At 42.1% G+C, this 144,179-nt stretch overlaps 1 protein-coding gene and 1 pseudogene across 3 annotated transcripts; both read left to right on the top strand.

The window, feature by feature from the left end:
• The first annotated feature begins 7,485 nt into the window (after window positions 1-7,485).
• Window positions 7,486-83,572, top strand: ASNS (asparagine synthetase (glutamine-hydrolyzing)). Of its 3 annotated transcripts, none has more exons than XM_055393189.2 (14): window positions 7,486-7,849; window positions 63,287-63,385; window positions 65,921-65,956; window positions 66,555-66,826; window positions 71,259-71,496; window positions 76,372-76,557; window positions 76,815-76,916; window positions 77,364-77,491; window positions 78,945-79,071; window positions 80,302-80,408; window positions 81,081-81,181; window positions 82,384-82,465; window positions 82,555-82,710; window positions 83,231-83,572. In XM_055393189.2, the coding sequence occupies exons 4-14, from the start codon at window positions 66,578-66,580 to the stop codon at window positions 83,438-83,440; spliced, it is 1,686 nt and encodes a 561-aa protein (XP_055249164.1). In that variant the 5' UTR covers window positions 7,486-7,849; window positions 63,287-63,385; window positions 65,921-65,956; window positions 66,555-66,577; the 3' UTR covers window positions 83,441-83,572. The 3 variants fall into 3 exon arrangements, with proteins under 3 accessions (XP_055249164.1, XP_004045852.1, XP_055249167.1); XM_004045804.4 differs by lacking the exon at window positions 7,486-7,849 and adding an exon at window positions 22,864-22,879; XM_055393192.1 differs by lacking the exon at window positions 7,486-7,849 and having other exon boundaries at window positions 63,384-63,695.
• On the top strand, window positions 36,318-38,318 carry LOC129534778 (small ribosomal subunit protein eS1-like; annotated as a pseudogene).
• Window positions 83,573-144,179: the final 60,607 nt, after the last annotated feature.

Consider the following 144,179-nt stretch of genomic DNA (forward strand, 5'->3'; position numbering starts at 1 on the left):
CCTCCCTGCAAGCTGAGGGAGCCAGCTCCGACCTTGGCCAGCCCAGAAAGGGGCTCCCACCGTGCAGCCGCGGGCTGAAGGGCTCCTCAAGTGCCGACAAAGTGGGAGCCCAGGCAGAGGAGGCACTGAGAGCGAGCAAGGGCTGTGAGGGCTGCCAGCATGCTGTCACCTCTCATAAGGAGTGATTAATCTGAGCTTCTCCAGAAAGTCCATTCCTGGTAGGCACTGGGAATAAGAAATCTCAGAGTATAAAAAAACATCAAGTGGTAGCACTTTTGTGAATGGCTCCCAAATTAGATCCTTTACTTTTTTTTCTTTTTCATGAAGCACAGTTGCCCAAAACACGCTCAGCCTGAGATGAAGCACATATTAGAGAAAGGGTCTCTCTATAGCATTATGTATTACTCGAATGAGCATTAAAAAGAGGAGACGGGACATGCTCTCTCTAGCTATTATTACCTGCACTATAGAGTTGACATACACAAGCTCATTATTGCATTATGTTTTATTCAACAAAATAACTTTAATGTTGAAGCTTAAATTGAATTCGCTATAACATCTTTGTCTCCAGCATAGTGTGCCTCAAGTGTCTCCTTGGTGCCTGAATTTTCTCCAGAATTATAGTGCTGAAGCTATGGAAATGGTGAAATTATATGCAATCTGCAAAACAATGTGGCTATAACGTGGTAATTGGCCTTCCACATAATTAAAGGAACATTTCCTCATCAGAGCTGTTGCATCAGAGACCCAAAGTCTATCATTGTACAAATCACCCACTTAGGAAAACCTTTATTCCCAGTAGCCTATAAAAATCTGGTTATGCAAACAGATTTGCTTATTCAGTAACATCAATGGCTTCTCATAGTTAAAAAGTCATCACTGTGTTTGACCTATAATCTGTTTCCTCTGTGACCAAGTGTCATTTTTATTTTGACAGTTAGGAGCCTTTTGACTCTTTCATAGCTGGCATGAAGGTACAGGGAGGGAAATCTCAAAAACCAACAACCTGTGTATTCCCAGCCTATTAATCAATAGAAAATCACTTCAACTGGATTACGGTCTTGTACCTGGCAGAAAGGCTGTTATGGACATTGAAACTGGATTTTTACACTTGATATGACACCTCCTTGAGTCAGATCAGATTCGTGTTTGATAGACTCTTGCCAAAAAATTGCTCCAGGGTCTGTGCAGTAGCTAAAGCCTTTTTGTTGTTGTTGTTGTTGTTTTAAAAGCAGCATTAAATGTTTTCATGAAGACCTTCCCAGCAGTGATTTTATTGGGAATATGGTCTTTAGCTCTGGTCCTGAATAACTCACACTGAGGAAACCTCTAACAAGTGTTGTATTGGAAGATGTCTGATGGATGGTTGGTTTTAATAACAAATCTCTTCCCTTTTTCTGTCCCCTGTGTTCTATTCTCTTTTCTCTACACATTATTCTGGGAGGATTCACCTATTCCCGAAGTCCTTTCCTCTTTATTTCCATTCCAGAGCTCTCTGTATAACTCCAGGCTGATGAATCCAACGGCCCAGTTGTTATCTCCACTTGGCTGTCTTTCTTGCATTGACCTCATCTTACCTTGCCTCTCCTGATTTCCTCTTCTGCCTGGGCTCACCACGTCAGATTCACACCACCATCCACCCAGCTTCCAAAACACCTGGGCCTCCTCCTTCATTCCTCCCTCTGTCTCAGTCAAGTTAGTCTACTGTCTCCTCTCCATCCTCACTGCCACAGCCTTGGTCCAGCCAACCATCTTGTCTCACTTGGCGTATTGCAGCCTCCTACCTGGTCTACTCACCTCCCACTCTCCTCCAGTCAGACTGCTCTTTTTGTAGCACAAAGTGGATCATTACTCCCCTGCATAAAAACATCTACTGTCTCCCTTTGTCTACAGGATAAACACGACAAAGAACCTTTAAGATTTGGCTCCAACTTACCTCTATATTAGTCAATTTTTATAATTATATGAACATCTCTCAGCTCCTCACCCTCTCATGTCTCGATTTTTGCACATGCTCTTCCCTCTGCTGGGAATGATCTTCCACACCTCTCCTATCGACCTGGCTAATTCCTACCATTTTCTAGTCTTCAACTGAGGAGTCCTGCGGTGGAGAAAGATTTCTCACCACCTGATAGAGATTGCATGCCCACCCACCTCCGGGCTTTTATTTATTTATTTATTTTTTTGACGGAGTCTCGCTCTGACCATGCAGGCTGGAGTGCAGTGGCGCGATCTTGGCTCGCTGCAATCTCTGCCTCCCGGGTTCAAGCAATTCTCCCACCTCAGCCTTCTGACTATCTGGAAATACAGGTGCCCGCCACCACATCTGGCTAATGTTTTTGTATTTTTAGTAAAGACAGGATTTCACCACGTTGGCCAGGCTGTTTTCAAACTCCTGGTCTCGAGTGATCCACCCACCTTGGCCTCCCAAAGTGCTGGGATTACAGCATGAACAACTGCACCTAGCCAATCAGGTACCCCTTCTATGTGCTCCCATTGCCCCAGGCATACTATCACCATAACTTTTACCATTCTGAGTTGAAAATGATTTTTTTTTTTTGCTTTTTATTTCTCTCATTAAATGCAAAGCTCATTGAAAAGAGGATGGTGGTTGTTCACTGTTGTACTCCTAACCTTTGACTCAGTGTCCTGAGGTTGGCTCTAGAGCTGTGCACACATGTTCAGACATTGGAGCACATCTTGTCTAGCACCTCTTTTGAGGTGACTTAGAGAAAAGTCAGTAGGTACTTCCCCAAGGATGAAACAGAAGCTTCACCTAAACCAGTTCTTCAAATTCAGCCTGCATTAGTATGAACTGAGAGCTTGTTAAAAATAGTCTCCTAGAGCCCACTCTTCAAGAGTCGGTGAGTTGCTTCATCATCAAAATATATACAGAATTCAGGCAGTCTTCAGCGCCAGCCTGGTCTGAGCCACTGTGGACTCCCACCTGCAGAATCTCCCTGCTGGTCTCCTTGCTTCTGCTCTTACCTTCTTGTTACCCATTCAAGTAGCCAGGGTGATCCTTTTTAAAAATTTTTTAAAATTTTTTTGGGATGAAGTCTCACTATGTTGCCCAGGCTGGAGTGTAGTGGTGCTATCTCAGCTCGCTGCAGCTCTACCTCCTGGGCTCAAGCCATTCTCCCACCTCAGCCACCTGGGTAACTGGGACCACAGACATACACCACCACACCCGGCTAATTTTTGTATTTTTTGTAAAGACATGGTCTTGCTATGTTGCCCAGGCTAGTCTTGAACTTCTGTGTGCACCCACCTCAGCCTCCTGCATTTTTAGGAGGCCCCTCTTGTAGGGATTTTGATGCAGAGGCCTGGGTGCCTCATGTCTCCTCCCATCTCTCTCTGTCTTTCTGTCTCTGTCTCTCTCTCTCTTTCTCTTTGCCTTATAGCTGCCCTGGGGACTAGACTCTGCCTTAGGCATCCCTCTGACTCTTGTTTGCTTTTACACTGAGGCTGCTTTAAGTTGCACATTGATCTGAAGCCTTGGGCTTCTGTTCCTATTCCTTGCTTTTGTTGGAAGGGCCGTGCAGCTCCTTGACAAATTGCAAAGGTGCCCACGAGTTTCCAAGTCCCCAAGAACCAAACCAGATGACAAACAAAGATGCAGCCCACAGCAGGAGAGACAGATTTCATGTCCACACAGAGACTCCAAGATGCTGAACTGAAATCCATCCCAAAACCTGCTTTCTCTCTCATTTAAGTTCAATGTGAACCGGGGGCTTGCAGGGCAGGGCTGGTGACCATTCACAGGGCAAAGATGCTTTGAAATGGCAACTGAGAATGGTGTGGTTGTTGACAGATGGCACGTCAGAGCATAGATTAACATGGAAAGAGAAACTCACCCCTTGGGGGGAGTGTGTGAGGCTGGCAGCCACACAGAGGGCTTTTCCTGCGAGCTCTTGCATAGATGCAAACAGCCAGGAGGTTTTGCTTTCTGAGCCTGAGTGGAACCATGTTCCTCCCTGCACATTGCCGCTCTGCAGCAAATGTTTATTCCTGTTGCATTGATTAAAAGTGCTTACCAGGCCGGGCGCGGTGGCTCAAGCCTGTAATCCCAGCACTTTGGGAGGCCGAGGCAGGCAGATCACAAGGTCAGGAGATTGAGACCATCCTGGCTAACACGGTGAAACCCCGTCTGTACTAAAAATACAAAAAATTACCCGGGCATGGTGGCGGGCGCCTGTAGTCCCAGCTACTTGGGAGGCCGAGGAAGGAGAATGGCATGAACCCAGGAGGCGGGGCTTGTAGTGAGCCGAGATTGTGCCACTGCACTCCAGCCTGCATGACAGAGCAAGACTCCGTCTCAAAAAAACAAAGTGCTTACCGAAGGGGTTTGAGGGCAGTGGTGACAGTGAGTTATGGCTCTGCCGGCTGCCAGTGGAGCCAGCCGCTCTGCACAGCCGTGCAAGCGTGTTTTGAAAAGTGGCTCAGCCGGCCAGGAGTGACTGGCTGTAAATATTGCTGCCACAAATCTTGTAGCCTGATTGGGGCCGTGTTTGCAGAACCCCTAAACCACTACACTTGTTCAGGCTTAAAAATAAGCTTACTTTTGTTTGTTTGTTTTGTTTTGTTTTATGAGATGGAGTCTTGTTCTGTCACCGGGTTGGAATGTAGTGGCATCATCTCGGCCCACTGCAACCTCTGCCTCCTGCGTTCAAGTGATTCTCCTGACTCAGGCTCCCGAGAAGCTGGGACTACAGGCGTGTGCCATCATGGCCAGTTAATTTTTGAATTTTTAGTACAGACGGGGCTTCACCATGTTGGCCAGGATGGTGCGATCTCTTGACCTCGTGATCTGCCCACCTTGGCTTCTCAAAGTGCTAGGATTACAGGCGTGAGCCACCGTGCCTGGTCAAACATAAACTTACTTTCTTACCTCTTCTGCTGAACTCTATTTGCTTCTTTTCTCAACTTCTGCTGAACTCTATTTTGCTTCTTTTTCCTGGATAAAGCTCTTCTTTATCCAGAAGAGCTTTTAGCAACAAAGTTACCCAATGCCCTTCCCTAGTCTCTCCTTGCAACTGGCTCTCAAAGGGGGTGGGGGGTGGGGGTGGGTGGGTAGGAGGAAATCCTTGACAGAACCAATTTACATGACTGTTTGGAGGACTCTTGCTAGCCCCAGGAGGTGTTTGCATTTTTAAACTGGTTAGTAGTGTCAGAATGTTTCATGAGTAAGAGCACAGCCTCTAAGTTGGATACCATGAATTTAAATCTCAACATGGCCATTTTCTATATAACCAGAGGATGGATTTGGGGACCCAATGGATCTACCATGACATGAACTAGCACCAACATTCACCTGACCTCCAAAATGCCTATTCTGTCTGGTAGACCCTAGTCTCACCCTAGTGCCAGTTCAGAGCCTGTGTCCAGTGATCCTGCACAGGTCCCATTAGTTCCTTTTCTCCTGTTCAGTCATCCTGGTAAAAGGCTGTGTATTCCCTTGGGGGCAGGCTGGGAGAAAGATTGACAGTATAAATTTTTGGCAGTGAAGCAGAGTCCTTTCTGGAGGGGACCTGGCTTCCCATTCAGACAAGGGACTCCGGGTCTGTGAACTGGCTTATGTCTGGGAATTGACTGGGGACTGTGACTCTGTTTTTATGATTCAGATTAGACTTCTGCTCACCTGACCTAGAACTATTCTGCAAACACAGATCCAGTAAAAATGTGGCAGGCTTCTTATCTATTTCACTTCTAGGAATGCCACGATCAGCTGGCACCATAGGTCTCTGCGAGTCAGGCTATTCTGGTTGCAGCTTTGACTCTGCTGTCTTTTATGGTAACTGCATCCACCTTGCCTTTGGGGATTGAGTGCTCTGATCACTTGGCCCCAGCCCCTGTGGTGTGCCTATGTCACTTACCCTCTTTATACCTCAGTTTCCTCCTCTATAAAATGGGCATCCTCATTGCACCCACCCCAGGGCTGCTGTGGGGTATAGATGGATTAGCATACGGAAAGTAATAGAAGAGGGTCTCATAGCCCATGTGTCATTATCAGAATTATTTCGTGACAGGGGAGAGCTGGAGGAGAGAGGAAGGTGCTGAGCAGACCCATGTGTTCTCCCACCAGTGTTTCCTGAGCACCTACTATGTGCTGCCCACTGTGAGAGCTGTTAGGGTTGAAATAGGGAGCACAGCAGGGTAGGGGCTGCCATCAGGAGCTTAGTGGGGAGACCATTGTGCAACATGTTTCCAGCGCTTGGGGTGGAGAAGTTCAGGGAGTACAGGGACCTAGGATCCTGGGCAGAATCATGGAAAGGACACAGTCTCCCCAGCCTCTCCTGCCTCCTCTGCCTCCCTGGCCTCCTCTGCTTCCCTGGCCTCTCCTGCCTTCCTGGCTTCCCCTTCCGCCCCGGCCTCCCCAATCTCCCCTGTCTCTCCTGCTTTTGAGGTGGGCCAGGAGCTGCTGGTGCTCACTTAGCCTGTCCTGGACTCTGGGTGTAGCACTTCGATGTCCAGAAAATACCCCCGGGTTCAGCTCATCACACAGCCAAGGCAGGAGCTCCACACTGACACTAAGGGTGCATCCTGGGCTCATTCATCAGGGCATGCCTCCAAAATATTTCTCCACATCTCCTCCCTTTGCCCACCAGCATTGTCTCTGTGCCTCAGCCCCGGCTGGGGGCCTGCAAGGATCCCCTATATCCTCTGCCCCTGCACGGCTGGGTCCCAGGCCATCTGTCCGCCCACCACACCTCTCTCCCCTTGCCCACCACGCTCCAGCCCCACAGTCCTCTTTCTGCTTCTTTCCCAGCCTCTGAGCTTTTGCACACGCTGTTCCCTCTGCCTGAACACCCTCCACTGGGCTGAGAACAACTCTCTGAGACCTCTCTCAGCTGTTGCTTCCTTTGGAACAGCCGCTGCTGCTGTCACTCTTCCAGCTCCAAGACCTGCTGAGCCTCCTGTCATTTTTAGTTCCCATGTCCCCAGCACTTCTCCTTGGCCTCCTTTGGCCCAATTGACAATGTCCGTTCTCAATGTCTTCTCACCCAGCGCTGAGCCCCACTGGGTGAAGGCAATGCCTGTCATGTTCACCACAGTATCCCCTCCCCCATCACCACGACTGGTCCACAGTGATGCTCAAAAAAGATCTGTTGGTAGGCAATGCGAAGGTGCATTCATGTCATCCTGCAGGCGGAATTCTCCACGAGTTTTGAGCAGCCTCGGTTTTCCCACCACCTCCAAATCATGCAAGACACAGGGTAAGAGCAAAGACAAGGTGGCTGTGGCTGATGTTCACCCTCTCGGGGCGTCCCTTCTCTTCTGTCCTCCTTGAGCAGGGAGACCATCGGGGTGCAACCTGGTTGGGGCGGGGAGGAGGTGCAGCGCCTGGCCAGAGCGGGCCTGGCCACGGGCAAGGGACAGCGACCTCCTGGGCCAGGACAGATGAGAGCGGCGCAGGCCCAGGCCCGGCGTGGCGGAGGTGCGCGTGAGCGGCCAGCAGAGGGCGCCAGAGAGCCAGGAGCGGCCCGCAAAGGAGCCCGCGCCGGCCCCGGTGCCCAGCTCCGCGCCGCGCGGACCCACCGAGCCCGCGCTCAGACGCCCCAGCTCCGCCGAGAGGCCGCTTGCGCCGGGTCCTTCTTCTTCCTCAAGTGCAGGCAGAGCCCCCGGAGCCATGGCCAGCCCTTCCGGCAGCTCCAAAGCCACTGGCAAGCCCCAAGGCAGGGATGGCCGGCCCAGGAGGGAGGAGGACGAAGTCCCTCCCGAAGAGAAGAGGCTGCGGCTCTTGCTGGAGGGGGGAAGCGCACTGCCCCAGGACCGCGAGGACGGGGAGGACGCGCCGCGGCCGGGCAGGGAGGAGACCGGCACTCAGACAGGTGGCGACGGCAGAGGAGTAAGTGACGCGGGCGCGGGGGTCCGGGGATGCCGGGAGCGCGGGGGTGCTGGGGACGCGGGGTAGGGGCGGCGGGAGGCTCCGTGGCCTGCCCCGGGTTGAAGTTGGGAGGGCGGCCTTCATTCTGAGCACATTTAGGCAGCACGGGCAGCCCTCCTCGCCGTGGGCTGCATCAGAGCCCCCCTGCCCAGTCTTGGGGTTGCTCCCGGTTGCTGTCTGGGAGGCTTGCTCATGGTGACATCCTCATCTCCCTGTGCACGTTACTGCATTCAGAGCTTGGGTCACCTGGACACTGAACTCAGGTGAATTTTCTCTGAGATCCCGGGAGAAGGAGGACAGTTCTCTGGAAGGTTTTCCAGGGCCGATCACGGAAAGGATGAGAAGGGAGAGGTCCTGGTCGGGGACACAATTACGGTGGCAGTGTAACACCAGGAAACTTGATTGCGTGAAGTCCCTCTCACTCCCTCTACCTCCTTCTTTTACGTGGACTCTGCCAAAGACCGGGATACCAGAATGCACTGCAGTGACCAAACGTAGTGGGACCTCGGGAACGCGAGTCTGGAGCCAGGCGGCTGGGGTTTACATCCTGGTTCTGCCCCTCCTTAGCTGGCTGACATGGCATAAGCCACTTACCCTCTCTGAGCCTTACTGTCTTCAGTGGCAAATGGATCTGTCAACAGGCCCCATTGCCTGGGGTTGTTACTGCTGAGATTAAGGGATAGTCGTCCATAGAAAGACTTAGCGTTGTGCCTGGCACATAGTGTATGGTAGATAAATGGGACTTAGGACTAAAACTCATGCCTTCGTGTGTTTTTGCAGTGATGTTTTGTTCTGGGGTGCATCACAAGAGACAAGGTTCTTGGCCGGGCATGGTGGCTCAAGCCAATAATCCCAGCACTTTGAGAGGCCGAAGGGGGAGGATCGCTTGAGCCCAGGAGTTTAAGACCAGCCTGGGCAACATGGTGAAGCCTCATATCTACCAAAAAAAAAAAAAAAAAAAAAAAAAAAAGCCAGGTGTGGTGGTATGTGCCTGTAGTCCCAAGTACTTGGGAGGCTGAGGTGGGAGGATTGCTAGAGCCTGGAAGGTCGGGCTGCAGTGAGCTGTGATCATGCCACTGCACTCCAGCCTGGGTGACAAAGTGAGACCGTTTCAAGGAAAAGAGAGAGAGAGAGACAGACAGACCCACAAGAGTCTTAAGCCAGAATCTCCATGTTAAAATGCTTTCTGGAGGCTAAAATGATGATATGTTGATAATGAAATATTTAAAAGGCAGAAACCCCACTGAATTTTTTGGTCCACAAAGGGAAATGGGAATCGCATGACCTGAAGGATGATGGAGGAACTGAACAGAAACCATCCTTGTTTCCTGAATCTGAATATGGCACGCTCTTTTCACGGTGCCTGTATCTGCTCAGTCTGGCGGCCCCTTGAAAAGAGGGAATCTTGATTTTCAAACTTAAAATTTGGCCCAAAGCCCACTGCTGCCCACAATGCCCGCCAGACCCATTCCTCTTCCCTTTTAGTTTCTATGGGAATACTCTCTTTGAAGAACCCATGAAGCAGTGTCAGGCTGGTGTGAGGATCAGCAGTGATTTCTTTGAGGAGGAGAGCCTGTTTCTTCACTCACAGGCCATGTCTGAGTGGATCAAGAAGAACAGAGTGCCCTTTTATGAGATTTTGTCTGCACAGACCATTAGCTTGGTAAAAATGTCAAAACCATCCTCATTCTTTAATAGCAGATTATTTTGGACTTTTCTCTGCAAGAAGCAGCATGGGCATTCAGATGCTTTTAAGGATAAAATGTTCTTTCTCATCACCAGGCCTGGTGCTCTGGATGGCTGAGGTTTTAATGTGACTGGATGTCCCTTGGAGTGGCTCCCAGGCTGTGATCTCGCGGTTGGGTGGCAAGGGGTTGCTTTATTCGGTGTTGGCTAAAGGATGTTTTAGCAGGTAAATCGGGACCCCAGGAGACCCTGAGTGCCAAGTCCTGCTGCAGGGCATGTGTTTATGGTGGGGAGGCGGGGGGTGGAGGGTGGGGGGCATTGATTTCCTGCCAATATCAGAAGTTTCACAGGCTTCTTGTGTATCCATAAACACCCATCCCATTGAGACGCCTAGAAAACCTGGCCCTCCCCAAGCCTTTATTGACCGCTTGTGAATGATCCCAGGGTGTGTCTGACCAACAGCTCTTCCTGGAGGGAGAGAAGTCTCTCCTAGGTATTTGGTTATCAACCTCAACCATTTGCTGAGCCTTCCCCAAGACCAGGCACCTCGGCAGAGATTTCTGGGTTGTCAGGCAGAACCGAGCATTCAAGGGTGATAACTCACTGTAGTCCCTGAAATCCCTGATGAACGCACCAGGTAAAAGCATCCAGGGTTGAAACCAGATCAGGAAGGTTATTGTCAGCCTGGGGCTCCTGTAGAGGTGCATCCACGTTGCAGGTATTTTCCCTTCTGGCTGAGGAGAAACCTGGGTTTCTCAGCTTTGGCACAGTCACAACACTTGGGGTGAGACCATTCATGGTGGTGGTGGTGGGGGGGGGGCCGTCCTGTGTATTGTAGGATGGTTAGCAGCATCTCTGGTCTCCATCCTCTAGGTACGATTCTACCCTCCCAGCTATGGCTACCCCAGATGTCTCCAGACGGTTTCAAATGTCATGGAGCAAGGGAGTGGTACGTGAGCAAAACCACCCCAGTTGAGAGCCATTGGTTTACACTTGTGGAAATGTTTGAGGGTGAGAGTGTCGAGCTTGCGTCCCTGCTGTACCCTTTATAAGCAATGTGGTCTTGGAAAATTAATACTACTCCAGGGACCTCAGTTTTCTCATCTATAAAATGGAGATAAATGAGATACACTTTCATAGGAAGGTTACATGGGATTTACTGAGATAATAAGACAGTACATGGAAAATGCTGGGCATAGCATTTATTTATTTTTATGTTTTTTAAAGATGGAGTCTTACTCTGTTGCCCAGGCTGGAGTGCAGTGACATGATCTCTGCTCATTGCAACCTCCACCTCCTGGGCTCAAGTGATTCTCCTGCCTCAGCCTCCCGAGTAGGTGGGATTACAGGTGCCCACCACCACACCTGGCTGATTTTTGTATTTTTAGTAGAGATGGGGTTTCACCATGTTGGCCAGGCTGGTCTCAAACTCCTGACCTAAGGTGATCCACCTGCCTCGGCCTCCCAAGGTGCTGAGATCACAGGTGTGAGCCACCACGCTGGGCTGGGCATAGCATTGTAACACAGACAAAGCACAAAATACTTGGGCAATATCTTTTTACATTTGGCTGGTCTAGACTCCATCCTCCATCCCCTCATGCACTGGTGTGGTGCAGACCAGAATATCACCCACCTAGACTGCAGAGTGGATTTGGGTGGCATCTTGGCTTTCTGCACAAGACTTGCCTGTTCCCCACCACATCCCCCTGGTTCTCAGGGTCCAGGATTCCAGGAAGCAGGGATGTGGGCAGGCAGGGTAGGTGGCCCACCAAGTTCACTCCCACGCTGGGGACCTGCAGAGCTGGCTGTCCGAGACAGGGTGTTTGGACCAACATCTGGGTTTCTGGATTTCTATTTGAGCACAGCTGGACTACACAGGCTGAAGCTTTCTCTGCCGAGATATAGATATTTCCCTGGTGATGATCTTTCAAGCTGACATGAAGACATGGCCACCCACTGGAACGTGGTGTGTCTGCCGTGGCCCTCTTGTAATTTGTGAGGCAGGCTCCTGAGGAATGCAGTGCATCAGTGGGAAATGGTGGGAAGTTCTCGCAACCCCCCCTGGCCGAAAGTGCTGCCTGCGCAGGTTGGTGGACGGTCCTTTGAGCAGGAAGAAGACATGAAGCACATTCCTGTTAGCTACGACAGAGAGGGGCAGGGTACACACTGGACATTTCAAGCCCCTCCAGAGAAGCAAGTCTTACTGTGCTGGGAGTACTTGTGGAGTGCGGGCTGTGTTGCCCTGGGCTTTAATTATTTCAGGAACATTTAACCGCAGCGTTGGCAGGCCGGATCTTGATATGTGTTTCTCAGTTGGAAAGACTTTGGACCGTAGGGAAATGTCTTCTCAATTCTTTTAATTTCATTAAGATTGTCATTTTTCTTCTTGTGGCCTCTGGAATGTGACACAGAACTCAAGGGACAGGAAGGAGATGAGTTGGAGGCTGGGACAGGGGTCCCTGCCAGGGATGCTGGTGACTCACATGACGGTGTTGATGTGTGGAGTCCGGTGCCTGGTTTGGGGAATGTTTGTGGGATATGTTCCAAAGGACTGACGGACCTTTCAGGTACTGGAGGTGAATGGTCAAGTCTGATCTCAGGGCTGACAGTGTCAGGCAAGGACAGGAAGTTGATGTTGAACTCATTGGCTGAGGTTGCTTGGGACCCAGGGGGCAACGTGTGCCAGGACAGATGGGTCTGGGGCTAGGAAGGCAGGTTTGGGCTGGAGACTTGGGCTTGGGAGGCATCCCAGGTAGACAGTGGTTGAGGCTGTGGAAATGACCGTGATTGCCTGGGATGAGAGTGGAGACAGACAAGATGGGGGTTTTGCTCTAAGCCTGGGGAACCCACCTCCCAGGTTCAAAGGATTCTCCTCCCTCAGCCTCCCAAGTAGCTGGGAATGCAGGTGCACGCCACCATGCCTGACTAACTTTTGTATTTTTAGTGGAGATGAGGTTTGGCCAGGTTGCTTTCAAACTCCTGACCTCAAGTGATCGGCCCACCTTGGCTTCCCAAAGTGCTGGGATTACAGGCATGAGCCACCATGCCTGACCATTTTTAAATATTAATTTTTATGAAATATTTTCAAACACATTTTACTGTACATTGGAAAAGTCAATCATGATTTGAAAACTTTATCAAAATCCAATCAAATGTCAATTAACCATTTAATTGTGGATGAGTAAGGAGACTATTTTGACCAAAACATGTTAGAACAATTACCACTTATAGAAATAATCTATGTTTTAATGTTTTAGTTGAATTAAACAATCTTTTATATTCTGTCCAGGCGCAGTGGCTCACACCTGTAATCCCAGCACTTTGGCAGGTCGAGGCTGGCGGATCACCTAAGGTCAGGAGTTCAAGACCAGCCTAGCCAACATGGCGGAACTGTCTCTACTAAAAATACAGAAATTAGCCAGGTGTGATGGCACACACCTGTAATCCCAGCTGCTTGGGAGGCCGAGGCAGGAGAATCATTTGAACCTGGGAGACAGAGGTTGCAGTCAGCCGAGATCGCACCACTGCACTTCAGCCAGCCTGGGTGACAGAGCGAGACTGTTTCAAAAATAAATAAGTAAATAAAGTAGAATTCTGAATGTTATTTTTAATAATTATTTTGTAAAAAGAATGTCTTGTTTTTTGGAGTTGTTGAATTTATTGAATTGACAAAAATTATGTACAAGAGGGTACAACATGATGTGACTGGAGTATGTATACATTACAAAATGGCTAAATCAAGCTAAATAACATCACCTCCCAGACTGATTTTTTTATGGTGAGAACACTTAAAAAACCTACTCTCTTAGTGATTTCCAAGTGTATGATATGTTGTTATTAACTGTAGGTACCATGTTGTCCCATGGATATCCTGAACTTATTCTTCCTCTCTAAAAATGACATTCTGTGTCCTTTGGCATCTGCCCACTTCCCCACCCTGGCAACCATCATTCTACTCTGCTTCTGTGAATTCAACTTTTTTCTTTTCTTTTTCATCCTTTTTTTTTGAGACAATCTCATTCTATTGCCCAGGCTGTAGTGCAGGGGTGTGATCTTGGCTCACTGCAGCCTTGACTTCCCAAGCTCAATCAATCCTCCCACCTCGGCCTCCTGAGTATCTGGGAGTACAGGCATGCACCACCACGCTCCACTAATTTTTGTAGTTTTTTGTGGAAATGGGGTCTTGCTATGTTATGCAGGCTGGTCTCGAACTCCTGGGCTCAAGCAATCTGCCGGCCTCAGCCTCCCAAAGTGCTGGGATTACAGGCATGAGCCACCATGCCTGGCCGAGTTCAACTTTTTTAGATTTTACATATGAGTGAGATCATGTGGTATTTGTCGTTTTGTGCCTGGCTTATTTCACTTAACATAATATCCTCCAGGCTCATCCATGTTGTCTCAAATGGCAGGATTTCCTTCTTTTTGAAGGCTGAATAGTATTCCATTGTGTACGTACACTACATTGTTGCTGGAAGTGTAATGGAGGCCAGTTGGGGGAGGAGGGGGAAAAGATTCACTCTAAGTCTAGATGCTCCAGCACCCACCCAGGATGTGTGCAAGGAAGTGCAGGATGCTCCTGGTCTTGCAAACTGGTTTGTGGGACTCCAAATCCCCTATCCTTCCACAGTGCTTTCTGTCTTGTTATCACATTTCCTTGGAGGAGAGCCCAGCCTTGGTGGAGAGCCCTGCTCTGGCTTTGTCCCTCGGCATGAGATGGCAAAGGATGGTGCTGCTGGGAGACCCTCACGTCTGCACACTGGGGGCTGCTTGCCTTCTCCATTCCTCCTTCAAGTATCTGAGCAGCTCCTGTGTGCCAGCTGGTGGTCTACAAGATGGATTGGTCCTTGGAGATCACGCTGTAGCAGAGGAGGCAGGCTGTAGCCCACATGCCACAACCAGCCCCCTGCCTGTTCACACAAATAAAGTTTTATTGGAATACAGCCACACCCATTTCAGTGCATATTGTCTGTGGCTGTTTTCCTGCTACAATGGAGAGTTGAATAGTTGGGACAGAGACCTATGGCCTGCAAAGCTGAACTATTTACCGTCTGGCTCTCAAGAAAAGGGAAAAAAAATGCTTATCTTTGTACCCTGACAGTCTTAGATTAAGAGTACTTTGTACCACCCTGACGTCCCAGGCGGCCATGAGTCCAGCCACCCCTGAAATGTACACAAGTCTGGGCTAGGGTTGCAGCAGGTGAGTCCCAATTTTGCAGGTCTTTGGCATCAGGGGCACAACCCAGGATTTTGAGTGGGGTTTCCTCACCACTGTGGCTGGGCACTGGGTTAGTGTGCTTTCTGATTTTTGTATGGGGAAGAGAAAGGAGGGAGGAAATGGCAACTTGTTGCCCTGTTCTAACATTTTCCTAAGATGGATCTCCAGGCAAGGGCTTGGGATCTCACCTTGCACAGCTTACAAAACCCAGTGAGGCCGGCTGTCTTGGCGCTGCCACTCTGAGGGATGGAGCCCCCAAATTACTAGGAAGGGAGATAAAAGAATGGTTTCTGCAAGCACAAGAAGTGGCGTTATTGAAATTAATATTTCCCCCAAGTTTTATAATGTCTAGGCATGCATATTTAAGTGTCTGTCTCAAAAGCTCTTGCTAATAACAAGATGTTGCATTTAATTTCCTTTTTTTGTTCTCTGAGCAACATGCAGCTTCCTGCACAGCCCTCCTTGCAGGCAACTGCACTGAGGTGACAGTACTCCTGACTGCCAGCACAGATCCCCAGGGCCTCTGAGAGCCCTGTATTCTGGGGGCAGCCTTTCCCCCTTCTATTTGGCCCCAGCTGGAAGGGGGCAGGTTACCCACAGCCCAGCACAGGGCTCCTGCCTTAGCTTCTCTAGGGACTCTGGCTCCCTCTGACCCTCTAGACCTCACCAGCTGAGGATCAGAGCCCCGGGGCAGGAGCCAGGGCCAGGGGGCATTGGGGGGTGGTTTGAGAGTGCAGCTCTGGAGGGGGGCAGGGCGGGCCCAGGAAAAGCTGCTCAGGGGAGACTGCAAAGAAATGGCAGAGTTAGGACAAGAGGGCCAGGCATGGTGGCTCACACCTGTAATCCCAGCACTTTGAGAGGCTGAGGTGGGTGGATCGCCTGAGGCCAGGAGTTTGAGACTAGCCTGGCCAACATGGTGAAAACCTGTCTCTACTAAAAATACAATAATTAGCCGGCCATGGTGACACCTATAATACCAGCTACTCGGGAAGCTGAGCCACGAGAATTGCTTGAACCCAGAAGGTGGAGTTTGCAGTGAGCTGAGATTGTGCCACTGTACTCCAGCCTGGGCAACAGAGCAAGATTCCATCTCAAAAAAAAAAAAAAAAAGTCAGGACAAGAAGAGAAGGGAAGAGAAGGGAGCTGTGGGGCAGCAGCCAGGACCTTAAAGGCAGAGAAGAGGAAGCTTGGATTTCCAATTTCAAAGGACATGAAGTCACACACCTTTATTTAACCTGCTCCAGGTGAGGCTGGGCTTTGTGTATTTTCCTTGCTTTCCTTTTCCTTGTGTTCAGGCTGTTGTAGAAACAGGTACACAGGGGCTCTGTGTGGCGCCCTGTTCTAGTTGCCTTCAGGAAGCATGGGGTGCCCTGGTTTCCTTGGCTTCGTGTCCCCCTTTCCTCCTGCCACCCCTGACTGTGCACCCCACCTTATCCCTCAGACCATCCTCCTGGAGGGGACTGGCCAGGGCTTGTGTCCTTGCTAGTCTCTAGGAAGGAAGACTCTGTGGCTTGAAAGCTTGTCGGCTTAAGTTGCAAGGTGTAGGTGCCTGGGAGGGCATGTGCACAGCCCTCTTGACTGATCCATTCATGTTTTTCTTTTTTGACTCTGTCCTATGTTGTCCTGATGGAGGGGTAAGCCCCTGCCTTCTGCCTTTCCTGCCTTGGACTCTTGCAATTGGACCAGATGAGAGGGTCTGAGAATTCAAGCAATGCAGGCCAGGCATGGTGGCTCACACGTGTAATCCCAGCACTTTTGGAGGCCAAGGCGGGTGGGCCAGGAGTTCGAGACCAGCTTGGCCAAAATAGTGAAACCCTGTCTCTACAAAAAGTACAAAAGTTAGCCGGGCTTGGTGGTGCGCACCTGTAATCCTAGTTATTTGGGAGGCTGAGGCAAGAGAATCACTGGAACTCAGAAGCAGCAGGTTGCAGTGAGGAGCAGGTTGCAGTGAGGAGGAGGTTGCAGTGAGCCGAGACTGTGTCCCTGGACTCCAGACTGGGCAATAGAGCGGGACTATGTTTCCACAAAAAAAAAAAAAAATTTATGTAGAAAACAAAAAACAAAACATCCTCTTGATTTGCTTTTCTTGATCTTGCTTCTCAGAGGTAACACTGGGAAGGGTTGGGGTATACCTCTCCACACCTTTTTCTTTGATTTCTTTTTATTTTTTATTCTACGTTCTGAGATACATGTGCAGAATGTGCAGGTTTGTTCCATAGGTATACATGTGCCATGGTGGTTTGCTGCACCTATCAACCCGTCATCTAGGTTTTAAGCCCCGCATGCATTCGGTATTTGTCCTAACGCTCTCCCACCCCTTGTCCCCCACTCCCGACGGGGCCCGGTGTGTGATGTTCCCCTCCCTGTGTCCATGTGTTCTCATTTTTCAACTCCTACTTATGAGTGAGAACCCGCAGAGTTTGGTTTTCTGTTCCTGTCCACACCTTTTTCCTCTGTGCACGCAAGCACATGTATTTGCATATAAGTGTTTATTGTAACCTTTTTTAAAAAGTAAAAATGGAATAATGCTATATTTATTCTTTGGAAAGCCTGCTTTTCAGGCAGCATGCCTTTGACATTGTCTCACGTTGGAACCTGGGTACCACCTTCTTCTCCCAGCAGTTATTCTGACGTGTGGATGCACCACGCTTTGTTTAACCAGCCCTGCACCGATACGTCTTTGGATGGTTTCCGCCTTTTCCCAATCACAGACAGTGTTCTGGTGGATTTTCTTACACACATCACTTGGTGCTCTGTGCCTGCATTTCTGTGAGATGTTCCTGGAGGTGGGCTGTCTAGGTCAGAGGGGGATCTGTGCTTAATTTGCATCCTCTGCAAAATTCCATCCAGTCATCCGGCTCCCCAAGGGCTCACATGGTACTGTCCTCTGTAGACATCATCGTCTGCAGATGATGGCACAACTGCCTCTCTTCCTTTTACTCACACCAGTCTGCACCCTGGTGTCCTGGGGGGTCCAGCCCCTACCTGCTTGTCTGCCCCCACCCCACAGTCCCCCCAGCCCCTGCTAACAGGGACTCTGGCTTCTGAGCTCTGGCAGACTGCCTCACTCTGGAGAAGTTTGCTTTCTCAAACATTCCTGGCAATGTTACTGCAAATCTCGAGGCCTGCATTTGCCTTCTTCAGGCCTCAGTTTCCTCAAAAGTAAAATGGGGTTAATGTGATGCTACTGTCTGCATCCTAGAGCTGCCATGAGGGTTGAGTGAGATCACTGTTGAGAGCACGTTCACAGCGCCGGCCTTGTGTGCAGTCAGCACGTGTAGGGCAGGGCTGTTGCTGATACGTGGTTGACTGTCATTGCTAGACTGTGGCTTTACCAGGGGCATTGTCTTTAGTGCTGAGCCCAGAGCCACCCCTAGTACCTGCTGTGTTTATAGAGTGATTGAGTGTCAGGGTCAGAGACTGGGGCAATGGCAGCAGAAACAGAGGAAAGAAGTGGGGCTTCTAATAGGTCCTGAGCCAGTGGCCCTTGAGATGAAGACTTCTTACCAAGGTCTGGGGCTGTGCTGTGTGTTCTAGGCCCGAGACTGGAAGCTAGGCCTGGCTGCAGCCCTGGCTGAGCTGGGGAAGTGCAGGTCAGCATCCTGCTTCATTAGGACACCTCCAAGCCCAGCTTAGACCTGGATGCCAGGTGACCCTCTGTTTACTCTGAGCCCAGACAGAAGACAGGGAAGTGTGCAAGTGTGGGAACCCTCATCACAGCCCTTGACTCTGTAAGGCATATGGGTTTATGTACGTGTGTGAGCATGGCCGTGGCTTCTCTGTGAGTTTCAAGCTCGAGGTTGTGTTTATGCAGGGTTAGGCTTGCCAGGTAAAATACAGGAAGTCCAATTAAACCTGAATTTCTCATTAACCATTTTTTTTTTGGTGCAAATATATCCCACGCAATATTTGGGACCTGCTTACCCTAAAAAATGATTTGTTGTTTATCTGAAATTCAAGTTTAACTGGCATCCTGTCTTTTCACTTGCTACGTATGAGAGTTCCGTGTGGGGGTTATCAGTGTGCATTTGTGAGTTCCCATGTGAAGGACTCTCTCCAAGTGTCTGTAGGTGCCAGGATGGAGATGGACAGAGAAGATCCTCTCGGGCCGCTTTAGTGGCACCTAGAGACTGTGGGGTAGGACACTTCAGCCCCAGGGGCCTAGGCAGCACTGTCCAGCACCTGTGTACTCCTGTCTTCTTCATGGGGTCTGACTTCCCTGCCATCTCTCTCCAAATACGGTGGCAAGAGCTATCCCATCTGCCCCCATCTGGAGCTCGGCTGCCCAGCCAGACAAGATGGCAAACAGTGTGCAGATGGCTGCAAAGCTTTCCCCAGCAACTTCTGCAAGGGGACTGCAGATGAAATGGAAGCCCTCATCCTCACCGCCTTCCCCTTCCAGAAAACCCAGGCAACAGCCACCTCTGAATGCTGCTTAAGAAGCTTCTCCCTCCTGGTGATTAAACCACCCCAAATAAATAAAGCACTGCATTTCCACCATAGGCTTGTTCACATGCACGCAGCCTATTGTCTTGGATCCGCCTATGTGCCTGATCCATCATGAGGGGTTCTCCTCTGAGGTGCTTGCAAAGAGCTGCTTGCAAAGAGTTGCTTAATTTTCATCTGAAAGACTGTCTGTAGAAACCAGGCCCAGCTTTGGAAGAAAGCCTTTTCTCCCCCTTTAGCAAATTCTGTGTCATTCTTTTTTTTTTTCTTTCTTTTTTGAGACGGAGTTTCACTTTTGCTGCCCAGGCTGGAGTGCAGTGGTGCAATCTCGGTTCACTGCAGTCTCTGCCTCCCAGGTTCAAGCGATTCTCCTGCCTCAGCCTCCTGAGTAGCTGGGACTACAGGCACCCACAACCATACCCGGCTAATTTTTTTTGTATTTTTAGTAGAGAGGGAGTTTCACCGTGTTGGCCAGGCTGGTCTGGAACTCCTGACCTCAGGTGATCCAACTCAGCCTCCCAAAGTGCTGGGATTACAGGCGTGAGCCACCATGCCTGGCTGGAATTCTGTGTCATTCTGGATACTTATCATGACTTCAAGCATCTAGGACTCTGTCCTGGGTACCCTGAGCCTGAGGGTGTATGTGTGTCCAGCTGGCTTGGAGGTTGTCTACAGGCAGGTTGAACTTGGCCTCTGAGTCCATGGCAGCCTCACATGGGAAATACCACCAAGGAGCCTCATCATGTGCTTTTAGGAGATAGTTTCTATTTAGTCATTGCTGAATCTGTTACAGACAGGGTCTCGATTTCTTGCAAGTCCTGTATGAGGTCGGTGCTGTGATTATCCACATGTTCACTTGTTCTCTCTGGCCTCTTTCAGGCTCTTGAACTTCCTTTGCTCTTTTCCTGCCACAGGGCCTTTGCATATCCTGCTCTTTCTTCCTGGAAAGATTTTCCCTCTCCCTGCCTCTTCACCTGGTCATGGTATCATCTGACAGTGGAGTCACTACATCCTCAGGGATGCCTGGCCACACTGACTCAGTCACAGCAACCCCCTGTTGTCTGCTTTCCTGACACCAGGTGCCTCTCTGTGGTAGACACTAGCTCAGCTACGGCTTCCTGTTTCTGTGCATGTCATCCTTCCCCTTCAAGACTGTGGTGACTGTGAGGGCCAGGGCCATGCCTGTTCCTGATTCTCATTTGTGTCTCTGGTGTGTAGTATATGCTTACCTAGTATTTGATTAATGAATGACAGCATACCCATTTTACAGATGAGAAAGTTGAGGCTCAGGAACATTGTGTAACTTGCTCGGTATTAGATAGTGATGGTTTGAAGCGATCTGGCTGGTCGCTGGGTGCACACTCTTAACCACTTCACTATGGTTCTTCTCTCATGGTAGCTCTCCAACAGCAGGAGTGAGAGACAATTTTAGGACAGGTGTAACCAGAATCCCAGGGGTTATCCTAGAAGGTGGTGTCAGGAACATGCTTGCCTATGGGCCTTCTTACTGTATTGCATAAAATACTCAGTTTTTCTGACTCGCCTTTAGTAAAGACCTTAGCAATATTTGAAGCACAGTTGTCTGTAGGAAAGGGTGGGTGTTTATACTTTTTTAAAAAGGAGTCTATATCATATTTATCTTGTGGTCTGCCATGCCCCCCGCTCTTCTTCAGCTTCAGTTATGTAAAATTCACACTTCTTCTCTTGAGTGCCTCTCTCTTATCTGTTCAGTTTCTTTTCTGTGTTCGAGATTGCTTAGAATTTTTCCCCATTACTACAGCCTGCTTCCCACCTGTATCCCCAGCCAGCTTGTTCTGGATTTTGTCAACAACAGTTCCAGCGTTTAGTGAGGGCTGGACTGAAGGAAAGCCTTGGAAAAGGCTGTGTGATGAAAGGTGAAGAAACCTAATGTGCAGGCAGACATCAGGGTTAATTCAAAGGCTGGAAGAAGGGCTGACCTGGAGGACTGGAAATGTCTTTGAGCTGAAGGTCATGTGCAGGTGGAACGAAGAGGGTGAGCCTTTTGGCGTGAACTGCAAGTATTTGATAAGATCCCTGTCCCCATGGTTGGGGAAGTCTTGATAAGCATCCTCAATGTGATGGAGGGATCAAAGAACCCATGGCTCTACCTGTCCAGCATGGCAGCAACATGACACAGCCAAGTTATTGATTATTGGTTGCCCAGCTGTCATCACTCAACATCTTCTGTTAGTTATAGCTGTAATTTGCACTAGTTGTCAATGCCAGTTTTGACTTTCCTAGTCAATAAAGTGTTCCGAGAGTGGCGACTAATGCTAAGCACTACCCATAATCATGAGTATTACAGAGGCAAGCCCCCTTGCCCACCCACGTGCAGGTGATGACACACCCTAGGACATCACTCAGTTCTTTGGAGGACCCTGAATAAATGCTCAAGTCCATCTGTTCATCTGTCCGTCCATCTATCCACCATTCCATCCATCCATCCATCCATCCATCCATCCATCCATCCATCCATCCATCCATCCATGTATACATCCATCCACCCACCTACCCATCTATCCACCCACCCACCCACCCATCTATCCATCCAACCCACTCTCTTATGCACCCAGCTATCATCCACCTACCCACCCACCAACCCATCTATCCATCCACTCACCCATGCATCTATCCACCCATTCACTCATCTACCCATCTATCCACCCACCCGTGCATCCATTTATCCCTCCACCCCCTCACCCACTCATCCATTTCTCCACCCACTCAGCCATCCCTTCACTGACTCAACCATCCATTCATTCATCCACCTGCCCACCCACCCATCTTTCCATCCACCCATCTATCCACCCACCCACCCATGTATCCATCCACTGCTTGTCCTTCTGTTCATTTATTCTACAAAGACTCATTAACCACCTACTAGATTCTGGGGAGGTATCTGCTCTAGTAATTGAGAACATGGTTTCTGGAATCTGATTCCCTGGGATCAAATTGAGCTGCCTCCTAGCTAGCTGCTTGGGTAAGTTATAGAAACTGTGCTTTGATTTTCTTATCTGAAAATTGGCTATTAATAGCTTCTACTCTTGCAGATATAGTGAGGATTAAATAAGATGTCACATTAAAAGTGCATCATCAACACTCAATAGAGATTAGGTTTTACCATTCATTATTATTCTTGGCAGATGCTGTAGATAACGTGGAGAGCATACGAAAGGCACATGTTTTAACCAATAGTGACATACAAGTGCTAAGTTCTGCAGTAGGGGAAGGGCAGAAAGCCATAGAGAGGGCCTGGCCCAATCCTGGAGCCTCAGAAAAAAGTTCCCCGTTGAATTGCTGTTTTAGCTGAGACTTCTGGGATGGGTAGTAGTTGGAGATCCCAGACAGGAGGTGACCGAGTTAGCATGGGAAAAATTGGGTCCTGGCACCCATGGCAGAATTGAGTGATCCAGTCTTTCTGTCTCCACTGGCTGGAAGTCCACCAGATCTGGGAATGTCCAGCTGGGGGAGGGGGCTGACAATGATCATGACCTTCACCTGTCCTCACATGTCCTCTGTGTATCTGCAAAGCCTCTGCCTCAGTCTCCTCTTCTGGAAAGTGGGATTGGAAACCACATCTGCTTCTCTCCCAGGACTGCTAGGAAGACAAGATTAGATGGCAGGTGAGAGCTCTTTGAAAATGAAAACATTCTGCTATTTGAATGCAAAGTGTTCTTCTTTGCCTGTGATGTTTCCTAATCTGTGAAATCATACTGGACCTCGAAGCTGTCTATTAAAAAAAAAAATAGCAAATTAGCTGGGCAGGGTGGCTCATGCCTGTAGTCCTAGCACTTTGAGAGGCTTAGGGGGTTGGATCACTTGAGGCCAGGAGTTCGATACCAGCCTGGCCAATATGTGAAACCCCATCTCTACTAAAAATACAAAAATTAGCCAGGTGTGGTGGCGTCTGCCTGTAGTCCCAGCTACTCAGGAGGCTGAGGCACAAGAATCATTTGAGCTCAGGAGGCAGAGGTTGCAGTGAGCTGAGATGGCACCACTGCACTCCAGCCTGGGCGACAGAGCGAGGCTCTGTCTGAAAACAGAAAAAAAAAAAAAAAAAAAAAAAGCAAAGTTAACACTTCCTCCATCTCTCCCCTAGGGGAGGCAATTTGTCAAAGATTGTTGTTGGATTTTACACACAGGGAAATCTAAGGAATGTGTGGAAACCAGACCAGGACTCTCGTCTCCCTGTTTACAGGGTCTTAAATGGGGGAGCCACTTTGGGTTCTTTCCACAAGATTGCTTTGTAAAAAAAACAAGAAGCAAACAAACAAAAAACTCAAAAAAACAGCCCTGACCTAAATATTCACAAGGGACCTTAGGCAATATCTGCAAACAAAAGTGAGTGATGAGTGGAATCTGTCATCTTTACAACTAAGACAGCTCCAGAGTTGAAGCAAGTGGAAATATCTCTAGAGACAGAGACTTGGGCGGGTTTTGCCAGTTACAAGCTAGGAGAACCTGGGCAGGTTTACCTCTCTGAGCTTCTGTGACCTTGTAAAATAGGCTGCATTGCGCTAAACTTGCAGGAGGAATCCCAGCATCCTCCTGTGCACAAGGCTGGTTTCTTCCCATCCTTTTCCTTGTTCTGCCTCTTTCCTCCTCTCCAAGAGATGAATGTATTTGGACCCAGTAGGGGCCTATGTTTGCAAAAGCTCTCAGGTGATTCTCATGCAGCCAGCCTGGCTCTGGCAGTGAGTTCTTGGACACTTCTGGAGGTACATTTACTAGTGAGGAAGGTCACTGTGTGCTGAAGGCATGACTCATCTTCCATTCCTTTCTTCCATGAAGCAAGGCGCATGGGTCGACTGAGCTGGGAGAGTCCACGGTGTCAGCCTCCCCCACGCTTCCCTCCCTCCTTATTCCTTGTGTGCTGTACTTTGTCTTGATTTCCTGTACTCTGCACCAAGCCAGGAGATAGTAAGATCTCAAAAAAAATCATTTTTTTGGGAAATGGGATCAAGAGGGTTTTTGTTTGCTTGTTTGTTTGTTTGAGACAGGGTCTGTTGCCCAGGCTGGAGTGCAGTGGCGTGACCTTGGCTCACTGCAGCCTTGACCTTCTGGGCTCAGGTGATCCTCCCACCTCAGCCTCCTGAGTAGCTGGGACTGCAGGTGCACACCACCATGCCTGACTAATTTGTCTATTTTTTGTAGAGATGAGGTTTCACCATGTTGCCTAGGCTGGTCTCAAACTCCTGGGCTCAAGCAGTCCTCCATCCACCTCAGCCTCCCAAAGTGCTGAGATTACAGGCATGAGCTGCTGTGCCTGGCCAAGGTTTTTTTTTTTTTTTTTTTTTTTTTATTACGAAAACTTTTCAATAAACATAAAAGTAGAGAGACTAGTTTAATGAGCTATCATATACCCATCACATAGATTTAAAAACTATTAACATTTGCAATATTTACTCCATTTGTTTTTCTGAAGTATTTACAAAATAGTTTACAGTAGTTACGTAATTGCATCCTGATATTCACCCCTACGTAATTTACTTTCCCTCTAAAAACATGAGGGCATTTTTTATATGATCACTGTCATACCTAATCAAATTACCAGTAATTCCTTAATATCCTCTAAGATCAAGTTTACATTCAGATGTCTTGTCCTCAGAATGTCAATTGTGATTATTTTTTTCTTTGAACAAAGATAATAAGATCTCAAGATTTAATGACAGAGATTCCATGTTAGCCCTGATGTCTAAGCTCTGTGGTCCATTGTGGCTTTACTTGAAAGTCTAAGGCTAGGCGTGGTGGCTCATATCTGTAATCCCAGCACTTTGGGAGGCCAAGGTAGGCGGATCATGAGTTCAAGAGATCAAGACCATCCTGACCAACATGGTGAAACCCTGTCTCTATTAAAAATACAAAAATTAGCCAGGCGTGGTGGCGGGCGCCTATAGTCCCAGCTACTCGGGAGGCTGAGGCAGGAGAATCACTTGAACCCGGGAGGCGGAAGTTGCAGTGAGCTGGATTGCACCACTGGACGCCAGCCTGGGTGGCAAGAACGAGACTCTGGAAAAAAAAAATCTCTCACTGTGGTCTCATAATAAAAGGACACTCCATTTCCCATCTGGCCTCTGCTCCTTAATGTTAGCCCCCTCCTGTGGGGAGGAGGGGGTGCCTTTCAGCGCAGGTTCAAACATTCCCAGGGCTGGCTCTGATCCCAATAAAGCCCATCGTCATGAATGAATGCTTCCCTTGCAGGTTATTCTAGGTATTGTAAATAGTGCAGGTGGAGTGTCCTCATGATGCCTGGGATGGTAGTGAATATTTATAGGTTTATTTTAGTGCCTTTTTTTTTTAGTGTTTTCTATAGTTCCATGTTTCTACAACCCTTAGGAACATCAGAATCGTGTGTGTGGGTGTTTATTAAATAAACCAGTTCCTGGAGCTCACTCCCAGTGACTGCCAGTCTGATGATTAGGGGCTCAGCTAGGACCTAGGTTTGCAAAAGCTCCCAGCTGATCTCATGCAGCCAGCCTGGCTCTGGCTCTGGCTCTGGGAGCTGGGTTGGGAACTAGTTTTTGGTGCTATTCTGCTGAAACTTCAAGTTGGGCTCTTTGACTCCGTCTTGTATTGTCATCACTTGTATTCAGGTCTGTTCTTCCCCTGGATTGTAAACTCCTTGATGTCTGGGTCATCTCAGCTCATGAGCTGAGCTTTCAGTGGGTGCTCAGTGGAACAGGTGCTGAACGGAGTCAGGCTCTAGGGAGGCCAGCGTGTGTTGGTAAGTGAGAGACAAAAATCATTTTAAAAAGAATCTTTTTGCCCTTCAGTTGTGTTTGCCATGAGTTAATGTGATTTACTCTAGTGGAAGCCAGTGCAGCTTAAGTGGAGGTCTTGCCCTGAAATGGAGCCAGGTTATGGATCAGCAGAGCTGCCAAAAGCGTTTTGGGGGAAATGTTTCTGTGTCACCCTCAGTTGATTGAACTCAAGTTTTCACTCCCGTTTAACACCACGTGGGGGCCATTCTGACTTTGGCAGAATGGGTATGATCAGATCTTCTGTAAAAGTGTAAGTGAGGGGGCTGGGCACGGTGGCTCACACCTGTAATCTTAGCACTTGGGAGGCTGAGGTGGGTGGATCACTTGAGGCCAAGAGTTTGAGACAAGCCTGGATGACATAATGAAACCTCATCTCTACTAAAAATACAAAAATTAGCCAGGCATGATGGTGCATGCCTGTAATGCCAGCTACTCAGGAGGCCAAGGCAGGAGAATCACTTGAACCTGGGAAGTGGAGGTTGCAGTGAGCTGAGGTTGCACCACTGCACAGCATTCCAGCCTGGGTGACAGAGCAACTGTCTCAAAAAAAAAAAAAAAGTGTATGTGAGGAAACTGGAATTGAGCTTGGGGATGTTGGGGGATGGAGGTACTTCATTTACTGAACAACAAAAACCATAGGATACCAATGCTGGAGGAAGAAGCATCATCCTCAGTTTCTACTAACTCAACCACGCATGAGATGGGGACTTGGTGTCCGAGAGAAAAGCTTCTTTTTAGGTCTTCAACCTTGATCAAACCATTTCTGAATTCCTCATACACATATAATCAGGTGCTATGAGTGGTACTGATTGGATAATCTTTCTGTCGTTTCCTGTGCTAGGAAGGAAAATACATGTACAGCCAACTTCCTTGAGGGTTCGTTCTTTTGCATCAGGGTGTCTCAAACTGCTGCCCTTAAAACACCTGTAAGAGAATCATCCAGGTGGCTTGCTCGCTCTGCATGCAGGCCCTTTAGAATCAGAGTTGGAATCCCTGGGGCTGGAGCCACAAAATGAAATGACATTTCAATGAGTTTGTCATCATGTGAGAGAGAATAGGTGAGTATTTGGATACCTATAATACAAAGTAGATTCAAAAAGAATGACTTGATTATTTTAAATGTTGTGTTTTAAAAAATTTAATACAGAAAAGGCTGGGCGCGGTGACTCATGCCTGTAATCTTAGCACTTTGGGAGGCCAAGGCGGGTGGATCATTTGAGGTCAGGAGTTCAAGACCAGCCTGGTCAACAAGGTGAAACCCCATCTCTACTAAAAATATAAAAATTAGCCAGGCAGTAGTGGTGCGTGCCTGTAATCCCAGCTACGGGGGAGGCTGAGGCAGAATTGCTTAAGCCTGGGAGGCAGAGATTTGGTGAGCTGAGATCGTACCACTGCACTCCAATGTGGGTGACGATTGTTTAACCACCACCAAAATGGGTTCTGAGTCCAACTATTAATATGAAGATGACATCCATTGTGGTCTTGTACATTTTGTTGCCTTTCTGGGGTGAAGGACATTGGTGACCATTTGTTTCCTCTGGAGAGGTCGATTGGTCATGAACTTCCTGGTCCAGGTAGTTACTGTGTCATTCATGATGGTGGTTGATCCTCAGGTAGTTAGGGAGGAAAATAAACAAGAAGTTATATATTTAAAATCACGTTTCAATTTTATACCTGATTAATTGACTTAATAAAGGGCATTAGCACTTCTACTTCCTACAGTCCATCCCTTTACCTCTGGAAACTAGTTATTTCTAGGTTGTTTTATGTTGTTAAGGTTGACCACCTTCTCTTTCTGTTCTGCAATCATAGTCCTATCACTAGCCTTTTGTCATGGTCATTCAATTCACAAGTTGCTTATTTTTTAATTTCTTGGCTGACTAAATTTTATTATGAAGACTTTTTTTTTAAAGAGCTCAGAAATACTGTATTCTTTAAGTTCTTCAGCATGTGATAGTGTCTTTTGCCTATTTTGATTTGGCAATAGTTTAGCTGGCTATAAAATTCTTGGATTATACTCTATTTCCCTTAGAAATTATAGGCACCCATCCACTGACATTTCATTGTGCTTTCTTTTTTTTTTTTTTGAGATGGAGTCTTGCTCTGTCACCCAGGCTTGAGTGCAGTGGTGCGATCTCGGCTCACTTCAAGCTCTGCCTCCCGGGTTCACACCATTCTCCTTCCTCAGCCTCCCGAGTAGCTGGGACTACAGGCGCCCGCCTCCATGCCTGGCTAACTTTTTTGTATTTTTAGTAGAGACAGGGTTTCACCGTGTTAGCCAGGATGGTCTCGATCTCCTGACCTCGTGATCCACCGGCCTTGGGCTCCCAAAGTGCTGGGATTACAGGTGTGAGCCACTGTATAAGCCCAGCCTCATTGTGCTTTGTACTAATGCCCTTTCCCTGGCCTCTTCCAGCTTGTCTTCTTCTCTCCCAGTAGTTTCTTCATGAAGAGGCCATGTGCTATATTCCATGAGATATTTCACACTCAAAGAAGACTTCTTTTATACTCTTTTGATAATTTGTCTGGGAATCAGTGTCTTGATTTATAAGGGAGTTTGTAATAAATACAGTAAAAGAGAAACACAACATATTTTGAGACATCAGAGAAGGGAGACACCAATTCTATTAATATTTGGGGTTAGCAGGGAAGGCTTAGTTAAGAGGTAACATTTGAACTAAGCCTTGAAATAAGGGAAGGATTTGGCCACACAGTAATGGTGAGAGAGTAGAAGCAAGACATGATGTTTAGTGTTATGTATCAATTAGACTGGGTTGTGGGGTGCCCAGATATTTGGTTACACATTATTCTGGGTGTGTCTCTGAGGTATTCTGGATGAGGATAACCCTTAATTGGTAGACTGAATAAAGCAGATTGTCCTCCCCAATGTGGGTGAGCCTCATCCAATCCACTGAAGGCCTGAACAAAATAAAAAGGTAGAGTCACAGAGAATTTGCGCTTTTTACCTGATTATATTTGAGCTGGGACATCAATCTTCTCCTGACTTTAGATGTGGACTCGAGTTGGAACTATATCATTGGCTGTTCTGGGTCTCCAGCTTGCTGGCTGCAGACTCCAGGACTCCTTAGCCTCCATAACCATGTGAGCCATCCCTTACAACAAATCAATCTGTCTATCTCTATGTGTATAGCTCTACCTCTATCTCTCTGCTCTTTCTCTGGAGAACCTGGAATAATACACAAGGTTATATTAGAGAAGAGGATGACCCAAGGAAAAGCATGGAGGCAGAAAACTGCAAAGAGGGTTTGGGAAGACTGGGGTCCTGATGGGGAGTTTGGATTTCACTGTGTGTAGCATGGAGAATCCTTGAAAATATTCAAGAGGTGAAAATTGTATTTGTGGAAGAACACCAGGAGTATGTGAAAAGAAAACCACTCACTCCATTTTAGCTCCACTGAAGGGGGCATCAACGGGATGCACTGGGGACATGGGTTGGAGGGTAGTTGAGGCCATATCTGGAGGATCTTTACTTCTAGGCTGAGTCTGAAGTTATCTTTCTGGGGAGTGGGAGATTACAAATCTTTGAGCTCCACTCAAGAGATGGTTTTGCTAACAATGGCAGGGCGACGGTGGTGGTGGTGGTGGTGGTGGTGGGAAACTGGTAGCATGAATTCTAACTGGGCTTCTGTTATTCTAGCCGAGAAAATTGGGGAATGGACTTTCAGTAGAATAATACAGATCTGGGAATCAACTGCATGGAGGAGGTAGTTATAGGTGATGAGATGTCTCAGGGACAAAGTTTGGTAGAAGGAGAAAAGATACTAGGCTAGTACAAAAATAATTGCTGTTTTTGCCATTACTTTTAATGGCAAAATCCGCAATTACTTTTGCACCAACCTAGGAGGATGCAAACTTCGGAGCCATCTGCGTCAGAGGGATTGATGAAGATCAACAAAGTTTAGGAACACAGGAAAGGAGCAGGGAGGGTAATGACTTGAGGGCATAGCAGGGATAATCAAGGTTTTTCTTGTTAGCATGTGGAGACTTAAGCATGATTATATGTTAAACACCTGGCACATACATGGTGCAAAATATTTATGAATGAAATGACAAGTGATGGTGGTGAGTCATGGGAGTTCCAAGGGAACGGATGATAAAGGCAGGTCTCAAATGAGGCACAAGTGGAGAAGGTAGCTTGGAAAAGCAGAAGGATGCTTCTTCTTATAACATGGGAAAGGCAGAGGAAGAGGGTCAAGATACAGTGATCTAGGGGTGAGATGGAAGTGAGTTGAGAGAACTCAACTCTGGGCTCTGAAACCCCTAGGGATGGGTTTTGGGGGCTTTGAGATATGGAAGAGGTTTAAAGTCAATTGTTATAGCAAATATGGTTTGGAATTTATTTGTGATACTTAAAAATATTGCTGAACAGAAGTGAAGTCTACCCTAGAGTTAGATGGTGAGATTATTTAGTGGAACTACCAGATCCATGTTGTGATTCTTTCCAGTATCATTCAGCAGCCCTTGGGCAGTTGCGAGGCGAGTCATAAATGGGGTATGGAGACTTTCCAGGTGGGTGTGGTTGAAGAAAAGGAAGAACGAGTTTAGGAGCACATTACAAGAAGAAGGTGACTGTAAGGTCCAGGCTGAGCAGGAAGGTAAAGCAAGAAGGAAACGAGGTTGTGAAGAGAAGTTTAGAGGGATGAGGAGGCAGGAGAGGTGAAGAGTTGCATGATGTAGCTAGAGTGGCGATGTTAGATCTTGGGGCCAGAGAGCTTTACAATGATTATGAAGATCAAAGGGCATTAGAATCAAGCTATAAAGAGCCACTGTTTGATGTTGGGATGTGAGGATGCTGCAGGTGGATGTCTGGACATTGATGGTGAGAACGTGGTCACCCTGGCCCTGCTGGGTCTTTGCTAAAGAGACTGTGCTCTGTTCTTGGGGCCGTTTTCATCACCTGATTAGAGCAGTGGTCCCCAAATGGTGTTCTTTGGACCATCTGTATAAAATGTTCATAGGTCAAGGATAAAATGGAAAAACAGAGAAAATGTCACAGAAATGTGCCTATTGTTGAAAGACCACCAGCTGTCCTTTTTGGAGGATTGTTCTTTATTCTAAAAATGTATATATTCTATTCTATTAAAACATTTTTGTATTTGCATTTTTTTCTCTTTTATGAAATGCCATGGGGTAGAAATTTGTAATGTATCCAATTCTCCTGTCTTCATGCATTGCCCTGTGGTGGGGGAGGGGATGTGGCTAGTACTGGCCAAGAGGCTGGGGGCAGAGGTGCAATGTTAGACTTCTAACCTGGAGCATTTAATTCTTAGTACAAGACTCTCTAGCATTCTTCTCCCTCTGTTCCCTGCTTGGTGATACTCGAGGTATTGCAACCCCCATTAACCTTAGTCTTAGGGCAAGTTTGATGGGAAACAGAGCACCCCACACCTCCCTGCAGATGTAGCATGAGTGAGAAAAACAACTTCTGATGTTTGAAGTTACCAAGATTTAGGAGTTGTTTGTTATTGCAGCAAAACCTCACCTATTCTGACCAATCATGGTGGAATTTCTCTGTGTGTGTGTGTGTGTGTGTGTGTGTGTGTGAAACTGGTAGTTTAAAAAAGTTCCTTCTTACCCAAAAGAAAAAAAGATAGCAACCTTATGTTTGTTCTCAAATTAAAAAAATATTTTTGCTCATTTATAAAATAGAAAAATCTGAGAATCTGTAGCTTAGAGAACTACAGTGTGGGATGTCTATAAAGACCAGGTTATTTTATCAGCTCCTAACACCCCTTAATAGAAGCTTAGCCAAGACTTGCACTATTTCAGTCTTTCCCATTCCACATTCCATGGACTCTTGAAGAGACATTGATTAAATGGTGCAGCCATGAACCACCCTAACTCAATCCTAGTGGCAGAACCCCCCTTTTACTGCAGAATGAGCTTCTTGCTACAGTGATACTGCAACCCCTTAGATATATCCTGTACTAATTATATTAAAACACGACCAATGCTTTTGCTTTGTTGTCCCCCAAATTAAACACATTAATCATGAGAACCCAGAGAATTGGATTTAGTGTAACTGATTCCAAACTGTCAGTAAGAACATAATTAAGTTATATTTTTCTCCAATTCAAATAAAAGAAAATTGACAATAAAATGCTGATCAATATGTGTAGCTCAGGAGGTAGGGCCTGCTTTGAGATGCAGAAGTGTTTGTTTTTTTTAGATCTATATTCTTGAGTAAAGAAAAAATACATCTCTCTTTCCTAGAGGGGAAGACTTTCAGAGCTGGGCTTGGCAACAGCCTGACTATCAGAGGCTGAATTAAACAAATATGTACCTCCCTGGAGTGAATGGTGCGTTTCTCCTGTTCGGGGAACCGTGCTTTTATGGTGGAGTTTGCGTTCTGTCTTGGTCTCCGGATGTGTGTATCTGTGGGTGGATGTCTGCATGTAAATGGCAGTGTATACCTGTGTAGGTGTGTACAAAATTCCCATGTGAATCTCAGCTTTGTGGGGATCTCCGGGTCTTGAGCCCAGTAGATGCCATTTGAAGAAAAAATCACTTGAAAATGAGACAGAAAGAATGGAAACTAAATCCTAGCTCTAAAGGCACCAGGCTGATTTAAAAAAAAAAAAAAAAACTCTGGATCTTCTTTGTTTTGGACTCTACCTACCTCTAAATGACATTTCTGTTTCCTATGAGATGATTAGAATGAAAAAGATCCTGAGCACGAAAGAGCAGATACTATGTGATAGTGTGTATGTCAGGGTGTCAGCTGTGACACTGCTGACATTTTGGCTCAGCAATTTCTCTGTTCTATGTGTGGGGGTTCCCTGTGCATTTTAGGATGTTGAGCGTCATCCCTGGATCCCTGGACTCACTGGATGCAGTAACACAACTCCCCCCAAGTAGACACAACCCCTAGTGTCTCCAGATATTGCCTAATGTCCCCAGGGGGCAAAATAGCCCCATCTGAGAACTGCTGCTTTCATAAAGTACAATGTCAGGTGAAATAGGTGGAGGCTGTTTGTAGTCAGGGGTTAGTAGAGATGGAAGAGACCCCAGGAATATCCTGGAAGGGTCTGTAATATTTTGTTTCTTGAATTGGGTGTCAGTAATATGAAGATGTTCAGTTTTTTGTTGTTGTTGTTTTGAGGCAGAATCTTTCTCTGTCACCCAGGCTGGAGCACAGTGGCACCGTCATGGCTCACTGCAGCCTCTGCCTCCTGGGCTCCAGCAATCCTCCCACCTCAGCCCTCCTGAGTAGCTGGGACTACAGGCATGTGCCACCACTGTTGCCTAATTTTTTATTTATTTATTTTTTGTAGAGAGGAGTGTCTCACTATGTTGCCCAGGCTGGTCTCAAACTCCTGGGCTCAAGCAATCTGCTCATCTCGGCCTCCCAAAGTGCTGGGATGACAGGCATGAGCCACTGCATCTGGCCAGTATGTTCAGTTTGTAAGAAAAGTACTGTGTTGACCTCTTCTATGTGCACATTTCTTTAAGTAATAATTCAATAAAGCATTTAGAAAAATTGGTCGTAATAGGAGTGATTTGTAGAGTGATTGGCATGAAAGCTGATCACCTAAATTTGAACTACTCTGAAATGAGCACCAGGGGCCACCAAGAGGACCCTTTCAAGGTGTCATAGCCAAGGAGAGGAGTGTGTTGTGTACATCTCTGCATAAAGGATTTGCTGGTTACGTGGAAGGATGAAGCCTCCTTCTGAGGACAGAGGCAGCAAAGCAAGAGGAAGCCCAAAGCATTGAGCTTTCCAAATGGACTTTGCTAAAATCTTGTGGATGACTCATGCTCTTAACATACACCCATGTACATATTGTCCATATACACATTAATTCTGTAACAAGGCCCACACTTAAGGGTTGTTTTTTTTTTCTTTTGAGACAGTCTTGCTTTATTGCCCAGGCTAGAGTACAGTGGCATAATAGTGACTCACTGCAACCTCCGCCTACTGGATTCAAGCAATGCTTGTGCCTCAGCCACCTGAGTAGCTGGGACTACAGGTGCACAACACCATGTCTGGCTAAGTTTTGTATTTTTAGTAGAGACGGGGTTTCACCATGTTGGCCAGGCTGGTCTCAAACTCCTGGCCTCAAGTGATCTGCCCACCTCAGCCTCCTAAAGTGTTGGGAATACAGGTGTGAGCCACTGCGCCTGGGCCCACACATAAGGTTTGAGTTGAGATAGAGAAACTCTGGCAGGACTGAGGAATTGGGCCACAGTCTCTGGGAAATATGCACAATTTCTGGAATCTTCTATACTTCCAGAGTTCCCACTTTCTGTCTCCTGTTTATTCAACAAACTTGTATGGAACCACAGTGTGTCTAGAACTTGCCAGGTGTGGAGGATAAAAAGATGACTGAGATCGGGCATGGTGGCTCATGCCTGTAATGCCAGCACTTTGGGAGGCCAAGGCAGGCGGATCACTTGAGGGCAGGAGTTTGAGCACAGCCTGGCCAACATGATGAAACGTCTCTACTAAAAATACAAAAATTAGCCAGGCATGGTGGCATGCACATGTAGTCCCATCTACTTGGGAAGCTGAGGCAGGAGAATCACTTTAACCCAGGAGGCAGATGTTGCAGTGAGCTGAGATCACATCGCTGCATTCCAGCCTGGGAGACAGAGCGAGATTCCATGTCAAAAAAAAGATGACTGAGATACAGACTCCCTCAGAATTGACTCTAACACAAATTAGGCAAGAGCCCAAGGTCTGGCTGGGCCAGCACCTTGATCGGCCTCATCCTGCAGCATCTACTAGAATGAAGAACACTTTTTTCTTTACCCATGAAAATGTTTTGTGCTTCATACCCACAAGTGCAATTTGTGTTAATTCTGCAAAATTTGCCGTATAACTGTGCCTGTATTCTTAGCATTTTTCCTTTGAGAGATTTCTCAGCATATCATCTTTGGACTATGTGGAATTGGAAATTTACTTAGAGTCAACAACAAGTACAGGAAAGTCAGTTCTTAAGAGTTAGGTTTTCAAAGACAGTGGATAAAATAAAAAATCTAGTACAGTCAAGATTATACGTGCAAATCCCCTCATCATTCATAAAGTTTAGCAGTCAGTCTTACCATGGCTCACCAGGTCCAATCCATACTTCTTCCTCCACAATTGGAGCAGAGGGAGATTTTTTTTCTGAGCAACTGATGAAGTCATTTAGAGACCATTTGCAGTAGGAGCCATGTGTACTAGAGACCAATCAATGTGCCCTCATGGCAGCATTTCTGCCTCTCTCCCTCTTTGTTCTTGCCAAGTACCCACAGTTCATTTTCTATAGATTGAAAGAGCCCAAGTTGGGCCTATATCTAGGAGTACAATTGCTGGGTCATTTGGCAACTCTATGTAGAATTGTTTGGGAAGTTGTTAAACTGTCTCTCACAGTGGCTACACCATTTTAATTCCTACCAGCAGTGCTTGAAGGTTCTAATTTCTCTGCATCCTCACCAAAACTTGTTATTTTCTGTTTTCTTTTTTTGTTTGTTTTTTTTTGTTTTTTTTTTTGAGATAAAGTCTTGCTCTGTTGCCCAGGCTGGAGTGCAGTGGCACAATCTCAGCTCACTGCAACCTCTGCCTCCAGATTCAAGTTACTCTCCTGCCTCAGCCTCCCGAGTAGCTGGGATTATAGGCACCTGCCACCATGCCTGGCTAATTTTTGTATTTTTTTAGTACAGACAGGGTTTCACCATGTTGGCCAGGCTGGTCTCACACTCCTGGCCTCAGGTGATCCACCTGCCTCGGTCTCCCAAAGTGCTGGGATTACAGGCTTGAGCCACCGCACCAGGCCAATTTTCTCTATCTTCGATTCTAGCCGTGCTTATGGGTATGAAGTGGTATCTCATTATGGTTTTGATTTCTGTTTCCCTGATGATGAATTTCATTGAGCATCTTTTCATGTGCTTATTGGCCACTTGTATGTCTTCCTTGGAGATGCGCAATATTTTCATATTCAAAAATGAAAGCACAGGTCCACACAAAATTTTGTACATGAATAATTACAGTAGCATCACTCCTAATAACCCAAAGAGAGAATTAATCCAAATGCCCATCACCAGATGAAGAGATACACCTATTATTGTCTACCCACATGGTGGAATATTATTTGATCACAAAAAGGAGGAAAGTACATACACTACAGCGTGGATGAACCTTCAAAACAGATGAAAGATCACATTCTACATGATTTCATTCAGATGGAAATCTATAGAAATAGGAAGTCGATTAGTGGTTGCTTAGGGCTGGTAGGGGCATGGGAGGATAGGGGTGTTAGCTAAAGCGTATGAGGTTTCTTTTTGAGGTCATGAAATGTTCTAAAATTGACTGGTAATGTTTGTGTATATCTCTGAATATATTAAAAACCATTGAAATGTAAAAAATGCAAAGAAAAAACAGCCCAAGTTGCAATTTTATTCAACACTTGATTGGCTTTAAAAATAGATTCCAGGCTGGGCATGGTGGCTCACACCTGAAATCCCAGTGCTTTGGGAGGCTGTGGTGGGAGGATTGCTTGAGGCCAGGAGTTCCAGGCCAGCCTTGGCAATGTGGGTAAGACCCTGTCTGTACAAAAAAAGAAAAAATAAATAACAGCTGGGTGCAGTGGCTCACATCTGTAATCCCAGCACTTTGGGAAGCTGAGGCGGGCAGATCACCTGACATCAGGAGTTCAAGAGCAGCTTGACCAACATCCTGAAATCCCGTCTCTACCAAAAATATAAAATTTAGCCTTTTGGTACTCCCAGCAGCACCATGGCAGTTGTTAAGAACAAGTGCCTTATGAAAGGTGGCAAAAAGGGAGTTAAGAAGAAAGTAGTTGGTCCATTCTCTAAGAAAGATCAGTATGATGTGAAAGCACCTCCTATGTTCAATATAAGAAATATTGGAAAGACTTGGTCGCCAGGACCCAAGGAACCCAAATTGCATCTGATGGTCTCAAGGGTCTTGTGTTTGAAGTGAGTCTTGCTGATTTGCAGAATGATGAAGTTGCATTTAGAAAATTCAAGCTGATTACTGAAGATGTTCAGGACAAAAACTGCCTGACTAACTTCTATGGCATGGGTCTTACCTGTGACAAAATATGTTTCATGGTTGAAAAATGTTCAACAATGATTGAAGCTCATGTGGATGTCAAGACTACCGATGGTTACTTCTTTCATCTGTTTTGTGTTGGTTTTACTAAAAAACACAACAATCAGATACTGAAGACTTCTTATGCTCAGCACCATCAGTCTGCCAAATCCAGAAGAAGATGGTGGAAATCATGACCTGAGAGATGCAGACAAATGACTTGAAAGAAGTGGTCAATAAATTGATTCCAGACAACATTGGAAAAGATATAGAAAAGCCTTGCCAATTTATCCTCTCCATGATGTCTTCATTAGAAAAGTAAAAATGCTGGAGAACCCTGGATTTGAAAGGCATGGAGCTTCGTGGTGAAGGTAATAGTTCTGGAAAACCCACTAGGGACGAGACACATGCTAAAGTTGAATGAGCTGATGGATATGAACCACCAGTCCAAGAATCTGTTTAAAGTTCAGACTTAAAACCGTAGCAAATAAGAAGTCCTATTTGTGAAAAACAAACAAGAAACAACAATGAAAGAGCAAAATTAGCCTGGTGTGGTGGTGCATGCCTGTAATCCTTGCTACTCAGGAGGCTGAGGCATGAGAATCACTTGAACCCGGGAGACAGAGGTTGCAGTGAGCCAAGATTGCACCATTGCACTCCAGCCTGGGCAACAGAGTGAGACTCTCTCCAAAAAGAAGAAAAAAAAAAAGTATCCGCACTTGGTGGCATGCGCCTGTAGTCTCAGCTACTCTGAAGGCTGAGATGGGAGGATGGATTGAGGCCAGGAGTAATTTGAGGCTGCAGTGAACTATGATTGTGACACTGCACTCCAGCCTGGACTACAATGACAGCTGAAAATGACAGGATTTCATTCTTTTTTATGGCTGAATACTATTCTATTGTGCGTATATTCCCATTTTCTTTATCCGTTCATCCATTGATTGACACTTAGATTGATTCCATATCTTGGCTATTGTAAATAGTGCTGCAGTAAATTTGGGGGTACAGATATCCCGTTGATACACTGATATCTTTTTTTGGATATATACCCAGGAGTGGGATTGCTGGATCATATGGTAGATCTGTTCTTAGTTTTTTGAGAAATCTCTGTACTTTTTTTCATAATGGCTGTACTAATTTACATTCCCACCAACAATATACAATAATTTTCTTTTCTTCACATGCTTGCCAGCATTTGTTGTGCTTTGTCTTTTTAATACCCATTCTAGCAAGTGTGTGATGATATCTCATTGTGGTTTTGATTTGCATTTCCGTGATGATTAGTGATGTTGAATATTTTTTCATAAACTTGGTGATTTGTATATTTTCTTTTGAGAAATGTCTGTTTATTTTTGATAGTTTCTTTTGCTGTGCAGAAGCTCTTTCATTTAATTAGATCCCATTTGTCAATTTTTGCTCTTGTGGCAATTGCGTTTGGCATCTTCACCATGAACTCTTTGCCCATCACTATGTACCGGATGGTATTGCCTAGGTTGTCTTCAGCGTTTTCATAGTTATGGGTTTTTCATTTAAGTCTGTAGGCCATCTTGAGTTAGTTTTTGTGTATAGTGTAAGGGAGGGGTGTTGTCTTTTCACTCTGTTGATTGTTTTCTTTGATATGCAGAAGGTATTTAGTTTAATATAATCCCATTTGTCTGTTTTTGTTGCTTGTACTTTTTAAGTGTTAGTGATACAATCTTTGTTCTCAAGCGTTTCTCCTGTGTTTATTTCTAGTAGTTTTATAGTTGTGGCTGTTACATTTAAGTCTTTAATTGATTTTGAGTTTATTTTTGTAAGTGGTGAGAGATAAGGGTCTAGTTTTATTCTTCTCTGTTTGGATATCTAGTTTTCCTGGCACCATTTAATGAAGAGGGTGTCCTTTATTCAATGTATGTTCTTGACAGCTTTCTTGAAAATCAGTTAGCTGTAAATATGTGGATTCATTTCTGGATTCTTTAGTCTGTTTCCTTTGTTTTTGTGTCTGTTTTAATACCAATACACGCTGTTTTGGTTACTATAGCTTTGCAGTATATATATATATATATGTGTATATATATATACACATATATATACACACACACATATACATATATACGTATATATACGTATATACATGTATATATACGTATATATACTTTTTTTTTTTTCTTTTTGAGATGGAGTCTTGCTCTGTCGCCGAGGCTGGAGTGCAGTGGCGTGATCTCTGCTCACTGCAAGCTGTTCCTCCCGGGTTCATGCCATTCTCCTGCCTCAGCCTCCCGAGTAGCTGCTGGGACTACAGATGCCTGCCACCACGCCTGGCTAATTTTTTTTTTTTTTTTTTTAGTAGAGACGGGGTTTCACCATGTTAGCCAGGATGGTCTCGATCTCCTGACCTTGTGATCCACCCGCCTTGGCCTCCCAAAGTGCTGGGATATAGGCTTGAGCCACCTCGCCCGGCCTCTTTGCAGTATATTTTTAAATCAGGTAATGTGAGGCTTCTAGCTTTGTTCTTTTTGCTCAGTATTGCTCTGGCTATTTGGGGTCTTCTGTGGTTCCATATGAATTTCAGGGTTTTTTTTTCCTGTTTCTGTGAAGAATATAATTGATAGGGATTATACTGAATCTCTAGATTGCTTCGGGTAGTATGGTCATTTTAACAGTATTAGTTATTCCAACCCACGAGCATAAGATGCCTTTCCATTTGTTTGTGTCCTTCTCAATTTATTTTATCAGTGTTTTGTGGTTTTCATTGTAGAGGTTTTTTGTTTTTTTTTTTTTCCTCATCCTTGGTTAAGTTTATTCCTAGGTATTTTATTTTTGTAGCTATTGTAAATAGAATTTCTTCCTTGATTTCTATTTTAGCTAGTTTGTTACTGGTATATAGAAACATTACTGATTTTTGTATGTTGATTTTGTGTCCTGAAGCTTTACTGAATTATACATCCGTTTTTAAAAATGTTTTTTATTTTTTATTTTTTGAGAGAGTCTCACTCTGTTTTCCAGGCTGGAGTGCGGTAGTGCAATCTTGGCTCACTGCAACCTCCACCTCTCGGGTTCAAGCGATTCTCCTGCTTCAGCCTCCCAAGTAGCTGGGATTACAGGCACCTACCACCATGCCTGGCTAATTGTATTTTTGGTAGAGACAGGGTTTCACCATGTTGGCCATGCTGGTCTCAAACTTCCAACCTCAGGTGATCCGTCCACCTTGGCCTCCCAAAGTGCTGGGATTACAGGCATGAGCTACCATGCCCAGCCTAATTTATTTTAAGAGTTTTTTGGTAGAGTCTTTAGGTTTTTCTGTTTACAGGTATAAGATTATGTCATTTGCAAAGTGAGACAATTTGACTTCCTTTTGTCCATTTGGATGCCTTTTATTTCTTTATCTTGTCTGATCACTCTGGCTTGGATGTCCCATACTGTGTTGAATAAGAGTGGTGAAAGTGGACATCCTTGTCTTGTTCCAGTTCTTAGAGGAAAGGCTTTTCAATTTTTCCCAGTGAGTAGGATGTTAGCTGTAGATTTGTCACATATGCCTTTTCTTAGGTTGAAGTGTTCCTTGTATGCATAATTTGTTGAGAGTTTTCATCATGAAGGAATGGTAAGTTTTACTGAGTGATTTTTCTGCATCTGCTGAGATGATCAGATAGTTTTTGCCTTTCATCTTGTTGATGTGATGTATCACATGTATTGATTTGTGTATGTTGAGCCATCTTTGCATTCCTAGGATAAATCCCACTTGATCATGGTATATTATCTTTTTCATTCATCATTAGATTTGGCTTGGTAGTATTATGCTGAGAATTTTACCATCTATGTTCATTAGGAATATTGGCCTGTAGTTTTCTCCTTTTGTTGTGTCCTTGTCTTGATTGGATATCAGGGTAATGCTGGCCTTATACAATGAGTTAGGAAGAATTCCTTCCTCTTCAATTTTTGGGAATAGTTTGAGAAGAATTGGTGTTTGTTTTTCCTTATAAATTGGGTAGAAATCAGCATAAAAGCCTAGTCTAGGGCTTTTCTCTTTTGGGAGACTTTTTGTTACTGATTCAAACCTGCTATTCATTTTGGGTCAGTTCAGGTTTTCTGTTTCTTCCTAGTTCAATCTTGGTAGGCTGTGTATGTCTGGGAATTTATCCCTTTCCTCTAGGTTTTCCAGTTTGTTAGCATATGGTTGTTCATAATAGCCTCTAATGATCCTTCTTATTTCTTTGGTAACAGTTGTAATGTCTCCTTTTTCATTTCTGATTGTATTTATTTGGGTCTTTTTTTTTTTTTGGTTAGCCTCACTAGTGGTTTATCAATTTTGTTTAACTTTTCAAAAAACCAACTTTTATCTTGTTGATTCTTTGCATTTCTTTTTTGTCTCTGTTGCATTTGGTTCTGCTATGTTATTTATATTTTTTCTTTCTACTAATTGTGTGTTTGATTTGTTCTTGCTTTTTGAGTTCCTTGAGGTGCATCATTAGGTTGTTTATTTGAAATCTTTCTACTTCTTTGGTGTAGGCATTTATTGCTATAAACTTTCCTCCTAGTACTGCTTTTGCTGTATCCCATAGGTTTTGCATGATGTGTTTCCATTTTCTGTTTAAAAAAATTTTTGATGTCCATCTTAATTTCTTCATTGACCCAATGATTATTCAATAGCATGTTTAATGTCCATGTATTTGTACAGTTTCCAAATTTCTTCTTCTTATTGATTTCAAGTTTTATTCCATTGTGGTCTGAGAAGATACTTGATATGATTTTAATTTTTAAAATTTTATTGAGCCTTGTTCTGTGTCCTAACATATGGTCTATCCTGGAGAATGTTCCATGTGTTGATGAGATGATTGTATATTCTGCTGCTGCTGGATGAAATATTCTGAAAATATCTGTTAGGTCCATTTGGTCTAAAGTGCAGCTTAAATCTAATGTTTCTTTGTTGATTTTATGTCTAGATGAACTGTCCAATGCTGAGAGTAGGATATTGAAGTTCTCAACTATCATTGTATTGGACTCTATCTCTCCATGTAGATTTAATAATATTTGCTGTATGTCTCTGGATGCACTTGTGTTGGTTGCATGCATATTTGGAATTGTTATACTTTGTTGCTGAATTGATCCCTTTATTACCATATAATGACCTTCTTTGTCCTTTTTACAGTTTTTGACTTAAAGTCTGTTTTATCTGATGTAAGTTTAGCTACTCCTGATTATTTTTGATTTCTGTTTGTGTGGTATATCTTTTTCCATCCCTTCACTTTCAGTCTGTGTGTGTCTTTACAAGTGAAGTGAGTTTCTTGTAGACGTTGTTGGGTCATTTTTTATCCATTAAGCCTGTCTCTATCTTTTAGGTAGGTAATTTAACCCATATTCGAAGTTATTATTGATAGGTGAGGACTTATTCCTGTCATTTTGTTCATTGTTTTCTGGTTATTTTGTATATCCTTTTGATATGGTTTGGCTGTGTCCCCACTCAGATCTCATCTTGAATTCCCATGTGTTGTGGGAGGGACCCAGTGGGAAGTAGTTGAATCATGGAGGCAGGTATTTCCCATGCTATTCTTTTAATAGTGAATAAGTCTCATGAGATCTGATGGTTTTAAAAGGAGGAGTTTCCCTGCTCAAGCTCTCTCTTTGCCTGCTGCCATCCCTGTAAGATGTGACTTGCCTCTCCTTGACTTCCGCAATGATTTTGAAGCCTCCCCAGCAATGTAGAACTGTAAGTCCATTAAACCTCTTTCTTTTGTAAATTTCCCAGTCTTGAATGTGTCTTTATCAGCTGTGTGAAAATGGACTAATACAGTAAATTAGTACCAGAAGTGGGGTGTTGCTAAAAGATACCTGAATATGTGGAAGTGACTTTGGAACTGGGAAACAGGCAGAGGCTGGAGCAGTTTGGAGGGCTCAGAAGGAGACAGGAAAATGTGGGAAAATTTGGAAGAGATTTCCTGGAGACTTGCCCAAAATGCTGATGGTTATATGGACAATAAAGTCTAGGCTTAGGTTGTCTCAGATGGAAATGAGGAACTTGTTAGGAACTGGCACAATGGTGACTCCTGTTATGTTTTAGCAAAGAGACTGGTGGCTTTTTGCCCCTGCTGTAGAGATTTGTGGAATTTTGAACTTGAGAGATTTAGGGTATCTGATAGGGTATTTGAACTTGAGATTTAGGGTATCTGATAGAAGAAATTTCTAAGCAGCAAAGCATTCAAGAGATGACTTGGGTGCTGTTAAAGGCCTTCAGTTTTATAAGGGAAGCAGAGCATGAAAGTTTGGAAAATCTGCAGCCTGACAATGCAATAGAAAAGAAAATCCCATTTTCTCAAGAAAAATTCGATCTGGCTGCAGAAGTTTCTTTAAGTAACGAGGAGTCAAATGTGAATCCCCAAGACAATGGGGAAAATGTCTCCAGGGCATGTCACAGGTCTTCATGGCAGCCCCTCCCATCAAAGGTCCAGAGGCCTAGGAAGAAAAGATGGTTTTGTGGGCTGGACCCAGGGACCCCTGTTGTGAGCAGCCTAGGGTGCCTGAGTCCTAGCCACTCCAGCTGCAGCTAAAAGGAGCCAAGGTACAACGTGGGCTGTGGCTTCAGAGGGTGCAAGCCCCAAGCCTTAGCAGCTTCCACATAGTGTTGAGCCTGCGGGTGCACAGAAGTAAAAAATTGAGGTTTGGGAACTGCTGCCTAGATTTCAGAAGGTGTATGGAAATGCCTAGATATCCAGGCAGGAGTTTGCTGCAGGGGCAGGGCACTCATGGAGAACCTCTACTAGGGCAGTGCAGAAGGGAAATGTGGGGTCGGAGCCCCCACATAGAGTCCCTACTGCAGCGCCACCTAGTGGAGCTGTGAGAAGAGGGCCACCATCCTCCAGACCCCAGAATGGTGGATTCACTGACAGCTTGCACTGTGTGCCTGGAAAAGCTGCAGACACTCAATGCCAACCCATGAAAGGAGCCAGGAGGGGGTTTAAACCATACAAAGCCACAGGAGTGGAGCTGTGGCCTTTTTTCTCCCAAGGCCATGGGAGCCCACCTCTTACATCAGCATGACCTGCATGTGAGACATGGAGTCAAAGGAGATCATTTTGGAGCTTTGAGATTTGACTGCCCCACTGGATTTTGGGCTTGCATGGGTCCTGTAGCCCCTTTGTTTTGACAATTTTCTGCCATTTGGAATGACTGTGTTTACCCAATGCCTATACCCCCATTGTATCTAGGAAGTAACTAACTTGTTTTTGATTTTACATGCTCATAGGCAGAAGGGATTTGCCTTGTCTCACATGAGACTTTGGACTGTGGACTTTTGAGTTAATGCTGAACTTAGTTAAGACTTTGGGGGACTGTTGGGAAGGCATGATTGGTTTTGAAATGCGAGGATATGAGATTTGGGAAGGGCCAGGGGCAGAATGATATGGTTTGGTTGTGTCCCCACCCAAGTCTCATCTTGAATTCCCACATGTTGTGGGAGGGACCTGGTGGGAAGTAATTGAGTCCTGGGGGCAGGTCTTTCCCATGCTGTTCTCATGATAGTGAATACATCTCACAAGGTGTGATGGTTTTGAAAAGGGTAGTTTCTCTGCAGAAGCTCTATCTTTGATTGCTGCCATCCATGTGAGACATGACTTGCTTCTTCTTGCCTTCCAACGTGATTCTTAGGCTTCCTCAGCTATGTGGAAGTGTAAGTCCATTAAACCTCTTTCTTTTGTAAATTGCCCAGTCTCAGTCAGATATGTCTTTATCAGCAGTGTGAAAACAGACTAATACACCTTTGTTCCTTTTTTCTCTCATTATTTATGGTTGCAGTTTGGTGGTTTTCTTTAGTGGTGATGTTTGAATCCTTTCTTCTTTGTGTGTCTGAACTACCAGTGAGTTTTATACTTTCATGTATTTTCATGATGGTAGATATTGTTCTTTTGCCTCCCAATGTAGGACTCCCTTAAACATTTCTTGTAGGACCACAACAAACAAGACACAAACAAACAGTCTTTTGCTTATCTGGGAAATACTTTTTTCTCTTTTATTATTACTGTTTTTTTTTTAGCAATGGAGTCTCACTCTGCCACCCAGGCTGGAGTACAGTGGCATGATCATAGCTCACTGCAGCCTTGAACTCCTGGGATCAAATGGTCCTCCTGCCTCAGCCTTCTGAGTCTCTGGAATTGCAGATGTGAGCCACTGTGCCAGGCTCCTTCATTTGTGAAGGATAGCTTTGCTGGGTATAGTATTTTTGGCTTACATTTTGTTATTTTTATTTTACTTGTAGTATACATCCCCTTTTCTCCTAGCCTGTAAGGTTTCTGCTGAGAAATCCCCTGTTAGCCTGATGGAGATTCTCTTATAAGTGACTTGATGCCTTTCTCTTGCTGTTTTTAGCATTTTCTCTTTGTCTTTTGACAATTTTACAATAATGTGCCTTGGAGAAGACCTTTTTGGGTTGTATTTATTTGGTAATCTTTGAGCTTCCTGCATTTGGAAGCATTCAGGAAGTTTTCAGTTATTATTTCATTAAATAGGTTTTCTATGCCTTTACCCATCTCATCTCCATCCAGAACTCCCAGAATTTCAGTTTTTGGTCACATAGGTGTCCCATATGTCATGTAGTCTTGCTTCATTCTTTTTTCTTTCTTTTTGTCTGACTGGATTATTTTAAAAGATTAGTCTTCAGGTTCAGAAATTCTTTGTTTTGCTTGATCTAGTCTATTGTTAAAGCTGTCAATTATCTTTTGTATTTATTTCAATGATTTATTCTCTTCCAGGATTTGTGTTTGGTTCTTTGTTATGCTGTCTATCTCTGTTGAATTTGTCATTCAGATACTGAATTATTTTCCTGTTTGTTTTTTTTTTTTTGTATTCATTATCTGTGTTCTCTTGTATCTCCCTGAGTTTCTTTAATAACATTATTCTGAATTTTTTTCAGGCATTTCATAGATTTTCTTTTCATTGGATCTGTTGCTGGAGAATTATTGTGCTTCTTTGGAGATGTTATGTTTCCTTTTTCATATTTCTTGCATCCTTATGTGACTATCTGTGCCTCTGACATAACAGTCATTTCTTCCAATTTTATGGATTGGCTTTTATATGGGAAAGACCTTTTCTTATAGCTGTATCTACAGTGTTCATTGGATATCACACTTTGGCTTTGATTCTGGGTGGGTACAGTGGTATAGTCTGCATATGATTCCTTCAGCTGTAATTGGCATGAGTGGTGCCTGTGAGTCATTCAGTGGCTTAGACTGCAGTGTTTTTTTTTGTGGTTGTTGAGATGGAGTCTAGCTCTGTCACCAGGCTGGAGTGCAGTGGCACAATCTCAGCTCACTGCAACCTCTGCCTCCCAGGTTCAAGCAATTCTCCTGCCTCAGCCTCCTGAGTAGCTGGGACTATAGGCGTGTGCAACCATGCACAGCTAATTTTTGTATTTTTAGTAGAGACGGGGTTTCACTATGTTGGCCAGGCTGCTCTCGAACTCCTGACCTCATGATCTACCCGCCTCGGCCTCTCAAAGTGCTGGGATTACAGGCGTGAGCCACCACACTTGGCCAGACTGTAGTTGTTATTGGAGGCTGTGGTGAGGCTTTGCTGAGGATGGGGATGCCAGGAAGTCTTGTCCCTCAGCATCAGTGGTAGTGGTGTTGGACCAGGTGTGTCAATACTAGGGACCGTGGGCAGTGTTTGTGGGCACTGATGATAGCCTGTCTGCGTGGGCCAATCCCTGGGCCTCCAGGTGGCTCCTTTGGTTGCTGGCAGTGGCAGCACTGGGCCAGGTGGGCAGGTGCACCACTGGGCTCCTGGGTGGTGTGCGTGGCAGGCTGATCTCTAGTCCTCCAGGTGACGTATGCAGGTTCTGGTGGTGGGTAGGCAGGCGTTTCCTCAGGCCTCTCAGTAGTAAGTGTGAGCACTAGCTCTGGAGGCAAGTGAGTCAATCTCCAGGCCCCCAGATGGTACATTCAGGCACCAGCATATTCCTGTGCATTTCTAGATAAAAGTATTTTTCAGAAAACCTGAGCATATGTCATATTAATACAACTTACCCTCATCAGCTCTGCATGAGAAGAAGGGGGAATTCCCTCAGTAGAACAGTCAGAATGGAATCACAGACTTGTTTTTAGCCAGTCACTGGTAAGGGGGGGTAGGCTAAAATGATAAGCTCAGAATCTAAACCTTAGACTAGGGAATGGCAAACTTTTTCCATAAAGAGGCAAACGGTAATATTTTAGGCTTTTGGTCTAGATAACCTCTGTCGTAGTGACGCAGTGGTGCCATCGTAGCCTAAAAGCGTATGTAGACAATGGATAAATCAATGGACCTGGTTTTATTCCAGTAAAACTTAATTTATACAGTCAGAGGGCCAGATTTGGCCCTTGGTCTATAGTTGGCCAACCCTGTTTAGAGCAGTCAAAATTTATTCCCTGGGGCTGGGCCAACTTTTTCTTAAAAAAAAAAAAAAAAGAAAGCAACCCACTGTCAGAATAAAATAAGGTTTCTATTTAAAAAGAAGAAGAGGCTGGGTGTGGTGGCTCATGCCTATAATCCTAGCACTTTGGAAGGGTGAGGCAGGAGGACTGCTTGAAGCCAGGAGTTTGAAACCAACTTGGGCAATATAGTGAGACCCTCTCTCTGCAAAGAATAAAAAAATTAGCCAGGCATGGTGGCACATGTCTGTAGTCTTAGCTACATAGGAGGCTGAAGGGTAAGATCACTTGAGCCCAGGATTTTGAGGTTACAGTGAGCTCTGACTGTACCATTTGTGCTCTAGCCTAGGCAAAGAGGGAGAACCCAAAAACAAACAAACAAAAAAAAGGTTGGTTGGGGCGGGTTGGAGAAGAAAGTATTTCTGAATTTCTGGGTAGGTTACTGGTAGTGTCAGGCCAAACTAGCTCTACAGTCATATTCATTATAAATAAAGGCAACTAGAAGATCTCCATCTAGCTATTAAAAATTGGTTCAAATCTACAGAGATAAAGGACAGTGACCCTTGTATCAGTTAGTTGTTGTCACAAAATGCTGCATAACAAGTCACTCCAAATCTCAGTGGCTTAATACAACAATTGTTTATTTTCATGGATCTATGGGTCAGCTGAGGATTGGTCAATCTAGCATGAGCATGTCTGGGAAGCTCGACTTTGCTCTTGGTGTCTCTTATCTTCTGCTGGAAGCAGCAGTCTGGCCTGGGCTTGTTCTCATGGTGATAGCAGGAGTGAGCGAGCACAAATGAATGCACACTTTCCAAGTTTTTGGTCATACAGATTAATATTCCAGTGGCCAAAGCTAGATACAATTCAAAACCCAACATTAGGGACTGGAGAAATATACTCCGATTCTTCAGTGGGAGGAACTGCAGAGACAAATGACAGAGTCTTGGATACAGGGAGGACATGGATCCATTAATGTACCTTAATCAATCGCAACCCTCTAACCACCAATACAATTAAATAAGTATTTGTTGAATGCACTTGTGCCTGAATGCTTCTGGCTGCAGCCCAGGCAATGGGGGCCTGACTGGGGAGGGACCATAGCAGGGACTCGATGTCCTGCAGGTCTGCATGTAATTGTGCATGGCCGACTCCACATTGGTCATGGATGACTTGCTTTATCCTGCGTCCCCAAGGGGCAATGATTGGCTGATTATATTTCTGAACAATTTTGACAAAGTTGTTTTCAGGAGCCCAGGAAGCAAATCAGTTGTAGATTTGAATTTTGCAGGGGGTCAGAATTGTTGAATATATGTATAGTCTTTTACATGCTGATAATTATTTCCACATCACAAAGAAGGCCAGCTATCAGGAGGCTGCTGTTCAATTCCTTTGCCCCGTGAACTCATGAGCTGTGTCTATGTGGGGGGCACTCAGTTGTTAGAGCTGTTTTCCTTCATAATAACATCAGCCAACGTTCTAAATAAATTCAGGAAATTAAATAGTCTTCCCCAGACAGGTACTTTGCCCTTCTAAAGTGAATTACACATTCTAAAATAAAACACAGTCACATTAAAAAACCAAAAGGTCTTTGTGTCAGGTTGGTCTGGCTTCAGCAAAGATAATATTAGCCTCCAGAGTAGAAGATCCGTGGAATCCACGGTATTGCATTTGGCAGCCCCACATCTTGTTTTCTTTTCTTTTTTTTTTGTTTTTAACTAGAGGAGTTGGCAATTTTATTTTCACATTTCCCTATACAAATGAAAACTGCATCTTTTTTGGCCCCACTTCTCCCCTCCAAAACTATTCTCTTTGATAGGGCAAGGGGGCAAGTCTTCCTTATGCTGTTAAGAAAACCGGATATCACAGCAGCATGATCTCCTGGTGAAGGGAGCAGGTAAATATAAAATTCATATAGGCCAGGCGCAGTGGCTCACACCTGTAATCCCAGCACTTTGGGAGGCTGAGGCGAGCGGGTCACGAGGTCAGGAGATTGAGACCATCCCGGCCAACATGGTGAAACCCCGTTTCTACTAAAATAAAAAAAATTAGCTGGGCATGGTGCACACGCCTGTAGTCCCACACTCCTCAGGAGGCTGAGGCAGAGGAATCGCTTGAACCCAGGAGGTGGAGGTTTCAGTGAGCTGAGATCATGCCACTGCCCTCCAGCCTGGGCGACAGAAGAAGACTCTGTCTCAAAAACAAAACAAAACATTACAAACAAAAAAACACAACAATAACAACAACAAAACAACACTGATGCAATGAGGCCTCCCCTCTATCCTTATCTGTCTGGTCGAGTCATTCTGGGCTGACTGGGCACCATCATGAGACGGGCAGAAGGTCTCATCATTGGGCACCCAGGCATCATGGGCATGTGGCCTCCCATGGGCGGCCTCATTCCAGGAGCAGGTCCCACTGGCATCATCCCAGAAGGAGGAGAGCCCATCATTGCATCATGGGCGGGCGCCCCATATAGGCTGCTGCCATCATTCTGAAATGTGCGAGAAGTGTCAAATACACATTAGATTGTGAAGACTTAATATAAACAGAAAGCAAAGTATTTTGTTATTGTTAAAATATTTTATACATGTTGACCTGGTATTTTGGATAGATTTGTTTAAATCTGTGATATTATTCCAATTACCTTCACTTCTTTTGTTTTACTTTTTAAAATGTGGTTACTACAAAATGCAAAAGTAAATATGTGGCTTGCATCATATTTCATCACATTTAGTGTGGACCCTGAGGATCTAGGGGAGTTATGAGCCTTAAGTTGAGGGTGACCCAGGTCAACGTGAATTGCTCTGAAAGAGAAGCAAAGGGCTTAAAGAGAATGTATAAATGGAGAGAGGGAGCTCAGTCTCACAGGGTGAGGAAAGGCTTTCTTTCTTACACAGTCTGGCACTTCTTCCAAAGCTTAAACACAGAGTTCTATGACCCACCACTTCCACTCCAGTTTATGAAAGAAATGAAAATATATGTCCGTCCAGAAACTTGTACACAAATGCTCATAGCAGCATTATTCATAATAGCGCCAAAGTGAAAACAACACAAATGCTTGTCTACTGATGAGTGGAGAAATAGAACATGGTTTGACTATGCAATGGAATATTATTCAGTCATCAAAAGGAATGAAGTACTAACACGTGCTAGAACACGGATGAACAATGAGAATATTAAGCTAAGTGGAAGAAACCAGTCACAAAAGGTCACATATTCTAAGATGTCATTTATATGAAATGTCCAGAACACACAAATCTGTGAAGACAGAAACCCTGTCTCTACTAAAAATACAAAATTAGATGGGCGTGGTGACACATCCCTGTAATCCCAGCTACTCGGGAGGCAGGAGAATTGCTTGAACCCGGGAGGCGGAGGTTGCAGTGAGCCGAGATTGTGCCACTGCACTCCAGCCTGTGACAGAGACTCTATCTCAAAAAAAGTAGATTGTCAGGGCTTAGTGGGAGGAGGAAATGGCAGGAACCTGCTCATGGATACAGGGTTTCTTTTTGGGGTGATGAAAATGTTTTAAAATTGATCATGATGGTGGTTGCCGAGCTCTGTGAATGCACTGAAACCATTGATTTGTTCACTTTGAATGGGCAAATCATACGGTACCTGAATTATATTTTAATAGTTATATTAAAAAAGTAAAATCTTCCTTGAAGAGATGACACTTAAGGAGAGGCCTAGGGGGTGGGATGAGTTCACTATGTAGAGAAATGAGGAACAGCATTTCAGGGTGAGAAACAGCATAGTGAAGTCCCTGAGGTTGATAGGCATAGAGCAGATTTCAGGGACTTTTTTTTTGAGACGGACTTTCACTCTTGACGCCCAGGCTTGGGTGGAGTGGTGCGACCTTGGCTCACGGCAACCTCTGCCTCCCGAGTTCAAGCGATTTTCCTGCCTCAGTCTCCCGAGTAGCTGGGATTACAGGTGCCATCCACCATACCTGGCTAATTTTGGGATATTTAGTAGAGATGGGGTTCCACCATGTTGACCAGGCTGGTCTCGAACTCCTGATCTCAGGTGATCCAGCCGCCTCAGCTTCCCAAAGTGCTGAGATTACAGGCGTGAGCCACTGCGCTCAGCCAGATTTAAGGGACTTTCAAGAAGTTTGTGTGGCTGAAGACTTCAGGGCAAGCGAGAAAATCAGGAAATGAGGCTGGAGAAAGAGAGGGGCTAGGTCATGGAGGGTCTCACATTAGTGTGTGGAAACTTCACACGTGTGGTCCACCTTGGGCATTCCACCTAACTACTCTGTGTCCCAGCTTCCCCACTGGTGAAATAAAGGGCTGATGTAGGGATGGAATGAGATAGTGTGTGCTCAGTAAAGGTGACCTTTAATAATTTTTTTTTTTTTTTTTGAGATGGAGTCTCACTCTGTGGCCCAGGCTGGAGTGCAGTGGCACGATCTCGGCTCACTGCAAGCTCCACCTCCCGCGTTCACGCCATTCTCCTGCCTCAGTCTCCCAAGTAGCTGCGACTACAGGCGCCCGCCACCACGCCCGGCTAATTTTTTTGTATTTTTAGTAGAGACGGGGTTTCAACGTGTTAGGGAGAATGGTCTGGATCTCCTAACGTCATGATCCGACCGCCTCGGCCTCCCAAAGTGCTGGGATTACAGGCGTGAGCCACCGCGCCCGGCCGAGCTTTTATGGTTGTTAACCCACACAGCAGAGGGAGCCATTGAAAGCGAGTGATCGGTTTGGATGCACCTTCTGAAGTGATCACTTTGGTCCCTGTGAGGAGTGCAGATTGTCACAGGGCCAGGGGAAGAGAGAGGCCAGTGAGGAGGCATTTGCAGTCAAACAGCTGGAGGTGATGGTGGCTTGGTTTATGGTGGTGTCAGGAGAGTGGCTGAGCAGTGAACGGATCTGAAAAGATTTAGGAGGTAAAACCCACGTGACTTGGTCACTGAATGTGGGTTGGGTGGGCTGGAGGGAAGGTAAGAAAGAATGAGAAGAAAAACATACTCAAGTGGGCCCTCCAGCCTAAGGTTACTTGAGGTCCCTTTGTGAAGAGGAATGTTTGTGTTTATGATGAAGATGTCTAGACTTTCAAAAGCCATTTGCAGTATTTTTTTTTTTAACAGCCAACAACTCCTCCTTCCCTGTGCCCTAGACATATGAATTTTTTTTTGCCCTAATTTATCACAGAGGAATGGATGTTTATTTGCTTTAATGAGAAATGCAGAATGCCAATAAGAAAGCATATTAAATTAATCTGGATTGCTGTGAGGGAGTTAAATCTGTTTAGATGTGCACCAGTGTTACTATAATAGTTTGGCCTAAACCCATTTCTGGCCTGCGGCTGCAGGAGGTTGACTCCCAGCTTGCTTCCATTTGAAAGATCCCAGCAACAAGCACACTTGGCATTTCCAGCCAAACCCACTTTGTGCAGCGAAGGAAAAGTTGAGGAGTGCCTCTGTTGTTTTCCCCCAAATCATTTGGCAGAAATGTGGCTGGGAGCTTCATTGCTGATTTTTTTCAGTTTTAATATTGCTGTGGAAAGCCTGTACCAACACAGCCATGTTTTTCATCCACAGCTCCAGTCTGAGCTGTGATTTGTTTTTCCTTTGAGTGACACAACCTTCTTTTCCATTAAGACTCAATGCAAATAGACACTCATGCACCACCACCATCACTCCCCCTGCTTGGTGGAGGGAAGTCAATGGAGTGATTCTAGTTTGGTGTTCATATCGGTGGGATTTATTTATTTATTTATTTATTTATTTATTTATTTAATCTCTCTCTCTGTCGCCAGGCTGGAGTGCAGTGACGCGATCTCGGCTCACTGCAACCTCTGACTCCCTGGTTCAAGCGATTCTCCTGCCTCAGCCTCCCGAGTAGCTGGGCTTACAGTCATGTGCCACCATGCCCGGCTAATTTTTTGTATTTTTAGTAGACACGGGGTTTCACCATGTTGGCCAGCATGGTCTTGATCTCCTGACCTCGTGATCCGTCAGCCTCGGCTTCTGAAAGTGCTAGGATTACAGGCGTGAGCCACTGCACCTGGCCTGGAGTTGTTTTTAAAAGCACATTTCTCTCAAATTAACTCCAGGGTGTCCCACTGTGACTTGGGAAAAGGTTGGATTTTCTGGAGGGGGAAAGTCAAACTTCAACTAGAATTTGGAGGCTGCCACTGTGGCTCATGCCTGTAATCCCAGTACTTTGGGAGGCTGAGGTGGGTGGATCATTTAAGGCCAGAAGTTCGAGACCAACCTGGGCAACAGGACGAGACCTCGTTTCTACTAAAAATATAAAAATTAGCCAGGCGTGGCGGTACATGCCTGTAATCCCAGCTACTTAAGAGGCTGAGGCAGGTGTTATTGCTTGAACCTGGGAGGCAGAGGTGTCCCGTGTCCAAACCCCATGAGGTGAATCAGCTGGCTGAAGATAAAATCGGTCACGCTGTGTTGGGATTGGGGTTGCTGTTATCATACCTCATCCCCGCCCCTGCTAGGCATCCACAAATAGTCATCTTCAATGAGACGTCCCTCCTGCCCCTGGCTGCCTTATTTCATCTGCACCCAATCGTATCCATTGCTTGTCAGTGGGTCTCAACCTTGGCTGCACCTTGGAATCTCCTGGGGAGATGAGACAATACCAAGGCTCTCTCTCAGCGTGATGTTTCCAAGGTCCATCCACATGTAGTAGGCACCAATATTTCCATTGTATGGATACAGCACATTTTGTTTGTTCATTCATCAACCAAATGGCCATCTTGGTTGTTGCTACCTTTTGGTTATTATATATATTACATGATTCCATTTATGTGAAAGGCCCAGAATAGGCAAATCTATAGAGCAGAAAGCAGGTAAGTGGTTGCCAGGAGCTGGGGGAAAGGGGAGGGGATGGAGAGTGCTTGATGGATACAGGGTTATTTTTTGGGGGGGCGGGGGGTGTTAATGAAAATGTTTTGGAACTAGACAGAGATGATGATTGCTTAACATTGTGAATGTATTTAATGATACTGAAGTGTATGGTTTCATACAGGGACTTGTATGTTATGTGAATTTTGCCTCATTAAAAAAATACTGCTAGGAGCAATGGCTCATGCCTGTAATCCCAGCACTGTGTGAGGCCAAGGCGGGCAGATCACCTGAGGCTGGGAGTTCGAGACCTGCCTGGGCAGCATGGTGAAACCCTATCTCTATTAAAAATACAAAAATTAGCCAGGCGTGGCGGTGCACACCTGTAATCCCAGCTACTTGGGAGGCTGAGGTAGGAAAATGGGTTGAACCCGGGAGACAGAGGTAGCAGTGAGCTGAGATCGCACCACTGCACTTCAGCCTGGGTGACAGAACAAGATTCCATCTCAAAAAAAAAATAAACAAAAAAAACACACACAAAAAAACCAAAAATACTGATGCCCATGTTTCATCCCCAAGAGATTCTGCACTAATTGATCTGGGCTGCAGAGCCCGGGCACTGGGGTTTTAAAATCTCCCCAGGTGATTCTGATGTGCAGCTGTGTTTGAGAATCTCCTTCTGGAATGAACTTGTTCATGTTTTACTTCTGTTGTTTTCTAGCCTGCCAATGTCTTTCTGTTTCCCTTCACATCTTTGGGGGGTAATTTTTACAATGCAGTCTTAACAACCAACTGCCTCAAAATGCACTGGGATCCCTTGTAACCAGGTAGCTCCCCATCTCCAACTCTGACCTGCCAAGTCAGAATCTTGTGCATGGGGCCCAGGACTGTACATATTGAAACAGGCAGTGACCTGGGAATGATTTCTGAACACCCCTAGGTTTCCCCTGTGTTCGCCCTTTCCTTTCACATTTGGACCCCTTTGTGTGCTGACCACTGGGCTGTTTCACATGGATGTAACATAAAAAAGACAGGCCAGGTGCATTGGCTCATGCCTGTAATCCCAGCACTTTGGGAAGCCGAGGTAGGCGAATCACTTGAGGCCAGGAGTTCAAGATCTGCCTGGCCAACACAAGTAAACCCCGTCTCTACCAAAAATATGAAATTAGCTAGGTGTGGTGATGTACACCTTTGATCTCAGCTACTCAGGAGGCTGAGGCTGGAGAATCCCTTGAGCCCAGGAGGCAGAGACTGCAGTGAGCCGAGATCGCACCACTACACTCCAGCCTGGGTGAGAGTGAGACTCTTAAAAAAAAAAAAAAAAAAAAGACAGAGATGATCCTTCCTTTATGGAGCTCTCAGTAAAACAAGAAAGCTCACGATGTCCTGGCATTTGTCAGAAATACATTTGGTATATGTAGCTGGGGTCACATGCTTGACATGCCTATTGAAAGCTTCTGGGTAGGAAGAGAACAATCATCACAGCATCACAGCCTGGCATAACTGTCTCCCAGGACAGGTCTCCCTGGGGAGACTGAGACCACAACTCTGAAATCAGAGCTTAAATCCAGGTTCTACATTTTGCTCAGTAATGTACATAATGTAGGACAGTTTTTATATTAGTTATCTATTGCTGTGCAACAATATTACTGCAAACTTTGTGGCTTGAGACAGCACACAGTTATCACTACGTGGTTTCTGTGGGTCAGGAATCCAGCATGACTCAGCTGGGTTCAGTGCAAGGCTGCAACCATAATGTCAGCCAGGGCTCAGTTCTCATCTGGAGGCTTGACTGGTGATTGATCTGCTTCCCGTCTCATCTGGTTGTTGGCAGCATTCAGTTCCTTGCAGGCTGCTGGTCTCAGGGCCCCAGGTTCCTGCTGTCCTCAGCTTCCTGCCACATGGGCCTCTCCATCTGGCCACTCATGACATGGCAGCTCACATCTTCAAAGCCAGCAAGATAGCCTCCTAGCAAGACAACTTAACATCCTATCTAACATAATCACTACATCCCATCACCTCTGCCATATTCTCTTGGTTATAAGAAAGTCATAGGTCCCTTTGTCAGACGAGTAGATTGCAAAAATTTTCTCCCATTCTGTAGGTTACCTTTTCACTCTGATGGTAGTTTCTTTTGCTGTGCAGAAGCTCTTGAGTTTAATTAGATCCCATTTGTCAATTTTGGCTTTTGTTGCCATTGCTTTTGGTGTTTTAGACATGAAGTCCTTGCCCATGCCTATGTCCTGAATGGTATTGCCTAGGTTTTCTTCTAGGGTTTTTATGGTTTTAGGTCTAACATTTAAGTCTTTAATCCATCTTGAATTGATTTTTGTATAAGGTGTAAGGAAGGGATCCAGTTTCAGCTTTCTACATATGGCTAGCCAGTTTTCCCAGCACCATTTATTAAATAGGGAACCCTTTCCCCATTGCTTGTTTTTGTCAGGTTTGTCAAAGATCAGATAGTTGTAGATAATGCGGCATTATTTCTGAGGGCTCTGTTCTGTTCCATTGGTCTATATCTCTGTTTTGGTACCAGTACTATGCTGTTTTGGTTACTGTAGCTTTGTAGTATAGTTTGAAGTCAGGTAGCGTGATGCCTCCAGCTTTGTTGTTTTGGCTTAGGATTGACTTGGTAATGCCAGCTCTTTTTTGGTTCCATATGAACTTTAAAGTAGTTTTTTTTCCAATTCTGTGAAGAAAGTCATTGGTAACTTGATGGGGATGGCATTGAATCTATAAATTACCTTGGGCAGTATGGCCATTTTCATGATATTGATTCTTCCTACCCATGAGCATGGAATGTTCTTCCATTTGTTTGTATCCTCTTTTATTTCATTGAGCAGTGGTTTGTAGTTCTCCTTGAAGAGGTCCTTCACATCCCTTGTAAGTTGGATTCCTAGGTATTTTATTCTCTTTGAAGCAATTGTGAATGGGAGTTCACTCATGATTTGGCTCTCTGTTTGTTATTGGTGTATAAGAATGCTTGTGATGTTTGCATGTTGATTTTTATCCTGAGACTTTGCTGAATTTTGCTATTTTTAGTAGAGATGGGGTTTGCTGAATGCAGCCCCCAGTCACGTACTCCCTTCTTGGTCAATCGATCACGACTCTCTCATGATCACGACCCTCTCACACGGACCCCCTTAGAGTTGTGAGCCCTTAAAAGGGACAGGAATTGCTCACTTGGGGAGCTGGGTTGTTAGAGACGTGTGCCACCACTCCCAGCTAATTTTTGTATTTTTAGTAGAGACGGGGTTTCCCCATGTTGGTTGGCCAGGATAGTCTCGATCTCTTGACCTCGTGATCCACACACCTCGGCCTCCCAAAGTGTTGGGATTACAGGTGTGAGCCACTCCACCCAGCCCAGAGAAGGCTTTTCATACTTGCTTGGCAGCCTCCTGCATCCTATGCCAGCACCTGGCGCTCACAACCTGTGGGCTGCTCTCATCCGTGATCATCTCTCCCCAGGCCTGCTGTTCCTTGAGAAAGGAAGTTGTAATGGGCAGAATTCTAGGACAGCCCCCAAGAGAACCACTCCCTTATATCTGCTCCCTGTATCATCTCTTCTTGAGTGTGTGCAGAGCTTGTGATTTGGCCAAGGGGAAGGAATTTTGCAAATGTGATTATGGTCACACTTGCTTTGTTAAGCACATTTGCTCAGCTGACTTTGAGTTCATCCAAAGCAGGATGATCTTAGGTGGGCCAGACCTAATCAGGTGAGTCTTTTAAAGGTGAAGTTTCAGAGATTCAACCCTTAGCCTCCAAGGAGACACAAATGGCCATGCTGTGAACTGTCTTTGGAGGTGGCAGCTGTAGGAGCTGAGGGCCTTTGTTCAACAATTGCAAGAAATTGAATTCAGTCCACAAACTGAATAAGCTTGGAAGAGGACACTGAGCATCTGATGAGACCCCAGCTGACACTCTGGTTGCAGTATTGTGACCCTGAATAGAAGACCCAGTTAAACCCTGCCCAGACCCTTGGCTCATGGAAACAGATAATAACGGGATGGTGTTTTAAGCTGCTCAGTTTGCACTGGTAAATCCACCAACAGGAAACTAATATAGAAGTTAAATGGGCCAGGCATGGTGGCTCATGCCTGTAATCCCAACACTTTGGGAGGCTAAGGTGGGTGGATCACAATGTCAGGAGATCGAGACCATCCTGGCCAACATGGTAAAACCCCGTCTCTACTAAAAATACAAAAATTAGCCAGGCGTGGTGGCACGCACCTGTAGTCCCAGCTACTCAGGAGGCTGAGGCAGGAGAATCACTTGAACCCAGGAGGTGGAGGTTGCAGTGACCCGGGACCATGCCACTGCACTCCAACCTGGGCAACAGAGAGAGACTCCATCTCAAAAAAAAAAAAAAAAAAAAGAAGTTAAATGAATACTTTTGACCACTGATGGAAGTTGCTTTCATTCCCTCTTACTTAATCATCTTTATCTTAGTCCTGAAAGAGGGATGCTTTAACCCCATTTGTAACAAGTGAGTCTGAGGCCCAGGAAAGTGATAGAATTTAGCAAAGTCCACCTTGCTACCTGGTGGCCCCAGCTAGAACTCAGCCCCAGGTCCATATACCTAAAGTCATTACAGCGTCCACTAAAATTTTGCCCCTCTCTCGATGCCTTCCTCTTTAGAAGCCTGTTCCTTCAGGGATAGATCCCAACTCAGTGTTACAAGGTACTGAACTCTGATTTTCACAAAATATAGTAACTGCCCCCCAAAATTAATAATAGTATTTTTGAGCTGGGCACGGTGGTTCATGCCTGTAATCCCAGCACTTTGGGAGGCTGAGGTGGGTGGATCATGAGGTCAAGAGATCGAGAGCATCCTGGACAACATGGTGAAACCCCGTCTCTACTAAAAATACAAAAATTAACTGGGAGTGGTAGCAGGTGCCTGTAATCCCGGCTACTCAGGAGGCTGAGGCAGGAGAATCGATTGAACCCAGGAGGCGGAGGTTGCAGTGAGCCGAGATTGCACCACTGCACTCCAGCCTGGCAACAGAGCAAGACTCCGTCTCAAAAAAAAAAAAACAAAAACTATGTTTGAGTCCTTTTGTGTCAACCACTGGGCTATCCCAACACCAATAGCTATTATGATTATGATTATTTTTTCCATTTTATTGATGAGGAAACCAACACATAGAAAGGTAAAGGAACTTGCCAAAGGTGACGGTCACACAGCCAAAGAGCTGTAGAAGCAGCACAGGAATACCAGCAAACTCACAGCCAAGCTCTGCTTTTCACCTTCACATCATACAGTCCTCAGACTAAAACCTTAACTCTGACCTTCCAAATCAAAAATCATACTCAAGGCCGGGCGTGGCGGCTCATGCCTGTCATCTCAGCACTTTGGGAGGCCGAGGCAGGTGGATCACCTGAGGTCAGGAGTTCCAGACCAACCAGCCCAACATGGTGAAACCCCATCTCTACTAAAAATACAAAACTTAGCCAGGCGTGGTGGTGGGTGTCTGTAATCCCAGCATTTTGGGAGGCTGATGCATGAAAATCACTTGAACCCGGGAGGCAGAAGTTGCAGCGATCCATGATCATGCCACTGCACTCCAGCCTGGGCAAGAGAGTAAGACTCTGTCTCAAAAAAAAAAAAAAAAAATTGTGCCTAATAATAGCTTGGAAGTGCACATATCTTCTCTGAAGGTTGATGGACTACAATTAGCTTCAAAACACAAATAAGTAACTGTGTTTAAATGAGGCCTTCTGTGTAATATCTAGGGAAAATCAATGTGGCTATTCAAATTTGTTTCCCCTTCCAGGCACAGAGAAGTTGCCCATGACTCTGTGATCCGTTTTGTCCAATGAACCATGAGCAGCAGCAGCAACTTGAGTCACCTCCAGGTGGAAGTGTTAAGAGGCTCTATGATCCACCACATTCCCTTTCCCCTGAAGGGTGATCAAGGACACATGCAGAGATGGGGCTTTTGTCAGCCTGGATCCCTGAGTGAACACAATGAACAGACCACCACACAATGCCCTAACACAGCCCAGACATGCAACGTGACCAAGAATAAGCCTCACTGTGGCCAGGCATGGTGGCTCATGCCTGTCATCCCAGAACTTTGGGAGGCCAAGGCGGGTGGATCATTTGAGGTCAGGAGTTCAAGACCAGCCTGGCTAACATGGTGAAATCCTGTCTCTACTAAGTACAAAAATTAGCCAGACAGTGGTGGCATAGGCCTGTAATCCCAGCTACTCAGGAGGCAGGAGAATCACTTAAGTCTGGGAGGCAGAGGTTGCAGTGAGCTGAGATTGCACCACTGCACTCTAGTCTGGGTGACAGAGTGAGACCCTGTCTCAAAAACAAACAAATACCTCACTGCATGAAGCCACTGAGATTTGGGGATTGTTGTTACTGCACCAGAACCCAAATCATCCTGACTGCTAGGGTGTCCTAACTAGGGTTTCTTCCCAAAAGCAAAGGCATTTTTAAAGTTCGTGACATTTAAACAAAAGAGCAAATACCAATATCTACTACTTTGTCAGGCTAACAAACCCAAACAAAGCCAACAGCCAGAAGTTAAAATAAACAGATCATTAGGTTGAAAACAGAACTGTCAAAACAGGCACAATTGACTTCATTTAGTGATTGCAAAGAACATCAGGCAAGACACAGGTGTGGTCATCATAACATTTATCACATGCTTAATTGCACATGTTTGACTAAGAAAAACACAAAGTATTTAAGCTCATCTGTAGTTCAAAGTGCCTATCCGTGTATTTATCTATTCATCCTGATGTATTTATTGAGCAACTCTTTTGTGCCAGGCACTGTGCTGTGTTGCGGGAAGTCAGGGACCCCAAACGGAGGGACCAGCTGAAGCCATTACAGAAGAACGTGGATTATGAGGATTTTATGGACATTTATTAGTTCCCCAAATTAATACTTTTGTAATTTCTTATGCCTGCCTTTACTGCAATCTCTAAACATAAATTGTAAAGATTTCATGGACACTTATCACTTCCCCAATCAATACCCTTGTGATTTCCTATGCCTGTCATTACTTTAATCTCTTAATCCTGTCAGCCGAGAAGGATGTATATCGTCTCAGGACCTGTAATAATTGCGTTAAGTACACAAATTGTACAGCATGTGTGTTTGAGCAATATGAAATGTGGGCACCCTGAAAAAAGAACAGGATAAGAGCAATTGTTCAGGGAATAAGAGAGATAACCTTAAACTCTGACCGCCGGTGAGCCGGGCAGAACAGAACCATATTTCTCTTCTTTCAAAAGCAAATGGGAGAAATATCGCTGAATTCCTTTTCTCAGCATGGAACGTCCCTGAGAAAGAGAATGCGCACCTAGGGGTAGGTCTCTGAACTGGCCCCCCAGGGCGTACCTGTCTCTTATGGTCGAGATTGCAGAGGTGAAATAAACTCCAGTCTCCCATAGCACTCCCAGGCTTATTAGGAAGAGAAAATTCCCACCTAATAAACTTTGGTCAGACCGGTTGATCTCAAAACCCTGTCTCCTGATAAGATGTTATCAATGACAATGGTGCCAAAACTTCATTAGCAATTTTAATTTCACCTTTTGCATCTCCTTGAAATGTCTGCCTTTGCACACTGTCCCTGAAAGAGGAGGGCAAGGGAGCCAGGATAGAAAGTGAGGTGGAGAAGGGTAGAGCTCTGGACGGACAAGCAGGAGATACGCAGCACAACGAAGCACACTAGGTAACACACCAAGCAGGGGAACCTGTCTTTCACTACATAGGCAAGATGCTACGGGAAATGGGCTCTGGGTTTACACAGATTATGACTCAATTCTCTACTGTTGTGAAGCTGTGTTTGGATAAATCCCTCAACTTTTCTGAGTCTTATTTTTTCATTTGTAAAATGTAGATAGAAGACCTACTTTCCCACATTGCTCTCAGGTTTAAAGTACGTCAATTAGGATACAGCAAAGTCTGTTTGATACTGAAAACTTTCCAGCAAGAATGAACCTTAGAACAAGTCATCTCTCATCTTTGCTCTTGCCTGTAACTACTAAGCGACTACTCCATCTTCTGTTCTTGGGATTTTAAATTGTTGGCGTTTTTGATTTAGTCAGGAATGCGTTGTATGGGGATATCAAACCTGCATGCTCTCCAAGCATTGACTGTAGTCTGATCATAGTAGGTCGTGCACATATAATTTTACTATTTCTCAATTTATTTCGGTGCTGATGTAATTAGTAAAATACGATTTAAGAGTGTTATGATACTTTTTTTAAATCGTGATGTCTTTTCTTCATCAAAGAGATACTTAAAAGCACATAATCATCTTGTGGAGGCAAGTTGACAAAATCCTTTTTGAGATTCTAAAAGGAATCTTTGTACTTAAAATGTTTAAGGACCACTGATGTACTTTGGCTTCATGTATCAATTAGATTTAGATTTTATTGTTTTAGATATGGGGGTCTCCCTTTGTCGCCCAGGCTGGAGTTGAGCTCACCTCAGCCTCAAACTCCTGGGCTCAAACTATCCTTCTGCCTCAGCCTCCTGAGTTGCTGGGACTACCATGGTGTGCCACCAATTTTTATAGAGATGTGATCTCGCGTGTTTCCCAGGCTGGTCTTGAACTCCTGGTTTCAAGTGATCCTCTTGCCTTGGCTTCCCAAAGTGTTGGGATTAGAGGCGTGAGCCACCGCTCCTGGCCCCGATTTATGAATAGATCTTATAAGGACATTTTAGGCCTCACGCATCAGTTTCTTAGGACAAGCTTTTCTCTGCACTGCATAATAAATCAGACGGTAGTGCAACAAAAAAACGGTGATGATTTCCCGAAGAACAAACCAAGTTCAGAAGCCTCCCTAATTGTCAGAATAGCAGGTATCCTGGGCGGAGCTCTGAGGCTATCCTTAAACAGGCGCACTGAGACGCAAGGCGCTGGAAACAAAAGAGCTCCTCCTTGCGCCCTCCCGCCGCCCCACTTAGTCCTGCTCCGCCCCGGACACCCCGCGGCCCCGCCCCTGTGCGCGCTGGTTGGTCCTCGCAGGCATGATGAAACTTCCCGCACGCGTTACAGGAGCCGGGTCGGTATAAGCGCCAGCAGCCTCGCCACCCGTCAAGCTGTCCACATCCCTGGCCTCAGCCCGCCACATCACCCTGACCTGCTTACGCCCAGGTGAGCCGGGTCCTGCGCCCCGTGCCCTGCGCCCCGCGCCAGCATCCTCCTCGCGTGCCCTGGGGCTGCTCCGGGAGGAAGGGGTGGAGGATGCGGTCTTCAGCCTGGCACCCGGCAGACGCGGTTCGGGGGCGCCTGCTGATGCTGCGGCTCCTGCGGTAGGGAGGGCGGGGCGGACGCCTAGCGATTGTTACGCACCTGGCAGCTAGCGGAAGGACCTTTCTGTCCTGGTTCCCTGAAGCATCGAGAGGGAACCGCGGCCGGCAGGCCGGACTGCTCCGGAGAGGAGGCAGCGGCGGTCTGAGCCCCTGTAAATGTTATATGTGTACTTTTTTTTACTATGTGGCGTCGAAGCCTGTGGACATTTTCGCGGTCCGGGTCCTGGGGCGAACGGGTCGGATCGTGCTCGTGGCCAGGGCGCAGTCAGGTGTCGCGTGGTCCTGATCTAGGAAGAAGAGACTACGGCCTTATCACCGTCTCGGTGTCTGCCTTGACCTTCAACTGCCCCCCTCCTCACCTGGACCGCTAACCCTCCTCCTCCCCTCTCACCCCGCCATCCCCACCAGTCCCCACCCGTCTCTGTAGACTGCAAGACTCAGCAAGTGACTTGCTGAGCAAACCCTGCCGAGAAGAGGTCTGTTTAGGGACACAGGCGACCAAGTACAGAAAAAGGCAAAAGAACTAGCATGCCTTTTTCAATGCTGTCATTTTGCAGGGCTGGCTTCAGATGATTGTTATAGCTTTAAATAAAAAGGACAGTTTTCATCTCGGCCCGTGGCCTACATTATTTCTTTACTGTCCATTGCCCTGGGCGCTTGACTAATAATTTAACAGCGGTTTGTTTTTTTTTTAAATTTTAAATCATGATTCATAGCATTGCTGTAAGAGTAATTAGAGGTAAAGTAGGGCTTGAACCTGTCTGTAGTTGGTTACTTACTGAGATCTTAATATAAAAGTAAAGGGAGAGGGTGAAGTTGTAAGTAGCACTAAGTGGAATAGAAATTAAATGCACTGAAACTGCCATGTCCAGTTCGGTAGGCGCTAGCCACCTGTAACTGCTGAGCACTTGAAGTGCTGGCTAGTCCTAACTGAGATGTATTGTGTTAAATACACTGGATTTTGTCGTTGGAGTAGGAAGAACAGTGTAAAATAGCTGCTCGATAATTTTTTATATTGATTACATATATGTTAAAATGTTACTATTTGGGACATGCTGAGTTAAGTTTATTTAAAATTAATTTCACCTTTTTCTTTTAATGGGGCTACTAGTATATTTAAAATTACATATGTGGCTTACATACATATTTATTGGACAGCACTGCTCTAGAAGTTTAGGAAGAAATAAGAAAAATATTGAGAACAGGTAGTGGCAGTAGGAACTTTGCCCTCCTATAAGACTGATTCCAATAAAAATAATAGGTTATAATTTTAATTGGCTTTTTCCTACTAGAAAAAATAAGTGTACTTTACATGCCTCTTTGTTCTCCCTTTTTCCCCTCCAGTTTAGTGGTTAGAATGTATTTATTATAGCAGGATTAATACAGGGATTCACTAAGCAGCGTTAAGAAGACTTAGGTAACTGATTCCCTGATGACCATACTTGATTTTCAAAGCACTTTCCTAACCCTTTTTAAATTGATATAGAGTCAAAGGCAGATGGCTTATTAGTAGTCATCTCATTTAAATCTTATGGAATTTTTCCAGTAAATCTCAAATAATTTGTTATAGGCTATTTGGGCTATTTGGTCAAGTGCATGGAAGAGACAGCATAGGACATGTGGTACTTCATTTCCAAATTGCTTGAGATGATTTTCATTCTAACCATATATTATTTGGTTCTGGTTTTCTGGAAAAGCCAGCTAAACCTTTGCTTCTTTTAGATATAAATGAAATATCATCAAAGAATTGCTCAAAGTGACTTATGCAACTTGAATGTATATTTTTTCCTTAGGGTGTTTATCCCAAATTATTTGGGCATTTGCTGCAATTCGCAGTTTTTTTAAAAAAACACCAAAATAGTTATATTTCAAGTTAGAGATGTTTTAATTAAAACATCTTGTTTTTGGTGTATTCATTGACATTCTCAAAACGGAATGTATCTGGACCTCTGTGTACAATCTTCATAGCACTCAGACACTGAACAGAAAGGCAGTCATCACTGCCAAACAGGGCCCAAATGCCACACATGGTGCAATGTGTCATTTTGAGCTGGCAGCAGCCAAATAAAACAGCCCTTTATTTCACAGTTGAGAATTTGAAATTGGAAAGTAATTAACTTATGTAAGGGTGATTTATTTGCTTCCGGGCTTATAGGGATGAGCCAAGTTTTTTATTAGGGATGTTGTTGCTGTATATGTCCCACCTACTTTGCTTCCTTACTGAACAATGCAACTTTGAGACAGAAATATTTGAGACCATTTTTGTCAGGACATTTTGATAGTGAATATTTTGTATCTTCTATTAACTTGAAATGTTTTATTTGTTATGAAGCCAGGATATCTGATATCAAATTAAATTGTTTTTTTTTCCCTTTAGATTTTCTTCAATCACATCTGAATAAATCACTTGAAGGTAACCTAGATGTAATACAGTGAAATGCTTGAAAGAGCTGCGTATCTTTTACACTTACAGCAGTATGATTTTCTGTTTTACCCATTATATGGTACCTGCAGCTAGTTCAGATAAAGAGGGCATTTAACTGTCAAGGGAACCTGAGAGGAGACTCTAGTAATCTGGAAAGTCTGTTGGATCTTTGAGGGATTTTGGGATGGTGAGAGTGGGGCTAGGATCTCTGGCTAGGTTGGAGCCAGCCTGCATTTGTATCTGTATCTTGGAAGCAAACTTAGAATGCAGAGACAGATGTGGCATGGACGCTGTCAGCTCTAGCCAACCACTAAATCCTAAGGTGGGAGAGATGCAGGCTTTGGCTAGGTGCTAAGCTGCTGTAGCCGGTTGAATGTAGAGGTCACTATCTTTTCCGAATACCTGTAAGTAAATTAAATCATTCTCTACTCCCATGTGCCTGCCAACCTAATGGGAAATCGCTATAGAAAAGATGGTTTAAATTTTAGTCTTTGAAGTGGTTTATGCACGTTTCCGGAATCAAGATTTAATGCAGAGTTGGATTGGATATTGAATATTTTTGATTTGTCTGCTTTTCTCTCCATAGAAAGCTTATAGCTTCATTGCACCATGTGTGGCATTTGGGCCCTGTTTGGCAGTGATGACTGCCTTTCTGTTCAGTGTCTGAGTGCTATGAAGATTGCACACAGAGGTCCAGACGCATTCCGTTTTGAGAATGTCAATGGATACACCAACTGCTGCTTTGGATTTCACCGGTTGGCGGTAGTTGACCCGCTGTTTGGAATGCAGCCAATTCGAGTGAAGAAATATCCGTATTTGTGGCTCTGTTATAATGGTGAAATCTACAACCATAAGAAGGTGAGGAGAAAGAAACCAGATGTCTGGATGCGATTAAACTTCAGAGTTTGTTGGTTACGATGATGTTACATATTCTGTATCATGCTTTTTCCTTTGCAAAGCACTCTATGTTCGTTATCTCATTTGCTCTAAGCATGTAAATAGGGAACTGATGAATAAAAAGGTGAGTGAAATGACTTGGTCACAAAAAAAGTGATAAAAATGGGGATTACAGTTCAGTTTCATTGACTCTTAGAATTTTTTCTCCTTCTCCCCAGCTTTTCATTTTGAAAAAATTCCTAACATACAGTAAAGAACAGAACAACGAGCACCTAGATTAAATGGTCATTAATGTTTTGCCATAGTTGCTTGATTTTTCTTTCTACACACACACACACACACACACACACACACACATACATTTTTTTGCTGAATCATTTGAGAGTACAGTGCAGATATTATGACACTCCTAAATATATAAGCATTTGTCTCCTAAGAATAAGGACATTCTTCTACATAACATCAATGCCATTATTAAACCTAAGAGTCCATAATACCACCTAATATCCAGTTAATACTTAAATGAAATTTCCCTAAGTGTCCCAAGAATATTTTTATTTATTTTTATTTATTTATTTATTTTGAGACAGAGTCTCACTCTGTCACCCAGGCTGGAGTGCAGTGGTGCGATCGCGGCTTACTGCAACCTCTGCCTCCCAGGTTCAAGCAATTCTCCTGCCTCAGCCTCCCAAGTAGCTGGAACTACAGGCACCTGCCACCATGCCTGGCTAATTTTTTGTATTTTAGTAAAGACAGGGTTTCACCATGTTGCCCAGGGTGGTCTGGAACTCCTGAGCTCAGGTAATCTGCCCACCTTGACCTCTCAAAGTGCTACCAAGAATATCTTTATAGCTGGTTTTTGTTTGTTTTGAGCCAGATTTCATTCAAGGTTCATGCATTTGGTTGGTATGTTTCTTGGTATTTTTTGAGACTTCTTGATAGATACCTGTCATGCATTGATAGAGATTTATATCCTAATCACATTTTGGACATTTTTATCTGTGAACAATAGCTTTTGTCATTGTTTGTTGCCTGTTTATAGGAAGACTCTTAATAATAGTCTTCTCATTTAAAAAGTTTTAAAATAGTTATTCAGGAAATTCCTTTTACACATTTCTTTATTCCTTTATTACGGGTCTACTATGCACCAGACATCATTTTTCTAGGTGATTGGAGATGAAATGGTGAAAAGGAAAGGCAAGAATGGAATTTCTAGTGGGAGGTAGAAGAAGAGAGTATTAAAAATTTTTTCTAAGTCAAATAATGTCATATACATGAGAACGCTAGGTGGTATTATGGCATTATCAGCTTGGCTTTCCCCTTAAATGAAATAGGAAGTGCCCTGTTTCACTTGAACAGTGTTGTTTCTCTTATTAAAAAGTTACAAGAAGTTAAATATTTTGAAAATAATTAATTTCTATTCTAAATTAGCCAAATGTTATATTTGTAAAAGTAGAGAAGTTTGTTCCATTGCTTCTACCAAGCATCTAAGTTTATGTAGTTGGGGCAGCTAGCAGTCTGTCTAATGAGCAGAATGTATACTTTAGGCTTATATAAAGTATTCAGAAATCCCCCCCACATCTCCTTTTTGGTAAAAATAAAGTTTACCACTACAATAAAATACAGCCAGAGGTGTACTGGGAGTAGAAGGAGACTGAATGAAAGGAGGAATGGGGTAAAGGCTGGGGCAAAGAGCAGACCCTCTCCCTGCAGGGGAGTATCAGGGGCCTGCAGCCAAGTCAAATGACAGCATGACGTCAGGAGGCAAGATTTGAGGGCTTTTATATAAGGTGCAGCATTGGAGTTTGGTTTTAGGAGAGTAGGAAGTAATACATCCGTTACCCAAAGGACCCTTCTCCTTTTTAAATAAATTACCTGCAAAGTTTAGGCCAAAGAGGTGGGCAAAGTAGATTTGGGAAGCTGTTGCTTACTAATATCACCGAATGCTTTATGGTCACTAACCCTTCAGGCAGTTCAGCCCAGAAGAGTCAGCAGAAGACTGTTTACAGGCCCCCACCTGCTAGTTACAGATCATCCCTGATAGAGCAGAGAGGGGTGACCAGGTAGTGACTTTGTAGTCACTGGAGGCAAAGCCCATTTTTGGACAGTTCAGTGAGGACTTATAGACAAAAGATTCACAAATTATGGAGTGAGCTGGATGGAGTGTGAAGCATATTTATGGGTCATGCACATACATAATAGGTTTACTTTTTGAAATTTGGAAGCATGTTTTAAGCTTATCTAGGATTTCCACCTGATTTAAACCTCTTCTTTCTCTAATGTCAGCCAAAAACCCGAGTACAAAGAAGAAAGAGGAATACATCAAGGACTTTTCATCCTCATAGTTTGCCATTAATGGCTCATAGTTTGCCGTTGATGGTGGAGAGTGTCAGAATTGGGGAGTAGCCTAATCAAACCTTCTTACTCTGCATGCAGTGGCAGACAGTCCCTTTGCTGTTCTTTTGGGGAATGCAGACTAATAAAGCGCCACCGTCATTTTATCTATCAGTAAGGAGTAGCTTTAATGCTACTGCAGTGGTGGAAGCACTGGGCATTGTCATCCACCCCTGGGGACCAGCAGCTTTGTTTTGGATCATGTATCTGTTATTGTGATGGAGCCATTTATTTTTCAGGGAATGATGCCAAATGATGTTTGTCGCTTTGCTTTACATTTTTATAGCTAGGACTTTGAAGCTGAACTGGAGGAACTTCTTAGCCAATACTATCTTCTCAAACCAAAAGTTTATAGTTGCAGAAGACACGTTTTTTTAGTGTCATGGCAACCAGGCAACCTATTATCTTAACTTAAATTTAGAGGTTGAGCATCCCTAATCTGAAAATCTGAAATTTGAAATGCTCCAAAATCTGAAACTTTTTGAGCACTGACATGACATTACATGTGCATTTTGATGTCACAGTCAAAATGCAGGTGTAAAACACGCAATTTATTTGGCGTTCCCTAGGGAAAAAAGACCCTCTCAGCCCGCTTCAGCTGCAGTATAACTTTTCTACACATGCCCAGATGTCCCCATGCAAGCACGCCCACAAAGGGTAATAGAATGGCACATGTTCAAGCTGGGTACGCCGTTGGCAGGATCCCCACAGATGGGACTTATGTGCATTATCCATTGTGTATTTTTGCTTATTTTCTGCTCTGTGCTGTTAAGATACTGAAAATGTCAAAAAGACCTGTAGATATTTCTATGAGCAGCAGTGATAAGGAAAAGTAGAAACACTTATAACACAGAAAGTCAAGCTGTAGGAGAAACTGGACTGTAGTATAAAGGTATAGATGACACGGTGAAAATGTGTGATAGAGATATTGAAGGACTAGAGCTACCTGCATTCATAACAGAACAAGAGGTCATGTCAGTTTATAAAATCAAAGAGAGCCTTCCAAGACAAAAGCCATTGTTAATGAAGCAGATGACTCTGGAGAAACATTTAAAAGTCATCTGGCTGAATGCCTCTTCAGTCTCAGAGGACCCGCTTCCTAGTTGCTCAGCTGCTTCTGCTATTTCTTCTCACCTGAAAAAGGAAAAAAAAAAAATACAGTATATAGTAACCTTTTAATCAAAACACAGCATTGTAGGTGGAGTCTGAAAGCCTGCCATTGTTTGTACAGCTGTTTAACAGCTGATGCAGTTATTCTGGTGATTCTACTATGCTACTTATTACTTTCTTACTGAATTAATGGTATGTCATATTTTTTATAAGCATATGAAAATGATTGCTCATCAGCAGCATAATAAATTCAGAGTCAGGAATGATGGTCAGTGATGTCAAACAGCCACAGATTTTCCACATGGTAGCTGAGATAGTGACCCCTTTGCTTTCTGATGGTTCCATGTATGCAAACTTTGTTTTATGCACAAAATTATTTGAAATATTATATAAAATTACCTTTAGGTTTTGTGTATAAGATATATGAAACATAAATGAAGTTCATGTTTAGACTTGGGTCTCATGCCCAAGATATCTCACATATATGCAAATATTCCAGAGTCCAAAACACAAAACACTTCTGGTTCCAAACATTTCAGATAAGGGATACTCAATCTGTATATATAAAAATATATGTATGTATTACATATATGGTATGTATATAATATACATTTCCATCCCTCCACAGGTTACTGTTCTGGCACATTCCCATTATGTTCTGTTTATCAGACTGCAACTAAAATTTTCATGGGTTCGGCTTTATGTTGAACAGAATTTGCAGAATATGAGTTGAAGCGAACCCTAGTTTAATAATGCTGTGATTCTCCTAAATCACCAAAGTGCATGAAAGGATTATAGAGCTCAGAAATACTGAAGCATCTTTGCAATAAAAAATTATTAGTGAATGTACAAGGAGTCTAACATTTTGGTTTTGCTTTCGCTTCCTAAGATGCAACAGCATTTTGAATTTGAATACCAGACCAAAGTGGATGGTGAGATAATCCTTCATCTTTATGACAAAGGAGGAATTGAGCAAACAATTTGTATGCTGGATGGTGTGTTTGCATTTGTTTTACTGGATACTGCCAATAAGAAAGTGTTCCTGGGTAGAGATACATATGGAGTCAGACCTTTGTTTAAAGCAATGACAGAAGATGGATTTTTGGCTGTATGTTCAGAAGCTAAAGGTAATAATAAATTTTTCTATAGATTTTCATTATTGTCTTGGTTGTATGTTTTCTTTTAAATTATATTTGAAAATCTCTTAGAGAGCAATCCAGAATTTTACAAGTGACTAATTAAGTTATGAGTCTTTACCTTTTTAAAAAAAACAGAGGAGTTGTACTCTCCTTTTCAGCACTTAAATTCTGTAATCCTTGAAGGATGATTCTTTAGTGCAGTCATTTATTTTTTGCTGTGCTAATATGCTCTACATCTAGCTTGATCTTAAGTGCAGTTTTAAGTTTTCCTGTGTCATACTATAATCGTAGGGTTGACTCTGCAATTATTGCATTGTGGTACTTTGCTGCTGTTATAGCACAGCAAGTATTAGGATTTCTAAAACAGCTTTATTGATAATTCACATACCCTGTAATTCACCCACTTGAAGTATACAGTTCAGTGGTTTTTAGTATATTCACAGATGTTGGTAACCAACACTCCAATCAGTTTTAGGATTGTTTTTCCACCTCAAAAAAAAACCAAATCAAATCCTATGCCCTTTACCTTAGTTTTTGCTGGCAGGATCAACTAGGTTTTTGTTTGTTTGTTTGTTTGTTTAAGAGATGGGGTCTTGCTCAGTAGCCCAGCCCAGGCTGGAGTGCAGTGGTTTGATCATAGCTTAGTGCAGCCTTGAACTCCTGGGCTCAAGCGATTCTCCCACCTCAGCCTCCCTAGTAGCTAGGAGTATAGGCATGCACCACAACACCCTGCCTCCTGTGCCGTTTAGCTTTGAATTCCATCTCTCCATATCCATCAGCTGCACCCCTGCAGTTGTAGCCCCGGCAATCACCCAGTCTTTCTGCCTCTGGATTCCCTATTCTGTATGTTTCATATGAATGGGATTATATATCATATGGGCTTTTGTGACTGGATTCTTTCACTTGGTATAGTGCTTTCAAGATTTGTCTATGCCGTAGCATGTATCAGTACTTACTTCTTATGGCCCAATGATATTCCATTACATGGATACACTGCATTTTGTTTATTCGCTTGTCAGTTGATGGACATTTAGGACATTATTTACCCCTTTTGGCTATTATGAATAATGCTGCTATAAACATTGGTGTACAAGTTTTTGTGTAGACATTTCTCTTGGGTGTATATCTAGGAGTAGAATTGCTGGGACACATGATAACTATGTTCAGTTGAAGAACTGCCAGACTAATTTTTGAAATGGCTGCATCATTTTTTATTCACTCCAGCAGTGTATTAAAATTTCTGTTTCTCCACATCTTCACAAACACTTACTGTGTGACTTTAATTCTAGCCATTCTAGTGTATGTGAAGTGGTATCTCACTGTGATTTTGATTTGTATTTTCCTGTTGACAGTGATGTCCAGCATCTTATCTTATGCTTATTGGCCATTTGTATATCTTCTTTGGAGAAATATTTGTTCAGATCCTTTGCCATTTTTTTTTCCTGTTAGGGATCATTTTATTTTAAAAACGTAATAGACTTTATTTTTTTTTTGAGCAGTTTTAGAAAAAATTGAGAGGAAAGTGCAGAGAGTTCACATATGCTCCCCCTACAGTGCCCCCGCCCAGTTTTCCCCACTCTTAACATCTTGCATTACTGTGCTACATGTATTAGATTTGATGAACTGATACTTACATATTAACTGAAGTTCATAGTTTACATAAGGGTTCACTCTTTGTGTTTTATAGATTTTTGGATTTGACAAATGTTTAATGCCATGTACCCACCATTACAGTATTATGTAGAACAGTTTCATTGCCCTAAAATCCTCCTGTGCTCCACTTATTCATTCCTCCCGTCTTCTTCCTCCTAACCCCCCAGTCATTACTGATCTTTTTGCTTTCTCTCTCACTTTGCCTTTCCCAGAATGTCGTATAATAGTTGTAAACATATAGTATGTAGCTTTTTCAGACTGGCTTCTTTCACCTGGCAGTATACATTTATAGTTCTTCTGTGTTTTTTCATGGCTTGATAGCTCATTTATCATTATTATTATACTTTAAGTTCTAGGGTACATGTGCATAACGTGCAGGTTTGTTACATATGTATACATGTGCCATGTTGGTGTGCTTGCTGAATAATATTCCATTTGTTTGCATGCAATGCAGTTTGTTTATCCATTCTTGAATTACCCATTTCTAATTGAGTTATTTTGTCTTTTTATTACTGAATTGTAATAGTTCCTTATGTATTCTAGATACAAATCCCTTCTGTTCATCAGGGTTGCAGGATACAAGATGAATATACAAAAATCAATGGTATTTGACACACTTTAACTGAATACTACATACTTAAAATGAGCAATCAAAATGAAATTAAGAAAGCAACTTCATTTATAATAGCATCAAAAAGAATAAAATACTTAGAAATAAATTTAAGAAGTGTAAAACTTGTACTCTGAAAACTATAAAACGTTGTTGAAAGAAATGAGAGGAGATCTAAATAATGGAAAAGTATCCCATGATCATGATTTGAAGGCTTAACATTGTTAAGATGGCAGTCCTCCCTAAACTGATTTACAGATTTAACTTGATCCCTATCAGAATCCCAGATGAGTTCTTTGTGAAATCTACAAGCTGACTCTCAAATTCATATGGAATTGCAAGAGACTAAGAATAGCCAAAACAATCTTTTGAAAATGAGGAACAAAGTAGGAGACCTCATACTTAACTGATTTTAAAACTTACTGCAAGACAATGGTAATAAGGACAATATAATACTGACAGAAGGATAGATGTATAGACGAGTGGGATAGAATTGAGAGTCAGAAGTGAACCCATACATATATAATCAACTTATTTTTGACAAGGGTGCCAAGATTATTCAGTGGGGAAAGAAGTTTGAAAACTGGCACAGGGGCAACCAGATATGTAACCATATGCAAAACCTGGAGTTGAATCTTTACCCAACATCGTATACAAAAATTATGGACACAGAAAAATGGATCAGGCCAGGCGCGATGGCTCATGCCTGTAATCCCAGCACTTTGGGAGGCCGAGGCGGGTGGATCACGAGGTCAGGAGATCGAGACCATCCTGGCTAACACAGTGAAACCCTGTCTCTACTAAAAATTAGCCGGGCATGGTGGCGGGCGCCTGTAGTCCCAGCTACTCAGGAGGCTGAGGCAGGAGAATGGCATGAACCCGGGAGACGGAGCTTGCGGTAAGCCGAGATCCCGCAACTGCACTCCAGCCTGAGTGACAGAGTGAGACTCGTCTCAAAAAAAAAAAAAAAAAAAAGGATCAAATGAATCAGTTTTGAACTAATCCACTTAAATGTAAGGGCTAAAACTATAAAATCCTGAGAAGCAAACATAGAAGTAAATTGTCATGACCCTGGATTTGGCAAAACTTTCTTAAATATGAGACCAGCAACAATAATAAAAATCAATGAATTGGACTTCATCAAAATTAAACATTTTTGCACATCAAAGGACACCATCAAGAAAGTGAAAAGACAGCCCACAAGTTGGAAGAAAATACTTGCAAATCATGTATAGCACTTTTTGATGGTAAACTTGAAGAAGACATTTATTTTTTATCCCTTACCTATACAGCAGTAACATCCTAATATCTCTCTCCATGCCTCTTTTTGCCATTCTTTAAATTCTTTCTCACTTAATTTTCAGATTTAATATTGGCTGAAGCAGGGATAATGAGATCAATCAAAGGGGTCCTTAGGACGCTAGTCACAGTGTTTGTACTAATACTGGAACTGGCTTATTTTCAGGCATTTCTAGTGTGATCAGATGGCAAAGAACAAGCATATATATATGTCAGTTGCCAGGACTGCTGGGAAAGCCTGGTAAAGAGAACACTGGGGAAAAGCAGCCTCCTGCTCCCCTGGGCCGCCTTTGAGCCTGATGATCACTTGATATGGAACTTACCCTCTGAAATTCCTTGACTGTTCTTTTCTATATCCTTGACACTGTCCTTTTCCAGACCAAATTATCTCATCTGGAATACTGCAACAATTTTCTTTTCTCAGTGCTTTTAGAATAACCTGTCAAAAACTCATCTGATTATAGTATTGCCTGCTTAAAACCTTTTAATTACTCCCCATTCCCTATCCGGGTTGTGTAGCTCACTTGAGCTCTGCTGGCTGGTGAGGGAATCTGGGTCCTTTTTCTGGTATTTGAATTCAGTGCTACACAGGTTACTGGCTGGGTAGACAATCTCAAATTGTAAATCACGAGTATTCCATGTAGATAGTCCGTTACAATCTACAATAAAACATTGATGTTTGTATCAAAGATCATGGTGATGTGAGGTTGGGTACTGTACTGTCTGTGAGAATTTACTGAGGAAATTTAAGTTATGTGGTTTTATTCACATATAGTGTATAACAACTAGTTAAGGGATAGATGTCTTCTTATCTGACTTTAAAGTAGCTAAAAGTGGATCATTGTACTTGTTAAAGGTCTGGGAACCATGGCTGTTCTCTGAAAATACCTCAGTGTTGACAAATAAATGACTCCCAGCCTATCATAACATTAGGACTCCAGTTCATCCCTTTGCTTCATAAGTGTGTCTTTTCCTTTTGTGTATTTGCTTTAGTATAGAAAATAGGTTTTCTTGATTAGAAATCTAAGAAGAAGAAATTGAACGCTGGAGATTTTTCTATTTCTTTGAATTACTAAAAGTTAGTGTAATTTGGCAGTATATCCCTGTGCCATTATTATCTCTCAGGTAAGTAGATGATAGGGCTTAGGAAAATAGAAAAATTTTTTTCCTATTTTGCTTATTTAATGGGTATGTGTTTGTATTAAAAAGGGAAAATAGGAATGTAGATGATGTTAACTAATCGTGAAAGTTATTGGGAAGGGTTACCTAATTTGAATAAAGGTATCATTGTGAATTTCTAGGTCTTGTTACATTGAAGCACTCCGCGACTCCCTTTTTAAAAGTGGAGCCTTTTCTTCCTGGACACTACGAAGTTTTGGATTTAAAGCCAAATGGCAAAGTTGCATCCGTGGAAATGGTTAAATATCATCACTGTCGGGATGAACCCCTGCACACCCTCTATGACAATGTGGAGAAACTCTTTCCAGGTAGCAGACACCCACCCACCTATTCCCCATCCTTCTCCAAGGGAAAAAAATTTTAAGTTGTACTCTCCCATCATTTGAATGATTTTAGTTTCAAGACCTACTTCCTATTTTGTTTGGAGGGAACACATTAAGATTTGGCACACTCCACCATTGAGTAAATACCATCATGATAGATGTTGATGATTGTGTATTTCATTTCAATAACTAATCCAGCCCAAGATTTTCTGGAGCTGTTTGATTTACTGCTGTGTTTATAGGTTTTGAGATAGAAACTGTGAAGAACAACCTCAGGATCCTTTTTAATAATGCTGTAAAGAAACGTTTGATGACAGACAGAAGGATTGGCTGCCTTTTATCAGGTGAAGTCAATTAAAAAAACCTAATTATATTTCATGTGTGTTTAATTGAAATGATTTGTAGCCATCCCTTTGGTTTTTACTATAAAATATTTACTGTATGATTTACTCTTTCCTTCATTATAGGATGGAAATGATTTTTTATAAGCTGTATTTAATAGTCATAGTCATACTCCAACTAGAGTTACACTATAGCTATGTTATTGGTGTTAAGAGTGAGTCAGTGAATGTTCTTTAGAATTCTGTGTAGTGATTTTTAACCAATTCAACTACTACTATTATCACAGTTTATGTATTTTTCTCTTGTTGAAGTTGATTTCAGTTTATAAAACTTGCGGATTTTAAATGGTAAAACTATGATCTTGGTGTTTATCAGCAATATACATCTTCTGTCCCTGTCTTGTGCAAGGCACATAACTAGGACACTTCCACTTCCTCTTTTGCATATAGGGGGCTTGGACTCCAGCTTGGTTGCTGCCACTCTGTTGAAGCAGCTGAAAGAGGCCCAAGTACAGTATCCTCTCCAGACATTTGCAATTGGCATGGAAGACAGCCCCGATTTACTGGCTGCTAGAAAGGTAAGGTGCTGTCTCTGTCCCTTGTGTAGTGTAGTTAGAGTAGACTTGTTATTAGAATGAAAATGGAGTCAATAATGGGTGATTCTACTGCTGCTGTATTGACTGGGACAATTGTTTTAAATTGATTGTGTTAAAATAGAATGAAATGGCTGTTGGATATGCACTGTGTTGTACACTGTCCTCTGTGTACTTTTATCTGTTATGACCCATGCAATTCTCACAAAGACCCTATGATGATAATTATGCTCTTTTGAAAGTAAAGGTGTCTGGGCATGGTGGCCTACACCTGTAATCCCAGCACTTTACGAGGCTGAGGGAGGTAGATTACCTGAGGTCAGGAGTTTGAAACCAGCCTGAGCAACATAATGAAACTCCATCTCTACAAAAAAATACAAAAACTAGCCAGGCTTGGTGATGCATGCCTGTAGTCTTAGCCTTATGGGAGCCTGGGTGACAGAGCGAGACCTTGTCTCAAAAAAAAAAAAAGAAAGTAAAGGCATAAGTCAGGTGCAGTGGCACACACCTATAGTCCCAGATACTTGGGAGGCTATGGTGGGAGGTCTGAGCTCAGGAGTTCAAGTCCAGGCTGGGCAAAGTAGCAAGACCCCATCTTGAAAAATTTAAAAAACGGGTTTTTTGTTCGTTTTTTTTTTAAACGTAAAGGCATGGTATCATGGCTAAGACTGCAGGCTTTGGAACCTGACTTGTGGTTTGAAATTCTGGCTCTACTCATTTATGTAACAAAAATAATAGTGTCTGCTATGGGGAAATTTTAAGGTGAGATGATATAATTCATGTAAAGTAAGTAGGGTAGAACTTAGCATGTAGTAAGTACTTAATGAGTGTTAGCTGTTATTATTATTTTTGAAAGTACTGTGTTTAGAATACTGTGGGCAGAGGGCAGCTTGTCTGTATTCAGTGAGCGGGAGACCTAGTTCCCACTATGGAGGACTTTCATAGCATGGATGAGAAAAAGCTAGAGAGCAGTCTCAATGCAAGGTAGTCAATGCCGAGAGAATCCAAAATAGCCAAGGAAAGCAGAATGAGGGGAAGGGCCATTCTATATAAGAATAACATCCTGGATATAAAATTAGGCATTTCAGAAGGACCAAAAAAGACCAAGCTTAGCGTGGGACCATGTTGGACTAGAGAGAGATGAGGTGGGTTAGGTAAAATAGGTAGAGAGGGAGGTGCCAACTGGGAGAATGGTTGAAGCCTTGGCACCAGAGGAGCTGAGGGGAGACTTACTTCCTGGTGGTGGAGTTGAAGCAGGCGAGGGAACAGTGCTGGATGGGGCTTGTATGTGGTGGGCTGTAAAGTCATTTTTCTTTTTTTCCCTTGTTTAGTTTTCACTAGTGTTAATTCATAAAGCTTTGTGAACTCCCATCATGTTTGATTTTCAAGGGAAGTTATTTTCTTTAACAAGTAAATGGGTATTTCTTTATATAATAAGGTGGCAGATCATATTGGAAGTGAACATTATGAAGTCCTTTTTAACTCTGAGGAAGGCATTCAGGCTCTGGATGAAGTCATATTTTCCTTGGAAACTTATGACATTACAACAGTTCGTGCTTCAGTAGGTAAGGTATTATGATATTATTAAATAAAAAGCTTTTTTTAATACTGAAAAAAATGTAAGGTTTAAAAAAATTATTTCAAGCCATAGTTTAAAAATGTTATTTAAGGATGAATGCAAATTAAATCTCTGTGTTACTGATTATTTAAGACCACTTAAGAATTCTCTGAATCTCTTTTGGAGTGAAGGGAACAATAAATACATAGTTCAACCTCCACATTCTTGGTGTCACTGTTGGTGTTTCCCCAGGGAGCAGATACATATTTTCTGCCCTCTACCTCCCATTTCTCTTATAGTTTCTTGAGCTACAGTCTATATACAGTGAGGAAATAGGTCTATTTGGTAATGCATTTTTGATAAGAAATAGTCATTTTAGATATATTCCATCACGCAACTTACCAGTCACTAGCTATCATTGCTCTGCAAACAATACTAATTTTATCTTGTAGATAATGTATCTACTGAGATTGGAAGTATACCCCAAATCAGACTGATCCAGTGTTATTGAGCCTTTATATGCTACTGCCTCCCTTGAGAGACTTGCCTTGGAAGGCAAAAATATCTTAGGTATTACAATGGTTTATGGCCCTCCAAAACATCACAATAAATAAGCAGATAGACATGATAGCTCTGGTATTGGAATTTCATGGGGCTGGGGTGAGGTTAGGAAAATAAGTGTCTAAAAAGGCTCCCTAGCTGAGGTGATAATAAAAACAAGGTTGAGAAGAAACACTGGTTTAGAGAGATGTGGTGCAGGACCAAGGAGGCAAGTTTAATAACTTATATAGTCTCCCCAGCTTTATGTGAAATCTGGTAAATGGGGAGTGGCAGGGGGAAAATACCCATCAAAATTAACACTAAACCACCAAAACGGTTATTCTTATTTTTGTGTCATAATACCACTATGAAAGGCATGATTTTTAGGTATTTGAGTCATTGTTCAGCTTAGCAAAGTTTTGAGGTAGACATTCTTGGTCTAAAAACATTCGAATTTTAAAACCTGTTTAGAAAATGACAAAATGGTTCTGGGTTATTTTATTTTACAGTAGTACTTTTGAATTAAGTACATATAAATGGCTTGTAAATACAAGGTCATTATTGTGGAAACTACTTTATATTAATATGAAGTCCAGTATAGTAGTAAAGCTTTCAATTATTTCCAAAAATCAAATCAAAGGCATTTTTGGTGGAAGGTTATGTTGACATTAAAGTTAATTTCTCTCTCTCATTTAAGGTATGTATTTAATTTCCAAGTATATTCGGAAGAACACAGATAGCGTGGTGATCTTCTCTGGAGAAGGATCAGATGAACTTACGCAGGGTTACATATATTTTCACAAGGTAACCACTCTGAAGTGGAGGGATATTCATGCTATATTAAGAAAAGTATGAATTGTTTGACTATTTTCTATTATCTTTCAGTATGACGGTGATATTTTTGAGTATCTTGTGAGGTTACAAAAGGGAATCTGATAGTGTTTGCTTTCTATCTCTTGGGGAAGAAAGAAATTTTAATGTCAGATAATTTTTATTCTTTAAAACTAGTTACAGCTGGGTATGAGGGCTCATGCTTATACCCCCAGCTGCTGAGGAGGCTGAGGTGGGAGGATCACCTGAACCCAGGAGATTGAGGCTGCAGTGAGCTGTGATTGCACCACTGCACTCCTGCCTGGTTGACAGAGTAAGACCCTGTCTCTAAAAAAAAAAAAAAAAAAAAAGTTAAAAATAAATAAATAAGACTACTTCAGCTTGAGAATCCCCTTTCTGCCATTTCTTAGCATCCTATGGAATTATGACTGTTGCCCAGTGTGTTCATTTTATTCTAATATTAGCAGTTTGGTAGGAAGGAAGGTATGTTTTGTGAAGCATTGCTTACCTCTGTTCAGTTATTTACTCCCTTCCCTAAATTTGTTTAACTTTTTGTCTTATCCACCTTTAGGATTGGAGAGGGAGAAAGAAAAACTGCTTTGTGTGCCAAAAGCAAAACTCTTGGTGTTTTTGTTTGTGAAATAGGCTCCTTCTCCTGAAAAAGCCGAGGAGGAGAGTGAGAGGCTTCTGAGGGAACTCTATTTGTTTGATGTTCTCCGCGCAGATCGAACTACTGCTGCCCATGGGTAATATTTTTAGAGGCTATTGTAAAACAAAAACAAAAAAACACCAAAAACAAAACAAAACAAAACAAAAAGCTCAATAACCTGAGAAAATAAAAATCAATAGCTGATTGGCTATATGTTACGTATAGTTGGCTATATATTACAAAGTGTGACTTTTATAGAGAAAATGAAGCTGTTTCTTAACTTTGTCCCAAAAGGATTAGGCCACATTTCAAAGTGGTGTTGTGGTATATGGAGAGAAGTCTTCTTCCATAGGTTGTTTGAGGTGGAGTTTTCACCTTTAAAGGGTAACAACATTCTGCTCACATCTGAACAACCAAGATGGAAGAGGCAAGGCTGCTACAGCAGCTGCTGTTAAGTGTTTTAAAGAGAAGTAAAGATCGTAAACATCATGTGACAAGTAGTGAGTGCCCACCATGTCCATGTGGTGCTGTAGTGACCCTGAGGGAATAGAATAGTGAAGATACAAGGGGTTTGATTACATTATAAAGAACCAGGTTTCTTTGGTTATCATTTCTAGTTGTCTAAAGTTATGTTGAAGAACTGAAGACTTTTACTGTACAGGATAAACAACTGACATTAAATGTCTTAGTTGCCTCTGCTGAATCACACCTAGATCAGGATATAATTAAATATGGGTTTGAGGAATGAACTGAATCTGGTCATTATCCTCTCTGCTTGTCCTAACTAGAGTCACTAGGCTTCAGGAAACCGGTGATATGGAATTTGATGAAATATAGTGGGACACTGGTTTATATCGCATGTTGTATGTGAATTGTTAATCAGTGGCAAAAAAATACTGTGTTGTCATCACAATTGTTAGGAGAGATGGTCTCACCTAGAAAACACTGAGTTAGAAAGGTCTAGGCAAGGTATTTTCTTAATGATTGGGTCACTCATGTTTTGTAACTTTTTCTGCTTTTTGAAATATGCATTTAACTATTCCTAGAAGGGAAAGTAAAAGTAATAGTCTCAGTTAGTTTTACTCCCTAGATGACATGATATATGTATTATTTTAAATGAAGCTTTATTTTTTGTATCTATTCATTAGTGTAGGGCAGTCATTAGGAGGCTTGTATGTGACTCTATGACCTTAACATTTCTTAAGATCTGGTTGAATTGATGGGAAACTGAATCAGAACCTAACCTGGCAGGCACTAAATACCCATTTTAATTTAGATTTTCTTCTTTTCTCCTTTAAGTCTTGAACTGAGAGTCCCATTTCTAGATCATCGATTTTCTTCCTATTACTTGTCTCTGCCACCAGAAATGAGAATTCCAAAGGTAGGTAAATCAACTCAAGGTAAAACTGTCCATTGCCATCAGATTATATTTGTAATTTTTACCTGATGCTCCTTTTTTTGTCACGTCAGAATGGGATAGAAAAACATCTCCTGAGAGAGACGTTTGAGGATTCCAATCTGATACCCAAAGAGATTCTCTGGCGACCAAAAGAAGCCTTCAGTGATGGAATAACTTCAGTTAAGAATTCCTGGTTTAAGATTTTACAGGAATACGTTGAACATCAGGTATAATGTCTTTAAAAACATTTTCAGGAATAAGACAATTTGGATGCAGAGCTGTCATTGCTGTTCATTTCGTATTTAGTTTGAAAGATTTGTCCCTATCAGAGAGATTCAGAGTCTCTGTAAACAATTATCTCTTTTATAAGAATTACGTAATAATTAAGTAGCATGAAGGATTATAAAGTAGCATCTAGAATCGAAAGAGAGAGGAGACTTACTACTAATCATCACTGATCTTCATTTATCAGATTTTTGGGCACCTGCTGGGTGCCAGATCCTGTTAGGCACAAATGACTAAAACAGAGCCACCAAGTATTAAAAATATGCATATGAGTGTTCTTTAAAAGGCACTGCAGTTATCCATATTATGAATACTTTAGCATTTTCTAAGTGATGGGTGATTCAAAGGGTCTCATACAAGTTACAGTCATGTCTTAACATTTTCTGTTTCGTGAAATGAGACTAAACACAAGTATTTCCTGCCATTTTAAACCGTTTTGCTCTTATATGCTTATTCTTACAGGTTGATGATGCAATGATGGCAAATGCAGCCCAGAAATTTCCCTTCAATACTCCTAAAACCAAAGAAGGATATTACTACCGTCAAGTCTTTGAACGCCATTACCCAGGCCGGGCTGACTGGCTGAGCCATTACTGGATGCCCAAGTGGATCAATGCCACTGACCCTTCTGCCCGCACACTGACCCACTACAAGTCAGCTGTCAAAGCTTAGGTGGTCTTTATGCTGTAATGTGAAAGCAAATATTTCTTCCTGTTGTATGGGGACTATGGGTAGATAGGGGAACAATGAGAGTCAACTCAGGCTAACTTGGGTGTGAAAAAAATAAAAGTCCTAAATCTAAAACATTGCTGTAGTCATTTATGTTCATACAGTCTCTTCATAAGAGGTAACTAGAAATGTTTTGCTGTATCACAGTAAAGTGGAGGGTAAGCTAGGAAAAGGGAAAATGATCAGATGTCTGCAAGAACTCACAGCCCTCTCCTGGCAGAGCTGCTTTAGATGACATTTGCATCTTGTGCCCGTGTGGCTTCCTTCCAGTCCTTGCCTCATCTTAGGGACGTCATCAAAGGACTACACTATTTTTGTTCTGCCTACATTCCTAACAGCTGCCTAGGCAGACTCAGACTTGAATCTTCTATAGGAGTTCATCACAGCTCTATTTTGCAAGATAGTAGTTCATTTTTTTCTCTTTTATGTTGAGCCAAAGCCACTTCTGGAGACTTGTCCTAGAGCAGGGGTCAGGCTTTTTTAAAATTTTTTATTTGTTTTTAATAAAGAGCCAGAGAGTAAATATTTTAGGCTTCGTGGACCTCTTTTGGAACTGTTCAGCTCTGCCATTATAGTGCAAAAGCAGTTACATAGACAATATGTAAACAAACGAGCGTGGCCATGTTCTATTAAAAGTTACTTATGAAAGCAGATGGTGGGCCAGATACGGCCTGTGGGCCATAGTTAGTTGATTGCTGTTCTAGAGGAACAACTAAGCTAACTAAGCATTTCTGATGAAAGTCTAAACCTTTGTCAGATGAGTAGATTGCAAACATTCTCTCCCATTCTGTAGGTTGCCTGTTCACTCTGATGGTAGTTTCTTTTGCTGTGCAGAAGCTCTTTAGTTTAATTAGATCCCATTTGTCCATTTTGGCTTTTGTTGCCATTGCTTTTGGTGTTTTAGACATGAAGTCCTTGCCCATGCCTGTGTCCTGAATGGTAATGCCTAGGTTTTCTTCTAGGGTTTTTATGGTTTTAGGTCTAACATTTAAGTCTTTAATCCATCTTGAATTAATTTTTGTATAAGGTGTAAGGAAGGGATCCAGTTTCAGCTTTCTACATATGGCTAGCCAGTTTTCCCAGCACCATTTATTAAATAGGGAATCCTTCCCCCATTTTGGAATCTATTCATCTGTCAAAGGGCTAATATCCAGAATCTACAAAGAACTCAAACAAATTTACAAGAAAAAAAAACCCCACCAAAAAGTGGGCAAAGGATATGAACAGACGCTTCTCAAAGGAAGACATTTATGCAGCCAACAGACACATCAAAAAATACTCATCATCACTGGCCATCAGAGAAATGCAGATCAAAACCACAATGAGATACCATCTCACACCAGTTAGAATGGCAATCATTAAAAAGTCAGGAAACAACAGGTGCTGGAGAGGATGTGGAGAAATAGGAACGCTTTTACACTGTTGGTGGGACTGTAAACTAGTTCAACCATTGTGGAAGACAATGTGGCGATTCCTCAAAGATCTAGAACTAGAAATACCATTTGACCCAGCCATCCCATTACTGGGTATATACCCAAAGGATTATAAATCATGCTGCTATAAAGACACATGCACACGTATTTTTATTGTGGCACTATTCACAATAGCAAAGACTTGGAACCAACCCAAATGTCCAACAATGATAGACTGGATTAAGAAAATGTGGCACATATACACCACGGAATACTATGCAGCCATAAAAAAGGATGAGTTCATATCCTTTTTAGGGACATGGATGAAGCTGGAAACCATCATTCTCAGCAAACTATCACAAGGACAAAAACCCAAATGCTGCATGTTCTTAGTCATAGGTGGGAATTGAACAATGAGAACACATGGACACAGGAAGGGGAACATCACACACCAGGGCCTGTTGTGGGCTACAGGGAGGGGGGAGGGATAGCATTACAAGATATACCTAATGTAAATGTCAAGTTAATGGGTGCAGCACACCAACATGGCACATGTAGACATATGTAACAAACCTGTACATTGTGCACATGTACCCTAGAACTTAAAGTATAATTTTAAAAAAAAGTGAGTACCATAAAAAAAAGTCTAAACCTACTTGAAAGAGAAAGTACAATAATGCATTCAAAGAACAGGTAGAAGATTTTCATTTGAATGCTCATTGGTTGTTTAGGGACAACATTTTGAAATACATTATAAAGGTGAATTTAGTTCTTAGAAACTTTTGAAAAGGGAATTGCTGGTGTACAGATAAATACAAGGATGCTTAATAGAGGAGTGAGTAGGCAGAAAATTATCTGGTAAGTTGGAAAAAGGGTGTATTTTAGGCTACTCATAAGCCTGTATGATTTAAGAATATTGCTAAGAAAGTGAGGAAAGTCATTCATCTTAGATGACTTTTTTTTGTTTGTTTTTGTTTTGTTTTAGACAGTCTTGCTCTGTCACCCAGGCTGCAGTGCAGTGGCTTGATCTCAGCTCACTGTAACCTCCACCTCCTGGGACCAAGCAATTCTTGTGCCTCAGCCTCCCAAGTAGCTGGGATTACAGGCAGGTACCACTGTGCCAGCCAATTTTTGTGTATTTAGTAGAGATGGGGTTTCACCATGTTGGCCAGGCCAGTCTCAAACTCCTGGCCTCAAGTGATCTACCCACCTTGGCCTCCCAAATTGCTGGGACTACAGGTGTTAGCCACTGCACCCGGGCCTAGTAGATGACTTTTAATGATAATCTTGTGTTTGTAGGTGCTTAAGTTGCCTAAACCTAGAATGATTTGATTCTAGGCATATTTATTCCTGGTAAAGCCTCAGACAACCAAGCTAAATGACATCGAAAATACTTGGGAAACTTGGTTGAGAATGATTACACAGTGTACATGACAAGATTAATGTATGACATAAACCCCACATTGCCAGTTTTCCAGGGAGTGGGGTCTGGTTCTATATTTTTAACTTTAGTGACTGAGATCTGGCATATTTAATTATCACCCAGAAGTTTGATAGTAAAGATACTTTGTTAAGCCAATTTCATAGCAGCAAACTATAGGTCAATTATAATGGCAGCACCTTTCTGGATTTCAAACTACACACAAGGCTTATAGAAGGTTCTTGGCACAAAGAATAAAGCTAGCTTTTTCTCTTCTTTTGCAATTTAAATTACAGAAGATTTGAAGAAACGGCCCTTGAATTGTTGTACACATGACTTAATAGCTCACTTATTGGCTAAGCCTGTTTTCCTGGATATTGGTAATTTAGTGCCAAGGAGGCACTAATCTACACAGCATCTCTAACAACCAATAGTCCAGTTCTTTTGAGCATAAACTAAAAGATTATTAGCTGATGTCATTCTGCCATTTCAGTCTGATGTGAGCACTGTCATGAATGACCCGCCCTTTAGAGGTTTATTTCACTTTCTCTTAAAATCTGCTAAAAGGTACCGTATAGTTTGACAGAATGATACACTTCTATTTTTTTTAAAAAAAGTAAACTCCACCTAAAATCTACTTTTAAAGTTTTAACATTTTCTCGAAGATCTTTTGCTATAAAGGGACAATTGTATATGTGTGGTAGGTTATCTTGGTTGACATAAGGCCTGAAAGCTTCTTAAGTCCTTTATAAGGAAAAATATAAAAAGGAACTAACCTTAAGCCTATGATAGCCCAGTCTCCAGAGGATTATACTTTGTGGGAAATTTGCTTGTATTAGACTGTGGTATGAACATCTTGAGGCCACAGAGTCAGAGCATGCTCCTGAATGCCTCCTGTCTTGGAATTGCCTTAGTTTGGTCCAGAATCTTTGATAAAGGATCATTGTACTAGGTCCCTAAGAAGGGAAAGTCTGGCTATGAAGAAGCAAAGTGGAAGCTGGGCAGGGAGGCAGTTATGTGTGGTTCTAGACTGTGCAGTGGAAAAATCAATACCAAGCATGTACTTTGCAGCTTTTCTAAGTACTTTTATTGTGTTAGCTCATTCCAATCTTAGGAAGTGTGGCAGATTTTATTTTCTAAAAGTGGCCATAGCAGTGTTCCTGGTCCCATGTACTCTTCCAGAGCCTGGCTGCCCCCCTGAAGAAGCAGCCTATTTCTTCTCTCCTTGAGCCTGGGCAAGATTTTGCAATTGCCTAGTAGTAGAATACAGTGGAAGCGATGCTGCGTGACTTCTGAAACCAGGTCACAAAAAATGATGTAGCTTCTGCTTTCTCTCTTTTGATGTATAAGGAAGCCCAGGCCATGTGGAGAGGCTGTATGTGAGTTTGGGCTGACTGCCCTAGCAAAGGGCTTAGTCGACAGCCAACAGCAGCCACCAACTGCCAGCTGTGTCAGGGAGTGAGGCTCCAGATGGTTCCAGCTGCTAATCTTTGAGTCTTCTACCTGGAGTCCATGCAAGGGAAGGAGAGATGAGCCATCCCTGTTGTGTGCTCTGTCCAAGTTCTTCATTCACAAATCTGTGAGCGTAATAAAAAAGCTTGTTTGACACCATTAAGTTTTGTGGTTTCTTACACAGGCATAGTAACTGAAACAGATAAACACTGTTACCCCCATTTTACACATATTAAATACGTTGCTCAGTCATTTGGCTAATTACTAAGCGGTGGAACCTCAAATTAGCTAGGTAGGTTGACTGCAGAGCCTTTGAGTTGTTCTTTTCTAAATATTGTCTTGCAATGTCAGCCTGAAACTATATCCTGGGTCTCTGGTGTGAGTTGGGAGACTAAGGGAAAGGGCTTTTATTGGGAGCAAGAACAGGGATTGCAGGGAATCTCCCAGGGATTGCAGTGAGGCTAATTGTTTTCTGTAATGGCATGAGCTAGGTGATACTGAAAAAACAATTCCAAAATTTCAGTGCATTGTCACAAAAGGTTGTTTTTTTTTTTTCTCAAACTATGTGTCCACCTTAGCCTATGGGGGGCTCTGCACATTGTTGAGGGGGTTATAAGCACTCTGGAACCCAGGCTGATGGATGCACGACCTTGACGTAATTCCACCATCAACAAGGCAGGGGATGGAGAAAGTGGTGAATTATTTACTGAAACTTAAAGCTTCCACTCTGAAGTGACACATCACTTTTGTTCACATTACATGTAAGTCACGTGGCCACACCTAACTTCAAAGGAGCATGTACCAGAAAGGAAAATAAAATATCTGGAGAATAGCACTAGTGACTCCCCAGATCTGCTCTTCGGTAACAAAATACTGAATTCACTCTCCTATGCAAGAAACATATTCACCCCCTTTGGAGGGTTACAACTGAGGAATTCCATTGTGCAAGGATTCCAAGCCCAGAGTTTAGGATCTCTGGGTGATGTACTTATGTGGAAATCTATTTCAGGGCTGGAGACGGCACTTCATAAACTAAGAAAAAAGTGATCTGCTCCCCATCTGTCCACTACATAATTCAGCAGGAATAGAATAACTGCGGCAACAACAAGACATATTCAAAAAGAATAAAACAGAAGAAATATAGCAAGCCCTACTTAGGAGCAATTTTGACATCCTGTGGTCAGTCACTTGAGGGCCTCCAACTCCAGCAGAAAATTACCCTTCAGGGCTCATCAGCCGCCAAGTCATCAATGTGTTGGCAGAAGGAGGCAGATTGAAAGAACAGGGAGAATCAGTATCTGAGCACAGGTGAGAAAGGGAACAGTTTGAAGGGGAAGGGTTGATTTCGAGCAATAAACCAATTTGGCTCATACCATTATAATTGTGGTTATACAGAGTAAGTGTTAACATTAATTGGTTACCCTTCCTGAGTGCCAAGGACTGCTCTAAAAGGTATAATCAGTCTTTACAACAGTTTGTGAAGTTTGTTCCTTTGAGCTCATCCATGTTTTGTGGATAAGGAAAGCAACATACAGAGGTGTTACATTGCGTGCCTGAGGTCACATAGCTAACACCTAATAGAAGTGGGATATTGGATCCCAGGTTTCAGGGTTTTAGAGACCTTATGCTTAACCCCTACTCTGTGTTACTTTTCAAAGGGATAGACTATAGAATATAATTACATATATGGAAAAATTATAATTCCATATTTTTTCTCTACTTCTGTCTTGTTAATGGGAGTATGTTGCCTATTTTATGGGTAGCTCATAAGTTATTTAGGATATCTATAAATTTAAGCATAAGATACTATTTTAATTTTTAAAATTTGCCATGAGCATGTATATGTATGCATCAGTGGAGTAATTCAGATCTTCTGTGACTTAGATGTGATTTTGATCTTTGTGAGTTTTTACCTGATTTCAGGACCTACCTAGTCAATAAATTGATACTGATAAATTAATTCATAGTCCTCTTTGCAACTTGGTGAATTTTCAATAATACTAAGAAGAAAGCCATACCTAGAAATTGCCAGTATATTTTACAAATTGCTTGTGGCAGTATAAAATATTTATTTACTATCTGAGGGCTACAATATAAAACAAAACCACAGGGTGGCAGCAACAACACATATTTTTCTCTGGAGGCAATTTTATGCCTTTTCTGAAAGGTAGTGGTGTGGGGAAACTTTTATGCTAAATTGAAGAGATGACATCTTTATTTCATAAAATCACCCACACACAGAAGCTCTATAATTTGCTATAAGTAATTAGTGAGCAGTTTTAATAATTAGCTATAAGTAATTAGTGAGCAGTTTAACTATAATTTGCTATAAGTAATTAGTGAGCAGTTTTAACTTGTAGACATCATATGACTGTTGTACAGGCCACTATGAACTTGTATATGTATTGTTTTTGTGAACCTTTTATCTCCCTCTTCTTTGATCCACTAGCCTAAACATACCTGCACGATGTGTATTCTTACATAAGTGAGATCCTTTATACTCTGGAAGGTAAGAAAAGATGTGAGCAACCTCAAATCTGCTATTTGCTTTTTGAATGTAGCAAAAATCTACATAAACTCATTTTCATAATTACCCACTCTACTAAACCCTGGCTTGTCTCAGTTTATGCAAATGTAGCTAAAAGACAAAATGTGTATTGAGCACTTAGTTTACACATAATACCAGCTAATGTGTACTGATGACTTACTGTGCACCTAACACTGGTGTATGACCATACTCAGTCTCTATGACAATTCTGGGAGGCACCCACTGTTGGTACCATCCCCATTTTATGGCTGAAGAAACAATGTACAAGCAGCCCAAACACTGAACAAGAAGATGGTCAATTTGTGGCCAATAGACTCGTCTGTCAATTATAATGGATACCACAGAAAAGAGCTCCATATTACAAGGCAATTTTCATATGTAGACAGATGATTCATAGAACTTGGTGAGCCCCCATTACGATGACCTTCTTTCTATGCAAGAAGTGTCTTTAGTTCCTACCAGCAAAGCTGTATCCTCTATCTATTAACTTTATGCTTCACAGAATTGAACTCACAGGTAGTGGATTTAGTGGAAATGTTGGAAGTTATGGAGCAGCAGGTTTGAAAGTGGAGGGGCAGGTAAGAACCCAGCATGTGTGTTGGTCCATTTCAGGGAGTGAGAAGAAAACACAGTGAAAAAGAATGATTTAGGCCGGGCGCGGTGGCTCACGCCTGCAATCCCAGCACTTTGGGAGGCTGAGGCGGGCGGCTCAGCTGAGGCTGGGAGTTGACGATCAGCCTGACCAACATTGAGAAACCCCGTCTCTACTAAAAACACAAAATTAGCCGGGCCTGGTGGTGCATGCCTGTAATCCCAGCTACTCGGGAGGCTGAGGCAGGAGAATCACTTGAACCCAGGAGGCGGAGGTTGTGGTGAGCCAAGATTGCGCCACTGCACTCCAGCCTGGGCAACAAGAGCGAAACTCTATCTCAAAAAAAAAAAAAAAAAAAGAATGATTCATTATTGCATAAAGTGGCTGGGTTTCTGGGGCTCTGTAGCAACTGACCAGATCAAATTCAATGAACTGCTAGCTTGGGAGCTTTGCTAAACACACTGAAGGCAACCTTATAGCAATCCTATTACATTATTCTGTGACCAAGGACAATGTAAGACATTATCTGTTTTATTTGGCACAGGAGTTATATAGGTTGTATGCTCCCAAATGACCACACGGTGGGGTAGGATGCTCCTCAACTGACTGTTCCACAAACGGGAATTTTTCTATCGGTTTTAACATCTGAATCTTGTGCACCTGTTAATTTGTAGTTTAGCACTTTTTGTGGTCATAGATTAAAACCAAAACCCCAGCTAATGACCTTGTATACATCTTCGTCATATTGTGCCATGTGATACGTAATGTCACAGACCTTGGATTGCATTGCAAAGCCACCTTTCTTCCATCTTCCTGACATTGAAATACACTATTTCCCGTGCTCCACCCTGACTCTGATTCACTTTGGCTAGTGGTGGGGGAGGTCGTCTCCCTAGCAGAAATAGTGAATACAGGAGAAAGCAAGGGTTGGGGAGGGCCACTGGGAAAGGGGGGGAAATGTGAGTTCTTCTTTGGGCAGTAATATGGTTTAGATGTTTGTCCCCTCCAAAATTATGTTGAAATGTGACCTTCAATGTTAGAGGTGGGCCTAGTGGGATGTATTTGGGTCATGGGGTCAGATCTCTTACGAATGAATGGCTTAGTGCCATCCCCTTGTTGATGAGTGAGTTCTTGCTCAGTTAGTTCACATGAGATCTGGTTGTTTAAAAGAACCTAGACTCTCCCCCTACCCCTGCCCCCACTGTTTGCTCCCTCTCTGGCCATGTGACCTGCCTGCTTTTCCTTTGTCTTCTGCTGTGAGCAAAAGTTCCCTGAGGTCTCCCCAGAAGCCTAGCAGATGCTGGTGCCATGCTTGTACAGCCTGCAGAACTGTCAGCCAAATAAACCTCTTTTCTTTATCAGTTACCTAGTGTCAGGTATTCCTTTGTAGCAATGTGAAAGTGAGAGGTGACAATGTGCTAGCAGCCTTTGCTCGCTCTTGGCCTCCACATCCACTCTCGCTGCGCTTGAGGAGCCCTTCAGCCTGCTGCTGCACTGTGGGAGCCCCTCTCTGGACTGGCCAAAGCAGGTGCCGCTCCCTCTGCTTGCGGGTTGGTGTGGAGGGAGAGGCGCCAGCAGGAACCGGGGCTGCCGTGGTGCTCGCAGGCCAGCGCGAGTTCCAGGTGGGCACAGGCTTGGTGGCCCTGCACTCCGAGCAGCCGGCTGGCGCCACTGGCCCCGGGCAGTGAGGGGCTTAGCACCTGGGCCAGCAGCTGCGGAGGGTGCGCTGGGTCCCCCAGCACTGCCGGCCCGCCTGCGCTGCGCTCGAATTCTCGCTGGGCCTCAGCCACCTCCCTGAGGGGCAGCACTGGGGACCTGCAGCCTGCCATGCCCAAGGGCCCCACCCACCCACCACAGATGGCCGAGCCTCCCCTAGAGGGGCACCGCCCCCTGCTCCCCAGCGCCTGGTCCCATCGACTGCCCAAGGGCTGAGGAGTGTGGGCACATGGCACAGGACTGGTGGGCACCTCCACCCAAAGCCCCCTGCACGTGATCCACTAGGTGAAGCCAGCTGGGCTCCTGAGTTGGGTGGGGACTTGGAGAACTTTTATGTCTAGCTGGAAGATTGTGTATGCACCAATCAGCACTCTGTGTCTAGCTCGGGGTTTGTGGATGCACTAATCAGCAGTCTGTATCTAGCTAATCTGTTGGGGACTTGGAGAACTTTTATGTCTAGCTAGAGGATTGTAAATGCACCAATCAGCACTCTGTGTCTAGCTCAAGGTTTGTAAACACACCAATCAGTGCTCTGTGTCTAGCTAATCTAGTGGGGACTTGGAGAACTTTTGTGTCTAGCTACAGGATTGTAAATGCACCAATCAGCACTCTGTGTCTAGCTCAAGGTTTGTAAATGCACCAGTCAGCACCCTGTCAAAACGGACCAATCAGCTCTCTGTAAAATGGGCCAATGAGCTCTCTGTAAAATGAGCCAATCAGCAGGATGTGGGTGGGGTCAGATAAGAGAATAAAAGCAGGCTGCTAGGCTCTCTTTCCATGCTGTAGAAGTTTTGTTCTTTTGCTTCTGGCAGTAAATCTTGCTGTTGCTCGCTTTGTGGGTCTGTTTTGTCTTTATGAGCTGTAACACTCATGTCGAAGGTCTGCAGCTTGGCTCCTGAAGCTAGCAAGACCACGAACCAGATGGGAGGAAGGAACAACTCCAGATGTGCTGCCTTTAAGAGCTGTAACACTCACCGAGAGAGTCCACGGCCTCATTCTTGAAGTCAGCGAGAGCAAGGACCCACCAATTTCGGACACAAAAGGACTTAGAACAGGCAGAAAAGTTTGTGATGATAGCAGTGGACATACGGACCATGTGATATGTAATATACGTTATCACCCAACCAGAAATTACACACTGATATGCTGCAAGGGGCCAGGCATGTGAACATGTGAAGCCTCTTGGGCAGGGGTGGGGAGCTGTGGCCAATGGCAAAGAAAGTCCCGGGACAGTTTGCTCCTCAGATCCAGCCTTTTGATGCCATGTGGCAACACTGGTGGTCTTTTATTGTGAGAGAATCCAGAAATCCAGATTGTTGTGAAAAAAAATTCCTGATTTTAAAATATCGATTAAAATGGTTATTTTTATTTATTCATTTTTTTGAGACGGAGTTTTGCTCCTGTTGCCCAGGCTGGAGTGCAATGATGCGATCTCTGCTCACCACAATCTCTTGCCCCCCGTGTTCAAGCGATTCTCCTGCCTCAGCCTCCCGAGTAGCTGGGATTACAGGCATGTGTCACCACGCCTGGCTAATATTGTATTTTTAGTAGAGATGGGATTTCCCCATGTTGGTCAGGCTGGTTTTGAACTCCTGACCTCAGGTGATTTGCCCACCTCAGCCTCCCAAAAAATATTGGTTAAAATGTTTAAGAATTTTCAGGTTAAATAAACCATGTCCTGTGTGCTGAAATTAATCTAGATAAATTAATCTACACATATTCCGTACAACTCACACAATCAGTAGCCCTCCCTTGACTCTTCTTCTTAATAGAAAGAGCATAACATTACTAAACACCAGAAGGAATTTTGTGCAGTTTTATTTCACCTCTGCCTTGTGGCATTCCTTCAATAAGCCTGTGTTGAGCATCTTCTTGTCAGGCATTACTCTACTCCGTGGAGAATAAGGACTGTACGTGTAGGGAAGGAAAATCTCTTTTCCTCACCCATCCTAGGTTCATGGCTGAGGCTCCTATAACAAAATACAGATTAACAAGAAAAAGGCATACATATCTATTTATTTGTTTATTTATTTAGGAGGCAGAGTCTTGCTCTGTCACCCAGTCTGGAGTGCAGTCACGCAATCTTGGCTCGCTGGAACCTCCACCTCCCAGATTCAAGCGATTCTCCTGCCTCACCCTCCCAGGTAGCTGAGACTACAGGCACGCGCCACTATGTACAGCTAATTTTTTTTTGTATTTTGGTAGAAATGGGTTTCACCATGTTGCCCAGGCTGGTCTTGGACTCCTGAGCTCAGGCAATCTGCCCACCTCGGCCTCCCAAAGTGCTAGGGTTACAGGTGTGAGCCACTGTGCCCAGCCAAATTTATTTAATGTTTTATGTGACATGAGAAACTTCATAAGAAATGAAGACCCAAAGAAATGGTTAAGCCAGTATATTTTTATGTTAGGTTTGATGAACAGTGGACAGTTGAGAAATGTGATAAGACAAAGAGGGCATGATCTGATGGCAACAAACAGGGAAACTTAAAAGACTGTTTGCTCAGATTCCTTTGTGATCCTTCATCTTTAGAGATAAGGACACTCCTTTTCTCTGGGTGTAGAGGACACCTCTTCCATAAGGGTCTTATGTCCTACTTTAGGGAAAGGTGAAAAAAGAAATTCTTCCTAGGTTTTATGATCTACTCCAGGGAAGAAGGGGGGCAGGGGAAACTCAGAGACTTCCCTGTTTCTGCCAGTTTTCAGTGTGCCAAAGTGTTACATTTTGGAATAGCATGTCCTGAACCCCATCCTGTGTATCTGCCCTGTCATATATAGGTGTCTTGATTCTCTTGTCTCTGACAAAATTTTTAATTCCCAGTGGTCACGAACCATAGTGCTTTAGTTTTAAATATAGTATGGAGCTTAATTTGGAATCATGAGAGTAAAAGGCTCTGAATAAAGATGTTAATTGATTTATGTACCATTTGTGCTTATTCAAAAGACATCTCTGTCTCTATTTTGCAGAAAGAGACATAAAGATGTTTTTATTATGTGGAACAACTGGTAGAGCAATAGAAATAGAGTCAATCTCCTTCTCCCATCTGTTCTTATTTGCCCCTAGAACTAAAACTTCATCAGATGGTTTGGTGTTAAATGTGACAAAAATGTCAGCACTTTAGACTCATATCTGGCTTCCTGTTGGGCACCTCCACATGTCCTCTGCTGTTATCACAAAATTTGCTGCTCAACTCAGATCTCACATTCCCACACCCCAATTTCTTTTATATTCCCTATCTCAGCTGGGAGACTACCTTCCCCACCATCAGCCAGGTGAGTCACAGATCAGGAAGGAGCACTGGGCATGGCATACTTTAATGTCAGGAGCATGGAAGAAAGCTGGAATTGCAATGCAACCCAGGGTCTGAGAAAGACACAAACAGTGCAGCCTTGGACCATACTGACTTCCAGTCACATACAAATCACTCATATTTTTCAATTTTGACATTAGGACGAAGTATTTGTCCAGGTGGTAGGATGCGACATATTTTATTGAGCAGTTGTGTTTGCTTATTTATAACTTTTGCTCATTTAGATATGCGATATGTGGTATTCCATTTGTACTCTTGTACCAGTACCCACAACTGTTAGTAAGGTCAAAGTGATGCTGGTGGTGGAGGTGACAATTTCTTACGTGGACCCAGTGGCACTATGGATGGGAGATTCCTGCTTGTTGTGAGAGATGTCTGAGGCTTCTTTTGCCAGATTCTAAGAGATAACCAGAGAAAAAAGAAGACCAGAATAGGAGTAGGGTTACCTGCCGGCCCTCCTCTGCTCCCCCTGAAGTTAAAAGGCTTCCTACATGCCTCTGCCTAGTGGCAGTGAGCAAGGATGGCTGGCATGGATTCACAAATGGAACAGGAGACTGTGAAAATGTATCCGAAGAGATATTTTGGGACTTGCTTACTTCTAAGAGAACAGTGGCAGTCTAGCAAAATGGGGGCACTGGGAGTGGGGACTAGACATGAAAGACTTGGAGATAGTGGGGAGAAAGGAGTAACATGGAGCAGAGAAGACAGGTACAAACAGGATAGTTTTCAATGACCTCAGAAATGTTCTATTGTCCCACCCAGAAGGTGTAGTGAGATCAATGCCTTCTTAAGGTATAGAGAATGAAAAAGCCAGTGAGGGAGAGACTGATTTATTACTGGGTGCAGGGGGCACCTGATATTCAATCCCATCTCTTACATCTGTATTATTTAGGTTTTTTCACTAAAAACCCTGGTAAAGAACTGCTTGAAGTGTGTGTGTGTGTGTGTGTGTGTGTGTGTGTGTGTGTGTTTCTTAGGCAAGATGCCCATCAATAGAGGAAATAGATTACCTGAAATCTCTACTCTGTCTCTCCACAAGAGCAGGCATTAGAGACCCATCCCAGCAAAAAAAATGCAGATCCATATTATTGGTTTAAAGACAAGAAGCCTAATGGGGTCATAGGTCTGGAATAAAGAGCTGACCAACCTTCCTCTCTGCCCCTATGGTCCCCACAGTGGTGCATGTCACCTAAGGCAGGGTGCAAGGTAATCTGTTGAAATACAGGGGAAGCTGAACTTCTATTTTTCATTTTTCCTTTAAAATTTCTATTTTTGTACATCATTTACAAAATGTATGACATGTCAGTACATTAATAATTAAATATATATCATGCTCTAAATTTTTTACTGATGGTGTGGACAAATGTTGGAAGATCATAGTACTCATAGATAAAGTTCACACTCGCTTCATACAGCTTACAATAAGTCGTTACATTATTAGGCTAAATGCCTATCTCTCCAGCTCATAACTCACCATGCTTTCTTTGTTTGCATGCCCAGGCAATTCCAGACTGTCTGCAGTTTCTGCCACACATCAAGAAATGAGGAAAGCAGGCCGGTTGCGGTGGCTCATGCCTGTAATCCCAGCACTTCGGGAGGCCGAGGCGGGCAGATCACCTGAGGTCAGGAGTTTGAGACCAGTCTGGCCAACATGGCAAAACACCGTCTCTAATAAAAATACAAAAAAATTAGCCGGGTGTGGTGGTGCATGCCTGTAATCCCAGCTACTTGGAGAGGCTGAGGCATAAGAATCACTTGAACCTGGGAGGCAGAGGTTGCAGTGAGCCGAGACTGCGCCACTGCACTTCAGCCTGGGCGACAGAGGGAGACTCCGTCTCAAAAAAACCAAAAGACCAAAAGAACAAAAAAAGAAGTGAGGAAAGCAGAAAATAGAACAGAGGAAAAGTTAAGCAAAGATGAAGTTTCTGCTGTAGTTCAGCCTTAGCCTGCTCCCACCGAGTTTGAATGGCATACCAAAGTTGGCATCACCTTAGGATGAGGGGGCCAGGTTTTGCAGGCCTGTATGTCAGCCTTCACCTGTGAATGCCTTTGGAGGAAGTCAGAGTCTTCCAGAAACTTCCAGGTGAATAGCAATTCTTCAGAGAAGGCTGCAGTTGTGAGCCATTAGTGGCTATCATTCACAGCAGCTGGCGAACTTGGTGTACCAAGTTTGGGGTGGAAGAAGCACCAACAGCATTACTGCATTTTGCCAGACTGATTTCTACAAATGTGTAATGAGCTTTACAGGAATGGTAATCATGCAAGAAAACTGTTGTTTTATTCTTCATCAACATGCTAATTGTAAGTCTGGCAACTTTTTTAGTCTTGTGTGTTTTCCCCTTTAAATACAGTTTTATTTTTGGTTATCCAGCCCTTCTAAAACCTAACTTATTTTCTAAATACCTTAGTTTCTGAATCTTTCTTTGCACCTAGATAATTTCTGTTAATCTGTGAGACTTACCTTAGATGCCGGTTTCTCTGGGAAGCCTCCTTCAATCATCTACAGCTGGGATACTTTCCTGCCGCTCAGCTCTCATAAAATCTGTTGTAGTCTGATTTTCATGACACTATAGCAATGTTGTAGAATTATCTAGCTATATGAATTATCTAGCTACGTGTCTGAGTCAGTCAGGATTGGTCAGGAAAACAGAAGGCACTCCGTGTTTTGGGGGCAGAAAGGGTTTGTTATTAGGAATTAGGGGCTTGCTTGACTATTGGAAAGGCTGGGGAGTAGTGAAGGCCAGGCAAGCCAGCGGGAAGGAAGCGGACACTGGAGATCTTATCCTGAGGCAACAGGGCAGCGGGTTCTCAGGAACTTAACAGCAAGCTGCTGCAAGTCTTAGGAATCTCTAAGAGGTCCCCCAGCGTCTCACGGTGCAGCAGCAACACAGATGGGTTCTCAAGAGCTCACCAGGGAGCCACTCTGAGCCTCTCATTTTCTTCAGTCAGGATGCAGTTGCCTCTAGAGAACAAAACTTCTCTATTTCTTCTGTCTTCCAAATCTTGAGTGACTTCTATGGGAAACTCCATGTCCTAGGTAAATGGATTGTGGGAGAAGACCTTAAAAGGGATGATGGTGATGCGCAGTTGACAACAGATGATTCAGCATAGTATCTCATGATAAATGTCAAGAGACAAAATTGCAACAAGTTTAGTTAAATGATCAAATTGGCTTTTATTTGTGATTCATGAGTCAGGTAGCATCTCATCTAAAAAACAGACTGGTGCTCTGTTGGGCGTGATGGAAGAGTCAGTTTTTAAAAGCTTGAGCAGGAACAAGGAAACAGCATAATACACAAAGCAGATTGGTTAACAGCAGGTTACTTTCCTTGTAAGGGTTAAAGCAGAAGGGACTTTCTGATCGTATTGGCTAAAACTGGCCTGTTTGGGGTTTGGCTATTATTTCTTTTTCTCTCTTAATTTCTCAGAGGGTCAGATTAACAACTTAGTTTCAGTTTGGTGATGTGGAACTTTAGCATGGGTTACTCCATTTTGGTTTGATCTGTTGGGGCCTAGTGCAGGGAGCTTAGTTCAAACCAATGGCCTTCTAGAAATTTTACTTAACAGAGTGTATGAGCTTTTCACCAGCTGGAGAATGTATCTTTCTCATGTTTATGTTCCCAAAGTCTAGTGCTGTTCCTGGAAAATGTGTTCAATAAATGTTCATTAAATAACAGAATAAGTGATGAGGAGAGGACAATAGCTCCCCAAAGTCAGATAATTTTGGTTATGTTATAAACGATGTTATCAGAGATCAGTAGTTAATCTCCGGAAGAGCCTCGTGTTTAGTAATTTACGGTAGAGATAACGGCAATTCAGGTTGATATTTTTTCTGTGCTGACCAAAACTGTCACATTTCTGAAAGCTAAACTCCTACGTAGAAGGAAACCTTTGCAATTCAGGGCACTGAAGCTGTTGAGGCATGTTAGGCCAATCTCTGCAATATTATTACCTCTTTTCAACTTTTTCTTAAATTTCTTCCAGCGCTCAGGAACCATGTGTATATTAAGTGAGCTGCCACGAGGTGGCACTCTTGCTTATTTGTTGTAGTAGGCCACTGCCTTCTACACAAGGAATGTGATGGAGCCAGAAATGTTAGTCTTAAAGCGACTAAACTGCCCCTCAAATTAAAACATTGTCGTTAGTTGAAGTAAGATACACACATTGCTTCAAATAAGAATTAAAGCAAACGCGAAAATGAAAGAGAAAATCAGAGCCTAATGTCGTTGTCTATAATGCTTTCACCATCTGAGTCACTTGTCAATTGGCACTAGAATCTTGTTCTCCAAGGTGTCCCCAGGGGGCTCTTCTCCCCAGTTACTCTGTCCCTGTTTCGTGTGTAAGGTGGGATGATTCAGAAGTTTATTGTCTTATCTTACTTCTGAAGCCTATGGGGGACTCAATTTTCTTCTTTTTTGTTTGTTTTTGAGACAGTACCTCCCTCTGTCATCCAGGCTGGAGTGCAGTGGTGTGATCACGGCTCACTGCAGCCTCGACCTCCATCCAGGGCTCCAGCGATTCTCCTACTGCAGCCTCCTGAGTAGCTGGGACCACAGGCATGCACCACCGTGCCTGGCTAATTATCTTATTTTTTTTTTTTATAGAGACAGGGTTCCCCTATGTTCCCCAGGCTTGTCTTGAACCCCTGGGCTCAAGCTATCCTCCTGCTTTGGCCTCCCAAAATGCTGGGATTACAGGCATGAGCCACCACAGGTGGCCTGGAATCACTTCTCTATGGGAGAAAAACCCCAGCAGGTGAGTAGGCTTTTAAATTAGCTCAAATTATGGCTAAGAAAGTGTTGCTCATGACCAATAGAGGCACACTTGCTGTAGCATGACTGAAATCCTTCCCTTTAAGATCCACAAATTTCCTTCCAACCAAATTAAAGCTTTCCGTAGGACTTACACTTTTTTTTGAAATCACAGAAGTAATCCATGCTCATTGTATAAAACCCCCGAAATAAATATAAACAAAGAGAAGAAAGAAAAACATAATTAATCTCAGCCTCAATAACCAATAGCATTTTAGGGAATGTCCTTTATTACCAATTTATTTATACATGTGATTGACTTGGTATACTCTTAGTACATACTCTGTTCCAGGCACCATGCCAGGTTTTGAGTTTGCAAAGAAGAACAAGATTTTCTCTACAAGACAAATATAGCCCCCTCTCTCTGATTATATAAACACATGCATATATAAGTTTTATAAAAAGGTCATATTTTACAAACAGTGGGCCCTCTGTGTCTGCCATTCTGCATTCATGAGTTCAACAAACCACAGATCAAAAATATTTGGAAAAAATTTTTACAGTACAATAGAAAGTAATACAAATAAAAACCAGTGTAGTATAACAACTACTTACATAGCGATTGCAATGTATTAGGTATTATGAGTAATTTAGAGAAGATCTGATGTATCTGAGAGATTGTGTGTAGGTTATATGCAAATACTATGCTAGTTTATATCCGGGACTTGAGCAACCTTGAATTTTGATATCCACTGGGATCCTGGGACCAATCTCCATGGGTGTGGAGCCTTGCGTTTCCCCATTAATGATATACTAAGATCATTTTTCCATGTCACTAAATACTTTTCAAAGGCATTATTTTAAATTCATAATATTTTATTTTCTAGATATACCATAGTTTATTCATTAAATTTTCCTATTCTTGAAAATATACGTGTATCTACTCTTTTATTACAAAAAATAATGATTCATGGCTATGAACATATAGTCAGAATGAATAAGATCTAATATTTAACAGCACAACAGGGTGACTATAGTCAAAAATAACCTATTGTACCTTTCAAATTAACTAAGAGTATAATTGGATTGTTTATAACACAAAGAAAGGATACATGCTTGAGATGATGGACACTTCCATTTATCCTGATTTAGTTATTATGCATCATATGCCTGTATCAAAATATCTTATATACTCCATAAATACATACACCTACAATGTACCCACAAAATAACAAAAAGAGATTCAGTGAACAATATTGTAGCCAATTTTTTGCCTGCAACCACAATTATATTCCTAGTCTAAATTGCCAAAGTTGGGGTTGATGGATTAAATGACTTGTAAAATTTTAAGGCTTTGCTAGCTATGTCTAAATTTCCTTCATAAGGGCAACATCAATTTTGTCCCTGTTCTTGTACTTCTGTGAATCCTCACCAATACTGAGTATTTTTATTTAAATATATTTTCACTGTAGGTAAAACATATAAATATATTTATATTTAATTGTTGTTTAAATGTATATTGTTTATACCTGATTACTAATGAGGTCGAATATGGTTTTTTATGTTATTAGCCATTTGTCTTATTGTTTGCTTGCTAATTTCTCAGTTCAATTTTTTATTGGTCATTAGTTTTTTCTCATTGCTATGTAGGGATTTTTTGTATATTTATTAACCCCTGCAATTATGTTTCTAGTTTCATATTTGTATTTTATTTTGTATTCTGTTTTTGTCATACAGAACTTAACATTTCATAAGTATTTTTTATTTTATCTTATTTTTGATAGGCATTTTTCCTTTAAAGTTTGTAATTTTAGATTAGAAAATCATTTAGGCATCATTTAGAAAGAAGAGTAGAAGCAAGGATGAACGTTTTTATTTGCTCATTGGAAATTATCCTCTAGAATTAGCTCTCTTTTCTTTGATTTAGAATTTCTCTAAAGAATACTTGACCCTGCAATAGGGAAATTACTAAATCCTTCAACTTCTTTTGGGAAGCCTTCCCAAAGATTGTTAATTGCGAGAGAGGGCAGCACTGTTTCCTTGGGGGCCATTCTGAAACATATGGGAGCGTTTCTGGTTCCCATACATATATGACTGGGACAATCTACTGTCACTTAGTGGGTAGGATCCAGGAATGCTAAACACCCTGTAATGTACAGAACAATGAAGAATTGTTACTCCTGACTACGAATAGCAGCTCCCATTCAGACAAACTGTTAGACTATCCAAAGACATCTTTAAAAAATACTGTTTCTTGAAAACATTGTATCAAAACACATTTCCAGCAGAGACGTGGTAGTATTTTTTTCCACAATGTATTTATATATGTACACGTAATGGATTGGATGAAATACATCAAAGCTTTGCTTTAATAAGGTTTAAATTGCTTTATCCAATCTTTCAGGATAACATAGGCTTGAGTTGAGTAAGGTCACTAGACAGGTGACTGGTTATCAATTTGACTTATCAGGTAAGTTAAATTACTGATTTGCTCAGAAAGAGTTGCAGAGGGGTTGGAATTAATTAATTGGACTTGTAAACTGAGAGTAGTTATAATCTTAGTGATGATAAAAAAATGCTAGTGGGGATACCTCTCTTTCCCATTTCATCATGCTCTCATTCTGTATTCTTTAGTAAAGATTGAGACCTCATGGTTGCCAGTGCAACTGCTTTTGCTCAATATTATTTTTCTGATTGCTCTGGGTGCTGTTTGCACCAATGCAAATGGAGAGGGCAGGAAATAGACAAGTGTATTTTTATCTGTTAGTGCATCGTTCCCTGGAAATATAATTATTTTGTTCACCTGAAACTGCGTTTGATCAAACAAGTTGGTATAAACCAGAGGGGTTTTTTTTTGTTGCCAGCAGATGGCAGTGATTATTAACTTGTCATTCCAAATACAAGGTGTTGGTTTTACCCAGGAGTCTAAAATGCTATGTTAATTGCAGGGTTTATTGTGTTCTAATAAAAATTAGTAAGAGTCACACACTGCCTTTGGGGGAGAGGACTGAATTTACATGCTTGATATAATGTCGTTTAAAATATTAGTTAACAAGACATGGAACACAGAAGAGTTATAAAATTAACTTTACTTGAGTATGCAAAATATTGAATAGTGACGAGGATTTAACAACAAAATTTGATTATTGTGACCAAATCAAGTAATATGTCTTGGAAAATTAGATTCTAAAATATACTTAGAATATGATAAACTTGTTCTCTAAGTTTTAGCTCCAGAGCAGGATGTAGCAGTAATGGTTGATTGTTCTTTGCAGGCACTGGCAAGATACATTCTGGAATACAGACAACAAATGATGCAGTCCAAATGGAAGGAATCATCAAAAAGGTAATGGAAATCAAACTACAAACACCACCTTCCCGTTACGTAAGTTCTTGGATAGTGTATGCAAATCTGAGGAAGATATAGTGGAGCTGTAGAAGTCTAGGAAGAGTCCACTAAAATGGTCAAAAGAAATGAACAGGAACCATGTTAAGGTGGACTCAAAGGATGAGTCTTCACCAAACAATAAAGGGGAAATGGGAATGTGATCAGAATGATTTTTTTCCATGGTCATTGGGCATTGCTTTACCTTCTAAAGGGGTTAATATATGCTTTCAGATTTGTACATTCATGCAATTTGCATATCAAGAGTGTGTAGAAGATAAAATTGCAAACATGTTGAAGGCAATGCATCTAAATAAGGTGTTTTCTAGTACGTTTAAAAAGGTAGAAAGTGAAAGTTTTGGAGATACATCCCATCTTCTGAGGTTGAAGTAACTGAGCGAAGATAGCTTTGCCTTTCTACAAATGACTGTGGGTTATGGAGACAGGTCACTTGAGCTAGAAGAACTCAAACCCAGTGCCAGAGATTATGTTTATATTTTTATCAGAATTACAATTCAGTTTGGAAAGGTAAATGCAAATCATTGTACTACCATGAGTCTAGAAAATTAATAGATTGAATTGACTCTTCAATTCACATATTGAATAGTCTTATTGGAGGTGTTCAGAGGAAGCTGGACAGATCTTATTGGAGACGCTAGAGAAGACTTATGCATTTGATGTGACCAGATTAGATTTGTGATTCTATGACTTACTCTTTTGAAAGGACTGTTAAGAGAGGAAAATGAAGATCAATCTTATGAGTAGTATGAACCTAAATATAAAATGTTTTGATTTAGGGCCAAGCGCAGTAGCTCACACCTGTAATCCCAGCACTTTGGGAGGCCGAGGCAGGTGGATCACAAGGTCAGGAGATCGAGACCATCCTGGCTAACACAGTGAAACCCCATCTCTACTAAAAATACAAAAAAATTAGCCAGGCGCGGTGGCAGGCACCTGTAGTCCCAGCTACTCGGGAGGCTGAGGCAGGAGAATAGCGTGAACCTGGAAGGCGGAGCTGGCAGTGAGCCGAGATGGCGCCACTGCACTCCAGCCTGGGCGACAGAGCGAGACTCTGTCTCAAAAAAAAAAAAGTTTTGATTTAGCAATAGACAATGGGGCTGCAAGTTCTCTTTATTTCTTTTATTTCCCTGTCTCCAAATTGAAATTACCTCATTTATTTATTCAGTAGATATTTGTAAAGCTCCTACTCTGAGCCAGCACTATAGGCCCACAGTAGTTTCTCAATACATGTTAATTTAATGGACAAATTATAACTAGTAAGAGGACAGGGAAGATCAAACCATAGTTTCCCTCCTCACGTGGGCAGAAAGAAAATAATGAGGAAGAGAGGAACATAGTTGAAGAAATGGGCTATAGATCTACTGAGGAAATAACCATAACGTGAAGTGCTAAAAGTTTCCCTAAGTAATTCTTTGACACTATCCCATAAATTTTGAAATGTATTTTTATTGTCACCTGTTCAAAATACTTCCCAATTTCCCTAATGATTTCTTCTTTGACCTGTGGGTTTCTTAGAAGTATGTGATTTAGTTTTAAGTATTTGGGGAATTTTCCAGCATTACTTTATTTGTTGATTTCCTATTTTATTTCTATTATGGTCAGAAAGAATTGTTTGTGTGATTTGAATTACTAAAAAATTATTAAGTTTTTAAAACTTTTATTTTAAGTTCAGGGGTACATATGCATGTTTGCTATATAGGTAAACCCATGTCATGAGGGTTATTTTGTCATCCAGGTATTAAGCCTAATACCAAAGAGTTATTTTTTCTGATCTTCTGCCTCCTTCCATCCTCCACCCTTTGATAGGCCAGAGTGTGTGTTGTTTCTATGTGTCCATGTGTTCTCATCATTTAGCTCTCACTTATAAGTGAAAACATGTGGTATTTGGTTTTCTGTTCCTGCATTAGTTTGCTAAGGATAATGGCTTCCAGCGCCATCCATGTTGCTTCAAAGAACATGATCTCATTCTTTTTTATGGCTGCATAGTATGTGATGTTGTATATGTACAACATTTTCTTTATTCAGTCTACCCTTGATGGGCATTTAGGTTGATTCCATGTCTTTACTATTGTGAACAGTGCTGCAACGAACATGCATGTGCATGTATCTTTATGATAGAAGGATTTATATTCCTCTGGGTATATACCCGGTAATGGGATTGCTGGGTCAAATGGTAGTTCTGTTTTTAGCTCTTTGAGGATTTGCCAAACTGCTTTTCACAGTGACTGAACTAATTTACCTTCCCACTAACTATGCATTTTCTTTTCTGTGTAGCCTCACCAGCATCTGTTGTTTTTTGGCTTTTTAGTAATAGCCATTGTGACTGGTGTGAGATGGCACCTCATTGTGGTTTTGATTTACATTTCTTTAATGATCAGTGATGTTGAACTTTTTGTCATGTGCTTGTTGGCCACATATATGTCTTCTTTTGAAAAGTGTCTGTTCATGTCCTTTGCCCACTTTTTAATGGAGTTATTCATTTTTGCTTGTTGAATTTTTAAGTTTCTTATAGATTGTGGATATTAGGCCTTTGTCAGATGCATAGTTTGCAAAAATTTTCTCCCATTTTGTAGGTTGTCTGTTTATTGACAGTTTCTTTTGCTGTGCTGAAGCTCTTTAGTTTAATTAGATCCCATTTGTCAGTTTTGCCTTTGTTACAATTACTTTCGGCATCTTTGTCATGAAATCTTTGCCATTCCTATGTCTAGAATGATACTGTCTAGGTTGCCTTCCAGGTTTTTATAGTTTTGGGTTTTACATTTAAGTCTTCAATCCATCTTGAGTTGATTTTTGTATATGGTGTAAGGAAGGGATCCAGTTTCAATCTTCTGCCTATGGCTAGCCAGTTATCCCAACATCACTTATTGAATAGGAAGTCCTTTCCCCATTGTTTGTTTTCATCAGCTTTGTCAAAGATCAGATGGTTGTAGGTGTGTGGCCTTGTTTCTGGGTTCTCTATTCTGATCCATTTGTCTATATGTCTGTTGTTGTACCAGCAGTACCGTGCTATTTTGGTTGCTGTAGCCCTGTAGTATGGTTTAAAGTTAGGTAGTGTGATGCCTCCAGCTTTATTCTTTTGCTTAGGATCGCCTTGGCTATTCAGGCTCTTTTTTGGTTCCATACAAATTTTAAAATAATTTTTTCTTTTCTTTTGAGTGACTGTACAGAATGGGACTTTTGGATTTGGGTAGTCACTTAGTATATTGCCAGCTGAAGTAAAACTAGCTGCTAGCGCTGCTGTAATAAACAACCCACAGATCTCAGGGCTTAACATAATAAGTGTTTTTATATTTTTCATAGCCTAAATAGTAAGGGGCAGCTGTTTCTTTAATGATTGAGGTACTCAGTCTCCTTCATCTAGTGGCTTTATCATCCTATAAGTTCTTTTCAAATTTCTGCACTGGAACCTCTGCATTCAGTTGCCTAATGAGCAAAGAGAAAGAATATGAAGATTATATAAGAAGTTACAGGAGTCAATTTTGAAAGTGTTTTATAATACTTCTGCTCACTTTCCATTAATCGGACTCCAGTCACATGGCCCAACGTAGTAAGTTGGGCAGAAGATGTTGTTTAGGGGAGTTCTCAGGAAGAAGATAAACAACATGGATAATGAGGAGTGCTAGTGTTCTCAGCTGTAATAAGTTTACAATTATGAACTAGGCTATTAGATAAAGGCATATATTCCTTGAATATTTATACTTTCTGAAGTTATTGGTTACTTTCATCTCGAAACAGAACATCTTAAGCTTTCTTTCTGTAAAACTGCAGAAAATTTCAATAAAGTCCTTATAGGATTGCTGCTTGTCACGTCTCACCCAATAGCTGTTCCTGGCTTTTGATGTTTCATCTCTGCTACTGCAGGCTGACCCAATTTACTATAAATATGAGCACAGCTCCCTTTTTTCATTCTCTAAGACCATACCAATGCAAGCTAGACAATAGGTAGTAGTGATTATCAGCAAAGCTTTATTGAAGGCCTAGATGTACAATCAAGGGGGCATTCCAACATGGAAAAGAAAGAAATTCAATTTGCTGTTTCAAAGCTCCAGCAACCAAACCCTACCATGGAAGTTTCTCTGCAGATCTTAGGATCTGACCTATTGGCATGAATCTAGAGGCCATTCAAAGGCTGTCTCCCAATTTCTTCTTTCTCTTATCCCAAAGTCCTTCTGTAAACAAACAAACCAAACAAATAAACAACCTTTTCTCAGCTGCCAGAAGAAATCAGCAAAATGCTCACTTAAGAATACCATACCTATTGGCTAAGCAACCAATCAAGCAACAACAAAAGCTATAGGAAATAGCTTTTCTGCCAAAAGGAATCATCTTTTACCTCATTATGCTGGAAAATTCCAACCACTTTAAGACTCATTATTTCCCATACAAAGTAGTCTTTTGTTCTTGCTTTGTCCATCTAAAAAGCCTTATTTATTTATTTATTTATTTATTTATTTATTTATTTATTTATTCATTTATTTTGTGATGGAGGCTTGCTCTGTTGCCCAGGCTGGGGTATAGTGGCATGATCTCGGCTCACTGCAGCCTCCACCTCCAGAGTTCAATCAATTCTCCTGCCTCAGCTTCCCGAGTAGTTGGGACCACAGTCATGCACCACCATGCCCAGCTAATATTTTTTTTGTATTTTTAGTGGAGACTGGCCAGGCTAGTCTCAAACTCCTGACCTCAGGTGATCCGCTCGCCTCAGCCTCCCAAAGTGCTGGGATTATAGGTGTGAACCACCACGCCCCACCACAAAAAGCCTTTAAATAATTTCCCCAAATAACAATTTTCTCCCTCAAGTGCTCTCCTACTTCCTAGAAAAATGATTTCTCATACCCCCTTGCTTTGTTTTTCTGTTTGATTCCCTCTGACATTATTTCTCCTTATACCAGTGGTATATGCCAATAAGGCTTTTATTATAACTTTAGGAAATGTTTAAAAAGCTAAAGGAAATCTGAACTTTCAGACAATCGTTGGGAAAATGGTGCAGACATTCTCAACCTTGTCTGCACATTAGAATCACTGGGGGAGCTTCTAAAAATCTTGATCCTCAAACCACACTCCAGAACAATTAGATTAGAAAGAGGGAGGAGACGAGAGTTAGATATCTATTACTATACTTTTGAAATTTCTTCATGAGATTCCAATGTGCTGTCAAGATTGAAAGCTACTGGATTAGAGAGACCCATCAGCAATTTAAAGGCGTTTACTTTCAGATGATGGTTAAATTACAACCAGGTATATGTGTTTTCAGAAGTAGAGAGCTAGGTGTACCTTTAGAGTGATTTCTCTTGGCAAATAGCCTACAATTCCCTTGGATTATCACTGTTTGAAGATGCTGACAGTAGGATATGATGTATTGGCTTCCATGTGGATTTAGATTGCTGTTTTTTTCCACAAGCAATAGCATCAACCATGATAATAACTTGGCTGTCAAATATGCACATTTCAAACCCGGGAATGATTCCCATTATCAGTTAAATTTTATCATGTAGGGGTAATTAAGACATTTTACAATAAGTATAATTTAAAGTAAAGGAAATTATATTAAATTTCCCATGGCTAAGATTATTAGACAACTAGTAAAGCTTTTAGAAACAATGACATGAAGGAAACGCAAGAACAATTAAATAACTTTACAGATATTCTAAACTCTCAGCTAGTATATAGCTCTATGTGGTATTAATAAATTAACATTAATTTTCTGTGCCCAGGATTATCTTCCGAAAATAATGAAAATTGTCTGAATTCCACCTTTTCTACAATTAAATAGCTGTTTATGAAGTATATTAGCCCATTTTCATACTGCTATGAAGAAATACCCAAGACTGGGTAATTTATAAAGAAAAAGAGGTTTAATGGACTCACAGTTTCACGTGGCTGGGGAGGCCTCACAATCATGGCAGAAGGTGAAGGAGGAGCAAAGGCACATCTTACATGGCGTCAGGCAAGAGAGCATGTGCAGGGGAGCTGACCTTTGTAAAACCATCAGATCTTATTCGCTAACCATGAGACTTATTCACTAACATGAGAACAGTATGGGAAAACCTGCCCCCATGATTCAATTACCTCCCACCAGGTCCCTACTATAACATGTGGCGATTATAGGAGCTACAATTCAAGATGAGATTTGGGTGGGGACACAGCTAAACCATATCACAAAGGAATTGGAGAATTTTGTATGTATATATTCTATGTATTGCTTTCAAGATTTTTATTCATTTATTTTTTTAAGATGGGGCCTCACTCTGTTGCCCAGGCACTATAGCCTCCAACTCCTAGGTTCAAGCAATTCTCCCACCTTAGTGTCTGTTTGGGCTCCTGAGTAGCTGGGACTACAGGCAAGTGCCACCATGGCTGGCTACAAGATGTCTTCCTTACCCTAAAAGTACATTCAACTCTTACTTATCAGGGACTGATTAAATGGCTGCCTTGCTTCTGTTGTTCCCATTCTTATCATTCCACTTCTGTCTGGGATATCAATACATTTTAGTCTTCCAAATCAGAAACTTTCAAGTCATCTTTGACTTTTTATTCTGCTCCCTTCCCAAACTCCAGGACCATTAAAATAAATTATTTCTCCCTTTGGAATATCTTTCAGATGTTGTGCATCATCTACATTTCAGCTGCCCCTTTGGAGAATAGGCTTTTATTACTGAGCTTCCTAGCTGGTCTCCCAGTCTTCATCAGTCTCTCTCTTTTGAATTAACCCTGCTTTTCTATGAATTTTACCTTCATAGTGATCCCTTTCAGCAAAGCCACAAATTCTAAATCCCTTAGCCTGCTTCTTAAGGCCTTTCATAAGCAGATTTTTCCCTGAGTCTCCAACCTATTTCCTGCTATTCCAACACCCGTCTGGGCTGACAATGTAGATTTTCCATAGGAAAGTCTAAAAGATTTTTTTAAAGGGGAGATGATGCTTACAGATAATTATTAGGTAGTTTAAAAGTTGTTTTCAATGCTGCACAATTCCCTGAAGATGCAGTCTAGTTGATACACAAAATACAACTTATTTATTTCCTCTAGAACCAATTGCTCTGTTCCTTGGGTAAATCACTTGGCCACTTGCCTTGATTATAAAGAAATGATAGTTAACCCCTGATCCCCATTTATTTCTTGTAACAATGAGCAATCAAAGGAGATGGTAGGCAAATAGATGTGGGACTCATGAGAAGTTTATGAGTCAAAAAGATGTTATTGTTGGTTTTGAAATGCATGCGAAGCTCATCCATTAAAGAATCAGCTCCTCCCACTCTCAGGAAGATAGCACTAGAGGTGCTGATTAGTGTGCCTGCTCCCCTCCGCTTCTTTAACTCTATGGAATTGCCCTGGTCTTCAATCCTTGCTGAAGAAACAGGCTCAGGGGATCAAGTTTTTTACTTTGTAACCTACTTTTCCCAGTTTTTTGGACCCGGGATGAGTGGGCAATGTATGTTGGGCTCCTGTAACAAAGTACCATAGACCGAGTAGCTTATAAACAACAGAAATTTATTTCTTACATTTCTGGAGGCTGGAGGTTCAAGATCAAGGTGCTGGTAGATTCAGTGTCTAGAGAGGGTCGGCTTCCTGGTTTGTAGACCTTCTACCTGTGTCCTCGCATGGTAGAAGAGGATAACTGTGGTCTCTGTAGCCCCTAATACGGGTACTAATCCCATTTTTCTTCAGGGTTCCACCCTTATGATCTAATTACCTGCCAAAGGCCCTAACGCCTAATACCATTACATTAGGGATTAGATTTCAACATGCGAATTTCGGGGGATGCAAACATTCAGTCCATAGCTGACAGTAAACCTAAAGATAGCTCAATCACAGACCCCAGCCAGTGGCCTATGGCTTAGCTGACTTAATTATATTTACTCTTCAGGGAGTTTGAACTAAGTAACATCAAGAGGCTTGGAAAGTTAATGGTGGTAGCTGAAGGATGCAAAAAAAATAGTATTTTTAACAACAATTTCATCAACATTTTGCTCATTTTATTTCATTTACCACCTCCACTTTCTTCTCTTACATTTTAAAAGCAAATCCCAGATACCATGTTATTTCATCTCTAAATACTAAATAAAGTTTTTTAAAAAAATGTTTTTACAGAATAGTAATTTTTAAACGTTGTCTGATACCCAGTCCGCATTCAGATTTCTCCAGTTGTCTCAATTATGTCTTTTTACAGTTAGTTTGAGTTAGAATCCAAATCAAACATTCATATTACATTTGGTTATTCCGTGACAGCTCCCTCTGGTTGTTTGGTCCTATAGAATTTCTCACATTCTGAATTTGGCTGATTGCTTCTTTAACCTTTTAAAAGTTAAACGTTTCCTTCTATCCCTTATATTGCCTAGAAACTGAGAGTTGGAGGCTTGATTAGACATTCAAGTGAAATTTTTAAGGCAAAATCACTTTATAGCTACTGTTGTATAACTTTTTAGTAAGCCCCGTTATGAAGCACATCATGTCTGGTTGTCCTCTTTTAGAAAAGCTGGCCACATATATTGTTTGTCACACTTCCCATAGAGAGTTGGAGTCTCTTTCTCCTCCCTTCAGTCTGGGCTAAATCTTGTGGCCTGGTTGGCCTGCAGAATGCTCACAGCCAGTTACAGGCCCAGACTCCAGGAAAGCTGGCCAAATGCACATCTAGGGAAGCTTCTGTCCTTGGCTCCTTCATCCTACTTTCTCCCTCCCACTATAGTGAAGCACTTTTTAAAAGTTAGTTTTTGGTTTATCCTTTCATTATTTCCTTATGAAAATATAAATAAATATGTTTATTTATATATTTTTATTCTTTTTTTACACAAAAAGTAAAATACTGGAAGTAGGATACTATACATGGCTTTTTCCCCTTTACAATATAACCTAAAGATCATTACATATCAGTATATATTGTTCTCATTACTTTTTATAGTTACACAGTTTTCCATCATTGCATGTATAATAGTCTACTTAATCCGTCACCTTTTGATGGAAGTTGGGTTGTTTTCAGCTTTATGCTTATGCAAATGATGTTACAATGAATAGCTTTGTGTAGATATCATTTGGTTTTTTTTGCCAACATGTCAGAGCTAGATTTCCAGGAGTGAGGTTGATGGGTGAAAGGGCCCATTTATAACTTTGCTAGGTGAGGGCAGCTGAAATTGAAGATAGCAAAGGGAATCTATTGGGAGAGGTGAGAAGGCAGTAGAAGCACTGAGGAAAGTGGAGACCCAGAGAGAGCAATGAGGTGGTCCCTTAGCTGGCCACTGGGAGAGCAGGCAGTTCCTAGAGCCACCTGAATGTCCTTTGAGTGTGGGATTCCAATTTTAGGTCTGATTCACCTGTATCTTTAAAAAATATTTTCTTAAGGTAACCTGAGTGGGATTCTGATCTTTGGAAACAAAAGAGTTTAACTAGAATAGTTAGTGAAACTATATTGAAAAGTTTCTATCATTACTATTTTTATAAATTTCATTTAATCTCTGATATTTTATTATGAAAATCTTCAAGCACACAGAAAAGTTGAAAGAATAGTACAATGATCATCTTTATAGCCACCATCCAAATATGACAATTATTTTTTTAATTTTTATTTTTATTTTTTTTATTATACTTTAAGTTTTAGGGTACATGTGCACATTGTGCAGGTTAGTTACATACGTATACATGTGCCATGCTGGTGCGCTGCACCCACTAACTCGTCATCTAGCATTAGGTATATCTCCCAATGCTATCCCTCCCCCCTCCCCCCACCCCACAACAGTCCCCAGAGTGTGATATTCCCCTTCCTGTGTCCATGTGATCTCATTGTTCAATTCCCACCTATGAGTGAGAATATGCGGTGTTTGGTTTTTTGTTCTTGCGATAGTTTACTGAGAATGATGGTTTCCAATTTCATCCATGTCCCTACAAAGGACATGAACTCATCATTTTTTATGGCTGCATAGTATTCCATGGTGTATATGTGCCACATTTTCTTAATCCAGTCTATCATTGTTGGACATTTGGGTTGGTTCCAAGTCTTTGCTATTGTGAATAATGCCGCAATAAACATACGTGTGCATGTGTCTTTATAGCAGCATGATTTATAGTCCTTTGGGTATATACCCAGTAATGGGATGGCTGGGTCAAATGGTATTTCTAGTTCTAGATCCCTGAGGAATCGCCACACTGACTTCCACAATGGTTGAACTAGTTTACAGTCCCACTAACAGTGTAAAAGTGTTCCTATTTCTCCACATCCTCTCCAGCACCTGTTGTTTCCTGACTTTTTAATGATTGCCATTCTAACTGGTGTGAGATGATATCTCATAGTGGTTTTGATTTGCATTTCTCTGATGGCCAGTGATGATGAGCATTTTTTCATGTGTTTTTTGGCTGCATAAATGTCTTCTTTTGAGAAGTGTCTGTTCATATCCTTCGCCCACTTTTTGATGCAGTTGTTTGTTTTTTTCTTGTAAATTTGTTTGAGTTCATTGTAGATTCTGGATATTAGCCCTTTGTCAGATGAGTAGGTTGCGAAAATTTTCTCCCATGTTGTAGGTTGCCTGTTCACTCTGATGGTAGTTTCTTTTGCTGTGCAGAAGCTCTTTAGTTTAATTAGATCCCATTTGTCAATTTTGTCTTTTGTTGCCATTGCTTTTGGTGTTTTGGACATGAAGTCCTTGCCCACGCCTATGTCCTGAATGGTAATGCCTAGGTTTTCTTCTAGGGTTTTTATGGTTTTAGGTCTAACGTTTAAATCTTTAATCCATCTTGAATTGATTTTTGTATAAGGTGTAAGGAAGGGATCCAGTTTCAGCTTTCTACATATGGCTAGCCAGTTTTCCCAGCACCATTTATTAAATAGGGAATCTTTTCCCCATTGCTTGTTTTTCTCAGGTTTGTCAAAGATCAGATAGTTGTAGGTATGCGGCGTTATTTCTGAGGGCTCTGTTCTGTTCCATTGATCTATATCTCTGTTTTGGTACCAGTACCATGCTGTTTTTGTTACTGTAGCCTTGTAGTATAGTTTGAAGTCAGGTAGTGTGATGCCTCCAGCTTTGTTCTTTTGGCTTAGGATTGACTTGGCAATGCGGGCTCTTTTTTGGTTCCATATGAACTTTAAAGTAGTTTTTTCCAATTCTGTGAAGAAAGTCATTGGTAGCTTGATGGGGATGGCATTGAATCTGTAAATGACCTTGGGCAGTATGGCCATTTTCACGATATTGATTCTTCCTACCCATGAGCATGGAATGTTCTTCCATTTGTTTGTATCCTCTTTTATTTCCTTGAGCAGTGGTTTGTAGTTCTCCTTGAAGAGGTCCTTCACATCCCTTGTAAGTTGGATTCCTAGGTATTTTATTCTCTTTGAAGCAATTGTGAATGGGAGTTCACTCATGATTTGGCTCTCTGTTTGTCTGTTGTTGGTGTATAAGAATGCTTGTGATTTTTGTACATTGATTTTGTATCCTGAGACTTTGCTGAAGTTGCTTATCAGCTTAAGGAGATTTTGGGCTGAGACAATGGGGTTTTCTAGATAAACAATCATGTCGTCTGCAAACAGGGACAATTTGACTTCCTCTTTTCCTAATTGAATACCCTTTATTTCCTTCTCCTGCCTGATTGCCCTGGCCAGAACTTCCAACCCTATGTTGAATAGGAGTGGTGAGAGAGGGCATCCCTGTCTTGTGCCAGTTTTCAAAGGGAATGCTTCCAGTTTTTGCCCATTCAGTATGATATTGGCTGTGGGTTTGTCATAGATAGCTCTTATTATTTTGAAATACGTCCCATCAATACCTAATTTATTGAGAGTTTTTAGCATGAAGGGTTGTTGAATTTTGTCAAAGGCCTTTTCTGCATCTATTGAGATAATCATGTGGTTTCTGTCTTTGGCTCTGTTTATATGCTGGATTACATTTATTGATTTGCGTATATTGAACCAGCCTTGCATCCCGGGGATGAAGCCCTCTTGATCATGGTGGATAAGCTTTTTGATGTGCTGCTGGATTCGGTTTGCCAGTATTTTATTGAGGATTTTTGCATCAATGTTCATCAAGGATATTGGTCTAAAATTCTCTTTTTTGGTTGTGTCTCTGCCCGGCTTTGGTATCAGAATGATTCTGGCCTCATAAAATGAGTTAGGGAGGATTCCCTCTTTTTCTATTGATTGGAATAGTTTCAGAAGCAATGGTACCAGTTCCTCCTTGTACCTCTGGTAGAATTCGGCTGTGAATCCATCTGGTCCTGGACTCTTTTTGGTTGGTAAACTATTGATTATTGCCACAATTTCAGCTCCTGTTATTGGTCTATTCAGAGATTCAACTTCTTCCTGGTTTAGTCTTGGGAGAGTGTATGTGTCGAGGAATGTATCCATTTCTTCTAGATTTTCTAGTTTATTTGCGTAGAGGTGTTTGTAGTATTCTCTGATGGTAGTTTGTATTTCTGTGGGATCGGTGGTGATATCCCCTTTATCATTTTTTATTGTGTCTATTTGATTCTTCTCTCTTTTTTTCTTTATTAGTCTTGCTAGCGGTCTATCAATTTTGTTGATCCTTTCAAAAAACCAGATCCTGGATTCATTAATTTTTTGAAGGGTTTTTTGTGTCTCTATTTCCTTCAGTTCTGCTCTGATTTTAGTTATTTCTTGCCTTCTGCTAGCTTTTGAATGTGTTTGCTCTTGCTTTTCTAGTTCTTTTAATTGTGATGTTAGGGTGTCAATTTTGGATCTTTCCTGCTTTCTCTTGTGGGCATTTAGTGCTATAAATTTCCCTGTACACACTGCTTTGAATGCATCCCAGAGATTATGGTATGTTGTGTCTTTGTTCTCGTTGGTTTCAAAGAACATCTTTATTTCTGCCTTCATTTCGTTATGTACCCAGTAGTCATTCAGGAGCAGGTTGTTCAGTTTCCATGTAGTTGAGCGGCTTTGAGTGAGATTTTTAATCCTGAGTTCTAGTTTGATTGCACTGTGGTCTGAGAGATAGTTTGTTATAATTTCTGTTCTTTTACATTTGCTGAGGAGAGCTTTACTTCCAACTATGTGGTCAATTTTGGAATAGGTGTGGTGTGGTGCTGAAAAAAATGTATATTCTGTTGATTTGGGGTGGAGAGTTCTGTAGATGTCTATTAGGTCCGCTTGGTGCAGAGCTGAGTTCAATTCCTGGGTATCCTTGTTGACTTTCTGTCTCGTTGATCTGTCTAATGTTGACAGTGGGGTGTTAAAGTCTCCCATTATTAATGTGTGAGAGTCTAAGTCTCTTTGTAGTTCACTCAGGACTTGCTTTATGAATCTGAGTGCTCCTGTATTGGGTGCATATATATTTAGGATAGTTAGCTCCGCTTGTTGAATTGATCCCTTTACCATTATGTAATGGCCTTCTTTGTCTCTTGTGATCTTTGTTGGTTTAAAGTCTGTTTTATCAGAGACTAGGATTGCAACCCCTGCCTTTTTTTGTTTTCCATTTGCTTGGTAGATCTTCCTCCATCCTTTTATTTTGAGCCTATGTGTGTCTCTGCACGTGAGATGGGTTTCCTGAATACAGCACACTGATGGGTCTTGACTCTTTATCGAACTTGCCAGTCTGTGTCTTTTAATTGGAGAATTTAGTCCATTTACATTTAAAGTCAATATTGTTATGTGTGAATTTGATCCTGTTATTATGATGTTAGCTGGTGATTTTGCTCATTAGTTGATGCAGTTTCTTCCTAGTCTCGATGGTCTTTACATTTTGGCATGTTTTTGCAGCGGCTGGTACCGGTTGTTCCTTTCCATGTTTAGCGCTTCCTTCAGGAGCTCTTTTAGGGCAGGCCTGGTGGTGACAAAATCTCTCAGCATTTGCTTGTCTGTAAAGTATTTTATTTCTCCTTCACTTATGAAGCTTAGTTTGGCTGGATATGAAATTCTGGGTTGAAAATTCTTTTCTTTAAGAATGTTGAATATTGGCCCCCACTCTCTTCTAGCTTGTAGGGTTTCTGCCGAGAAATCCGCTGTTAGTCTGATGGGCTTCCCTTTGAGGGTAACCCGACCTTTCTCTCTGGCTGCCCTTAACATTTTTTCCTTCATTTCAACTTTGGTGAATCTGACAATTATGTGTCTTGGAGTTGCTCTTCTCAAGGAGTATCTTTGTGGCGTTCTCTGTATTTCCTGAATCTGAATGTTGGCCTGCCTTGCTAGATTGGGGAAGTTCTCCTGGATAATATCCTGCAGAGTGTTTTCCAACTTGGTTCCATTCTCCGCATCACTTTCAGGTACACCAATCAGACGTAGATTTGGTCTTTTCACATAGTCCCATATTTCTTGGAGGCTTTGCTCATTTCTTTTTATTCTTTTTTCTCTAGACTTCCCTTCTCGCTTCATTTCATTCATTTCATCTTCCATTGCTGATACCCTTTCTTCCAGTTGATCGCATCGGCTCCTGAGGCTTCTGCATTCTTCACGTAGTTCTCGAGCCTTGGTTTTCAGCTCCATCAGCTCCTTTATGGACTTCTCTGTATTGGTTATTCTAGTTATACATTCTTCTAAATTTTTTTCAAAGTTTTCAACTTCTTTGCCTTTGGTTTGAATGTCCTCCCGTAGCTCAGAGTAATTTGATCGTCTGAAGCCTTCTTCTCTCAGCTCGTCAAAATCATTCTCCATCCAGCTTTGTTCCGTTGCTGGTGAGGAACTGCGTTCCTTTGGAGGAGGAGAGGTGCTCTGCGTTTTAGAGTTTCCAGTTTTTCTGTTCTGTTTTTTCCCCATCTTTGTGGTTTTATCTACTTTTGGTCTTTGATGATGGTGATGTACAGATGGGTTTTCAGTGTGGATGTCCTTTCTGTTTGTTAGTTTTCCTTCTAACAGACAGGACCCTCAGCTGCAGGTCTGTTGGAATACCCTGCCGTGTGAGGTGTCAGTGTGCCCCTGCTGGGGGGTGCCTCCCAGTTAGGCTGCTCGGGGGTCAGGGGTCAGGGACCCACTTGAGGAGGCAGTCTGCCCGTTCTCAGATCTCCAGCTGCGTGCTGGGAGAACCACTGCTCTCTTCAAAGCTGTCAGACAGGGACATTTAAGTCTGCAGAGGTTACTGCTGTCTTTTTGTTTGTCTGTGCCCTGCCCCCAGAGGTGGAGCCTACAGAGGCAGGCAAGCCTCCTTGAGCTGTGGTGGGCTCCACCCAGTTGGAGCTTCCGGGCTGCTTTGTTTACCTAAGCAAGCCTGGGCAATGGCGGGCGCCCCTCCCCCAGCCTCGTTGCCGCCTTGCAGTTTGATCTCAGACTGCTGTGCTAGCAATCAGCGAGATTCCGTGGGCGTAGGACCCTCCGAGCCAGGTGTGGGATATAGTCTCGTGGTGCGCCGTTTTTTAAGCCGGTCTGAAAAGCGCAATATTCGGGTGGGAGTGACCCGATTTTCCAGGTGCGTCCGTCACCCCTTTCTTTGACTGGGAAAGGGAACTCCCTGACCCCTTGCGCTTCCCAGGTGAGGCAATGCCTCGCCCTGCTTCGGCTCGCGCACGGTGCGCGCACCCACTGACCTGCGCCCACTGTCTGGCACTCCCTAGTGAGATGAACCCAGTACCTCAGATGGAAATGCAGAAATCACCCGTCTTCTGCGTCGCTCACGCTGGGAGCTGTAGACCGGAGCTGTTCCTATTCGGCCATCTTGGCTCCTCCCCCCCAAATATGACAATTATTAATATTTTTCATGTATAGTTTTATTCTGTAGGATAATTTAGACTAAGTTTCAGATATCATCACACTTCAGTTCCTAAATACTTCAGTATGGATTTCCTAAGAATAAGGACATTCTCCTAAATAACTACAACACTGTTATGAAAACTAAGAAAATTAGCAATGTTTTCCTAGCGTCATCTAATATTTCACACATATTTAAATTTCCACGTAATTTCTAGAATGATTTTATAAATTCCTTTTTTTCAAGGCATATCCAACCAGGATACATGTACTGCATTTGAAATATATATGTAAACATAAATTCATGTTAAGGAAATATGCTTTATTTTATAGTTTATTAAGTTTTATTAGAAGAGTTTTATACTTGTGTTGAATAAATTTTAGCATCTATGGGGAAGATCAAGTGATTTTTTCACCTGACCTCTTAATATGATGAATTTTATGTTAATGGATTTTTCAATATTAATTTTCTCTTTAATTTCTTCAGTAAACCCCACTTGGTCATGATATATTTTTAGAAGGCTGCTGTTGGATTTTGCTTGCTAATATTCTATTTAAGATTTTTGCATTGCTGTAAGTGCCAGTGTTCCATGATTTTCTTCTGTGTGTGTGCAAAGCAATAATATTTATTAGGTTTGGTTGTCAGTGTTATGCTCACTTCAAACTCTTGGAGTTTTCTTTTTCTTCTTTATGCTTTAGAACATTTAAAATAGATTGGTATGATCCATTCTTTGAAGGTTGGTATAGTTCCCTTAGTATAGTTTGTAGGCCTTGTGCTTTCGTGGGGCTAGGGATAGGTTTTCTATTTTTGCTATTTCTTCTGTAAAATGTGATATATTTAAACAACTTGAAAATAATATTTGTTGGGTTAGTTTTGGTATGTTAAGTTTTCTTAGAAAATTATATGTGACATAGAGGTTTTCGATGTGTTTGTTAGTTTTTTGGTATACATGCAAGTAACCTGTTATAATTTTTAATATTCTGTATTTGATGGTTACTTCCTCATTGCAACTTTTTATCTTGGGTATATGTGCTTGGAGTCTTTTTTCTTTTCCGATGAGATGAGCTAGTGCTTTTCTATTTTTTTTTTATCCTTACACATAACCTTCTTTCACTGAAAAGTATTTATACTAATATTGTTATGCTTTTAACAATTTATTCCTTCTGGTTTTTTGAGGTAGTTGCTTTCTTGTTTTTTTTCTAACTTTTTGAGTCAGTTATCTAATTAATTTTTATTTCATTTAATTGACTTAATTGATATTTAATGTTATTAATTTTCCTTTGATTACAGTTTTAATTATATTCCAGAGATTCTGAAATGTAGTATTTGTATAAATATTTTTAGAAATTCTGAAATTTCAGTTTGTTTCTACTTTGACCCAAGAATTATGTAATACTAAGTTTTAAAATTTCTAGATAGAGGGGTGTTTTAAAATTTTATTGTGAATTTCTGGTTTATTACATTGTGATTAGATAACATTTTTGATTATCCTTACTTTGATGAGACTTATGAAACTTTTGTTTGTTTGTTTGTTTTGAGATGGCGTCTCACTCTGTCCCACAGGCTGGAGTGCAGTGGCATAATCTCAGCTCACTGGAACCTCTGCCTCCTGGGTTTGGGTGATTCTCCTGCCTCAGCCTCTCGAGTAGCTGGGATTACAGGCGCATGCCACCATGCCCAGCTAATTTTTTTCATATTTTTAATAGAGGCAGGGTTTCACCATGTTGGCCAGGTTGGTCTAGAACTCCTGACCTCAGGTGATCCACCTGCCTCGGCCTCCCAAAGTGCTGGAATTACAGGCGTGAGCCACCATGCCTGGCCTCAGGTTTTCTTTATGAGTTAATACATGGTTAATTTTTATTAGTGTGCCATGTTTACTTGGAGAATAAAATGATATTACCTAAGTTTTTGTCTATTCTTGCTTCTCCTGTAGCTTCTGAGTTTTGAAGTTTATTTCTATGTCATTTGGGTGCATAAGATATTATGGCTTTTTGTAAATTGTAGCCTTTAGCATTAAAACTAGTCCTTTTTTATCTTATTTAATGTTTTCTGGTCTAAATTCTACATTACCAGATATCCCAATCTCCAGTTTTTGTTTGCATTTTCCTAGTATACCTTTGCTGTCTCTTTATGTTCAGCCTTTCTGAATCACTTTAAGTATGTCTTGATTCTGCAATTATGTTTTGATTTTTTGTGAGTCAGTCTGATCATTTAAAAAAATCTTTTTGATTATAAAAGTAATATGTGCCTACAGTAAAATAACTGGGAACTGTGGAGATATAGAAAAAGAAAAAACAAGCACTTCTAACCTTCTACTCCAAGGACAACTACCAGCATTAGGTCACATTTCATTTAGTTGTTTTTATCTTCTTTATAAAATATTTGTTATAAAATATTTCTACTATATTTGTTGCCTCTTTTGAAAGGAACATTATTCTTCAGGACATGAATTTCATTTTTATGTGCTCCCATTTCAAGTTTTCAGAATAACCCCTCGTGTATATATACTAAAGTTCATGTAGTTTTTTTTTTTTAAAGAACTGTCATCAGATTTCTTGTAAAAATTTTGAGTGTCTTACATTTTGTGATTATGTAGAATACACTCTCTACTCTCTGGTCTGGCAACATCTTCAAGAGTGGATCAATGAGAGTTGAATGACCATGTAATTTGTTCTCTGAACTGGGACTTTTTCAAACTGAAGGGGGTGCTATTAATATTTAGCTCAAAATAATTGGCATAGGAAGTTGATGCTTTGATTATCAATGATGCCTTATGGTTGAAGGATGTGAAGCACAGAGAGGTTAAATAACTTGTTCAAGGTCACACAGCTCATATATTAAAAAAATTATTTTAAAGATAGAGTCTTGCTCTGTCATGTGGGCTGAGAATACAGTGGTATGATGATAAGTCACTGAAACCTCTAACTCCTGGCCTCAAGCATTCCTCCCTCCTTAGCTTCCCAAAGGGCTGAGATTACAAGCATGAGCCACTGTGCCCAGCCTCACACAGCTCATAAATGGCAGAACTGGGATTTGAACCTAGGCAGTGTGGGTCAAGCATCTGCATCACTAACTGCTATGTGACCTAGTCTCCTGTAATCATTTTTTAAGTTTACAATTCAGTGGCATTTATTATATTCATAATGTGCAACCATCACTACTATCTGGTTCCACACCTATTTTCCCCAAAGTGTAATTTTTTACTTTATTTCTTACTGATAAATAATATATGCACATATTTATAAGGTATATGTGATATTTTGATACATACATACAATGTGTAATGATCAAATCAGGGTATTTAGAATATTTGTCACCTTAAACATTTATCATTTCCTTGTGTTGGGAACGTTTCAAATATTCTCTTTTAGCTATTTTGAAATATACAATATATTATCATTAACTACAGTCACCCTGCTGTGCTATTGAACACTAGAACTTATTCCTTCTATCTAACTGTTGATTTTTTTTTTTTCATTTTTAGGGAGATTTATTCAACAATTAATATAACAAGACCTTCCCCTAGAAAGCTTCTTAGGGATACACAGCACTTTTCAGACCCATAAAATAGTTGTGTAAAAGTGATCAAATTTCACATTGTGAAAACGAGACACAATGCAGCTTTTTAAAATGCTGACGAGGCGTGAGCAACCTGGTGGCTTTCTTTTGCTTTTTGACCACAGTATGATCTGAGCATGTTTTGAAGTGGAGGAGAAAAGTGAACAGAAATCAGTGAACTCCATCAGAGAACCATGGTAGGTTTATTCATAAGCTGCTATGAGCCACCACGTCCTAGGTTTCTTTGTTTTGCAGCAACAGTAGCTGGAACACAAACATTGAGCTCATGATCCGCCGACATTTCCTCATTGGCTTCTGCCATTAAGCATTGCAGGCCCAGCCCAGTTTGATATTTTTATTCCTTTACAATTAAAATGTTTTGGTTTTTGATGTTGTTGTTGTTGTTTCTGCTTGAATACTTCTGGAATTTTGTCTCTATCCCTGCAATTTAAATATTCCCTGGAATATGGCTAAATATAGATCTCATGTTATTAATCTTGCCTAGAGTGAAGTGAGCCTTTCAGTCTATACACTGAAGTGTTCCGCTTTGTGCCTTTTCCAGTGGTTCCATTTATTTGTTTGTTTTCCAGGAATATTGTTAGGAACATTCCCAAGCTGAGGAGCTGGTACCCACTGATAAATCTGGAACTTTGAGTTCAAGCTGTTCCCTTCTACTGCCCAGCTCCCCTGTCATTGCTGTCCTCGGTCTAAGGGCCAGCAATGGAAGAGAGTAGAGTGGCCTCCTAAGTATGCATAGACTATGGGCTCAGTTTACTCTAGGTTGCAGTGAACACTAGCAATGGACATGTCTCGAGTTAATGCTTTGACCTCGGGATTTTAGGACCTAAGGCTCAATATTTGCCTTTTATAACGTCCATGCAACCCACCCCTGCCTGTTATGTGACACATTCCCCCTCTCAGGCCTAAGTTTATAGCTCTCTGGCTATAAATTTCTAAGCATGGGGTCTACCACAAATGCTGGCACCAATAAAAACAAGTAAGACAAGAAAACCCACCCTTTACTTCCACCTCGTGAGGCTCCTCAGTAAGGAGATATTGAAGCTTCTAGAGTAAACGCACAGGCAGCATGGAGGAAGAGTCATGCAGGTCCCCATGAAAAGATATCTGACTTGAGATCACTCCCATTTGATAGGAGTAGCATTTGCTATTGAGAAAGCATTCAAAAGTATTCCCATCCCCCAAACTAACTGTAACTTTATTGTTGAATCTCTGTTTCTCTGTTCTGTATCTTACACACCTATAACTTTCCCTTTCAACATTTTTATCTCTTTCTGGTAAAACGGCTTAAATTCACCTTTGTCATTACCAGTCCATGTCTGCATTGTGAATTCTGCTCTTTGCTGCTTTCAAACCAGATTTAATTTGGTTTGTGCTTGGCATCCTCTTCTTGTCTCTATGATTCTTCAATTTTCCTTTTGTTCCTTTTTACCTCTTGTATCTTTTGTTTAAAAAGGTAAAAATTCTTCAATTTTATCGCTTATCTTGATGTGTTTTTTTCCTCTCTGTCTTACGGATTTGGGCTCCTATTTCATTAAATTCTTGATGTACATCCTAATTAATACACCAAGGAAATTTCTTCTAGTTCTTATGCTAGTTATTTTGCAGTGCAGTGCTTTTCCCTGAGTCTTCAGCAGGATGTTCCCCTCCCCTATTCCTAGCATTTTTCATTCCAACTCTCCTATGTGGGTTTCTTTTTCCTGGCTTACTTATTATTATTTTTTTTTATTATACTTTGAGTTCTTGGGTACGTGTGTAAAACGTGCAGGTTTGTTACATATGCATACATGTGCCATGTTGGTTTGCTGCATGCATTAATTCATCATTTACATTAAGTATTTCTCCCAATGCTATCCCCCCCCATCCCCCCATCCCATGACAGGCCCTGGTGTGTGATGTTCCCCATCCTGTGTCCAAGTGTTCTCATTGCTCAATTCCCACCTATGAGTGAGAACATGCAGTGTTTGGTTTTCTGTCCTTGCTATAGTTTGCTCAGAATGATGGTTTCTAGCTTCATCCATGTCCCTACAAAGGACATGAATTCATCCTTTTTATGGCTACATAGTATTCCATGGTGTATATGTGCCACATTTTCTTAATCCAATCTATTACTGATAGACATTTGGGTTGGTTCCAAGTCTTTGTTATTGTGAATAGTGCCGCAGTAAACATACGTGTGCATGTGTCTTTATAGTAGCATGATTTATAATCATTTGGGTATATACCCAGTAACATACGTGTGCATGTGTCTTTATAGTAGCATGATTTATAATCCTTTGGGTATATACCCAGTAATGGGATCACTGGGTCAAATGGTATTTCTAGTTCTAGATCCCTGAGGAATCACCATACTGTCTTCCACAATGGTTGAACTAGTTTACAGTCCCACCAACAGTGTAAAAGTGTTCCTATTTCTCCACATCCTCTCCAGCACCTGTTGTTTCCTGACTTTTTAATGATTGCCATTCTAACTGGTGTGAGATGGTACCTCATTGTGGTTTTGATTTGCATTTCTCTGATGGCCAGTGATGATGAGCATTTTTTCATGTGTCTGTTGGCTGCATAAATGTCTTCTTTTGAGAAGTGTCTGTTCATATCCTTCACCCACTTTTTGATGCGGTTGTTTGATTTTTTCTTGTAAATTTGTTTAAGTTCTTTGTAGATTCTGGATATTAGCCCTTTGGCAGATGGGTAGATTTCAAACATTTTCTCCCATTCTGTAGGTTGCCTGTTCACTCTGATGGTAGTTTCTTTTGCTGTGCAGAAGCTCTTTGGTTTAATTAGATCCCATTTGTCAATTTTGGCTTTTGTTGCCATTGCTTTTGGTGTTTTAGACATAAAGTCCTTGCCCATGCCTATGTCCTGAATGGTGTTGCCTAGGTTTTCTTCTAGGGATTTTATGGTTTTAGGTCTAACATTTAAGTCTTTAATCCATCTCGAATTAATTTTTGTATAAGGTGTAAGGAAGGGATCCAGTTTCAGCTTTCTACATATGGCTAGCCAGTTTTCCCAGCACCATTTATTAAATGGAGAATCCTTTCCCCATTTCTTGTTTTTGTCAGGTTTGTCAAAGATCAGATGGTTGTAGATGTGTGGTGTTATTTCTGAGGGCTCTGTTCTGTTCCATTGGCATATATCTCTGTTTTGGTACCAGTACCATGCTGTTTTGGTTACTGTAGCCTTATAGTATAGTTTGAAGTCAGGTAGCATGATGCCTCCAGCTTTGTTCTTTTGGCTTAGGATTGACTTGGCAATGCAGGCTCTTTTGGTTCCATATGAACTTTAAAGTAGTTTTTTCCAGTTCTGTGAAGAAAGTCATTGGTAGCTTGATGGGGATGGCATTGAATCTATAAATTACCTTGGGCAGTATGGCCATTTTCACAATACTGATTTTTCCTATCCATGAGCATGGAATATTCTTCCATTTGTTTCTGTCCTCTTTTATTTCGTTGAGCAGTGGTTTGTAGTTCTCCTTGAAGAGGTCCTTCACATCCCTTGTAAGTTGGACTCCTAGGTATTTTGTTGTCTTTGTAGCAATTGTGAATGGGAGTTCACTCATGATTTGATTCTCTGTTTGTCTGTTATCGGTGTATAGGAATGCTTGTGATTTTTGCACGTTGGTTTTGAATCCTGAGACTTTGCTGAAGTTGCTTATCCGCTTAAGGAGATTTTAGGCTGAGATGATGGGGTTTTCTAGATATACAATCATGTCATCTGCAAACAGGGACAATTTGACTTCCTGTTTTCCTAATTGAATACCCTTTATTTCCTTCTCCTGCCTGATTGCCCTGGCCAGAACTTCCAACACTATGTTGAATAGGAGTGGTGAGAGAGGGCATCCCTGTCTTGTGCCAGTTTTCAAAGGGAATGCTTCCAGTTTTTGCCCATTCAGTATGATATTGGCTGTGGGTTTGTCATAGATAGCTCTTATTATTTTGAAATACGTCCCATCAATACCTAATTTATTGAGAGTTTTTAGCATGAAGCACTGTTGAATTTTATCAAAGGCCTTTTCTGTATCTATTGAGATAATCATGTGGTTTTTGTCTTGGTTCTGTTTATGTGATGGATTACGTTTATTGATTTTCATATGTTGAACCAGCCTTGCATCCCAGGGATGAAGCCAATTTGATCTTGGTGGACAAGCTTTTTGATATGCTGCTGGATTCAGTTTGCCAGTATTTTATTGAGGATTTTCGCATCGATGTTCATCAGGGATATTAGTGTAAAATTCTCTTTTTTTGTTGTGTGTCTGCCACGCTTTGGTATCAGGATGATCCTGGCCTCATAAAATGAGTTAGGGAGGATTTCCTCTTTTTTTATTGATTGGAATAGTTTCAGAAGGAATGGTAGCAGCTCCTCTTTGTACCTCTGGTAGAATTCAGCTGTGAATCCATCTGGTCCTGGACTTTTTTTGGTTGGTAAGCTATTAATTATTGCCCCAATTTCAGAGCCTGTTATTGGTCTTTTCAGGGATTCAACATCTTCCTGGTTTAGTCTTGGGAGGGTGTATGTGTCGAGGAATTTATCCATTTCTTCTAGATTTTCTAGTTTATTTGCATAGAGGTGTTTATAGTATTCTCTGATAGTAGGTTGTATTTCTGTGGGATTGATGGTGATATCCCCTTTATCATTTTTTATTGCATCTATTTGATTCTTCTCTCTTTTCTTCTTTATTAGTCTTGTTAGTGCTCTATCTATTTTGTTGATGTTTTCAAAAAACCAGCTCCTGGATTCATTGATTTTTTGAAGGGTTTTTTGTGTCTCTATCTCCTTCTGTTCTGCTCTAATCTTAGTTATTTCTTGCCTTCTGTTAGCTTTTGAATTAGTTTACTCTTGCTTCTCTAGTTCTTTTAATTGTGATGTTAGTGTGTTGATTTTAGATCTTTCCTCCTTTCTCTTGTGGGCATTTACTGCTATAAATTTCCCTCTACACACTGCTTTAAATGTGTCCCAGAGATTCTGGTACATTGTGTCTTTGTTCTCATTGGTTTCAAAGAACATCTTTATTTCTGCCTTCATTTCGTTATTTACCCAGTAGTCATTCAGGAGCAGGTTTTTCAGTTTCCATGTAGTTGTGCGGTTTTGAGTGAGTTTCTTAATCCTGAGGTCTAATTTCATTTCACGGTGGTCTGAGAGACAGTTTGTTGTGATTTCTGTTCTTTTACATTTTCTGAGGAGTGCTGTACTTCCAACTATGTGGTCAGTTTTGGAGTATGTGAGATATGGTGCCAAGAAGAATGTATATTCTGTTGATTTGGGGTGGAGAGTTCTGTAGATGTCTATTAGGTCTGCTTGGTGCAGAGCTGAGTTCAAGTCCTGGATATCTTTGTTAACCTTCTGTCTCATTGATCTAATATTGACAGTGGGGTGTTAAAGTCTCCCATTATTATTGTGTGGGAGTCTAAGTCTCTTTGTAGGTCTCTAAGGACTTGCTTTATGAATCTGGGTGCTCCTGTATTGGGTGCATAAGTATTTAGGATAGTTAGGTCTTCTTGTTGAATTGATCCGTTTACTATAATGCAATGGCCTTCTTTGTCTCTTTTGATCTTTGTTAGTTTAAAGTCTGTTTTATCAGAGACTAGGATTGCAACCCCTGCTTTTTTTTTGCTTTTCATTTGCTTGTTAGATCTTCCTCCATCCCTTTATTTTGAGCCTATGGGTGTATCTGCCCGTGAGATGGGTTTCCTGAATACAGCATGCTAATGGGTCTTGACTCTCTATCCAATTTGCCAGTCTGTGTATTTTAATTGGGGCATTTAGCCCATTTACATTTAAGGTTAATATTGTTATGTGTGAATTTGATCCTGTCATTATGATGTTAGCTGGTTATTTTGCCTGTTAGTTGATGCAGTTTCTTCCTAGCCTCGATGGTCTTTACAATTTGTTATGTTTTTGCAGAGGCTGGTACCGGTTGTTTCTTTCCATGCTTAGTGCTTCCTTCAGAAGCTCTTGTAAGGCAGGCCTGGTGGTGACAAAATCTCTCAGCATTTGCTTGTCTGTAAAGGATTTTATTTCTCCTTCACTTATGAGGCTTAGTTTGGCTGGATATGAAATCCTGGGTTGAAAATTCTTTTCTTTAAGAATGTTGAATATTGGCCCCCACTGTCTTCTGGCTTGTAGAGTTTCTGCTGAGTGGTCTGCTGTTAGTCTGATGGGCTTCCCTTTGTAGGTAACCCGACCTTTCTCTCTGGCTGCCCTTAACTTTTTTCCTACATTTCAACCTTGGTGAATGTGATAATTATGTGTCTTGGGGTTGCTCTTCTCTAGAGGTATTTTTGTGGTGGTCTCTGTGTTTCTTGAATTTGAATGTTGGCCTGTCTTGCTAGGTTGGGGAGGTTTTCCTGGATAATATCCTGAAGAGTGTTTTCCAGCTTGGTTCCATTCTCCCCATCACTTTCAGGTACACCAATCAAATGTAGATTTGGTCTTTTCACGTAGTCCCATGTTTCTTGGAGGCTTTGTTTGTTTCTTTTTACTCTTTTTTCTCTAAACTTCTCGTCTTACTTCATTTTATTAATTTGATCTTCAATCACTGATACCTTTTCTTCCACTTGATCGAATCGGCTGCTGAAGCTTGTGCATGCGTCATGTAGTTCTTGTGCCACGGTTTTCAGCTCCATTAGGTCATTTAAGGTCTTCTCTACACTGTTTATTCTAGTTAGCCATTTGTCTAATCTTTTTTCAAGGTTTTTAGTTCCTTGCAATGGATTTGAACATCGTCCTTTAGCTTGGAGAAGTTTGTTATTACTGACCTTCTGAAGCCTACTTCTGTCAAGTCGTTGAAGTCATTCTCCATCCAGCTTTGTTCCATTGCTGGTGAGGAGCTGCGATCCTTTGGAGGAGAAGAGGCACTCTGGTTTTTAGAATTTTCAGCTTTTCTGCTCTGTTTTCTCCCCATCTTTGTGGTTTTATCTACCTTTGGTCTTTGATGATGGTGACCTACAGATGGGGTTTTGGTGTGGATGTCCTTTTTGTTGATGTTGATGCTATTCCTTTCTGTTAGTTTTCCTTCTAACAGTCAGGTCCCTCAGTTGCAGGTGTGTTGGAGTTCGCTGGAGGTCCAGTCCAGACCCTGTTTGCTGGGTATCACCAGCAGAGGCTGCAGAGCAGCTCATATTGCAGAACAGCAAATACTGCTCCCTGATCCTTCCTCTGGAAGCTTCATCTCAGAGGGTCACCCAGCTGTATGAGGTGTCAGTCGGCCTCTACTGGGAGGTGTCTCCTAGGTAGGCTACATGTGATTCAGGGACCCACTTGAGGATGCAGTCTGTCCATTCTCAGAGCTCAAACACCATGCTGGGAGAAGCACTGCTCTCTTCAGAGCTTTCAGACAGGAGAGTTTAGGTCTGCAGAAGTTTCTGCTGCCTTTGGAGTATACAGAGGCAGGCAGGCCTTATTGAGTTGCGGTGGGCTCCACCCAGTTCAAGCTTCCTGGCCGCTTTGTTTTCCTACTCAAGCCTTAGCAATGGCGGATGCCCCTCCCCCAGCCAGGCTGCCGCCTGGCAGTTCGATGTTGGACTGCTGCGCTAGCAGTGAGCAAGGCTCCGTAGGCAAGGGACCTGCTAAGCCAGGTACGGGATATAATCTCCTGGTGTACCATTTGCTAAGAGCATTGGAAAAGTGCAGTATTAAGGCGGGAGTGTCCTGATTTTCCTGGTATAGTCTTTCACAGCTTCCCTTGACTAGGAAAGGGAAAACCCCTGACCCCTTGCGCTTCCCGGGTGAGGCAATGCCCCGCCCTGCTTTGGCTCACCCTCAGTGGGCTGCACCCACTGTCCAACCAGTCCCAATGAGATGCACCAGGTACCTTGGAAATGCAGAAATCACCCGTCTTCTATGTCAATCACGCTGGGAACTGCAGACTGGAGCTGTTCCTATTTGGCCATCTTGGACAGAAGCTGTTTATTTTTATCCATTAACTAAGTTTTCTCCCTATTCTCCTCCCCCATACACCCTTCTCAGCTCCTGGTAGCTATCATTCTATTCTTTACCTTTATGAGATCAACTTTTTTTAGTTCCCACGTGTCATTGAGAACATGTGATATTTTTGTCTTTCTGTGCCTGGCTTACTTCTCTTAACATGGTGACCTCCAGTTCCATCCACGTTGCTGCAAATGACAGGTTTTTATTCTTTTTTGTGGTTAAATAGCATTCTATTGTGAACATATTGTGCTACATTTTCTTTATCCATTTATTCATTGATGGCTACTTAAGTTTAGTTCATATCTTGGTTATTGTGAGTTGTCTTGATATATTAATTTCTTTTCCTTTGGATAAATAATCAGCAGTGAAATTGCTGGATTATATGGTAATTTTATTTTATTTATTCTTTTTTTTTTGAGGTGGAGTCTCACTCTGTCGCCGGGCTGGAGTGCAATGGCACAATCTCGGCTCACTGCAACCTCTGCCACCCAGGTTCAAGCGATTCTCCTGCCTCAGCCTCCCAAGTAACTGGGATTACAGGCGCATGCCACCATGCCCAGCTAATTTTTTGTATTTTTGGTAGAGACGGGGTTTCACCATGTTGGCCACGATGGTCTCTATCTCTTGATCTTGTGATCCACCCACCTTGGCTTCCCAAAGTGCTGTGATTACAGGCATGAGCCACTGCGTCCAGATGGTAATTCTATTTTTAACTTTTTGAGGAACCTCTATACTATTTTTCATAATAGATATAGTAATCTACATCTCCACCAGCAGTGTATAAGAGTTTCCCTTTCTCTGCATCCTCCACAGCATTTTTTTTTTTTTTTTGGTAATAGCTATTCCAACTGGGGTAGGAAAATATCTCACTGTGATTTTGATTTGTGTTAGCTCTGTTAAGTATTTTTTTATTACCAGTTGGCTTTTTGTATGTCTTCTTTGGAAAATATCTTTTTACTCTGTTGTTTCCTTTGCTGTGCAGAATCTTTTTAGTTTAATATCATCTCATTCATCTATTTTTGTTTTAGTTGCCTATGTTTTTGAGGTCTTACCATAAAATTTTTGCCTAAATGAATGTCCTGAAGTGTTTCCCCCTATGGTTTCTTCTAGAAGTTTTATAGTCTTGGGTCTCTTGTTTAAGTCCTTAATCCATTTGAGTTGATTTTTGTATTTTGTATATGGGAAGAAACAGGGATCCAGTTTTATTCTTCTGCATATGAATATCCAGTTTACCCAGCACCATTTATTGAGGAGACTGTTCTTTTCCCAATATATTTTTTTGACACCTTTGTCAAAAATCTGTTGGCTGTAATGATTTTTCTGTTAGATCTAATACCGTATGATTTATATATCTGGTTCCTTTGGTGTTGGGTGTATATATATTCAAAACTATTATATCTTCTTGCTGAATCGACCCCTTCATCATTATATAATGACCTTATTTGTCTCTTCTTACTATTTTTGACTAAAAAGCCTGTTTTATCTGATATACGTTAGATACTTCTGCATGATTTTGATTTCCATTTGCATGGAATATCTTGTTCCATCCCTTCACTTTCAGTTTACATGTGTCTTTACAGGTGAAGCAACTTTCTTGTAGGCAGCAGCATATAGTTGGTTTATTTTATTTTTATTTTTTTGAGATGGAGTCTTGCTCAGCCACCCAGGCTGGAGTGCAGTGGCATGATCTTGGCTCACTGCAGCCTCCACCTCCCAGGTTCAAGTGATTCTCCTGCCTCAGCCTCCCAGGTAGCTGGGACTACAGGCATGTGCCACCAAGTGTGGCTAATTTTTGCATTTTTAGTAGAGACAGGGTTTCACTATGTTGGTCAGGCTGATCTTGAACTCCTGGCCTCAAGTGATCTTCCCATCTTGGCCTCCCAAAGTGCTGGGATTCCAGACATGAGCCACCATGTCTGGCCTCAGTTGGGCTATATTAAATTTATTTAGTCAGTATATATCTTTTAATTGGGTAATTTAATCCACTTACATTCAAATTTATTATTGACATATGAAGTTTTGTTTTCATCATATTGTTCATTGTTTTCTGGTTGCTTTGTATATCCTTTATTCCATTCTTTCTGTCTTATTGTTTGTCATAGCAGTTTGCTGGTTTTCTGTAGTGGTAAAATTTTAGTCCCATCTCTTTCTCATTTGTGTGTCTGGTCTACCAGTGAGTTTTATACTTTTTTGTGTTTTCGTGATGTTAGATATCATCCATTCACTTTCAAATGTAGGACTCCCATAAATATTTCTCGTAGGGCTGCTTTACTGGTAATAAATTTCCTCAGTTTTTGCTTGTCTGGAAAGATTTTATTTCTCCATTTTGAAGGATGGATTTACTCGGTATAGTTTTCTTGGTTCTCAGTCTTTTTTTTCCTTCAGTACTTTGAATATATCATCTCATTTTCTTCTGGCCTGTAAGACTTCTGCTGAGAAATCCAATGTTAGTCTGGTAGGGTTCCCTTCTAAGTGACTATATGCTTTTCTCTCACTGTTTTAGAATTCTGTCTTTATTACTGACTTTTGACAGTTTGGCTATAATGTACCTCAGAGAAGACCTTTTTGCTTGATTCTATTTGGGGTATATTTGAGCTTTCTGCATCTGGATATCTATTTCTCTTGTAAGACATGGAGACATGGGAAGTTTTCCGCTATTACTTCATTAAATAGCTTTTCTATGTCTTTGCTCATCTCTTCTCCTTCTGGAAAACCCAAAATTTGAATATTTGGTCACTTGATTGTATCCCACATGTTCATTCTTTTTTATTCTTTTTTTTTTTTTGGTGGGGGAGGGTGGGGTTATTTAAAAGACCTGCCTTTAAGTTTAGAAATTATTTCTTCTGCTACATCTAGTCTATTGTTAAAGTTCTTGATTGCATTCATTGATTTCTTCAGTTCCAGGATTTCAGTGTGGTTCTTTCTTAATGATATTTATCTCTTTACTGAATTTCTCATTCAGATCATGAATTTCTAATTTCTAATTTTATGTTTTTCTAACTTATTTGTATTGTTTATCTGTGTTTCCTTGTATCTCACTAAGCTTCTTTAATGCCATTATTTTGAATTATTTTTCTGGCATTTTACAGGTTTTATCCCTCCCATTAGAATCTATTGCTGAAGAATTATTGTGGTCCTTTGGAGATACCATGTTCCTTGCTTTTTCATATTTCTTGTGTCTTTATGTTGATATCTGCACTTCCGGTGTAACAGTTACTTCTTCCATTTTTTTTGGATTGGTTTTTATGGGGAAGGACTTTTTCTGTACATATATCTATAGTGTTAGTTGTATAGGTGCTTTAGCTTTGATTCTGGGTATGTGTTGCAGTATAGTCTTTGAATGATTTCTTTGGCTACGGTCAGCATCAGTGGTGCCTGTGATTTTCTCAGTGGCTTAGGTTGCCCTTGTTAGTGGAGGCCGTGGTTAGGCTTTGCTGGGAATGGCTAGGCAAGGCAAGCTAGTCTTCAGGCCCCCATGGTGGTAACGGTGGACTAAGCATACCTATCCTTGGGTCCCTGGGCAACATATGCAGGCACTGGTGTTAGTGAGTCCAGATAGGCCAATTCTTGGGTTTCCAGGCAGCTTGTTCAGGTGTCAACTGTGGCAGCAGTAGAATTTGTGGTTTGGTGGGGTGTCCTTGGGCTTCTAGACAGCATTTGTGGCATCAGCCATGGTGGTAGCTATGGTGGGTCAACTCTTGTAACCCATGGTTACGTGTGTTGGTGCCAGCAATGACTGTAATAGTTTGGTAAGGCCAGTCTCCAGGCCTCCAGGTGGTGTGGGCAGGTGGGTCTCACTGGTGTTGGTGGCAGCAGGCTGTGAGGATCCATCCTCAGGCTCCTGGGAGGAGTACATGGATACTGGCAGTAGTGGGTGTGGTGGTCTCCAGGCCCCTGAATGTCGTGCTTAGGAGCCAGGAGCAGGTGAGCTAGGCCTTCGTGTTAAGCCTCCTGATGGTGTGCATTTTTAACATAAGTGTCAGACAGGGCCGGTTGATCCTCAGGCCTCCAGACAGTACTCAGATAGATTTCTTGTTTTCATTAATGTCTTTATTAATTTGCTCTTGACTTTGACATTCATATGGTTGACATTTGGTTAAGGAAGTTTTGTTTGTTTGTTTTTGTTTTTGTTTTTGTTTGTTTTTTGAGATGGAGTCTTGCTCTGTCACCCAGGCTGGAGTGCACTTGCATGATCTCAGCTCACTGCAAACCTCTGCCTCCCGGGTTCAAGGGATTCTCCTACCTCAGCCTCCCGAGTAGTTGAGATTACAGGTGCCCACCACCATGCTCAGCTAAATTTTGTATTTTTAGAAGAGACGGGGTTTCACCATGTTGGCCAAGCTTGTCTCAAACCCCTGACCTCAAGTGATCTGCCTGCCTCGGCCTCCCAAAGTGCTGGGATTACAGGCATGAGCTACCATGCCCAGCTGGGTTAAGGAAGTTTTATCCACCCAAAAAATGTCCTTAGTTGAAAACTAGACATCAAGGATACCATCTTCACAAGTGAGGATGGATACATCAAAAATGCTGCTTTCTGTGTCAAAGATCAACACATTTTGTTTGACAGCAACCATCCTGATGAAGCCTTAAGCAGTAGCAGTGGCATTTGGGTAACTGGCAATACAGAGACCAGTAACATTTATAGCATTGTTTGCACCTTGGCACTGAGAGTCATTAAAGCTCTGGTACTGTAGTGATGTCCCAGCTTGCCAAAGTGAGCTCCTATAATTTTGTTCATTTCGTTCAAACCAAAATTTTAATATATATATACACATATATATATATATATTTTTTTTTTTTGAGACAGAATTTTGCTCTTTTTGCCCAGGTTGGAGGGCAATGGTGCGATCTCAGCTCACTGCAACCTCCGCCTCCCGGGTTCAAGCGATTCTCCTGTCTCAGCCTCCCAAGTAGTTGGAATTACAGGCATGGACCACCACACCAAGCTAATTTTGTACTTTTAATAGCAACAGGGTTTCACCATGTTGGCCAGGCTGGTCTCAAATTCCTGACCTCAAGTGATCTGCCCACCTAAGTGCTGGGATTACAGGCATGAGCCACAACACCTGGCCAGAAATTTTCTTTTCTTTTCTTTCTCTTTCTCTCTCTTTTTTTTTTTTTTTTTTTTTTGGAGTCTCGCTCTGTCACCAAGGCTGCAGTGCAGTGGTGCAATCTTAGCTCACTGCAACCTCCACCTCCCAGGTTCAAATGATTCTTGTGCCTCAGCCTCCCTAGTATCTGGGATTACAGGTGCGTTCCACCACACTCTGCTAATTTTTGTATTTTTAGTAGAGGCTGGGTTTCACCATGTTGGCTAGGCTGATCCCAAACTCCTGACCTCTAGTGATACTCCTGCCTCAGTTTCCCAAAGTGCTGGGATTATAGGCATGAGCCACAGCACCCAGCTTAAGCCAGAAATTTTAAATCTCCTCTTTGTACTCTACCTAGACTGCCTGTCTTACTGCAGAGTTGAGTAATCAGATCATTGCCCAAGGATACACTGGGCCCCAATCATCATATTGCGGAGTTTATTGTAACTTGACTAGTTGCAGTATCAGTGATCACTCATGTTATGTCTGTAAAGGTGACATAATGTGGCTGAGTATTGGCAATGATCTCAATCTCCTCATCCTGAAAGACACCCTCTTAGGAATGGATGGTGAAGGATCAGTGCCAGTTGCAAGTTTCTTCAACATGGCTGCAGGGGAAGCCTGATCTAGCTCACTAGAGAAAGTGACACCAGAACTGCTGCTGCATTCAATAACTATTATTTCAACATGCAAAAATATGAAGACATTCAAAGAACTGTATGATAAACTTGACTTTGAAGTTTGTTTTCTCACATGTTTCTTTATACTTTAAGTTAAATTATTTTATTTTATTTTATTTTATTTTTTAGAGACAAGGTCTCACTCTGTCACCCAGGCTGGAGTAGAGTGGCACAATCATGGCTCACTGCAGCCTCGACCTCCCTGGGCTCAGGTGATCCTCCCACCTCAGACTCCCAGGCAGCTGGGACTGGAGGCATGTGCTACCACACCTGGCTAATTTTTGTATTTTTTGGTGTATTTTTTTGTAGAGACAGGGTTTTGCCATGTTTCCCAGGATGGTCTCAAATACGTGGGCTCAAGCAATCTGCCTATCTCAGCCTCCCAAAGTGCTGGGATCATAGGTGTGAGCCACCCTGCCTGGCCCGTTAAATAATTTTAAAGGGTTTTTAAGGTTTAAGTATGTTTATATTGCATTTTGTCTTCTCCAACTTGTATTTTTCATTCAATGTTTTGTTTATGAGATTTATCTGTGCTTACATGTATAGCTCTAATTCACTGTTGCATAAAATTACATTGTTTGAGTATATCCAAATGTATTTATTTTTCCATTTTCCTCATGATATATTATTAGAATGCTTTCAGTTTTTTCATTTTTGTGAACAATACTGCTGTGATTGTGAACGAAAAGCTCATCAATTATATTAAAATAAACACTGTATCAAAAATATCTTAATGAAATATAAAAGATAATCTACTGAATTTATTTTCAGTATGCATAACCAACAAAGGGTTGGTATTCAAGATGCATAAAGAACGCCTACAAATCAATAGGAAAAAGATAATAAAAACCTCAGGATAAAAATGAGGAAAAAGTTGTGAGACAATTTATGGAGAGCAGAAGAGTAAACTTGAGTGACTAATAAAATATTAAAAGATGCTCCATCTCACTAGAAATAAAAATATGCAAATAAAACTACAATAACTATGCCCATCATGCTATACAAATTTGAAAAAACATGGCCGGGCGAGGTGGCTCATGCCTATAATCCCAGCACTTTGAGAGGCTGAGGCAGGCAGATCACAAGGTCAGGAGTTCAAGACCAGCCTGACCAACGTGATGAAACCCCGTCTCTACTAGAAGTACAAAAATTAGCCGGACTTGGTGGTGTGCACCTGTAATCCCAACTACTTGGGAGGCTGAGGCAGGAGAATTGCTTGAACTTGGGAGACGGAGGTTGCAGTGAGGCGAGATCAGGCCTCTGCACTCTAGCCTGGGTGACAGAGCAAGACTGTGTCTCAAAAAAAAAAAAAATCTGAAAAACATAATGAGCCCAAATGTTAGCAAAGATATGGCTTGATGCATATCCTTTTTATTCGGCTTGTGGAAGTTTAAATTGGTACACCGATTTTGGTGTGTAAGTTGGCAGTATCTAGAAAAGTTAAAGAGAAGAATACCCCTGACACAGTACCTCCACTGCTGAGAATATATCCTAGAGAAACTCTTATCCAGGTATCCAGGGAGATGTATACAGAAGTTGTTTATAGTTATTTTTAATGAGCATTTTTCTGTTAGCGTAATTTAGAGCATGCCGCTCAGACTAATTTTAACAATAGAATGATTTAGCTATCTCCATCTTTAATTGATCAGTGTGTTAATATAAAATAATTTTGATGGCCAGCAAAATTATTTAATGATTCCAATTCACATGTTTATTTTCTTTTGCATTTATTATGTGCCTACTGCATACTAGGTGCTATGTTAGATGGTGGAGTGAATAAGGCATAGTAACTACTGGCTGTTACTTTTCAGTTTTAAAAATTTACTTAAATATTTATTTCTCTGTTCTTATAAACATCTCTATTCCAGAAGACAAGTTCCAGCTTTATAGGAAGTGTAATATTCTCTGGATTAACCCACTCTTGTTTCCCGTCATCTATATCTTGTCATGACCATGGAGGATGCTCAGTAATCACTGGTTGGTGGTGATCAGTGATAAAGTTCTTGTCTCCCTATCTCCTGGGCTCTCATCTGTAAAGAGACATTACAGACATTCATTTAGTCACTAGCAGGAAATGAATAAATGGATACAGAATGACTTGTGAAACTACAAAACAGACAAGAATAATTTTCTGAAGTTCCATCTTTCAGAACTGTCCCATGCCCAGCTTCTGAGATGCAGAAAAAAATAAGAATAATAAAATATGAAAAAGAAAAAAGAGAAAGAACTTCTGGTGTACTCTTAGTATACTTCCTAATGCATTGCTCCTAAAGCATTTCAAAGTGAAAATGAAATGCTTTTTAAAAGTTTTTTTTTCTTTAGAGGATGTTTGTTTTCTGTTTACCAAATGCAGTTTGCTATATATATGAGACAAACCAATTTTTCTATTCCACATATTCATCAAATTGGTGAACATTTCCCTCTCATTTGGCAAATTTGATTTTAATCTGATAAGCTTGATTTCAGAGTCTGCAGTGTTCATCTCATCAAATCTGCCAATAGGATGGAAACATTGCAGCCAAGCAATGAATAATTATTAATCATTTTGTGTGAAGTTTTGGGAAAAGTAACCTAAGCTTATAGGCAACATGAAAAAGTCTCTCTCTTGTGACAAAAGAATCTGTGCTTGTAGCATACATATCCAAACTATGCACTTCTGGCTGAATTTTTCCTGCTTTGTGTGGAAGCAATGAAGAGCACAGATACATTTTGCTTCTCTTTGGTTTTCCTCCAAGAAAGCTGGTCAGACTCAGGGGATGGTCATCAGCATCCATAGCAAAAATGTGTTAATTTCATAGTAACAGTGCATGGCAGAGAGGGTAGATAAACTCTGAATAAACTACACCTTCACTAGTCCTACTCAAACACTTTGGGAGAATTTCTGCTACCTACCATGACCTCCTTTGCTTTATTTCTACTGAAGAATTCTACTCCTTGGGGTCCTGGGGCAAGAATGTGTCTCTTATATTCAAATATACTATATGTTGTTACCACCCCGCAGAAGCAGAATTGGCCCTCACCAACAATTTAGTTTTGATGTCAAGATCAATAATGCTACATACACACAAGTTATGAAATGTTTATTACTTGTATAAGGAGGCTTTCTGGGGAGAGCGAGGCTTGAGAGAGCAAGGAAAGGAGAATGGCTTGGAGTTTTTGTGGTGGTTAGTGGGTGGGGTTGGGATTAGATTGGAATTGCACATAGGCAGAGGCTTGTCGATATGGTTTGACTGTGTCCCCACACAAATCTCATCTTCAATTGTAGTTCCCATAATCTCCACTTGTCGTGGGAGGGACCTGGTGGGAGGTAATTGAATCACAGGGGTGGTTCCCCCATGCTATTCTCATGATAGTGAGTAAGTTTTCACAAGATCTGATGGTTTTATAAGGGTCTTCCCCCTTCACTTGGCTCTCATTCTTCTCTTTCCTGCCTCCATGTGAAGAAGGCTGTGTTCCTTCCCCTTCCACCATGATTGTAAGTTTCCCCAGGCCTCCCCAGCCATGCTGTGAGTCAATTAAACTTCTTTCTTATAAATTACCCAGTCTCGAGTATTTCTTCATAGCAGCGTGAGAACGGACTAATACACTTGTGTAATTTGAATTTCCTGCTGGAATCAAAGGTGGAAGTATCCCGGGTTTCTTATCAGTTTGCCCATATATGGGGCAGACGATGAGGCATAAAAGTTCTCATCAACAAATAGTGTAAGACTTTATTATACCATCTGTATCCTCTGCTTCTATCAAGCAAATCTCTCACTCCTTAGACTGGGGAGAGGGGATAAGGAATCAATTGCTGTTTTTACCAAGACAGTGACACTTAGAAATTCCATTCACTTTCAATGCACAAAGTACGTTACATCATTACTTCTTTAATTTGGGCTTATTCTGTCTGCTTAGTTGTAACATCATGCATTGTATTAAACTTTCTCTAAATTTAACATTTATTTACATATTTTTGCTTGCTTAAACTCCTCAGTATTTAGAGTGTTCAAGTACAGTTTAAAAATACATATTTATTAACCTAATCTGATTAAGCAGTCTAAATATGTGCTCTCAATTTTAGGCTAAGTAATAAGTCTGGTTTCAAACAATGATATTCAAATAATACTTGAGGTAGAGGGTGGTATTAATAGGAAGAAACTAGAGAGGGCACAGGGCTTTCTTCCTTCCATAGCTATGCAAGAGAATCTAAGATATGAAAAAAAAATTAGATAATTAGATGTGCAGAGAAGTACACCTTTCTCTCTTCCTCTGGTTAAAGAGGATGAAGGGTTTCTAAATAGGGTGGAGAAAATCATCAAAGAAGGAAGCCAAAGAGATAAATATTCTGGGGATTTGTGACCACTGTGGATGGAAAGTGGGTGAGCAGCAAGTACTCACAGAGGTGGGAAAACACCCAGGCTCACTTCAGGCAAGGCTTTGCCCTGGGGCTAGACCAGACTTGGGGAGAGGCTCTTCTGCCTGGGAAAAATGCGGAGCAGCTCCAACAGTGGGTGTAGTGAATGAGAGGCTTTTCTTGACCAGAGCTTCAACACAAAGATGACAGAAAACTGGCCAGGGCTTTCATGAATTTCATGAGGCTTGGGAAGAGAATGATGGGCAAGAGACAAACAAGTATGCTAAGTAGAAATGCAAGGAGATAGGTGAAAACTTCCTATGAAAAAATGGGAAATTGATACATTGGAGTCATCTTTGATATCAGATACCAGTAGATGTATACAAGTGGAGATGATACCTACTCTTAGGAGAAACACAGCAAAATAAGTTGGGATCGAAATTCCAGAATATATTCATTTATGTGTTCCCTCATTCAGTCTTCAACAAATCTTTTCAAGTGCTTTTTATGTACCAGGCTTAGTTTCGGATATGGGAATAAAAATGTAAGGAAGATGAAGACTCTATTTTCAAGAAGTCTGTGGTTTTGTTTAGTGCCTGGAAAAATGGAGGGATGAAGTCTTGACTAGGTTCAAGTCCCAGGAAAGTCAGGATGTAGAGAACAAAACTAAGCATATCCCATATTTATATCTACCAAGGCTTTAGTAACAGAGGACGCATTATTCTTTGATTGATAGGCAGCTGACTATAGATGTGTTTTTCTAGAACTAACATATACTTAAAAATATAGAAATGCAACTTAAATGTCAGTAAGGGGCTTCTCTACCCCTCAAGACTTAGGCAAAATGGATGCAGAACTTCAGTTTTCTGCGAATTCCTTAAGGACGGAGTGTGAATGGGGCTAACTGATTATCTTAAGGTCACTTCACCTATGGAGTTATGGATTGCCACCATTGCAACCCTTGCACCAACTTTGCCTTTTCTTCAGTTTCCACCCCTGCAACACCTGAACTATTCACTGGCAAGGAGAAAGATCACCATGATTGAATGGCCTTAGAGCAGAGTTTCTCAACCCCAGCCCTATTGACATTTAAGGCTGGGTAATTCTTTGTTGTGGGGGTTATTCTTTGCATTGTCAGGACAGTGTTTAGCGACACTTCTGGGCTGTATTCATGAGATGACATTAGCATGATAGTAGTAACCTCCCCTCAACTTGTGACCAACAAATGTTCTCCTGGTGTTAAAATCACTCTCAGTTGAGAACCGCTGGCTTAGATTATTCATTCTTCACTTTGGAGTGGGGTTTTGGCAATGGTGTGGGGCTAGAGGGGTGATTGTGGGATGGATGTCAAGGAGTGTTGTGAATATTTGCTAGTTCAGGGCCAACCTGTCACACAACTCCAGAAAGCACCCTTCACCTTGTGTTTTATGTATTGGCACTCCTACTACACATATCTCTCGTGAATCGTGTTCCTGGAGTAGTTTAACACAGAAGTACCATAATAGTTATCTACCCAATATACAATCTCCCCTTTCATTCTCAGTAACAGATTCAGGCCCCAACCTGTCAGGAGCATCAGCTCTGACACACTGTGGATTAGACAAAGTTCATCTTTAATATTCTCAGCCTTCTCTGTCTGTTCCTCTTTGCTTTCTTCAACTTTTCCCACCCACTTCCATCCTCAAGTTTCCTGGCAGTTACAGTCCTCTTGTCAAGGACAAAGTCCACTGTGAATTAGTGTCATGGGCCTGAGGAGGGGCTGATAAAGGAGTGAATCTCTCACAGTGGAAGCACAGGCCCTAGAACACTTGGTGATCATAATAATAATAATAGTATTAGCTAATATGTCGACCACTACTAGATGTCAGTTACTTTGCTAGACACAGTATTTGTATGTCTCATTTAATCTTAACTACTATTTTCTGAGGCAAGTGCAATTGTCATTCCCACAAAACAAGGAAGTTTCCCAGTGTTAAACAGCTAATAGGTAACAGACTTGGACATTGAACCCCGGCGGTCCAACTCCAGGGTTGGGGCTCCTAACCACTTTTCTGTAAAATGGCATCTCAAATTAGACCATACAAATAATCACTGTGGAGATAACCACTTCCTGCACTCATGTCAAAGTCTGGCCTTGTCCGTTCCTATAACAGAGACAGAACTGAAGAACTGTGCTCTACCTTCAGGGATTAGGGTGGGGAATCGAGGAGGCCAGTGAGAAGCACCAGCCAAATAGTCTGGTCCTGGGGTTGTCTCAAGGTTAGGTTTGACTCAGCCGAGATGGATATCTGGAAGCAGCTAGACATTGTATAAGGGTAAAGTATGAGGCCAGATCACATTTGAGCTGGAGAGAAGAACACCAAAACCAAAGCGCTAAAGTCTCAAACAGGAAGCCAACCATGCCTGGAGCTGGTAGACTGTGGAGGCCCATGTGGAAGGGAGATCCAGTGTGGCCTAAGGTGAGCACTCAGCAGCCAAGATGCCTGAGTGTTTTTAGCTGCCTATCCTGGGAGCTGGCTGTCCTGGGAGGTTAGACCTGAGTTAAAGGCAGAGAGCTGGGGATGGTCCATTGTGTCCCATGGGAGCACAGCATAATCCAGGTCTTCCTGGGTTGGTAACCACAAAAAATGAACATAGAAACAGGACTCTACCCGCTCCCACAAGACCGACATTCTACATGGCTTCAGGAGCAGATGGAGTTATCAGTTACTCAGCAGGTATGACTTAGAGAAACAGAAGCACCAAAGAAAGCACCTTTAGCCTCCAAAATCTCTCTCCTAGCTGCCTTTTATGGCATGTAAAATTTTGCCACCATAGATTCATTTATTTGGATTAGAGCTCATGTAAATGTCCATAAAAGG

The sequence above is a fragment of the Gorilla gorilla genome, chromosome 6 (genome assembly GCF_029281585.2).
Source record: "Gorilla gorilla gorilla isolate KB3781 chromosome 6, NHGRI_mGorGor1-v2.1_pri, whole genome shotgun sequence".
NCBI lineage: Eukaryota > Metazoa > Chordata > Mammalia > Primates > Hominidae > Gorilla > Gorilla gorilla.

Excerpts from the sequence above, each read along its gene's own strand:
- ASNS (XM_055393189.2), top strand. The coding sequence starts at position 66,578 with ATGTGTGGCATTTGGGCCCTGTTTGGCAGTGATGACTGCCTTTCTGTT. Across the intron at positions 76,558-76,814 it reads TGTGGAGAAACTCTTTCCAG|GTTTTGAGATAGAAACTGTG; the intron begins GTAGCAGACACC and ends CTGTGTTTATAG. Across the intron at positions 79,072-80,301 it reads AACAGTTCGTGCTTCAGTAG|GTATGTATTTAATTTCCAAG; the intron begins GTAAGGTATTAT and ends CTCTCATTTAAG.